The sequence below is a fragment of the Microtus pennsylvanicus genome, chromosome 7 (genome assembly GCF_037038515.1).
Source record: "Microtus pennsylvanicus isolate mMicPen1 chromosome 7, mMicPen1.hap1, whole genome shotgun sequence".
Taxonomy (NCBI): domain Eukaryota; kingdom Metazoa; phylum Chordata; class Mammalia; order Rodentia; family Cricetidae; genus Microtus; species Microtus pennsylvanicus.
In genome coordinates, this window is record NC_134585.1 from 122,852,352 (window position 1) to 122,986,505 (window position 134,154).

The window sequence follows — 134,154 nt, forward strand, 5'->3', positions numbered from 1 at the left end:
TAGATCAGCACCAATGGATGAATGGATCCTTCATAAAATAAATGTTGAGACATTTGACTATAGTACTGAGGCTTGGATAAGAAAAGAGATCTCCAGTGATATGAGGAGACACCAAATGCCAAATGTTTTCATTGTGATAGAATAAGACATCTTTTTTTTTTTTTTTTTGGTTTTTTGAGACAGGATTTCTCTGTGGTTTTGGAGCCTGTCCTGGAACTAGCTCTTGTAGACCAGGCTGGTCTTGAACTCACAGAGATCCGCCTGCCTCTGCCTCCCAAGTGCTGGGATTAAAGGTGTGCACCACCACCGCACGGCTAGAATAAGACATCTTAAAAGGGATTGTAGACAAGAAATTCCTAGAAATAATGTCTACTCTAGGAATGGCAAAAATAGATGGTCTCAACTGTCTGGAATATGTAGGAGATGTGGCAAAGGCCAACATTGGACCAATGAATGCAGATAAACAAAAGACAGACAAGGCAATGTGATATCATCAGGAAACTCCCTGGGGGGCCTCTTGTAGGCCCCCATGTCAAAGCTAAGAGCGCATATATTTAACATTCTAATTGAGGGATTACGAGACATGGGTGTGGATGTGAGTATCGTTACTCCAGAATCTTGGCATCAGAATTAGCCACTTCAGGAGACAGATGTTCAATCCCTAGGAATTGGAACCCTATCTCAAGAGATACAAAGCACAAGATGGGCCAGAAGGACAGAAAGGAGGTCTGAGGTCAGATGTAGCTAATATTGCAGTGGGGTCATGACCTATTGCAGCAATGGAATACCCATATTAACATTTTTGCAGTCACAAAAACTCATGTTTCTGGGAAAGGATATTATAAGGTATTATAGATAAAGGTCATCAGCCATTCAGGCTATACAAAAACACAAAGCAACTAGCAAACCTTCAGAGGTACTAACAGCCCTACTTTTAAAATGGTTAACTGAGAAGTCAATATGGGTTAAAGAATGGCCTTCAACAGAAAACTAACTGCAGGCTTTACAACAGCTGGTACAGGAACAACTAGATGCTCACCATATTGAAGAATCTACCAGCCCTTAGAATTCTCCTGTATTTGTTGTTTTAAAAAAAATCTGAAAAATGAAAATGAAGATCTAAGAGGTTATTCAACCTATGGGCCCTCTAAAATCTGGAATTCCTAAGCCTTCTCTAGTACTAAAAGGATGGTCTCTCATAGTTAATTTAAAAGATTGTTTCTTCACTATACCTTTACAAGAAAATGACAGAGAAAAATTTGCCTTCACTGTGCCTAGTTATAATAATTCTCAGCCTACTAGGAGATATCAATGGACCGTCCTCCCACAGGGAATGCTCCATAGCCCCACCCTGTGCCAATACTTTGTAAGTCAGCCATTGGAAATAATATGTAAGCAATTTACTAAGTCTATAATTTACCATAACATGGATGACATTTTCTATCTGATTCAACTGCAGATACTTTAAAACGTTTGAAGAAGAAAGTTTTGCCAAAATGGGGATTACAAATTGCTCCTGAGGGCTGGAGAGATGGCTCAGCGGTTAAGAGCATTGCCTGCTCTTCCAAGGGTCCTGAGTTCAATTCCCAGCAACCACATGGTGGCTCACAACCATCTGTAATGAGGTCTGGTGCCCTCTTCTGGCCTTCAGGCATACACGCAGAAAGAATATTATATACATAATAAATAAATAAGAAAAAAAAACAAATTGCTCCTGAAAACCCTATCGACTATTCAGGGACCATTTGCAATTATACCGGACAGTAATCTTTAAAATGACTTAACCATCATTTTAGTTTTACAGGATCACACAGAAAGAACATCGTCCCCATGTCAGCTGGAAGTAATTTTAGAAGACAAGATGGCCCTTCTCCCAATGAAGTCTGTCCTCAGGGTAGGGGCATCAATTAGGTGTTGATTATTACTGGTATAGGGTTGGGGATTGGAGTGGAAATTAGGTAGGTTCAGGGATCTTTTTGAAAAGAAAAAGGAGAAAACTGAATAGAATAACAGGTAGACTAGTGTGAGCTTATTCACACTAATAATAGTGAGGGGACTGGAGAGATGGCTCGGTTGTCAAGAGCACTGGCTGCTCTTCAAGAGGACCTGAGTTCAATTCCCAGCAACCACATGGAAGCTCACAACTGTCTGTAACCCCAGTTTCAGGGGATCTGACACCTTCACATCAATGCACATAAAATAAAGTAAATTATTTTTAAAAAAGAAAAAATAATAAGTGACAAAGTGCACAAGTCCAGACAGGACAAGCAGGATACAAGAAAAAAGACTGTCAAATCTTGCCAACACAGGTAAGTTTTGAAAACTTTTCCTGCCTCTGAAAATGATCTGTCAGTTACTCTAGGCCTTAGCCAAAGTTGGTTGCTCCAACATTGTAAATGAGACTGCGTGATTGCCCAGGTAGCCAGTGGTCTCTGTCATCTACTGCACATTTTGGAAGCTGCTTGATTGCACTTCCTGCCTACTCAAGTAATATTGTCTCCCTTCTCAGGCCTTCGATGAGGTTGAAGATTAGATAGTTGTAGTTACTTTCCTCTTATGATTTAGTCAAGCCATTTCTAATATAAAACTTAGACCCCTTAGGATAGAATGATTATTGAAACATTTAGCAAATGTTCCTTGCTTAATATTGTTTATACTGGTTGCAATTTTAATTTTTATACTTGATATCTGTTCTTATTGTATATAGTGTTGTATTGGGTTTAGAACTCTCTCACTTAGACAAAAGGTGGGGAGATGATGGGGAACCTCCTTCAGCCAATGGCTTTTGAGAGGCTGGACCAGGTTGAGGTGTGGCTTTGGGTACCAAAAAGCCATGGTCCGGCCCACTTGCCTTTCTCTTCCCGTGCTCCATACCTGGATGTTGGACCTCCATTCCTATTCCCTAAGTTTTCCCTTTTAATAAAGAAAAACCTTAGTACACCCTATTTGGAGCTAGTATGGGATTATTTGATTGGCATTCCCCCCATCTGACATGTTCTGATGCATTCTGCTTCAACAGAGAGAATCCTGTCCCAGGCTTTAGGCTCAGGTCAACCTCTGCAGGATCCACTCCAGCCAGGTGCAAGGCAGAGCAGGGACCCACACTTACCCCCACACCCCCAGCTTCTCTAAGACATCAGGGAAATAAGATGTCTCCAGCTTTGAGCTGTGTTCCAAGAAGGTTTATTAGGATTCCAGGGCCAAAAGCATACGCACAGGGAAGCAAAACCATCTCAGCTCAGCAGGGCTGACCACCCATGGACATGGTAATGTTCCTGCCTCGAGCAAAACTGATGCACCCCCCTTTGCCCTGAAAATGTCCTGAAAGCAGGACGACCTCTCCAGGGAAGACAAGCACACCAGAGGTTTCCAAACGTGTCCACAGCCCACGTTCATCCTCCCGTTCCTCAGACTGTCTGTCTGCTCTGTGACCTCAGCCAAGACGGGGGACCCACATCTGTCAGAGCCAGGGTTCGCCGCAATGCAGCAGTCTCTGCCCACCCCTCATGCCTGATCGATCACTAAAGTTTGGCACGAATAAATCCCAGCAGGCTCTCCAGCTGATCTTCCAGACACTGCTCATCTCCATGGTTCTCAATGACCCAGTCAAAGCTCCCAAAGTTGTCCAGGCCACACTCTGACTCGGCATCATCCACCCCTGGGGGAAAGAGCAGAAGAGTCAGGCCCCAGTCCTGCCCATACCAGGCACCCACCCTGTGCCTCCCCTCTGAGAACTTCTGCAGTTCCGCTCTGGTTTCCCACCACCAGCTGAGCTCCCAGGCAATCCCTGGAGAAATCACTCTGCCCTTGCTGCTGCCTACAGAGACTGGGTCATGAAAACAACAGACTATCCAAGAGGGCTTCACACTGTCAGGGCAAGCTAGCTTGTGCTGGACTGGGGCCTGCTGGGAGGCTGTGTCCTTCAGGGTTGGAAGCGGAGTGAGTGTGGCTCCTCCTCCCACTCTTCAGAGCCTTGAGAAAGAGCTTGGCCTTTCTGGACCAAAGCCCTCATCTGCCATGAGTACAGAACAGCAGCATCCTCGTGGCAGCTGTAACAGTGAGTAAGAGAAAGTGTATACAGCGCCAAACACGCGCCGGGCACCCTGGGCAGTGCTGGCGCACGCCTTTAATCCCAGCACTCGGGAGGCAGGGGCAGGCGGATCTCTGGAGGTTCAAGGCTAGCCTGGTCTACAAAGCAAGTTCCAGAACTGGCTCCATAACTACGGAGAAACCCTGTCTTGAAAAACCAAAACACATCAAACAGGCTGGCCTGCCAGAGCGCGCAGGAGATGCGCTGATAGCAGCGGTCACGATCATTAGATCTGAGGGTATTGCTGGGCTTGAAAAAGAAAAATCTGAGCGTACCCAAGGAACAGTGATCGGGGCCAGGGCAGAGGCCTGAACAGAACTTCAGAACTGTCTGCAAAACAGGTCCTGAGCAGCCACCGAGGCCCTGGAAAACTTCCTGGCTGCCCCTGATCTGTCATTAAACAGAAGCAGGGTTTGTTCAGCCGGCTCATAGTCACCCTTAGCCCCCACCAGGTTGAAAAGCAAAGTCTCAGAGCCACAAGAACAGGGCCTGGCCAGAAGTCTACTGGCCTTGGCACAACAGTCTAAGAACAGCCTGGGAACCTGACCTGCTACCAACCCACCCCTCAGGCCTCAGATTCCCCTTCACGAACCCTCACCCGCTCTCCAGGCCTACTAGGGAGTGAGCAGCAGACCTGGAGCACAGAGGTGGCGGAGCTGAGTGTTGAGCCTCGAGGTTGAGTGCCATCTGCAGCTTACCTGGTGTGAACACCCAGCCCCGCTGCTGCCGGGTCTGCTCCGACGCTACGACTCGGACTGTCTGTGTTACAGTCCCATAGACCTCCTGAAACCACTGGATATCAGACACCCTCCGTGTGTCACTCACCAGCTGTAGAGGAGAGGTAGGTGACCATAAGGACAAAGTGTTAGGGGGTGGGGGGGACATAGGGGCACGTGCTAGAGACGCCAGAGAAATGGTGCAGCTCACTGAACACACACCTCTAAGTATGAGTACCTGCCAGGCAGTTCCAACTCAGCTGTGGCACTAAGGGGCACTGCCAGCGCTTACCATGCACTGGCACTGTGCCAGGTACTGAGGATGAGTCATAAACAAAACACACCTTGCCCTGCTCTCTTAGCTCTGGCTCATACCATTACACAGCAGCTTCTCTAACAACCAGGGACCCAGAATGGCCAAAACAGCTCCTCAGCTCCTGAACTCTCTAATCCTGACCCTTCCTGTCTCAGAAAACGACTTGTCTAGCTGCTCCTAACAAAATCCTTGCCCTCCACCACCCACCCCGCTCCTGCTGGCTCTATCCTTAAAATCCATGTAAAAGCGGCCCCTTCCCAAATCTCTCACAGCCCCGAGCTCCAGCCACTCACTGGCCTGTCACCTGGGCCCCTCTACCAGGCCTCTCTGCCTCCAGCAGCCAGAGCAAGTCTGCTAAATTCTTTGGTTTTGAGACAAGGTCTCACTATGTAGCCCTGCCGGGCCTCAAACTTGCTAATGCCCCTGATGGGATTACAGGCATGCATACCACACCTACTAATCCCAGGGGTGTGTGTGTGTGTGTGTGTGTGTGTGTGTGTGTGTGTGTGTACATGCACATCACATGTGTAGACAATGTGTAGTCTAAGTGGATTGCCTGTGTATAGATGCACATGTGTGGAGCCTACGGTTGGTATGGTGTCTTCCTTCATCATTCTCATGCTCACCCGCCTTTTTGCTGGGCGGTGGTGGCGCACACCTTTAATCCCAGCACTCATAAAGCAGAGGCAGGAGGATCTCTGTGAGCTCAAGACCAGCCTGGTCTACAGAGCAAGTTCCAAGACAGCCAAGGCTCCACAGAGAAATCCTGTCTCAAAAAAACAAAAACAAAATAAAACACAAGGGCTGGAGAGATGGCACAGAGGTTAAGAGCATTGCCTGTTCTTCCAAAGGTCCTGAGTTCAATTCCCAGCAACCACATGGTGGCTCACAACCATCTGTAATGAGATCTGGCGCCCTCTTCTGGCTTGCAGGCAGACACACAGGCAGAATATTGTATACATAATAAATAAATAATTTAAAAATAAATAAATAAATAATAAAACGCAAAATTAAATACAGTGTGTGTGTGTGTGTGTGTGTGTGTGTGTGTGTGTGTGTGTGTGTGAAGACAATTCAAAGGGCTCAGTTTTCTCCTTCCACCATGTTGGCCCTGGGGATCAAACTCAGGCCTTCGGGTTTGGAAGCAAACGCCTTTGCACTGAGATACTGCATCAGCCCCCACCTGGCTTTTTTAATGTAGGTTCGGGGGAATCTAAACTTTAGGACTTTGTCTACTGAGCCATCTCCCCAGCCTCATGTCCTCAACCACACTCCTACCAACAACTATCTCCAGATACTCAAACATGCTCTACCACTGCCTAAACCCCAATCTGCCTTTTAATTCCTAAACTGTGTCTTTCCTCTTCTCAGAACTCTCCAGTGACTTCTAGACTCTTCCAAAGCCTTACAAGGTCTGCCCTTAACTTCCTACAGCCACTACAATGGCTGTTTGTTTCTCAAACAGGCCCCTCTCCAGTCTTCACATTCCAGCCCCTTTCCAGAAAGCAACTCCCCAACTACCCATTCAGCTCACTCCTTCACTTCCTTTAGGTCATGCTCCAACCTCACCTTCTCTGAGGCCCTTAAATAGCAGGTTTCCCAGCCCACACCCCATCTGTCTTGATCTGCTCTGCCTGGCATCATCTATCCTTGCTCAGTCCCTGTCTCCCCAACTCCTAGCTGAAACACTAAGTTCTTTGAAGGTAGAGTCTTCAGTGCATTCATTTTGCTTCAGGACATCCTCATAACCTGGAGAGGTGTCTGGCACAAGGAAACACTCCGCAGTTAGCACACGAATGAATAACGAAAGCCCAGCACAGAGTGCTGTGGACTACTTAAGACCTGGGGATGTGGAAACAGGAGGATCAGGGGGGGCTCAAGGTCATCTTAAGGCCAGCCTGGGCTATATGAGACCCTGTCTTAGGAGAAGGGGGTGGGAATAATAGGTATCCAGGAAGCCTTCTCCATGGAGGTGACTTGAAAATTGTTGGAGTAAAACAGGTAAAAAGGGCAGGAAAGTGTTGTGTGATATTTTGTTTGTATTCTGACAAATAAAGCCTGCCTGGAGATCAGAGGGCGCAGTTAGTCACTAGTTAACCACAAAAGCTGGGCAGTGGTGGCTGGCATCTTTAATTCCAGCACTCAGGAGGTGGAGACAGGAAGTGATAAGGTGGGGGTATAGACAGGCTCTCGGCCTTTGGGATGCAGGAAGGAGACAGGTAGGAAGCAACTGGCGGCTGCTCCCGGTTCTCTTACCTTCCAGGTTTTTATTGACTAAGATTACTTAGACTAAGGCTTCAGCAAAGGGCAGGCAGGTAGGAAAAAGACACAAAGTTGTGATCCACCAGGCATGGTGATAGATACATTTAATCCGGGGCCATCCTAGTCTACAAAGTGAATTTCAGGCCAGCCAGGGCTACAGAGTGGGACCCTGTCCCAAAAAAAAAAAAAAAAAAAAGGAAAAGAAGTAAAAGCATCATTGGCAAATGATTGTGGCCGGGCACACACCTTTAATCCCAGTACTTAGGGAGGCAGAGGCAAGCAGATCTTTGTGAGTTCAAGGCCAGCCTGATCTAAAAAGGAGGAGGAGGAGGAAACAGCAGCAGCAGCTGGTGGCTATAGCTGTTAGTAGGGGAAAGGATGAAGGAACTGCATCAAGGTCCCAAAAGTTATGCGAAAACTTGGGCTTAGTTCAGGGGAGTGGTGGGGGCCACCAGTGCTTTCTAGGTATGCCAGGAACATACAGTTTACTTTTGAAAAAGTCACTCAGGCTTTTGAACAGAAATGGCTCACGGAGGCAAGAGACACCCACAAGAGGACTATTGAAGTGTTAGAGGCTTGGACACAAGGTGCCAGTGAAGATGAGAAATGGCCACAGGAGAGGCCTGGAAAGACAGATTTTGTCAGCCATGGTTGAGGCCTCTTACCCAGATAGGCTGGGACACGCCTTCCACAACCTTCCGGCAAAAGAAGCCTGGGTCGGCCTGGCGCTTCTCCTCTCCCCAGCAGATCATGTCCCTTCGATAGGCTTCCTTGTAGGTGCTGGCATCCAGGAGTCGCTGGAAGTCCAAGCCATGCTCCTGCAGGAAGCATAGTCCATCTATGACACGGTCCTTAATGGAGAAGAACCAGTCCAGCCTGGCACCGCTTCCCTTCACAGGCACCAGCCAGCTTGGAGCATAACAATGGCCGCAAGGAAGAGAGCTCAGCAAAGGGGCACCCGAGACACTCAAAGCTGAGAGCTCTTAGGATAATTCCAGAAAGTGTTTGAAACGTGCAATGTAGTTTTTCTCTTCCTGGGGTTTCATTTTTCCAATTATTTCTGACTTAAACTAATCTTGAAAATAGTTTGCATGCCCTGGGCACAGCCTTGGCCTACAACCAAAGCAGGAAACTCGGGAAACCAAAGCAAAGCATTGCAATGAGAAGTCCTGTATCCTTCCGGCATCATCTGCCTCCATTGCAAACCCCAGAGATATATCTCCCCCGCCCCTTATCCTTCTCTATCCCCAAGGTCCTGGCACTTGGCTGAAACAGCATCACTCCATTGGGCTCTGGGCATCCAGAGGACCACTTGGGCAGGGGGGGATACCCTGACCCCCAGGGAACTGCTTCTAGCCCTGCCCTCCCCTCCCCTTTCCAGAGACAATGACCAGCAAGTGTCCATCCAGATGGCTCCAGAACAGGAAGGATTCTCAAAAATATCACCCAGAGCTGGGTGGTGGTGGCACACACCTTGAATCCCTGCACTCAGGAGGCAGAAGCAGGCAAATCTCTGAATTTGTGGCCAGTTTGGTCTACAGAGCAAATGCCAGGGCAGTCAGGTCTATACAGTAAAACCCTAGCTAGGAAAAAAAGAAGAGGAAGGAGGAGGAGGAAGAGGAGGAGGAAGAGGAAGAGGAAGAGGAAGAAAAAATAAAAGCACCCAGAGGCTGAGAGACGGCTCACCCAGAGGACCTGGGTTCAATCTCTCACCCTCACACAGTGACCCACGAACGTCTGTAACTCTAATTCCAGGCAATCCAATGGCCTCTTCTGGCCTCCGAGAGCACCAGGCACCAAGTGGTACATAGATCAGGAAAAATACTCGTACATATAAAATAATTTTTAATTAAAAAAAAACTATCTAGTTCATGTGCTGGTTCCCCTACTGACTCGATGAAGAGAAACCCCCTCTCCTGGGCTCTCAGTGGGTGAGCAGCCCTGTGTGTGAACTGTTTCTGCTCAGGAGCATCCTGACCCACAGCACCACTGGTGTTTCCCACAAACCAAGGAAATCAATGTGTCACGAGGTTCCCTTAGGGGTTCTAAGCACTGGGGGGCACTGCTGCAATGGTGTTGAGCCGACCGACATTAAGGGCCAATAGGCCCTCTGGGCCCCTACGGAAGTTTCTGAAATGCCAACTCCTGAGTCTGGGGATATTATAGGTCAGTGGTAGATCAGAGTACTTGCCGAGTGTTTCTGAGGTCAAAGGCTCTATCCCCAGCACTAATGAAAAATAAACTCCCTCCCTCCAGCCCCCACTGTCAGCAGGCCTGGGGCCGGAACCAAGCTTGAGAACTTCAGAAGCAGACAGGGGGTTTGAAACTGTGCCTGGGCCACACTGAGGAGGGCTACAGCCCCGCCTCCCCCTCCTTTCCTACTCCTGGGCTAGAGGAGCTTCTCCATCCAGCTTCTCCCTAAGAAATAAGGACACCTCTGCATCTCCTTACCCTGTGGTCCCTTAGCTGTTGCCCTAGGACTAGGTCAGCAGAGCTGGTAGAAGTCCGAGGAGCCAGGACTTGCAGGTCCAGAGATTAGACCAAGGCCTCCCGAGCACAGGTCCCTGGAAGGGTACACTAGGACCAGCCACAAATGTCGGTGACCAAAGGCTTCACTGTGTGAAAACCTGACCTTGCCCTGTGTGCTTGCCCTGAATCTAAGTCTACTTAATTTTTAATCCTATTTTAATAATCAATAATCTTATTTTTTCTATCCACATGATTTAAAATTCAAAGGAGGCCAGACTTGGTGATACACACCTTTAATCCCAGCACTCAGGAGGCAGAGGCAGATGGATTTCTGTGAGTTTGAAGCCAGCCTGATCTACAAAGAGAATTCTAAACCAGCCAGAGACCCAGTTTCAAAATAATACTAGTAAAATAGCGACAACCAAAATCCAAAAGAGATGTGTTCATTTATAATAAAAACCTCTTTTCCTCCCATCCTCCCCTCCCTGAGGCAGCTAACACTACCGTTCCTATGGTATCTCTTCTAGCAGGGCAGGCCTGCCTTCCTGGCAGCTGGAACAGTGCTCAAAAGGACAAGCACCTCATAATATGTACTTGAAGAAGAGCTGGATATATGAGCAAATAATGCCTTATCTTTTCTTTTTATTCCCCCTTTTTTTTTTTTGAGATATTGTCTCACTCTGTAACCTTGACTGGCCTAGAACTCATTTTGCAGACCAGGCTGGCCTCAGATTCACAGAGATCCACCTGCCTCTGCCTTCTGAGTGCTGAGATTAAATGCATGCACCACCATTTATGGTCCTGATTCTCAGTTATTAGTATGGTTTGTCCCTAGTATGGTGGTACTGGATAAGGTACCTCAGGTATTGTGGCTCTCAGGAGGATTAATGAGCTCCCGCTCTTGTAAGACTGGACTGGTCACCCTACATGTAGGTTACTATAAAAAGGATCCAAGCTTCTCCCCTCCTACAGCGTGATCCTTCTTCTGCTCACTGCTCTTCCACCAGAAGCTAATTAGATGCCAACACCACGTTCTTGGGTCTTCAGAACTTGAGTTATAAATCCTTTTTCTGTACAAAGTACCCAGCCTCAGATATTGTGTTATACAAAAACCAGCTGCCTAGGGCAGCAACACACTGCTCTGTAGTTTGGTGTCTGCGCACTTGTCAACACACCTTGCCAACTCACCAGAGGGGGACAGGTGTGTGCACATATGTGCATGCATCTAGAGGTTAGACATCACCCTCCCCTCGGGTGCTCGTTCACCTTGGGGCTTTATTTGAGCTGACCGGCCTGTAAATCCCAGGGATTTGCCTGTCTCTGCCTCCCCACTGCTGGGATTACAAGTGTGCACGGCCATGCCTTGCTTTCTACGTAGGTACCAGGGACTCAGGTCACAGCACTGTCTCTGCAGCCCCTGAGAGTTCCAGGGTTGCATCAGGTCAGCTGGTGGGAGAGCGGAGCGGCACATTGCGGTTTTGAGTAAGAAGGCGATAATGCGGATCCTTGCTGGCATGGCGGGCCAGTCTCGCAAGGAGTAGCTCCTCTAACTACAGATCCTTATTAGTTAATATTATTATTATGTGGTGTCAGAGCTGCCAACAAATGTCTGTGGCTTTCCTGGACCCTTTTTCTTTTTTGTTTGTCTCTTCTACAGGTAGGGTCTCATATCTAGGGTCTTGGGTTGCTGGGACCATGCCAGTGACTCAAGCAGCAGCCACAACTCCACAACCCAAGAGCAGGCTCCTCCCAGCCCCCCAGATGCCACAAGCCACCACCTACCCGAGCATACTGCTCCTTGAGTGGACCAGAGAGCCGCAGGACCGCACAGATGTTACCTCCAAGTCTACGGGACAGGGAATCAGAACCCAGTTAGCCCTACGCTGCCAAGAGTCTCCTGTGTCTAGAAGGGGAGCCAGTACCTCTGATGCTCATTTCTACTGTAAGACTCTATTGGGCAGGTCTCCCCTTCCCTGATCCTCTTTGCTCAGTTATAAAAAAATTAACGAAGATGACATCACCTGCCCTGTCACTCACACAGGATTACTATGAGAGTCAGCGGAATATAAAGGAGCCCCGAAACTAGCAGGTAGAACAGATAAATAAGTCCCATGGAAAACTCCAGGCCTGGCGATATTCTGGCTGGATCAGATGACTGCTGGGACCCTAAACTCACTCTCTTCAGAGTCACAGAGACGCTGAGACAAACTGACTGAAAATAGTTTTCCCTTTAAGTTACTCAGTAACTCATCAACCATGTACTGGGAGCTACACTTGGATCCAACACTAGGAGTCACAATTTCTACCTGGTATGGGGATGTTCACAGCGTGCGCAAGCACCTAACACGGTGAAGTAGGTGCGTCCGCTGCCTCCTTTTTCTGATGTGTGTGTGTGTGTGTGTGTGTGTGTGTGTGTGTGTGTGTGTGTGTGTCAGAGGACGACTTTCAAAAGTCACTTCCCTACTTCCGTCATATGAGTTTCAAATCAGGCTTGACAGCAAGTGCCTTTACCTGCTAAACCACCTCACTAGCCCACGTTCCACGTTCCAGATGAAGACACTGAGGCTGAGTGAAGAAAGTTAACTAAAGTAACATTTGTTAGTAATGAAAACGCAATTAAAAATGAGCAACACATGCCGGGCGGTGGTGGCGCACGCCTTTAATCCCAGCACTCGGGAGGCAGAGGCAGGCGGATCTCTGTGAGTTCGAGACCAGCCTGGTCTACAAGAGCTAGTTCCAGGACAGGCTCCAAAACCACAGAGAAACCCTGTCTCGAAAAACCAAAAAAAAAAAAAAAAGAGCAACACTTTATTCCTGGCTAGGAATCATTGTAACTCATGTGTTAATGCATTCAGTTCCTCTAACATCCTATATAACGCCCGTTTAGCAACAGGCAATCTAGAACAGACCAGGTAAGAAGTCTGGCAGAACACACTAAATGCTGAGCCAGGACATGAACCGCAGCAGCCTAACGCCAGCATCCGGGCTCCTGACTTGCTCTCTGACTACGCTTGGAGCTAAGGACTGATGAAATTTAAAAACTGATGATGATTGTTTAGTAATAAAGGATCTGGGTAACGGCCTCTGGCCAGGGCTCCTCTGAACCTCTTAGAACAACTGGGGTAGCTAAAACTTGGTGCCACCACCACACTGGTCTTGGAGAAAAGCCCCACTTTTCTTTCTCCCTCTTCTCTGTTCTCCTAACCCAAGTCCCAGCCCCCCCCCCACCAAAAAAAATGTTCCCTAGAATATATCACTTAAGAAAAATCCAGGGCTGGGGAAATCCTGATGACCTTGGTTCAGTCCCCAGAACCCATGTTTTTAAAGATGGATGTGGGTCAGGCATAGAGGCACATGCCTTTAATCCCAGTACTTGCTGTTCTTACAGACCAAGGTTCCATTCCCAGCAGCCACACAAAGGCTCTCAACTGTCTGTAACTCCAGTTCTGGGGATCAGATGCCCTCTTCTGGCCTCCAAGAGCACACACAATGCAGACACACCTTCAAGCACAACACATACCCACAAAATAAATAAACCTGTAAAAACAAATAACTAGAAAGGGTGGACAGAATGAGTGAAAGGTATTGTTTGGAGGCAGACAAAACTCAATTTGAATCCTGAATTTGCTACTTTATGACCCCCGTAAATACTTTTGTTGTTTGTTTGGATTTTGGTCTGTTTGTTTTTAGAAACAGGGTTTCTCTGTGTGTCCCTGGCTGTCCTGAAACTCACTCTGTAGAACAGGCTGGCCTTGAACTCATAGATCTGCCTGCCTCAGCCTCCTGAGTGCTGGGATTAAAGGCTTGCACCACCACTTTGAACTTTTTGTTTGTTTGTTTGTTTTCTCTTTTTTCCCTCTGTAACTTTGGAACCTGTCCTGGAACTAGCTCTTGTAGACCAGGATCACAGATCCGCCTGCCTCTGCCTCCTGAGTGCTGGGATTAAAGGCATGTACCTTCACCGCCAAGCAACATTTTTTTTAATAGTCAAAAATCTCGTCCACTTTGGCCTTGAACTCCTAGGTTCAAGTGATTCTCCTGCATCAGCCTTCCCTGCAGCTGGATTACACACACACACACACACACACACACACACACACACACACACACACACACACACCACGTTTTAGTTCTTAGGGCCCCTGCTTCTGCATTTGTCGAATTGCTAATAACTCGACAAAGAAGTTACGTGGGTTAAAGGCATAGTGCCTGGCATAGAATACCCATCAATCCCTGCGATTACAGGGTCTTCTGGACAGAATCTCTTTGGAACGGTCCCACTTAGGCCGTGGGTCCTTTTGATGTCACTTTAGTCTCCTTATCTGTACCAGTTACCTCAACACGGTCGTGAAACAAGAACGACACACTGAAGATGCCTGGTAGTAATCGTAATGGGTGTTTCTTGAAGAGAGACCAACAGCTTCAGAATTCTGCAGAGGCAGTCCCCCGGTTCTCTGAGGAGGTCTTGTGCAGGCTGCTGTTTCTCTGCGGTGAGGATCTACCACCTACCGTCTCCTGCCCTGCGTCATCCCGCCCTGTCCCTCCTGCCCTGGCGAGCCCCCTCCATCATGCCCATCACTTGCGGTAGCGCCCTTCCTCCGGCTTCCCTGAACCCGCGGACACCTGCTCTGCAGCGCCTCGGTCACGAAGTCCTTCCCGGATTTTCTCTTCCCGCTAAACAGCAGCACCAGCCGCGGGGCGCCTCCGAGAGGGGCCATGGGGTCACCACGCTTCACCAGGCCTAAAGCTGACACTTCGGACCCCTGAATTCCAGCCAAGCACGAAGTGGACGCATCCAGTAGGAGCAGAAGGGAGGAGGTACCCCGCCCCCTCTCCGCACCACTTAGCCCAAGTCGAAGCCGCGCGCCGAGAAAGCGCTAGAGAAGGCGGAAGGGAAAGAGCCTCGCGTCCCCGTGTCTAGGAGCCCACCCCCCACCAGCACGCACTTAGAACCGTCCAGACCCGCCCAGAAGTGACGCCACGACCCCGCCTCCTCGGCTGACAGCCTGAGCCGAGGTAGCCGCTGCGTGGGAAGATCGGCCTCACATTCGCTTCCTCACAGCCCTGCAAAAGGAAAGAAAAAAGAAACATAGTAATGTTGAAGGCATTTTCAAATCTGCGTCTTTATTTGTGCGTTAGAATGCACGCTCTAAAGCAAGTATGTGTCTGGCCCACACTAAACTCTTTCCAAAGAAGTAACCAGACGATGACACGATGGGGTGTGTTTCGTGATGTCATGGCGAGGGAGGGGCTTAGTAGAACGCAGGCTATTTCGTTGTTGAACAGGTTTTGTAACTACACAGGCCGCCTGCGAGAGCAACCACATTCTTCTCTCCAAAGGTTTTTGGAGCATCGGTGACAACAGTAGTATAAGGTAGGGGCTCTGACGCCACCCTGAAGAAGATTGCTCAATTTCCTCCAGAGGCCAACATCCAACGAGGAATTGAGAGGCAGAATTCGGGGTGCTCTGACACCCTCTTGCTGTTGTCTGTAGATGTGATTTACTGTCCTGCATTTTTCTGAGCTTGTCAAAATAGAGCCTGCAGCCCATGACTGCCTCCATTTCATAGACTCCGTAAAGTCTTGCAAAGACCAAAGTGAAGCATGAAACCTCAGGAAAAAATTCCTTCCCTGTATATTAGAAAGAGGCACGGGGATGGCGAGATGAATCGGCCCTTGCAGAGCGCCCTCCTGGCTGCTCATAACCTGCTGTAACTCCAGCTCCAGGGGACCCAACGCCCTCTTCTAGCCTCTGTAGGAATTGCATGCATGTGGTACACAGACAACACATAAAGATAAACAAATCACTTTAAACTAAAGAGGAACAGGGACTTCGCGGATTTGGGCATAGCACAGTCAAGTGCAGAAAAAGCAGACTCAAGACAGTCCATCACTACGCTCACGGCGGACATGCCCCTCAATTGGTAGTGCTTGCCTAAGTGATGACCTGCCCTAAATAAACTGTGTTTGGTGCCTGTAATCCTCGCTAGTGCCTGCCAGAGATGGAAACAGTCAAGTTCAGGCCAGCCTGGCCACAAACAAAATAAAGAGAAGAAAGTGAGAGGTTGGGGAAAAGGGATATAGAGGAAACGTGGCACTGAAAAGTTTCTGTACCCCGATAATCCTCTGTTATGCCCAAATCTGCGAAGTCCTCGCAAAAGCCAACAAGAAAACCGAGTCCCATATGTAAAAGCAAAGAGCCTTTATTTTAACTAAGTTTGCAAACTCAGTCTCTCCGCATGTCCAACGTATTAGAATAAACGAAGAGCCCCAACCGAGCTCAGTTAGAATTGGATTTTATAGTAGTAAAGGTGGGGGTGAGGGGTCTCTGAGGTTTAGGACCCCTGATTGGCTGACATTTGTCTAGGGTGTCCTGGTGAGTGTGTACTGGCTGGTGATCCTATCTACAGTGGTTGGAATGTTAGGCATTTTCTTTAATAGTCTGTTCTTGGGCAGTGGTCAGGTAATCTCAGATTGTGGTATTTTCCTGCTACCAGGCACTGCTTCAGGGTAAACTCAGGCCTCTTGTTAAATTTATCGATGGCAGGTGATAATGGTTGGAAGTAAAGAACTTACTTGGGGTGACCTGCCCATAGTTAGCTTATCATGGCTGGCCCCCACATTTCCCCCTTCACAAGCACCGATTACAGGACCCAATCTTGGGTCCCGCTTGCCCCTGGTTTTAAGAAGGCATGGAACTACTTAAATTAATTGACAACTCTTTAAAAATAAACAAACAAACAAACAAACATTTCTTTGGACCCCACTGAAAGCAGCTTTTACCAAGCCAACCAAGTATATACAGGGTTAAGTCACTCCTGGTCCTCCAACTCTGGGACTCTGACAGCCTCTCTGGCCTCCACAGGTACTGCAAGCATGTGGTGCCCAAGCATATACGCAGGCAAAACACTCCTACACATAAAAGGAAACAAGAGGCTGAGAGACTTGTCTCAAGGTCTACACCTCTAAATAACGGGACCAGCTCTGTCTGGTTCCAAAGCCCGATGTTTTCCAGGCCAACTCACCTCACGGCCATGCCTGTTCAGCCTCCACAGCCAGGGCTATCCCTTCCCTCTTCTCCCCCGACACTACATTCAGGTTTTCCTGGGCTGCTGGAAAGCGTATCAAGTGGTGCCAATGCAGGGTGAGTGGGGTGGTAACCCAAACGACTAGTCAAGGGATAAAGGACCACTGGGCACACACCTTTAGTACCAGCACTCGGGAGGCCGAGGCAGTCAGGGAATTTGGGACCACCTAGGTCTACAGAGTTAATCCCAAGACACTCAGGGCTGCATAGAGAAAGTCTGTCTCAAAAAACAACAAAACATGGGGGCTGGAGAGATGGCTCAGAGGGTAAGAGCACTGACTGCTCTTCCAGAGGTCCTGAGTTCAATTCCCAGCAATCACATGGCAGCTCACAGCCATCTATGAGGAGATTTGGTGCACTTGTCTGGCATGTAGGCAGCACATTATATACATAATAAATAAATAAATCTTTAAAAAAAGAAAGAAAGAAAACAAAAAAGAAAGAAATGAAGGATCCAAAAAGTGGTTGTTCAATCAAAACATCTCTGAGATCCCATCTTACACCTGTAAGAATGGCCAAGATCAAAAACACTGATGACAGCTTATGCTGGAGAGGTTGTGGAGTAAAGGAAACTCTCCTCCATTGCTGGTGGGAATGCAAACTGATGAAACCCCTTTGGATGTCAGTGTGGCGATTTCTCAGAAAATTAGGAAACAACCTTCCTCAAGACCCAGTAATACCACTTTTGGGTATATACCCAAGGATGCTCAATCATGCCACAATGACATGTGCTCAACTATGTTCCTAGCAGCATTACTTGTCATAGCCAGAATCCGAAAATGATTTAAATGCCCCTCTACTGAAGAATGGATAAGAAAAATGTGTACATTTACACAATGGAGTACTACACAGTGGAAAGAAATAATGACATCTTGAAACTTGCAGGCAAATGTATAGATCTAGAAAACATCATATTGAGTGAGATAACCCAGACCCAGAAAGACAAATATAATATGTACTCACTCATAAGTGGCTTTGGACATAAAGCAAAGAAAACCGGCCTACAATTCACAATCCCAGAGAACCCAGACAACAAAGAGGACCCTAAGAGAGACAAACATGGATTTAATGTACATGGGAAATAAAAAAAGACAAGATCTCCTGAGTAAACTGAGAGCATGGACATTATGGGAGAGGAAGGGAAGGAAGCGGAGAGAAATATATAACTCAATAAAAACAATTTCTAAAAAAAGGTTGCTCCATGTGGGAGCCTGGGATGCCAGGACTTTCCCCCTGAGGTTAGGAGGGACTTCTATGGATACACCCAAAGCTAGGACTGCATAACTCCAAACCCAATTGCTCAAAGTCCTGGGGCAGCCTCTTGAGGCTCCTCCTTCTTTCCCTCCCTCCCTCCCATCCCAGTCCTGAGCCGGTCCAGTCTCCAGCCTGTCCTGCTGCTGTCCCCCTGTGATCACAACCACACTTCTCTGCAGAGTTAGCTGTAAGGACAAGGAAGCAGAGGCGCCTTACCTGTGTGTGGTGCTCAGCTTTTCCTCTTAGTTCAGAGCCAGTGTGTGTGTGTGTGTGTGTGTGTGTGTGTGTGTGTGTGTGTGTGTGTCTGCGTGCGTGCGTGCGTGTGTGTTCTGTCCTAGCAAGCTTTGGGAGCCTGAACAAGTCGCTCCTCTCTGGGCCTCGCACCTCTCGTCTGAAAGGATGCTCAGTAAAGGCTCTTCCAGAGCTGATCTCTTACCTACAAGCAGGAGCCAGCAAGATGGCAACTAGTAAACAAGGGAAATGCTTCCAGAACCAGGAGCCCAAGGAGCGTGGGGAGAACCTCTCTCGGTTTCCCATGTAGATCTAGGGGGAGGAGCCAGAGACAGTACAGTAGAGTCAAGGGAGCTCAGGAGGAGCGCTGGCCCAGAAGGCCCAGGCCCTGGGTTCTAGCCAGTAATAACTACACAGTGTACGTTCAGATCTGATTACATTCTTGACTGTGTGGAATGGGGAGGCCTGGGACCACAGTTCAAATGCTGCTTAGGTCGCTGCTCTCCCACCAACACCCCTAACTCATATAAAACCATAACCAACTGTTTTCCTCTCTCTCTCTCTCTCTCTCTCTCTCTCTCTCTCTCTCTCTCTCTCTCTCTCTCTGCATGTGTGTGTGTCTCTTCCACTAGTAAAATAGTCTTACCTCCTTCAACATCTATTTCTCCGTGTGCAGAAATGATGTGAAAAGTTAATGTCCGTACCAGCCCCTCCCTCCTTACTCCCTGGTAGGAGCCAACAGTCACACACCAGGGCAGGCAGCCCTGTTCAACCCGGCCCTCCAGCCCTTCCCTCTCCACCCCAGGGCCATGTGGCTTCAGGTTTTTTCCTGTCCTCTTACCTCAGAACAGGGGGTTTCAGCAATGACCTCAGGGGGTGACTCAACCTGCTCTGCTGGGTGCCCCCCTTTAGGTCAGGGAAGCTTAGTGTCCTGGGTTAGTAACAGAGTCTACCATGGGTGCACCCCCACCCCCTCCTGGAGGAATGAAGGGAGGGTGATGTCGTGATCTAGAGGCAGGGCTTCAAAGCTTGGTGGAGGCAGAGGTTGGCCAGCCCTATTCCTAGGCCTATATAATCACACCAAGCCTTCCCCACCCATTCCGCCCCACCCACCCCACCCGTCCCACCCCACCAAACCAGCTTTTGCTTTTCCTTCTTTTCCAGCTTGCACAAAGGCATAGTTGTCCACTTGTCCCAAGGCTAGGAGACCACGTGTCTTTGGTTTCTCCTTGTCCCCATTCCATCCAGGCTGGCCCATGCCTAAAACAAGCACAGGTCAGCTCCACCCACTTCCCATCTCTCCACCCATCCTTTAGGCTCCCAACCTCCCAGCATCCCTTACCCCTCAAAGCCTTTAGGAGCACCCCTTGTCTTTTTTGTTTGTTTGTGGGTTTCTCTGTAGCTTTGGAGCCCGTCCTGGAACTAGCTCTTGTAGACCAGGCTGGCCTTGAACTCACAGAGATCCTCCTGCCTCTGCCTCCCGAGTGCTGGGATTAAATTGTCATTCTTATGTGGAAGAGTCTCTTTGGGCCCACAGAAAGGCTTCTGACTCCTCTGCCACAGGTTGTTCCTCTCTCCCCTCAGCTCACCTTTGCCCTTTGCCCCTCCCCCATCGCTAAGATCTTTCACTATCTGGCTCAGAGGCCTCTCTTCAGGCCCTCTCTAGGCATCCACAGAGGCTTCCTGACAGCATTAATCAAGTACTGTTAGCATTTTGCTGGTGTTAAACTAATCCAGTTGGCCTGTAGCTAGGCTTAAGATTCCGTGCCCTCTCCTCTGCGTCTGCAGCTCTTGAGCAATCCCAGTTTCTCCTAGAAGTCAGAATTAAAACAACCACTGGAGCTGGGCAGTGGTGGCACACACTCTTAATCCCAGCACTCCTGAGGCAAAGGTAGGCGGATCTCTGTGAGCTCAAGGCTATCCTGGTCTACCCGGTGAGTTCCAGGACAGCCAAGACTACATAGAGAAAAAGATGCTTGGCAAATGTAGTGCTGGGGGGAAAAAAGTGAAAAAAAAAAAAAAAAAAAAAAAGAAAGAAAGAAAGAAAAAAAAACAAAAACAAAACAAACCCAGAAATGAAGCAAAAGAAAAACTTCTGAGCATGTGCAGGCTTTTTTCCTTGTTACTCCCTAAACGATGCAGTACAACAAGTACGTAGCACTCATACCACATTGGGGGTCATCGTAAGTAATCTAGAGAGATGTTTTAACTGCACAGGGGCTGTGCTTGGAGAATACGTGAACACAGCGCCCTGTTATGTAAGGGACTGGAGCATCACTCATGGATCCTAGAAGGAACTCCTGGTATACACACAAATGACTGTACTCTACAGCTTGAAGAAGCCCTGTCATTGATCTCACAGTGACTCCCTAAAGTGAGATGCTACTGTTCGTTCCCCCTTTATGAGAGGCTGGCTGAGTCCTAAGGACGTATGGACATCTCACTCAAGACCTGTGGGGGCTCAAGCCAGAAACCTGACACACTAGGTTTTCTTACCCTAAATTTACTCAAATCAAAGGTCTAGTTAAGTCACCTGACCCAGGAGAAGTGGGACAGTCATGGAAAAGGACGTCATCCCAAGGGGAAGGACCCAGATGTGTGAGAGGGTCGGTTTGCAGACTCAGAAGCAGCAGCGAGGCCGGGAGAGACGGGCGTGTCTGGATTTAGGACATCTCTGCTCTCCACTGGGGAGCCACCTAGGTCCTTGTTATAAGCATATGACAGGATCAGACACATCTGTGGCCTAGAACAAGGCTGAATATAAAGAGCTCCTGCATCTGGGTGCCTTTGAAAGGTTCCCATGGCAACAGCTAGCTAGCCTGTGGTCTGTCCTTGGGCCCAGCAGAGGAGACTGGGAGCAGCTCTCAAACAGACTGCTTTCCCTCTCGGGAGCTGACAGGAACAGACAGGACAGAGGTGACTCAGCCCCCCACCCCCACCCCCGCTGAAAGGGGTGGGGCCTGAGGGTGCAGGAAGCAAAGAGAAAAGCAGGCCATAGCTGGTAAAAGGCTGAACAGAGGGCATGTGGGGAACCTGGGACGCAGTGGGAGATGAAGGGAGAAATGGGAGAAGAAGGGGGAAATGACAGATTGTGGCCCCTAGGGAAGCAGCTTTGGGGACTGGCGAAAGGAAAAATAAGTTTTTCACTCGGGAGTAGAAGTCCCTGGAAAGGACGTGGCAGTGTATGACCAGTCCCAGCAACTCAAGCACCAGAGGCAGGAGGATTGAAAGATTGAAGCCAGCCAGGGATATACAGTAATAGCTGTCTCAAAATAAAACTTGCAAGAGGCACTCTCAGTGATGGGGCCTCCGGCTGACACACAGGGAGCTCCGGATTAGCACCAAAGAGAAGAGAAGAAGAGGGGTAGGGAAGAGAAGGGAGTGGAGAGAAGAAGGGTGGGCCCAAGACTACCTTCAACTCTGGTGACACCCCCACAAGGCTCCCAGAGCCACTCTGAAGGCAGCAATCCCCTCCAGAGAAAGAACTGAAAGCCGAGCAAAACACCCAGCCCAGACCCTAGAAAGGCAGCAGGGACCAGTAGCAGCATCTGGTGACTCTGCTTCTAGGGTCACCTAGGCCAGCAGTGGGAAGGGGCAGGGTCAGCATTCCCTCCATCCCTTCTTAACACTCCACCACCACACACTGACCCCAGAGTCAGGGATCTGTGGTCAGCTTCAGTGTTGCTGTGGGTTGTGGAGGTGACAGAAAGGGGGGCCTGTCCCCACAACCCGACTGGGTTGATGGCTCTCCTTTTCTTCCTAACGTGGCAGCTTCGGACCCTGCAGTTCCACTTCTAAAGGCCTGAGTGTGTAGGAAGACGAAGGGGCATAAGGGTTCCCAGACTCCACGTGTTATCCAGCAGGAATAAGCCCTCACCATGGAAACGAGGCCAGAGAGCCTCTTGGAAAACCAACACTTCTAGGGAACCAGAGACCTGTGGATCCCCACCTCTAGGCCTTGACAGACAAGGAATCTGGCCTGCCTCTAGCCTTGAGCTCCCACCCAGGGCTAACCCTGACTTCCTCCTGAGGGACAGTGGTCCAGAGAGGCGGGGCTAACCCTGACTTCCTCCTGAGGGACAGTGGTCCAGAGAGGCATGGAATCCAATCACCACCCTACAAACATAAGGCTCCTTCTTGAAGACCCAGCCTACATCACTACTAACCTGTGTAAGGTAAGGCTCCTTCTTAAGTCTAACCAAAGTTCTTCTTGCTGCAGATTATATTCATATTAAAGGGTCTATATTCCTAGAGCCTCACTGGTTCTGATACAATACACAACAGACTTTTCTTTTCTTTTTTTTGGTTAGACTTTCTGTGTGTATGCCTGAAGGCCAGAAGAGGGCAGCAGACCTCATTACAGATGGTTGTGAGCCACCATGTGGGTTGCTGGGAATTGAACTCAGGACCTTTGGAAGAGCAGGCAATGCTCTTAACCGCTGAGCCATCTCTCCAGCCCCTCTTTTTTTTTTTTCAAGACAAGGTTTCTCTGTGTAATAGTCCTAGCTGTCCTGGAACTTGCTTTGTAGATCAGACTGGCCTCGAACTCACAGAAGTCCACCTACCTCTGCCTCCCAAATGCTGGGATTAAAGGCATGCACCACCACTGCCTAGCCACAACAGACTTTTTTTTTTTTTTTTGATTTTTCGAGACAGGGTTTCTCTGTAGCTTTTGGTTCCTGTCCTGGAACTAGCTCTTGTAGACCAGGCTGGCCTCGAACTCACAGAGATCTGCCTGCCTCTGCCTCCCGAGTGCTGGGATTAAAGGCGTGTGCCACCACCGCCTGGTACAACAGACTTTTTTACTTTTTTTTTTTTAATTTACTTATTTTTTTAATATTTATTTATTTATTATGTATACAATATTCTGTCTGTGTGTATGTCTGCAGGCCAGAAGAGGGCAGCAGACCTCATTACAGATGGTTGTGAGCCACCATGTGGTTGCTGGGAATTGAACTCAGGACCTTTGGAAGAGCAGGCAATGCTCTTAACCACTGAGCCATCTCTCCAGCCCCACAACAGACTTTTTAAAAAAATGTGCATGGGTGTTTTATTTGCATGTATGTCTGAGCTCTATGTGTGTGCCTGGTGCCCAGGAGGTCAGAAGAGAGCATTGGATCCCTAGGGACTGGAGTTATAGACAGTGGTGAGCTACCACGTGGGTGCTGGACACCAAACCTGAGTCCTTTGAAAGACCAGCCAGTGCTCTCGACAGCTGAGCCATCTCCGGTCCCACACAACAGACTTTACAAATGTTTGTGGAATGAACCAACCTTGTTCCATTTCCACCTGTCTTGTCTAGCACCAGAATTAAACAAGTCAGTGTATTTCCAAGCCTTTAAACAGTATTGCTAAATAATACAGAGATTAATCACATCTTTCTAGAGTCTACAGTCCCTAACTGATGGCTCTATCCACAAGCCTCTGGCCCCAAGCTCCCTGGGAGATTTCCAAGGGTAGCACAGTGTCCTGCCAATGGGATAAGAGGTTAGAACTCTGGGGGACTTCCTAGACAATAGCCAGGGGCATTCTGGGAGTTCTTGAGAGCTAGTCAGTGGGTAGGGATCTGAGACGTCGGGGCAGGAGGGAGGCAAGATCTGAAGGAATGTGGGGCCAGAGTGCCACCTAGCGGCTCTCTCACCTCTGCACACCCAGGCCCCAGGCTAGGGCGCTTCAAGCACGCTCCAAAGAAGGAAGGCAGAAGCAGGGTGTCTGTTTCGGTGCTTTATTTACTCTGTTCCTCAGTCCGCCGTCCTCTTCCCGAGGATAAGAACACCAGAATGACCTGATCTGAGGTCACCCAGCCTGGACTGGAGCCCAGGGTTCCACAGCGACTCAGTTGGGGTAACTGTGAGACAATTGGTAGCTGGGCTCAAGGCTAGGCTCCTTGGGAAAGTTGGGTGAGCACGGGGAAAGAGCCTGCGGGACTGACAGAGAGGCTGAGAAGAGGAGGTTGAGTGCAGTGTCTGGGTTGTACCTACTCACTGGAATGCCAATTGCACCGTGTCTCCTGCACTGAGAGACTACCTCAGGAGGCAGTTCAGGCGGGAAGGAGAAAGCCACAAGAGAAGCATGATGAAAAGGTACTTCACACTTGGGAACAGCTGCCTCCAAAGCTAACAAAACTCCAGCGCAAGTCTGGAGCTAAGTCTCCAACCAGCGGCTCCAGTGTAGGGTTGCAGGCTCTGCTGTGGTCCTGGGGGCAGTCACAGAATACTCCCCAGCAGGCTCCTAGACACTCCATACCCAGGGCCTGTATTTGCATAAACAGTTCAGCAGAGCCAACTTATGACCTTTTTGTAGCAAAAGTGGTACCAGTGCAGGGCCAAGTGCATGGCTCTCTCTCCTGTGAAGGGCACTCAAAGGCGCTAACGAGCCAAGAGGGACCGCAGAACAGTGGGGGCACAGCCTCTAGGGTCACAGAACTCCAGGGATCTTGAGCTGGTGTGTGCCTAGGTCATTTGCTGCGGCAGGTGCAGGGCTCAGCCATGGTGGTAGTGGTGGGGATGGCGGCTGTGCTCTTCCCTGGGCCCCACAACTCTAGGGTTCCAGGAATGTTTCTCCTTCTTTTTTGACCTGTGGGGAGATAGGGAACGAGGCAGGAAAAGGCCTTTAGGAAACAACACCACTGAGATGGGAAAGCCAACTGAGGCAGCTGCAGGGAGAGACCTGTGCTCCCAGGGTGGATCCATTGGGGGAGACAGGAAGGGACCCTGTAAGTACAGGCACAGTGAGAAAAGGGGACCCCTCAGGACTACTGTAGCCCTTCATGGGAAGACAGGAAATATACTTAGAAGCCTTCTCTAAGGTCTGGGAATCAGAAATGAAGAGGAGGACTCCAGCTAGAGACTTCTACCATTCAGGGTCGCAATGCATTCAAATCCCTCCCAGCTGTTAACAACCTCCCCATGCCCTCGCATTCCCTCTCTCCCTCTCTCCCTCTCTCTCTCCCTCTCCCCCCCTCTCTCTCCCTCTCTCTCTCTCCCTCCCTCCCTCTCTCTCTTCCTCTCCCCCCTCTCTCTCCCTCTCTCTCTCTCCCTCCCTCCCTCTCTCTCTCTCCCTCTCCCCCTCCCCCCCTTTCTTTCTCTCTCCTCTCTCCCTCTCTCTCTCCCTCTCCCTCTCTCTCTCTCCCTCTCTCCCCCTCCCTCCCTCTCTCTCTCCTCTCTCCCTCTCTCTCTCCTTCTCCCTCTCTCTCTCTCCCTCTCTCCCCCTCCCTCCCTCTCTCTCTCTCTCCCTCCCTCTCTCTCTCTCCCTCTCTCTCTCTCCTCTCTCTCTCTCTCCCTCTCTCCCTCTCCCCCTCTCTTCCCCTCCCTCCCTCTCTCTCTCTCTCTCTCTCTCTCTCTCTCTCTCTCTCTCTCTCTCTCTCTCTTACACACACACACACACACACACACACACACACACACGATTCCCACACCTCTTCTTCAGTGCCTTGTCTCCAAAGAAGTGGCTGAAGATGAAATCCTCAAAGTCATCCACCTCATCATCATCACCCAGCTGTTTCAATGCCACCTCCTCCAGGCTGTCCTCCAGGGCATCCACAAAGTCCCGGAAGCGAAGACGGTCGTGCCTGAAGATGCCATCTTCTCCAAAGTAGGCAGGTGAAAGGGGCAGCTCTTTGGTCAGTTGCCCAGCCCAGGGCAGCCTCGCCAAGTATGCTCTCAGCACCGAGGCCAGCTCCTGTTGCCGCACAGGGGCTAGCTCAGTGCCAAAGAAGGCCAGGCCCTCCTGCCGAGCACAGTCGGCTATGCCTGAGCAACCCTGTGGGGGCCGGTACTTCCTTCTCAGCAGCTCCTCCCAGGAGGAGAGGGGGTCAGGACTATTGTCTTTCCCCCAAGAATGCTTCAGCCTTTCTCCAGAGTGGGTGTTCCCATTTTTTCTAGAGTGTACCTTGGGGTCCTGTCGCTTGCCGTCTTTTCTGCTCCCCAGTTCTTCCACCCTGGGTTTGTCCTCTTTCCATCCCTTTGCTGGTTCCCTGTCCTCATCCCTCCAGCTCCTCCTCCTCTCCTGGCCAGACTCCTCCTTCCCATGCTTCCAGTGTTCAGCCTTCTGGTCCCTCGGCCCACCATGCCATTTCTCCTTTCTTCTCCACTCCCTGGAATTCTGGAAGTGGGGCTTCTTCTGGTACCAGGCCTCCGAGTCGTTGGCAGGAATGCCAGTGTTGTGACCCCAATCCTCTAGGTCTTGCAATGTCTGGGCCAACATGTGACCAAGTTCAGCCAGGCCAGCATGAGCTGGGGCTCCGTGGCCAGCATTCTGCAAGCCCCTCTGTAAGTCACGGTGCACAGAACCCAGCAACCGCCTCTGCCTTTGCAGTTCCTGCCTTAGGGCCTGGGCTTCAGCTTCTAGCTGCTTATGCTGCTCTGATAAGCTGGGGTCTGCCGCCTGCCCCTTGTGGCCTTGCTCTGTGGTGGTTTTGTCACCTGGGCGTCCACCCCAGTTGAGACACACCCCATCTACACCCCGGACACAGTTAGCCTCTAGGCCTTGAAGTCGGGCCCTTAGCTGCTGTAGTTCTGACTCTAGGGCCTGATGAGAGGTCTTGCCCTGCTCCAGGGCCTCCCGGAGCCGGGCATTCTCCTCTTCTAGCCCCTGTGGCTGGTGCAACAGGCTCTGAAGCTCTTCTTTCTGAGCCTAGAATGTAGTTAGGAACAGAAGAAAACAGGAGTCCTTGTCAGGGTGGGCACGATGCCTTCTACCCCAATTCTATTCTATTTGAGTGGGCAGGGGCTAGTTCTGTTGGGAGAGAGACCGCTTACTGTCTGCAGTGTCCTGGATTTGAGCCCCAGTGCTGCCTTGGACAGCCAGAGAGGCTGCCCGTCTTCTCCACCCTTAATCTGAGCCACTTCCTGAGATGGTTAAATTCCACCCCAGCATCTACGTCCTTACACAAGCACATACTTTTGAGATCCACCACAGCCCACATCTAGCTCTCCCCGCTCCACTCCCACCTCCTGCATCTAGAACGGGTACTGTCCATTGACCCTAGCACACGGCACGTTCTTCAGATGTTCCGGGAAGATCCAGCCGTCAATCAGAGGTGGCCTGCTATGTAGGCAAGCACACCAGCCCTGCCAGTCCTCAGCAGGGAAACAGAGAAAACACCTGACTACACCCTGACTACGGTGCTGAAAGGTGAGGTCAAGGGTCAGACGAGCAGGGAAAACTTCTAGGGCCCCACTAGGACATATGCCTGGTAAAGGTGGCCAGATGAACCCCCTCCTTCTTGCCAGGGCCCACCTGCAGCTGGGCCTGCAGCAGTCGGATATCCTGGTTCTCCTTGGCCAGCCTGTCCAGCAGAAGCCCCATGCTCTGCAGACTGGGACTACTGTCTGCTGGTACTGAGGCCTGAAGCTGCTCGAGCTCATCCTGAGGGCACAAGAGCAGCCAATCCATGCTTCCTCCCAGGCAGGGCAAGCCAGCCACTCCCCACCAGGCCCCACACACCTATGGAAAACCCATACATACCTGCCTGCTGCCCACAGTATCTACCAACTCGGTCTCTGGCCCGGTGTCTGGAAAGACTTGCAACTCTGCTTCTTCCACGGAACCTGTGGGTAAGTGAACCTCTGAATCCGGGCCCATGATCTACAGAGCACATCACACCTCTCTCAGTCACCCCTCCTTCCCTGAACATACACCATGGCTCACACATCTGCTGAGCTAAAGGGACAAACGTCATCCTGAACAGTTGACAAGGTCAACAGCCAAGAAATAATATGCTTACCTGAGGAGCACTCCCCATAGAGACTCCCATCACCACCACAGAGAGCCAGGACCTGCCTACTCCCCTGAACAGCTTACCTGGGAAGCATTCCTCATACAGACTCCCATCGCCACCACAGAGAGCAAGCCAGGACCTCTGCCTACTCTCCTGAACAGCTTACCTGGGGAGCACTCCCCACACAGACACCCATCACCACCACAGAGAGCAAGCTAGGACCTCTGCCTACTGTCCTGAACAGCTTACCTGGGGAGCACTCCCCACACAGACACCCATCACCACCACAGAGAGCAAGCTAGGACCTCTGCCTACTCTCCTGAACAGCTTACCTGGGGAGTATTCCCCATACAGACACCCATCACCACCACAGAGAGCCAGCACCTGCCTACTCCCCTGAACAGCTTCCCTGGGGAGCACTCTCCATTCAGACTCCCATCACCACCACAGAGAGCCAGGACCTCTGCCTACTGTCCTGAACAGCTTACCTGGGGAGCACTCCCCACACAGACACCCATCACCACCACAGAGAGCCAGCACCTGCCTACTCCCCTGAACAGCTTACCTGGGGAGCACTCCCCATCCAAACCCCCATCACCACCCACAGAGAACAAGCCAGGACCTGTCTACTCACCAGTTTCAGGCTCCAACAGCGTACCTGAAGGTGAAGACAGTCTGATGAGGCCCTCAGGGAAGCAGGAAGAGGTAAGAAAGGCCAGGGTAGCAGACCGGAGGCCCTAGCCAGGAATACTACTCACCAGAGAACAAGAGGATCCCCAGGCCTAGAAGAACCAGGGCCCCCAGGAGACACATGTTGAGAGAGATGCCCAGCTCGCCTCCTACACCCTCGCCCTTGGCCTGGTCCTCCACCTCCACAGGTACAGGGTGGGCTGAGCTGGGCTCCCGGCCTCTCCGTCTCCTCACACCCTCGACATCCACGTCAGTGTCATCGTCACTGCTGGAGCAGTGGTACTCTCTCCAGACTGGAGGAAGGGAAGGGGACAGGAGAGCAGTGAGGAGGACAGCACAGGAAGCCCAGCCCTGGTCACAGGGAAGGCACACCAACACTGCCCACTTCAGCCTGGGTACTGACTGATGCCCCGTCCAATCTAAAGGAAAAAGACTGTCCTTTTGTCTACAAGTACAAGAGCCTCTTCCGCCCTGAAGCCATCCTCCTCCTCCCCTCTCCATCCCACATCTCCACCTCATGGCCTCCATAGTCTTCTCTCTTCACAGTCTCTGCCTGACTCCTGCAGCTGCACCACCACCACCACCCCCCGTGGCCCCAGGCCTGGACCTCTTCCTCCCCTCTCCTGTCACCTCTGCCACTGCCTGGGACAGACCTTGGATTAGCCCCACTCTCGGTTGACGCCAAAGTTCCCTCCTGCCTGCTCTATGCTCAAAACTCTTCTCAAATGGCACCTCCAACTGCATCCCTGCCTCTCCTGCATTCTTTTTTTGAGGGGGAGCAGGGAGAGTTTCAAGGCAGGATTTCTTTGTGTGTAGACCAGGCTGGCCTCGAACTCACAGAGATCCACCTGTCTCTGCCTCCCAAGTGTTAGGATTAACGGTGAGCACCACCAGAGCCTTGAAACCTCTCCCTCATTCCTACCTACCCCCTGACTAATCCTCCCCCACTCCTTCTGGACCGGCTGAGTTGTGAGTCTTTCTGCATCCCTCGTGTTCTCATTTTTCTCTGGCTCAGTCCGGTCAGCTTCTTACGAAGTCCCTGAGCCTCCCGCCTTCCCACAAAGAACTCTGGAAATGAAGGTCAACCCGTGGGCTGCAACCCTTTGGGGGTCAGATGACCTTTTCTCAGGGGTCATATATCAGATAGCCTGCCTGTCAGATATTTACATTATGATTCATAACAGTAACAAAATTACAGTTATGAAGTAGCAACAAAATAATTTTATAGCTAGGTGGTAGTGGCGCATGCCTTTAATCCCAGCACTGGAGAGGCAGAGGCAGACAGATCTCTGTGAGTTCGAGGCCAGCCTGGGCTACAGAGTGAGTTCCAGGACAGCCAGGGCTACCCAGAGAAAAGTGTGGCTGGGGTCACACAACATGAGGAACTGTACTAAAGGGCTGCAGCTATAGGAAGGCTGAGAACCAAGAAAAGAGGACACAATCCATCAGATGCAGACCGTCATTAAGGCGGCCTAACTCCCAAGCCTCAGTGTTCAGGGGTGAGAACAAGGAAAAGGGCAGAAGGTGCCAGGCTCAGGGCCTGGGCCTCCTCGCATTCTACTCAGTAGTGAGGCCTGTACCTTCTCCTTCACTTTCTAGTTATTTTTAGTTTTTGCTTGTTTGTGTTTTTTTTTTTTTTTTTGAGACAGGGTTTCTCTGTACTTTTGGAACCCGTCCTGGAACTTGTTCTGTAGATCAGGCTGGCATTGAAACTCACATAATCCTCCTGCCTCTGCCTCCCCTAGTGCAGGGATTAAAGGTGCACTGCCACCGCCTGGTTGATTTTTAAATTTTTCATGTGTTTATTTTATCAAATGCATGACTGCTTTGCCTGCATGTATTTCAGTGCACCATGTGATGCCCATGGAAGTCAGAATGGGGAATCGGGTTCACGGGAACTGGAGTTACAGATGGTTGTGAGCTGCCAAGTGGGTGCTGGAACTGAGCGCAGGTCCTCTGGAAGGACAGCCAGTGCTCTCAACTGCTGAGCCATCCCTCCACCGCCCCTTCCCACACTTTCTAAAAGGTGGAAAACAGGAGGCAAGAAGGGTGCTGACCTGCTCTGGGACTCGCGGGCAGGTTCTGTGGAGGACTCTCGTTCTCCAGCTCCTGTGTGTCTGGTCCCAGGCTTGTTACCACAGGAGTCTCCTCCTGCAAATCTTCCTGGACCAGTGTGTCTCCAGGGCCCTCCATTCCAGCATCATCACGTTCCAGAGTGCCCTGATGTGGGTACAGCTATGAGAAATGCTCTCCCCACTTTCCTCCAGCCCCAGGGACGTACCTCACCTTGGCCTTAGTCTCCTCAGGCAGTTCATTCTGGGGCGCTTCCTTCTGGGCAAGTGTCCCTGTGGTGGAAGGGGAAGCCCAGAAAAGCCCATGGACCTAAAGTGAACCTCACTGTAGCCCTGTAGCACCCAAAGGCCCCAACCACTTTGGACTGTCGGGGCTCATAAACTGAGATTAGCAAGCAAATAGCCTAAGTGATGGCCCTCGCCCCAACTAAAAGGAGGCCCCCAAAGACAGAAGACGGTTTATACCCTACCTTCCACAAGGCCCTATTACCTTCTCCATCCAAGGTCCCAGCTAGTTCTTTGTCATCTGCCTTGGAGGGGTCCAAAAGGGCCTGGGAGGCTCCCTCAGATTCTGGGTCCATCCTGGGTTCTGGGCCCAGAGTCTCTACCGGCAAATTCTATTGGGAGGGAGGTGAATACTAGGATACTTTGTTGGGACAGCAGATCAGAACAGTGCCCTGATGGAGCTGAGGGGCTAGCTGCCCTCAGACACCTCAGACCAGACCTCAAAAACTATGGCCTGTACCACCCTGGAGCTAGATCCAAAGTGTCTCTTCCACTCAGCAGCTCCCTAACTTTCCTCACTGCTCCAGCGGCCAGGTTTCCATGAAATCACAGCCCTGAGCAAGGACCTGGGACCAGGGGATTAGCAGACCTGACAGAGGTTAATTGTACCTGGTGTCCTTACCCCTATCATCAGCGCTGCCCTCCCCATGAGCCAAAAACCCAATCCAGACCCAGACCAGGGGTACAGTTACGTTCTCACTGGCACCCCGAAGCTGTCCTTGCTTCTGCCCAACCACACATCCATCTTCTGAGTTCTCTGCCCTTTCCCATCGGCCTATGCTGCCCTGACAGCTATCTCTAACAGCTACTGGCAGAAGCCTAAGTTCCCCCAGCCACAGGCAGCCTGACCCCATGTTGCTGGCTCACAGCCTGGCCCTTTAGCTCTGACTACTCAGCTTGGCCGACTTTTCTCCGCATATAACTCCTTGGCACCCCATCTAGGGCTCCGCTCTTCCTCCAGGAATAATTCTTTGTTTTAATCTCTCCTCTCCCTCTGCTGTGTGTGTGCCTGCACTGACGTATGCACCAGGCATGCATGCATACAACAGTATGAGTGCGGAGGCAAGAAGTCAACCTCAGCCAGGTGTTACAGCACCCTTTAATCCCAGCTCCCAGGAGGCAGAGAGGGATGAATCTCTGCAAATTTCAGGCCAGCCTGATCTACATAGCAAGTTCCAGGTCAGCCAGTGCTACACAGCAAGACTGTCTCAAAGAAAAGAGATAACTTGGGAACCGGCCCTTAACTTCCACCTCTTTTGGGATGAATCTCTTTACTCTCTGCTGTGGCTGCAGACTAGCTGGCCCTTGGGCTCTAAGGATTCTCCTGTTTCCAACTCCTGTCACGTCATAGGAGCAGTACCAAGATCACAAACCTGTCCTACTATGTCCAATGTTAGTGTGTTTGCAGGATCTGAACTCAGGGTCTCACGTTTATATGGCAAGTGCTTACTGACTGAGCCATCTCCCCAACCCTCCAAAAATGAGTAGATGATAGATAGGCAGACAGACAGAGACAGATAGAAAGGTCTCAGATTCACAGACAGCCACCTGCCTGTGCCTCCTGAGAGCTGTTAAAAGTATGCACCACATGGGAGAGATGGCTCAGCAGTTAAGAGCACGGATTGCTCTTCCAGAGGACCTGAGTTCAATTCCCAGCACCCACATGGTGACTGACAACCATCTGTAATGGGATCTGATTCCTTCTTCTTGTGTTCTGGAAGGCAGGTCACTCATATACATAAAATAAATATTTTTTAAAAAGTATGCACCACCAATCCCGGCTCAAAAATAATTTTGGCCTCAGTATATTTCTTTGCAAGTCATAAATCATAGTTTTCTCAGGGTCACCCCTGCAAGGCAAGGATTACAATTCTGTTTTTTTGTGGAGGGTGGACAGGTGAAACCTGGCCCAGGTCCCCAGATGTCAGCAAAGGCACCATGACAGGAGACCAGGGTTGACTGAGCACAGAGCCTATTTCCCTCTCTCTCTCTCTCTCTCTCTCTCCCTCTCTCTCTCTCTGTTTTTCGAGACAGGGTTTCTCTGTAGTTTTGGAGCCTGTCCTGGAACTAGCTCTGTAGACCAGGCTGGTCTCGAACTCACAGAGAACCGCCTGCCTCTGCCTCCTGAGTGCTGGGATTAAAGGTGTGCGCCACCATCGCCCAGCTACAGAGCCTATTTCAGTCCCTGACAGTGAGCACTGGTCCTTGTGCTGGGCTCCAGAGTCATTGCTGAGGTCAACTCCTCATCCCCTCTGGGCTCCTAAAGAGCACCTCAAACTCAACATGTGTAAATGGAGTTCTGTGTCCTCTCTAGCTATTGTTTTGATTGTTATTTATTTTTAGTTAATTTATTGATACAAGGTTTCAATTTCTATCCCTGCTATTTAGCCCAAGGATAATCCTGAACTCCTGCCTCCAGGTCCCAAGTAGTGGGACCACAGCTTGCTCCACCATGCCTAGTTCCTCCTAGTGGTCCTAAGGCAGTCTCTGAGATCCCACTGACCTCTCTAGCTTCTAGTCCCCAACCCACCAGCCATCCTCCCTTTTTGGTGGCATTAGGAGCCCTCTGGTTTCCTGCCACCTGGAAGGCTGCAAGGGCTTCGGAAGCACTGTCCACCCTCCCACCCAGCTACACAGAGGCTTGGTCCCCTGCACTTGGCACTGAGTGCTGGGCTACTCTCCAGCCCAGCAGCTCTGCACGGTTGGCTCACTAGGAGACACCTGTGCTGGCTAATTCTACGTCAACTGGGTACAGGCTAGAGTGATCTGGAAGGACCCCAACTGAGGAAACGCCTCCAGGCCAGACTGTAGGCAAACCTGTAGAGCTTTTTCTTAATTAGTGATTGAGGGTGAAGGCCCAGCCCATTGTGGGTGGGCCCATCCTTGGGTGGGTAGTCCTGAGTTCTATAAGAAAGCTGGTTGAGGAGCTGGAGAGATGGCTCAGTGCTTAAGAGCACTGGCTGCTCTTCCAGAGGTCGTGAGTTCAATTCCCAGCAACCACATGGTGGCTCACAACCATCTGGAATGAGATTTGGAGCCCTCTTCTAGCGCGTGGACACACATGGAAGCAGAATGTTGTATACACAATAAATAAATAAATCTTAAAAAAAAAAAGCATCAGCTCCTGCCTTTCAGGTTCCAGCCCTGACTTCCCTCAGTGATGGAAGGCTACCTGAAGTATAAGCTGAAATAAACCCTTTTGTCCCCAGGTTGCTTTGGTCATGGTGTTTCTTCACAACCACAGCAACCCTAAGACAAGAGCTGATGCCTCATCCACCCCTTCCGGGGCTCCTAGGCTCTGGAAGCATTTTGACACGGACTATAGAGGCCTCCTCCTTACCCTAAAGCTCTTCAGTCTCCTCAACATGGCTTCCCTTTGTCATCTCATGACCTTACTCTTGCCGGTTGCTCTCTCAGCTTACCCATCTGGTTCCTCCTTCCCAGGTGTGGCCCAAGCCCCAACACCAGGTCTCCTCCCTGCCACTGGAGCCCATGAGAACCTACAGAGGCAATGCAAATGACCATGGGTACCAATAAAACAGGACAGATCCAGAAACCAGTGCCGGGAGCCAAACCAAACCGGACTGTCTCAGAGGCCCTGATGAAAGGCCAAAGGAAACTTTAGTTTTATGGCTATGAGCAGCCTTGGCAAGACTGGTCTAGGGAGCCGGGCGGTGGTGGTGCACGCCTTTAATCCCAGCACTCGGGAGGCAGAGGCAGGGGGATCTCTGTGAGTTTGAGACCAGCCTGGTCTACAAGAGCTAGTTCCAGGACAGGCTCCAAAACCACAGAGAAATCCTGTCTCGAAAAAAAAAAAAAAAAAAGACTGGTCTAGGGCTGAAGCCAATGCCTCGAAGGTATCAAGGTCTTGGGACCCAATTCACCCCCTAGACTGTGGTTACCAGTCCTAAGGCTGAGGTATCCTGTGCTCTTTGCTAACATTGTCTGATTTAGCTCTTTGCTGACCTTGGCCATTTTTCCCCCGTAAGTAGTAAGATGCTGTACTTCTTTTTTTTTTTAAAAAAAAAAACATTTTTTCTTTTCTTTTTTTGAGATTTTATTTATTATGTATACAGTGTTCTGTCTACATGTATGCCTGCAGGCCAGAAGAGAGCACCAGACCTCATTACAGATGGTTGTGAGCCACCATGTGGTTGCTGGGAATTGAACTCAGGACCTTTGGAAGAGTAGGCAATGCCCTTAACCTCTGAGCCATCTCTCCAGCCCCAGATGCTGTATTTCTTAATAAAGTCACGCAGCAGAGACAAGACCTCCTAGTCCCAGCTATTGCTTTTGCCTTATTCCTCAGTCCCCAGTCCTCGCACGCACGCAACACCTCATCATTCAGGACCTTTCTTCCTGCAGGTCAAAGCAGCCCACTCCACCAGAGTCCCCCCTCTCATGTAGTTCCCAGGCCCACTGTTCCTACCTCAGAGCCAGTAAACACCCAGCTATTATCTGAGTCTGGGCAGGAAGAGGTCATAGTTGTGGAGGTCCAGGGTTGATAGAGTGGCCACCTGCAGAGAAAAGCTCTCTTAAGAATGGGAGTTCCGGGCTGGAGAGCTGGCTCAGCGGTTAAGAGCTCTGGCGGCTCTTTCAGAACACCCACATGGTAGCTCACAAGTATCTGTAACTCTGGTTCCAGGAGATCTGACACCCTCACAGACATGCAGGCGAGACACCAATGCATATAAAATAAAAATAAATCTTAAAAATAAATAAATAAAATTTAAAAGAAGGAGGGCTGAGGAGGGAGTTCCCGTGAGGGAGGCAGACCAAGGCGCCTCCAAAACCTAGGTCAGTTCAGTCCTTCTGCAGGCATCCCATGCCTTCCTGGCAGTGTTCGCCTTGCTAAACCACAGGAAGCTGCCTCTTAAGGATCCACAGGGCCCTGGGAACTGGCACTGACCTTGAAAAGAAGTCCAAACCTCTGGTGTTCTGGTCAGAGGGGAGGAATCTCAGAGGGGCTGACTGACTAGCCTTCCTAAGGCCCAAGTGTGCCGGTACCCATCCGCCATCAATCCTCCATGCATTCATTCCTTCGGTTTAGGGCGGTAGGTAAATCTCAACTTGTGGGTCACAACCACTGTATCCGATATTTACATTACACTTCACAACAGTTGCAAAATTACAGTGACCTGTGTTAAAGGATCACAAAGGTTGAGAACCACTGCTTTAGGGGTTCTCAGCACTGGCTAAGGTTGTCACTGAAGTGAGGGCGGCCAGGCACGACCAGGCAGGAAGCTTTCTAATACTACAGCTCTGGGAGAGCTAAATCCACCTGGATTACATTTGGTCACCCTCCTTTCCGCTTTCTCTCCACCTTAAATTCTGATCAGAGTCTGATCTCAGGGACCTTGAAAGCCACTGAGGGGAAGGAGGATTTGTGACAATTACCATCCATAAATCACATTCAAATTTGCAACAAAAAGGAACAGGGGTCTGGGACTCTGTCCTGTCTCTTGCTAATCAGTTTGGAGGGCAGCTTGGGTTAAGGTATCACACACACACACACACACACACACACACACACACACACACACGCCCACTTCCAAATCCCAGCATAAAGCAAACTGTGCCCTTGGGCTAGGGAGTTGCACAGAATGACAGACAAGCTGAGCCACAGAGTCCTTGGTCGGTGGTCAGAGACAGATAGTAACTGCCTCCCCAGGAGCAGAAAAGGCGGAATGTGAAGTCGACTGTCCTGGAACACTGAGAAGGGGAAATGGGGTGGGGGAGTCTAGAGTTCTACCTTCAAAATAGGCCAAACGCTCCCTACCTACTCCAGCTGGGTTTAAGTCCTTCGAGATGACCTTATAAGCTTCTGCAGCTCTTGCTGGTCAAGAGTCAAGTTCAAGACAGGTAAAGGACATCTAATGGTGCCTTTCTCAGTGCTCGTGTCTCCTGGACACTGGCACCCATCCCACGGGGAGATGGATAGTTGCAATGACTTCCCTATACCAGGTCCCAAAGAACAACCTCCCCGTGCCTCCCTTCTAGTGCCGTCCGCACAGCCATCCTTGTTCAGCTTCTGTTCTCAGCCCCTCCCTCCACCGTCCTGATGTCCCAGCCCCAGCTGCTGTGTGTGACTGTTAACAGGTGGCCACAGGAAGGAAGTGGCAGCAGCTTGAGCAGAAGTCCCTGTTTATGCCTGGCTGTTTACAGCCTGCTCAGGTCCTCCAGAACTAAGCACCATGGCAACCAGGGTGATGTCAGACCCACTGTCTCCATGGAAACCTGCAATGGTATGGTATTTGGGTCAACAAGACAAACCTTCTGAAACCTAAGCAGGGGACTTCCTGGAACCCCTCACTCAGGGTTCCAAACCCCGATACCAAAACGCACCTCTGCTCTCGTAGGCCAGTACATGCATTGGGAAGTCCTCTAAGAAACTGTGCCGCTGCTTAGCTGCCACCCTTCCCAGTTGAGTTTTCAGGGATCTTAGTCTTTGACCTCTAGGAAAGAAATCCACTCCTCACTCTCCCTTTTCACTCAGGCAGGGATCAACAAAAGCGTCAGCTTTGTCGCTGACTTCCGCTGTCTGGATAAAACAGGTAAGGGGGAGCGCTCCTCCTCTACACAACGCCCTCAAGTCTGGTTAGCAGCTTTCTCTGACCTTTAAAGGGAAGGACCTGGGACCACAAGAACTTGCCTGAGTTCCTGCTTCGGAATCATCTGTCTCCCTCCTTCCCCGCCCCTAGGTCCTGTGTTAGGCAGTGTGTGATCGCCGGGTGGCGGTGGGGGTGCCCATTCCTTTTATACAGCTCTGCCCTCCTTCTTTATCTGGGAATAAGGTCGGGGGTCTGCCGGCCCATCCCCACCTAGGGCTTTACCTGACCCACCTCTCGCTTCAGTCTTCAGCTTAACTTGCTGCAACCTCCCCAGGTTTCCAGTCCGGGAAGAAAAAAAAAAGAGGACAGTCACGTGGTTGGTGTTTGACCAGTGAAAAGTGGCCTTCCCCGCGGGGGTGGAGAAGTGGGGGGAACTTTTGACCAATAAAAGCTGGACTTGATCTCCCAGGGAGGGGAAAGATGATCTACGCAGTTCTGTCCCCTTGGTTTATCTCTTGGTGGGAGATTGTGATCCCCAACAAACTAAAAAAAAAAATTTATTTTTGGTGGAGACCTCCCCTCTTTTCGAAATGTTTAGTGTCTAGTAGGAAGGCCTAAAACTGAAAGGTACTGATGATGAGCTAGCAAGAACCAGGTGCCATGTTGGCCCCAGGATAGACAGAGACAGCTGTAGGATGGGGGATGGGGTCCGGTGCAAGTTGTGGGTTTAGAAATAGCCCTCCTGCCGGCAGGCTGAGGGTGTCACTGCTTTGAAAATGGAGGACGGCCAAGCGTGGTGGTGCACGCCCTTAACCCCAGCTCTTGGGAAGCCGAGACAGGTGGAGTTGGAGAGATCAGCCAGATCTGCATAGTGAGTTCCAGGCCTGCTGGGCTACATAGTGAGACCCCGCCTCACAAACAGTTAAATAACAACAAAGGTAGCCAGTGGACGGCTTAGGCTAGTGGGATGTGGGTCAAACCTCTACCAGTGTCCTGTGCAGGTGCCTGCCCTCAACACATCATACAAAGACAACGGAATAAATAGAAAGGAGGCTGTGCTATAATCTGAGCACTGGGGAGACTTGAAGCAGGCGGATGATGAAGGTCAGCCTGGGCTACAGAACAAGACTGCTTCAACAAATCCCAAACCCAACCCAAACTAAACCAAACAAAAAAAAAAAATGGAAGAAGTGAGGCAGAAACGCATCCACAGATTAAATTCAGAGCTGAGTGGGACTTAGTGGTGGAGCACTGTGATCTCCAGCATGGAATACGAAACATTTAAGCATTTTTAAATGTTGTTTTGCCTATGTGTCTGTAGTATTGAATCCTCTGGAACTAGATGGTTGCCACTGAGTGCTGGGAACTCCTCTGCAAGAACAGCAAGTGCTCTTCATTGCTGGCAATCTCTCCAGCCCCAAAACTCCAAAAACAAAGCAAAAACTATTTGTGTGGGAGAGGTGGTGCACACATGCCATGGCACTCATAGCGTCTGGAGGACAAGTTGGCAAGTCCCTTCTCTCCTTCCACTATGTGGGTTCAGGGAGCGGAACTGCAGACCCCAGGCCCGACTAACAGTGTTCTCACCTGCTGGTCTAACTCCCAGTGTGCCCCAAAATAAGTTTCAAATAACCAGTCAGAAAGCTGTGGACCGGGCTGGAGAGATGGCTCAGTGGTTAAGAGCACCGGCTGCTCTTCCAGAGGTCCTGAGTTCAATTCCAGCAACCATATGGTGGCTCACAACCATCTGTAATGAGATCTGGCGCCCTCTTCCGGCCTGCAGGCATACACGGAGGGAGAATGTTGTATACATAATAAAGAAAGAAAGAAAGAAAGAAAGAAAGAAAGAAAGAAAGAAAGAAAGAAAGAAAGAAAGAAAGGCTGTGGACCCAGGGCTCCAACCCTGCCTTCCAGCCTAGCCCGAGCACTGCTCCAAGAGCAAGGGCTCCCACATCAAGGACACAGGGTGCAGCAGGAAAACTGGGGGCCTCCTCAATTTAGCAGCGTATGGCAGGGCAGCTGGGAGGTGGTGGAGAGCGGGGACCACCTGGTCCTCCAGGACCCTCCTAGCAGTGACACGCACGGGTGTAGCCGGTTAACAAAGAGTCCTTGTTTGCATTTTCAAGTCATTTTATTAGTCCAACCATATAAAAAAGATTTGTAACCACATCTGCCAACCCCCTTTCTTCCAAAAAGTAGCAGAGGAACAGGGGGATGGACCCTCCCTCCCCAGGAGCTCTTTACAAACCATGGAGACAACACAAAAGTAGCAACAGGTAATGGGGCAAAGAGAACCACAACACAACACTGTTGAGCAGAGGCTGCCACATGTGAAGTTAGGAGTTGGGGGCCACAGAGTAAAAAGCAGGTCCCCCTTCTTCCTCTTCAAAGGCTGTCAACTCCAACAGTGTCTTCTCTTTCTCTCCATGTGCAGGCAACATGGGAAGTGGGGCAGGACATTAGATGGTCTTTGTTACCGTGCCGAGAGCTGGGCACTGAGCTGTCTCCCAAAAGGGCCACAGCCTAGCTTGTTGGCCTCACCCATATGAGGAATGGGCACATGGGCTAACTGGAAAGGGGTAAGAGAAGCTAAGGGGGCTCCTGATCAGGCCCCAGGTCCATCACTGGCGGGGAATCCTACAAAAATAAAAAGAAACCAAGCCTAGCTGCTAGATCACCAGACCCAGATGATATAGCAGGATAAAAAAAGAGCAAAGCGGAAAAGTTCAGATCCTTTTAGCTTTCAGTATCCCAGCTGAGGATCCTACCGCCCGCCCCAACCCCCAAAGCCACGGCAGGGCCTCAGCTGGATCGTTTCATCAGGGAAGGAATGAGGTATAAGGGCTTCATGCCCTTCCAAACTTTCCCCCGAGACAAAGGAAACGAGGGCACCAGGAGTTGAAGAACAACACTGTCATACTGTGCAGCCGATAGGCAGGGAGGAAGGGGGTCACTCAGACCACATATCCCACCTTCTACAACACGGCCACTGAGAGATAAGCAGAGAAGCTGAGAAAGGAGCAGTGACTTTGGTGAGGAAGAGACCGTCTCAGCATCTTTAATCTACAGTCTTGACCACCCCCCAGACAAGCAATGCCCGAGTCAGAACTCTGCTTCTTCAAGGTATCTGACACTCTGTGGAAAGGAGTGAGGATGGGCCCAGGGGAAGCAAAGGGAAAAACAGAAAGAGAGAGAAATCCTCAGTTGTTTCCAGAACCCATACAAGGGACCAGAAATGAAACCTTGAACACGTGACTCCAAAGGCTACAGCTGGAGCTGGGGCTACAAAGGTATCATAGGCACGGGTGTTAGAGTCATCTGTCATCTGCACGCAGGACATCCTTGTCATCCGGAACTTCCTCCAGCCCCTTTCCTCTCTTGTAGCCTCCAGCTGGACTCTAGGAAGGGCTCTGCTTGGCAGGGCTTTAGCTCCCTAGATCTGTGAAGGTCTCAATGCAGCAGTTCCCAGAAAAGCAAGCACTCTGGGCTCCTCTGCCTGCCCGCTCCAGTTCTTCCTCTGCTTCAGGAACTGTATGTTTCTGCTTCATGGGGATGGGAAGCCACATAATTCCTCTGCAAGAGCATGGTGAGCAATGAGCATTTCCCCAGGCCACTGCACTGGGGTCACCCATCGTTAGCAGCCACCAACTGCCCCATGCCCTCTCGGATGTAGACAGACTGGATCTCCTTGGTCTTGAGGCAGAGATCACAGGCCCAGACAGCAGAGGCCTCGGTGGTTAGCAGCCCGTAGGCGCTCTCCGTCATGCCGGTGCACTCGCGGTGAAACCACTTCTGGCAGGAGGCCTCGCACAAAATAGCATCCTGGTCGTCGTTCACCTCACTGCGACAGGCACCACATGGGTACACCAGGCCCGGGGGAGGTTGGGGCCCTGAGCCTCCACCTGCCTTGCCAGGGGGTGCTAGGCTGTTGGCATCTGGAGTGCCACCACCTCGACCGCTGCTGCTGGGCGGGAAGCTAGGCTGGTTCCCGTTAACAGCTGCAGCCGGGGAGCCTGAATGGGGCTCCTGGGGAAAAGCAGTGGGGGCAGGTGGATTCAAGGGCTTTCCCCCGTCCTCACCACTTGGGCCAGGAAAACCAGGGTCTGGACCAGGGAAGGGACTTGTGTTGGGAGGCAGGCTGGGGAGTCCCTGACCAGGTCTCTGAAGAGAAGGACCAAAAGGTGCTCCTGGCTGGGCGAAGCGTTGGGGGAGAGGGGGAGGACCCAGATCCCCTCTAGGAGGCTGTCCCATGGTGGGCGAGATCATGGGACCAAATCCCCCCACTGGGCCTGGCATCATCTGCCCACCAGGTGGGCTGAAGTTTTGGCCCAGAGACTGGTTGAAGGGTTGACTGGGAAAGTTCATGTTGCCTGGTGGTGGATAGCCAGGGCCCTGAGGCGGCATATTAAAAGCCGGGCCCATAGGGTTAGGAGGGAAAGGAGGGGGCTGTCGACGAAGTGGCTGGGGACCCCCTCCTCCTCCAGTGCCATAGCCTGGGGGTACCTGGCCTGCCATGCCCCCCTGTACACGAAAGCCTCCAAAGGGCACAGGACTGCCAAGGAACGGAGGGCCTGCACCCCCCACCTTAGGGGCTCCGAAGTCATCCTCAAAAGGATTAGAAGCAACCAGATGATCCACCATGGGAGTTGGGGGTGGCGCGAACTCCGTCAGATGTGAGTATGCAGGACCCTAGTGAAAACAGGAGGAAGATGTGAACCACAGAACCAAGCTGGGAGAGCACCACACACCTACCAAACTCTCTGAAGGCTGAGGCGGCTCAGATCCAAAACTGTGACTGACCTCAGAACACGACAAAGGGTGGAAGGCGGAACCCACAGTACAACGGCACTACTTTTACAAAAATAAAACAAAAATAGGGCTGGAGAAGCAGCTCAGTGGTCAAGAGCATGAGTGTGACACCTAGCACCCATGTGGGAGGGGTCAACAGCCTCCATCCAGCTCCAGCGGGATCACATCTCTGACTTCAGCACATACGCAGACATACACAAAAACCCATGTGCATCGTAAAATTAAACATAATTAAAAAATATAAAAGTATGCCAGGCGGGGGTGGAGCGTGCCTTTAATCCCAGCACTCGGGAGGCAGAGGCAGATGGATCTCTGTGAGTTTGAGACCAGCCTGGTCTACAAGAGCTAGTTCCAGGACAGGCTCCAAAGCTACAGAGAAACCCTGTCTTGAAAATCAAAATAAATAAATAAATAATAATAATAATAAAAAGTACAGAAAAATCACATTAAAACTCAGGTCTGACCCCAAAGCAGTTAATTAACTTTTTCTTCCTCTGAGATAGTGTCTTATATGAAACTCAGGTTGCACTCAAGCTCAGTTTGTAGCTGAGGATAACCCCCATGCTCCTGCCTCAATCTTTGGACTACTGGGACAGACACCAACCACTATCTATCTGGTTTATGAGGTGCTGGGGCTTGAACCCAGGGCTTTGTGCAGGCTAGCTAGGCAAGCACTCCTCCTGTCGACTCTTACAATACCAACTGTTAAAGCACTGTGACACTTAGGAAAGACTCAGCAAGCCAGTAATGCCAGCACGTGGGAGGTTGAAGTAGGTCCGCTGAGAGATTAAAGCCAAGCTGGGCACCTTGTTTCAAACAAGGAAGAGCACAGGCTGGAGAGATGGCTCACAGATTTAGAGCACTTGCAGAGACCCTAGGTTCTGTTCCCAGCACCCATGCGGCAGCTCAACTGCCTGTACCCCCCTCTTCTGGCCTCTAGGGGCACCTAGCACTTGTCCCTTGGGTCCCCAGCACTGCGGAAAAACAGTATGGTGATTACATCTCTAATCCCACCACTCTGGAAGAAAAAGCAGGAGGCTCCTAGATTCAGTCACCCTCTCTACACAGCAAACCTGAAGTGAGTCCGGAATACACGAGACTTTGTCTCTAAGGGGGAAAGGCGAGGTTTGCTGTCACCAGACAGAACTAGGACCCAAGAGGGAACGAGAAAAAGTATTTTGGCTTCTTTCCCCTCACCTGGTGGAAAGCACAAAAGGGCAGCCAGGTAGCCACCCAGACAAAGTGGGAGGGGCTTCCAAGGGGGTACGCCCAGCACGGATTCCCCCTTTACCTGAGTGTTGGACTTTCTTCGTTTCTTTTCAGGGCTCTTCATTTGCAGACCTGGAAGAGCAGCAATAGGCAGACGGAGGCAAGCTTTCCTGAGGGTTCTACTGTCTCCTTCCTCCCAGCCACTCTCCAGACTCTAACTTCCACGTACACTTGCTTACTTATTTAAGAAACAGGGGTGAAATATGAAAAATGACCAGTTTGACTACACTCTCAGCTACATCCCACATCTTCCTTGAAATCAAAGCTACCCGGCTCCAAAACCTGAAGTGATCTGTGACACCTGCTCTCAATCACTAATCCTTCTCACCTGAGGCTACCTCCAGGTCCCTAGGCAATCTTCCCATCCCCCAACCCTTCCATCCGAGGTTCCAGGGTCCCGGGCCTCGGCAGCCCCCGTCCCTCTCTGCGCTCTCACCGGCCTTGCCCTGCTTCCTCCCGGTGCTGGGCGGCGCGGGGGGCGGTGCAGGGCCGCTGCCTCCCTCCAGCTTGTCCGGTGGGGGCGGCGCCGAGGCGGCCATGGATTGGGGGACCAGAGTCAGCGTCGGCGGGGGATGGAAGCGTCCTCAGGCCGCACCATCGCCCGGAGGGGAGTCAGGGGCAGCGCAGCACCCCCGAGCTGCAGCAAGCCCTAGACACGCCGAGGGGGAGGCGCAGAGCCAGAGCACAAACTGCACGCCTGCTCCAGACTCACCGCCCGCCCGCGGCCACAGCAACCGGAAACGGAACTCCAATGGGTCGCCACCACCGAGAGCAGTAGGGAGGGGAAACTGGGAAGGGCCCACACGCCGCACCCAGGAAGGCAGGGCCTCGCCACGCCACTCCTTCGAAGTGCCGCTAAGGCCGCCGGAGCCGGGCCCGCAGCAGTGTGGGGTGCACGACCGTCAGAGGCTGTGCGAGCTCCCCGTGGGCCTGGGGGCGGTCCAGACACGCCCCTTCACACCGAGAGCCAGTCGCCGTTCAGATATGTCCCTACCGCGCAGTCTCACTGCTCCCCGAATTCTCGCAGACTCGAATTCCCGCGGACAGGCGCTGGCTTTGAACCCAATCGACCTACCGCAGATGGAATCCACCGCCACCTCCCACTGACGGCCCCCATCGATCAGACTTTCTAGAGGTGTTAAGAGGCCGAGGTAGAAGAAATAAGGACTTTAATGAAGACTACTTCCCTTTGGTATAAGACATCCAAACCAAAAATAGGCGATGGCCAAGACTAAAAACCAAAAACCAGTCGACCCCCCTTGTTCACAAGGCCTACAGAGTGAGCTCGCAAGATTTCTGTCCTGGCTGCATTGGCCCGCAAGTGGAAGGTAGGATCTTAAGTAAGATTTCACATCATGACCCCACAACACCGCTTAACCAAACTTCTCAGTTCTCTTGAGGAATAAGAAAAATAAATCCTGTCTTACATACTTTTAGGCCAGATCGAGTAAAATCTCAACAGTTGTAAAAAAAAAAAAAAAAAAAGCTTGGAAAACTCAACGAGGTGATATATAAATGAAATCGACTATCATAATTTGTGCCCAAAAGTAAGCAACAGAAACAAAACCAGGAAAATAAATCTACAGCCCTAAAATGTATGCGCGTAAAAAAAAAGTGCAGTTCCAGACCTACCAATAGTACTGGGGATTGTCTACTGCTTCGGTCTCAAAGCCTCCACAGAACCCACCTGGAGGCTAACTGTACACATCCTGGAGGCCCCTGTCAGTCACACCCCCCCATCCCAGAAGAGTGGATGGGGCTGCCGGAAGAAGGGCTACACTTTGGCTGGAGACTATAACACACATGCAAACTGGGGAGGGGCAGGCTTAAAAAATGTATAGACCCCTTGGAGAAAGGGATCAAGGCCAGGAGGCACTGAGCAAGGGAGGGGTCCAAACCTGCCCCCCACCCTTCCACCACCAGGAGGGGGCTCTGAGGCAATCTCTCTGTCTCTTTCTTTTTGGTTTTGGAGTCAGGGTCTCTTTACGTGGCCCTGACTGTTCTGGAACTAACTCTGTTGCAGACCAGGCTGGCCTCACAAATCTTGTCTCTGCCTCCTGAGTGCGGTTTAAAGGCATGTGCCACCAAGCCCAGCTTGGGGCAATCTCTTAAGGGCTGCACAACCAAAAGGCAGAGGAGATAGCTGCCACTCCTGCCCCTATTCTTCCCAAACACAGAACGGGGTGCTGAGCACAACAGGGTTCCAGAGCCAAGGCGTTAGCAACCCTTATCCACACGAAGGGCCTGAGAACTCTTTGCATAAAGTATCTGCAGACCTAGGAGATAGTCAAAGGCACAAAGTTGTAAGGGATGCATAGGGAATAGGATATGTTAAGAGGGATCTGGGGTACCCTGAAGACCAGGGGTAAACCAGAGGTATGATTACTTCCCTTCCCCCAAAGGGCAATTGCTCCACTGGGTCTTTTTCCATTTTAAGAACCTACCCTTTTGGGGGAAAGGGCATCAGGTTGGCACAGACAAGGCCCAGGCAAGGGACCACTCTGTACATTAATACTTTGGTGAGGTTTGGGCAGAAGCAGGATGCTACCCCAGGTTCCTAACTAAAATTCCCTGTCTCAGGTGAGCACAAACAGAGGTCCCAGGAGTTAGAGGACGCAGTGGAAGGGGTGGAGGGCATCCAGGACAGACTGAAGATCACACTTTCCGGTCCACGGGTTGCTGTAGGCACAGTTCGCTGCCCGCGGAGATGATGGGCAAGTGATTGTCCATGTGGTAGCTGATGAGGTGACTGACGCTCTCAAAGCGGTGATCTTTTGTCCGAACCTGGGAAGGTGGGAAGTAAGAGGGTCAGTTCAAATGAGTCCAGTAAGACCTCAGCCCCCAAGACTGAGGGAGACGGGGTGGGGGAGGGGGGGAGGGAAGGGCAGGTCAGTAACTGGCAGAGTGTGAAGTTGGCAGGAGCCCAGAAATATGAAGCTGATAAACAGGTAACTTCTCACTCAAAGGAACCGGTGTGTCATCAGAGGAAACACGGTGCAAAAACCATGTGGGAAACAGGCTGAGAAAAGAAACCAAGGTTGTAAGGAACAGCAGCAAGGCAGGTCAGATTTTTAAAAAGAAGAAAAAGGACATTGAGTTTGAGGCTAAGGAGCTAGGGAGACAGCTGACTCCTCTCACTAGAGGAAATTTGGGGTTTCTACCCCACAACCATCTGATATGGGGCATCACTGCCTTTCCAGGGTCACTTCCTCCCTTGGCAAAAGGAGCACAGATAAGGTAATCACTTTTTAGGTCTGGTATTGATAGGCTTAAGGTCTGGGATTTGGTAAGAACTAAAAGAACACAGCTTAGAACCGGCAGCGGTGGCGCACGCCTTTAACTCCAGCACTCAGGAGGCAGAGGCTGGCGGATCAAGGCCTGTCTTAAGAAACCAAAAAACCAAACCAAACCAAACCAACCAACAAACAAACAAAAAAAACCAGAAACACAGCTCAGACTCAGGGATGGAAGGGAAGGAACCAATTATCTAGATACTAATTATCTAGAAAGGAGATCCATAGAAAGCCTCCAGCAAAGAAAAATCTAGAAAGAAATAAGGAGAGGAAAAGGTACCTTCTCCTACCAGCCCCTACGCATACTTTGGCCACTTACCACACCTTCAGGGTCCACCAGAAGGAGGTGCTTGGGCTGCCCACTCTGCAGGCCAGTGAGCACGTACTGGCCTGGTGTGGTTGTGCTCTCTCGCACCAAGAAGTCACCGTTGAGCTGGAGCAGGGCTTCAGCCTCACGCCGGCTCAGCTTCCCATGGAACCAGGACTCCCCTTGGAGCTGCTCAGCCATGGACATGGACTGGGGAGGTGGAGGCACCCGGAGGGCATCTTCAAAGGGCTTCATGTCAAAGAGGTCTCGAGGTGCACTGCCATTAACAGAAGGATTGGGAGGCCCAGACCCACCCCCAGCTTGGCGGGCCTTGTCTAGATTCTGGATGTTGACATAGGAAGGATCATCGAAGAGCTCTCTGCCTGTTAAGGAAAGGCACAGACTATGTCACTCCCAGCCCTGCCTTCTGTACCCATCTCTGTCCCATTCAGTCGACTGTTCCTACCTGGGCAAGGTGGTGGAGGCAGCATCTGCTTACGGACATCAGCGTCTCCTGCAGCATGCTGCCCTACAGGCTGTAAGAAAAATCAGGTGAGACCAAGGCCCTAGCCAGCTACTCCCACTCTGGACTGGGGGTCTCCATCCTTGAGGCTTACCAGTGTAGCTCCCAAGTGGCTGGGCATCTGGGCAGTGGGCAGAGTGGGTCGAGCAGCCCCTTCTCGAAGCCTCATGTCTACCACCCCGCCGAGAGGGGGTTCCTTCCCTGGGAAGTCATTATAGTACTGATGGTCAGGTGGCTCTTCTTCCTCCTCATCCCAAGCCGAGCCATCAAAGCCAGCCATCCTGAGAAGGGAAGGACAGAGTGAGGTGAGTGCACAGACATGGTGGTCAAGAGACTCAGGAGGGAAGAGAATGGTGAGCACACACTAAGCATACACTATGGGTCAGACCTAGCACTTGGTGCTGTACCCTTCTAAGGCTGGTATGCCTTCCAAAATTTCAAAAATAGAGATCAGGTGTGGAGAGATTTGCACAAACTGAAGGAGGCAGAGTTGATATTGAATTTGGTTTTAAACCACTCTCACTTCTGACAGCTATGCTATCTCCTAAGTGGGATGGAAGTGCTGGTGAACCAGGGATATCCAGAATGGTCTGACATACAGGGTCCTGATGCTCACGCCGTTTACCACTTCAGACTTGAAAAAAGAAACACAGGGATCTCAGGTCAAAGATGCTGGGATTCGGGAAATAGCTCAGTGGCTGCAGCGTGAGGCTCAGAATGCAGATCACCAGAACCAGTATACAAGAATGGCGACCACCCACAGCCTCAGCAGGAGAGGCGGGCAGAGACAGGAGCCAGGATAAACTGGTTGCTGCTAGCTACATCTGGTCAGTGAGAGATCCTGGCCTTCAATAAACAAAGTAAGGTGCAATAGAGCAAGACATCTGATACCAACTTCAGACCTCTGCACGCACACATGCAGAGATATTTACACAGGCAACATATACCAACACACGTAAACACATAGACACATTCAGGAAAAAAAGGAAATATATCCTCTCAATCAACTTTTTTGTTTGTTTGGTTTTTTGAGACAGGGTTTCTCTGTAACTTTGGAACCTGTCCTGGAACTAGCTCTTGTAGACCAGGCTGGCCTCGAACTCACAGAGATCCACCCTCCTCTGCCTCCAGAGTGTTAGGATTAAAGGCATGCGCCACCACCGTGTGGCTAAAACCTAGATTCTTAACGACCTTCAGAGGCAGGAAGCACAGAACAATGAGTGGGGAAGTATGGTGGCCAGGGGTTAGAACACTGCTGATCTTGCAGGACCCAGGTTTGGTTTCTAGCACTTACACGACAGCTCACAACCACTTTTAATTCCAGTTTCAGGGTATCCAATGCCCTCTTTTGGCTTCCACAGGCACTGTATACACTTACATACATGCAGCAAAACACATACACATAAAATACAAATCTTTAAGGAAAAAAAAGTATATAAGAACACAGGAACAGGCTAAAAATGAGGAACCTGAGCCAAAGTCTATCCAGCTAGAAAAGGCAACCTAGAGAGAGGTGCTGGAAATAAGCCCACCGTAGGCAAACAAAAGGAAGCAACTGTCCCTGCAGCAGGCTTTCCTGCTGAGCCACTGGAAACCTAACACAGTAGGAAGACCGGAGCAGCGCCCTGTAAGTCTTTACCTTTCCAGAACCCTCAAGCATGGGAAGAGAAAACGATTTCCCAATCCCAGCCTGAGGCTCCCCAGCTCACCTGTCATGGGGGGTGACCAGTTTGGGTGGATTCCTGAGATACTGTTTGAAGCGCAACTCAAAGGCCTGACCGATGGTGCTGATGACATCCTGAGCGAGCCCTTCAGAGCACTCCAGGATATGGCAGGCTGGGCACAGCAGAAGGACCAGTGAGCTCTGAGGGAGGGTGGGCAGGAGCCTCCCACCCCCAGCCTCCAGAGGACAGCCCTCTCAAGGATAACTGGTAAGAGTAGGGAAAGCACCCCCACTCCTTCTCAGATGATTGGCCCCACGCAGAGCTGCTCACGAGCCTCACCTCTCTGATTTACAGGGTCTTTGGCAACGTAGGCAACATACTCGGCTGTGTCCTGGAGAACAGATTCAGAAGAGACCAGTGAGCCAAATTTTACAACTCCACCTTATTTGACCCCTAAGACTCTGTCCTTTTCAGATATTTCCACAATCCTAAGGATTTCTCTGACTACCCTGGAATTTAGAGGCAGGAGCCACCGCACCCATCCTCTGGCCCCACCCATCTTTCCTCTGTCCCCCCAACTCACCGGATCCCCACCAGACGCGAATGAGATAGATTGCATATGATGGTTGGCAATGATCTGATGAGGGATGAAGAAGGAAGGCAGTGGTCAATGTCAGGCAGCCGCAGGGCTCCGTGTCCTCACCCAGCCGGGAACCTTGGAACCCCAGTCTCATTCTCTCGGCTTCTAGTCCTACATGCTCCTAATTTTATTCTCTTTTTTTTGGGGGGCAGGGGTACAGGGTCTCACTATATAGCCCTTGCTGGTTTAGAACTCAAAGAAATTCACCTGCCTCTGCCACCTGAGTGCTGGAATTAAATTTGTTATTATACCCAACCCCTCTAATTTCTTCCTACTCTACTCCCCGGTTGGTCCTGAGGCCTCCAGACCCCTTGGTCCTCCCATAACTAACCTCGTCCCTTGCAGCAGCCCCACCCACCTGTTTGCAGTCGGCTGCCATGAGGTTAAGGCTGCTGGTGGACACAGTGAGGGTGACTGGCATTCCAGCAAACTTCAGGTTACTCCTCCCCAGGATGGAGCTGAGTGGACGGCTAGAGGGCTAAGAAAGGGCCCAAGTATCAGAGCCTGAACATCCCAACTCCAAGAGACCCTCCTGTCTTCCCGCGTGCCTGTATGTGCCTTCCCCTGCCCCCCACAGCAACCACATATACCTTTCTCCTCCTTGTTGCTCCTCTGGCACCAGGCACGGCTTCACACACCAAACTGATGGCCTCCCTGGAGAAACAGGGGTACTCAGACCCACCACTGGCCTCCCATTGCCTGGGGCTGCCACAGAGCTGGGGGAGGGGAAGAGCAGGCCAGACTCCAGAGCACTCCAGGCTCTTTGTCGCGGTGGATTGAATTAAGGGCCTTTAATATTTGATGGCACTGAGGGCGGCTTCCTGGCTGATTGGGTTAGGGCCTCGATGGCTACAGCCCCACCTCTTCCCAGTTACCAAATGTTCCATTCCCTTCCCAAAAGCAGCAGTAACCTCCTACCCCACCTTTCTAATCCACCTTCCTATAATTTCCGTGCTGGAGCTAAGCGCTCCAGACCAGAGCTGGCTGCTTGCGGTCAGACACACTTCTGTAACTTTGTCTCAATTCTCTTGGCCATCCGATAAGAAGTTGCCACCAGCGCCACCACCAAATGCTCAACTTCCCTCCTCCTCCTAAGACTTTTGTAACTTCACCAACCCTAGCATTCCAACAATATACTGGTCTCTCCACTAACCTGGTGACCTGCGTCCGGGTATTGAAGTCAAGGGCTCGCATTGACTGCAGGACCTCCACACAACCCATATACTGTGGGGGAAGGAGGCAAGGATAGATCAGCCGCCCCTCCCCCACCCCACACTCCCCACCCTTTGCCCTGCGTAGTCCCTAAGGGAAAGGTGAAGAACCCTTCCCACTGCCTGGGGCTACCACCCGTAAGTGAAGAAGGACCACCAAAGAGGTCCTTCGTGCTCTGTGGAGAGATTGTGCGAGCACCAGCAGGCATTGGGTGGGATGGGGTGACATCTCTGGAAAAGGGAGGAGTCTAGGGGGAAGAATCAAGAAGTCATTTTTCATTAACACTTACTAAAAGTCTCGGATGGGTTTAGGCATTGTGTAGGCTGGAGGGTAGGGGTCAATGGAGGAAAGGGGACCTGGGCACAAGATTCCCAGGCTAGCACAGAAAGACATGAAGCTGGAGAAGGGATGGAGGTGGCTGGTTTAAGAACGAGGCGAGCAGCACACATGTTGGGGGAAGAGCAGGAAGTCCCAGCAAATCTGGAGTGAGCAGAGGAACTGGACGAGGGTATGGGAGGGGTGGAAAAGAGGATGTTCACTCACCCGAACCAAGTAGGAAACCCCAGGTCCCATGACTTTGTCGTTGGGATGCAGCCAGCCTCGTGTGGGCTTATTGACAAAGCTCCCGTGTCTGGTCCACTCCTCGCCCCCCAGCTGGCCCCCTTCTACTCGAGTCCTGCGCCCGCCGCCTCCACTCAGCTTGTTCATGTCCTGGAGGAGGGGCAAGAGGCCTGAGTCCCGAAGGGCTGCCCCTGCATTCCCTTCCCCATCTTCAGCAGTCTTTCCTGGCTCCCCCTTAGGCCCCAGGCGCCCCCCAGCAGGATTGGCCAGCTTCAGGTTGCTCATCCGGGGAAAGAAGGAACACAGGGTAGTCGGACTATCGTCCCCCGGCAGAGGAGGCAGAATGGGTCCCAGGGATGAGGTTGATGGGGAAGGTAGCTCTTCTGTGGGGGTACACCCTGAAGCCCCCTCCTCCAGCGATGACAGAGACTCATTTCGAAGAGGGTTGTACTTCGGCTTGGGGGGTAGAAGATCCATGGCTGGGGTGAGAAGGGGGGCTGCTGCCTGGCCCCCCTGCCAAATTCAGGCAAGGGGGCCAGGCAGGGGGCATCCCCAGGCCCTTAGCCTGATCTGACCTCTGCAGCCTGGTGATAACAAGAGGACCTAGGGAGGCGAAGGACAAGTGGCCTCTGCTCTCCCACGTCAGACATAGACAATTTCAGGCCACATCCTTGCCCAGCCCAGCGAGGAAGCCTCTTCTGGCTGAGGAGTACAGGCTGGACCCAGAGCTAACTGGCTCCTCCCCAGGGGCGGGGAACTAGGAAGCGAGACCAATCCCAAGGATAGTGCTGACTCACAAGCTCAGAGGGGCCGAGACACCTCCCCACACAGTTTGCGCTAGCCAGCCGCTATCCCTCGCCCAATACAAACAACTAGTAGTCTGTCTGGGGAGGAGAAAGGTGCCGTAGGAAAGAAAGATGTCAGAACAAGAAAAAGACAAAAAAGAAAGTAAGGGGTTAAGAGGAACTCTGGATCAATCCAAACCAACACGGGCAAGCAGAGAGAGCAGGAAGCCAGTAAGGATAGGAGGAATAAAGGAGGAAACAAGCTGCTGAGGGTGGAAAAGGGGGAGGAGGGTCCCAGAGTTTAGCATTTCCCTACAGCCCAGACCATCCCCACCCCCACCATACAACGAATGAGGTGGCTGCCCCAGGGAACCTGGCCATTAGCATCCTCAGCAACAACAGCTGTGGACAGAGTTGGGAACCAGGAAGGGAAGTAGTCCCAGAAGATGTAGGTGGAGGCCAAGAGGGAAGGCCAATCAGGGTGGTGCAAGAGCTAGAGCAAGCCTGTGTTCTTCATAGCTGTCACCCACCAAAGACTAACGGACATCTTGGACCCCTTTCCACAGGCCCAGTGAGGAAAGCCAGGGGATAGAGAGGGATCAGGTTAGTACCCCTTGGACACAGCTTACTTCTCTCCTTGTAAGCCCCACCCAACAGTGTCCCTCACACGAGCAAGGGGGCTGGCCTTGGAGGCAGGAAAATGAACGGAACAGAATGGGTGCCTGCAAGCCACAAAGCCGTGTTAATAAAGACAGGAAGGACAAAGGGATACCAGAAGCTGGGATCTGGCCGTAAGTGCAGAATAACACCAAAGCCGTATTTCTTTCCCCACAGTTTCCTGCCACAGCTCTGCTAAAGGCCATCAGGAAGTTAAAGAAAGTGACCAAGCTCCAGAATAAACTATCACTTATTTTTTTAAAAAAAGTGATGAAATACACAAAGTAAAAAAATAGTTTCTTAGAGGCTCACCTCCAAACTCCTCTGAGGTTTATTTTGGAGAATTAAAAACTGCATGACTAACAAGGCCAGTACTCTAAAGAGGTTAGCTACCAAGATTCCCATCACCTGCACAGTCCCCAAGCCCAGGAAAGCTGCCACCAAACACCACACCGCTTCCTGACAAGAAATTCTGTCATTCCGTTAGCCAAGACCTCAGCTATTAGACAGGAGGAAAATTTCTGCCAAAGCCAGACACACAAACACACACCATGATGTCCTCATCTTGAGATGGCTTTCTCTGAAACATTCATATCTAGAGGCAGGGAATCACCAACCGCGTGCACATTTGGAAGAGGAGGAAGCATGAGCCTTTAAATTTGTTTCAAGAGATAGGAGACTGCCTACTGGACCAAAGCTAGGTAGCAGAGACTTGGCGGGGTGCGCGGGGGAGGGGGGGGGTTAGACACAGCTGCGTTCTGCACCTCAGCCCAGCAGGGAGGCTGGAGGAGCAGGAAATGGCGAAAACCTCAGGAATGTTTCCAGCAGGGAAGGTTGGGCAAGTGCGGCCAGGATGAATCCAAACAAGAGCTATCTGGTTATGGGGAGGGGTCTTTTAAAAACAACGGAAAGGACACTAACCCCTACTCCTGACTCCGAAACACTTTTTCTTCTGATGGCAGAAAAACTTTCACTCCTCTTAGGGTCACACGAGTCCATACTTAGTCCAGTCCAGTCAGAGGAACACCTACGGCTGTCTCAGGAACAGGGTCTGCCCCAGGAAGGAGTGGGGTCAGGGGTCTCTTAAGCCACCCTCTCGTCCATTCTCCTGCCATAAAGAAACCCAGTCCATCAACTTAATACACAGCCAGAGAAGGTGACGCGGGAAACGACACTGCTAATCAGCTCACTCCTTACAACCGCAACTTTCAACCTCCACCTGACGGAGCACGAGAACAGGAAAACTAAGTCCAAGGCTTAAAGAAAGGAGAGGATACAGAGGCAGGTGAAGCGTTTTGAGGCATGGACCGAAGCCCAGCAGGGAAAAGTATCCCGAGGGGACCTGGTCCCTAGGGACCGCACCACATTCCCAGGACTAGACGTGGATGGTGAAGGGGCGGGACGCGGAGGGGGCGGGGCCCACACAGGCGTCGCTCCTACAAAGCCGAACCGTTCTTTGAAAAGCGAGCTTTTGCCCCCTCGGGAAGCCAGGCTTTCGATAGGCTACGTTTAGCAGAGACTCCAGAGAAGGCAGTTTCAGAGAGCTGGGAAGACTAATCTCGTGCAGCCAGGAAAACCTGTCTAGGGGTGGGATTTCCAGGGAAGTGGGACGACAGGGTGTGGTCCTACAGTAAGAGACAAGACGGGGTTCGGGGAGCCCCTTGAAGTTGGAAGGGGGAACTTCCGGGGAAGGGGTCTCGGGGGCGGGACTTGTACAACAAGACCGGAAGTAGGGTCCTGGGAGAGGGGTTCCGGGGTAGAGGAGTGGGTCGCCACAGGGAGAAAGTCGACACTCACCAGGGTCGCATGGAGTCTCCGCACCGGACCGCGGGCCGATCTGGTTCCGGATCACGTAACTGTCGGCTTAAGTCACTGCACCAACTTTCTCCCCCCGCCTCGGCCTCCCCAGACAAACTTTATTACACTTACTTCCGGCCTCACTAACCCCTGACCCCCTACCTCGCCGTCCCTCCTTTACTCGTCTGCTTTCCAAAGCCGGCCAATGGCTGCGCGGGCAGGCGCACGGGCTCCGTGGGAGCCAATAAGATTCCTAATTTCGACCCAGCTCATTCTTCAGAAACCAGAGCACTGCACTTCATTTACGAATCGTGGAGACGCCAAGGCCATCCAATCGGAGACTTTACGACGGAGCTGTCCCGCCTTTGGTCGAAGAGACCAATAGCAAATGCAGGCGGTGTGTTTGAAAGCGGGGCCAAAGAGGGTGGGAGCGCGTGCTGCTGGGAGTTGTCTGCAGGCCAGCAGCGCGGGGCTGGGCGCCCTCGGGCAGAACAGTCATGTCTCACAAGCAGATTTACTATTCGGACAAGTACGACGACGAGGAGTTCGAGTACCGGTTAGTGCCGGCGCGGGGACTACAGCCAGGTTGTGCGCTTTGACGAAAGAGTGCACGCGAGGAGTTAGTGACCTAGGGCAGAGGATGGGGGAGAGCGGTGCAGAACCGGCGCGTGCGCAAGAGGGTTTTTTTTTTGGGGGGGGAGGCGGCCGTAGCAAAGCGCATGCGCGGAAAGGTAGACGGAGGCCGTAAAACAATGGAAGGGAATCTGGAGTTGGCCGGGTGTTAAATAGAAGCGTGTTGGAGTTCTGATCAGGTTCACCTTTGGAATTTTCACATCAGTCTCACAACTTTGTTGGTTCAGGTTAATTTTTCTAATAGGAAGTGATCGCTTCCAAAGTCTACTGGGATAAAGTAGCCAAAGCGGAACTGGAAGTTTTGTGCTCAATGAAAGGACAGTTCTGTGAGAGCTTCAGTGTTAATTGTTACTTTATGAGAAAAGAGCAGGAGCGTGGTTGTCAGCCTTGTTTTAGATAGAGGCATGAAGACTGGACGTAGCTCAACTACTTGAGCATTTATGGTGTGCAGACAGGTTTCAAGTGTTCTGTTAAGGTGCAAGGTTAGCCGGTACGATAGCTCACACCTTTGTTCTCAGCATTCTGGAAGTCAAGGTGCAACATTGTCACAAGTTCCAGGCAGCTTGGGCTGCAGAATGGGAACCTTGTCTCGAGACAGCAGAGTGGTCAGTGACGGACCTAAAAATCAATGGACTAAGCTGACTCCTGGGCCAGCTGAGTACGGGTGTGAGGAGAGCATGCGATGAAGGGGGACGGTTGAGGAAACGTTGCTAGAGGAGACCCTGAGAACACAGGGACGAGAAACAACGGTGAGACAGAGTCTACGATGCTGGCTCTCTGCCAAGGATTGTGAGACATTCTTGCACTGAATGTGCAAACTTTGGGTGTGATAGTACCAAATCCGTGAATTTAAGTTGAGACTGAGAGAATATGAGATTCTACCAAGGTTGATATTACACTGGTCTGTATCGCTTGTAATGTTTATTTATTTTTTATATATACAGTGTTCTGGCATGGAGGGCACCAGATCTCATTACAGATGGTTGTGCCATAATGTGGTTGTTGGGAATTGAACTCAGGACCTCTGGAAAGCAGCCTGTGCTCTTAACCTCTGAGCCATCTCTCCAGCCTCCGCTTTTCCTAATATGTATCTGCGTTCCTTGACTAGCTTTCCTGCATTCTTCACCTGTCCTGTACCAGGCCTTTGAGCGCCCTGGAAAATTGGTGTGTATTGACAAATATGTAACAGTCTTTTTTGGCAAGAAAAATCCCACACCATTTTACTGACATCACCTGGATCTCAGAAGCTAGGCAGGTCAGGCTGGCTGGTTCCGTGGATGGGATAAACAGTTACATCCTTGGAGCTAGTTAACTTTTGTTCTCAGCTGTTTTCCATACCTGTGAATCATACAACATTTACATGGTTGGGAAGAAATCAGTAGCTTCATCCCCAAGAAGATGTCACTTTTAGCTTAGCAGCCGCGTTTTTGCTTAAAGGAGGGCTGTTTGTTTGGTTTTTTTTTTGGGGGGGGGGGTCCTGTGCATTGAAGTCACGTTTTGTGCCAAGGATTTGTTAGAGTGTAAATTCTTCTCTGACATTGGACTAGAATTACGGGGTGGGGACTCTTGTTATTACTACAAAGGTAGCATTTAGTACATTTTTCATCAAGCTTGAGAAACTCTACCTGAGGTAGTCTGAGTCGAGTCAGATACTCTTTTTACCATTGACCTTGGTTAGGAAAGCACACGGTTTTCCAAGTGTCACAACTGGAAAACGAGCTGGGCAGTGGTGGTGCCTGCGCACTCCAGAACCAGAGGCAGGAGGATCTCTGAGTCAGAGAGGCTAGCCTGGCCTCTACAAATTGAGTTCCAGGACTGTTACACAGGGAACCCTGTCCCAAAAAAGTAGGGGAAAAGGGTTGGAAACTGAATTCGGTGTGAACATCTTTATGTTTTCTCTATGCCTGCTCTACACCCCACACCATAGTAGACTGTTCCTCTCCACAGTGTAGCTTCTTCCTGACCAGTCGTAGAGTGGGTAAGATGGGTAATCAGAGAAAACACAAATATCATCAGGGGCTGATATCCAGGTATGCATTCAAATTGTCCATTAATTTTGTTTTTAATATTCTCTTATAAATTACAAAACCTGTGTTTCTAGCTGCCTCTACTACACAATATCCACAATAAGATTTATACAGGCTGGAGAGATGGCTCAGAGGTTAAGAGCACTGACTGCTCTTCCAGAGAGGTCCTGAGTTCAATTCCCAGCAACCACATGGTGGCTCACAACCATCTGTAATGAGATCTGTTGCTCTCTTCTGGCATGCAAGCACACATGGCAGGGATGTTGTATACAGAATATATAAATAAATCTGTGTGTATGTCTGCAGGCCATAAGAGGGCACCAGACTTCATTACAGATGGTTGTGAGCCACCACGTGGTTTCCGGGAATTGAACTCAGGACCTTTGGAAGAGCAGGCAATGCTCTTAACCACTGAGCCATCTCTCCAGCCCCATATATAAATAAATCTTTAAAAAATTGTTTATACAAATTCGACTGGGCAGTGGCACACACCTTTAATCCCAGCACTCAGGAGGTAGAGGCAGGCAGATCTCTGAGTTTGAGGCTAGTCTGGTCTACAGAAAGAGTTCCAGGACAGGCTCCAAAGCTACACAGAAATCCAGTCTTGAAAAACAAACAACAAAAAAAAACAAATTAAAAAAAACTCTGATATCAGGAGCTAGTTACTTTTTTTTTTTTTTTTTTTGGTTTCGTTTGGTTTTGTTGTTCCTGGTTTACTTTTTTGGCTTTTCTCCTAAGACAGGGTTTCTCTATGTAGCCTGGAACCTGTAGTTCAGGCTGAACTGGAACTCAGAGATCTACTTGCCTCTGCCTCCCAAGTGCTGGGATTAAAGGCGTGTACCACCATGCCTGACAACTTGTTTGTTTTCATAGATTCTCTGTAGCCCAGAATGTCCTCATAGCCCTGTAACGCTCCATCCATATCCCTGTGAGTGTCAGAGTTACAGTGTGAGCTGTCTTCTTCCTCTGCTTGTCTTTGTATATAGGTCAGTGTCTACCACGAACTCTTCATATCCGTGTTTCTCTTACAGACATGTCATGTTGCCCAAGGACATAGCCAAGCTGGTCCCTAAAACCCATTTGATGTCTGAATCTGAATGGAGAAATCTTGGTGTTCAGCAGAGTCAGGGATGGGTCCATTATATGATCCATGAACCAGGTCAGTGCAACGTAAGGAAGCTTCATTCTGGCTGAAGGAAGATTACAAACCAAAGCGATAGAGGGAGGAGGGCATCATTTACAGGATTGTTTCCTGCATTCACTGTGCAAAGGAAGTAGAGTGACAGAATGAGAATGAGAATTGAGGAAGGTCAGGGACAGCCGTACTGAAAACCAAGACAAAACCCTGCAGTCTTTTTTCGAGCTGGTGGGTACCCTTTTCAAGACCACATGCACCCTGGCTATGGCCTCTGCAAATAACTGGATGTGTCCCAAACAAGCACAGGCAGTTTTGTTTCTTGGTAAGACACCAGACACCCAGCTGCCAGGCAAAACTAACACAGGACACCCCAGGGCTATGCAAACAATAGAAAAAAATTCTGTACATGGCAGAAAGGTCAGACTTCAGGGGCTGCTTCTAAGGCTGTCTGCTCTGTCTCAATTTGGTTGTGGAGCTGATGTGGGTGTGGTGGGGCGGGGGACACAGTGGGATAACTGTAGACTGTGCTTGAATGGTGTCGCTGATTCTTTCAGAACCTCACATCTTACTGTTCCGGCGACCACTACCCAAGAAGCCAAAGAAATGAAGCTGGCGAGCCACCTTTCAGCCGCGAGCTTTACACAGCTGTCCTTGCTTCCTACCGTCTCTCTGATGGCGTGATTATCTCGTTTTCTTATTTCTCACTTTGATATTTAAAGGATGTTCAATACACTGAAGTGCTGGGACCTGCTCTACTTCTTGAGTTGAGCCACCAATGCCACAACCCTGTCAGATGAGTGACTTCAAAGCCCTAGAGCGCTCTATCCAGCGGGCCATATTTGCCATCTCTTGAAAGCGTGTGAAATCAGATCATGGCTGTTACAGGGACCATGTGAATTTGCTGTTGTGGTTTTTATTATTGGGTGCTGTATTTATGGTGACTTATCGGCTTATATTTCAGTGTCTTGGAAACTCTACATTTTATCTGACAAATCTCTTCCATGTTACAAGCCTCTATTAAAGGAAGTTTTTATAATTTAGAGCTGTGGTTATAAGATTGTCCTGTCCCCATGTCAGTGTGTGCCCCCTCCATTCCCTCTGAGCCATCTGCCTCCTGCAGCCAAGGTGATACTATGAAATCATTCTGGTTCTGTGCCTTTTGGGTGGGTGGTGAAAACATGGCTCTTTGCAATAGCAGCTTTACATGGATATTGCAATAACTAATTTGTAATCTATTTTAATTGGACTTACTGTGAAAACATTTGTTGAGGGACTGGAGAGATGGCTCAGCAGTTAAGAGCACTGGCTGCTCTTCCAAAGGACCCAGGTTCAATTCCCAACACCCACATGACAGCTCACAACTGTCTTTTACCCCAGTTCCAGGGGATCTGACACCCTCATACAGATATACATGCTGGCAAAACCATAAGATACATTGAATAAATAAATCTTTAAAAACATTTTTTTGCTGAAATGTATTTTACTCTGATATCTAACCTAAGATAATGGCTTTATTGGGGCAGCTTTGTCTCATCCAAGCAGGTGAACTTTCCTACAGTTGAAAGTTTCCATTTACATATTCTCAGCATTTGAAAAGCATGGAAAGACAGGCAGGGGCCGAGTAGTAAAGCTGCTGTAGGTGCCTGTACTGGGCTGCAGTGCCTGTGACTTGCAGCAGCGACTAATGGAGCAGACTTAAGTAGGGTTGAGTATCAGAACTATCTGGAAGTTGAAAGTACTGATCCCCCACAGAGTAATCCTTTGGTGTGACTGACGACATGACTCAGCAGGTAAGAGCCCCACTTCACTTTCAGAAGACCTGAATTCAATTCCCAGCACCCATGTTGGGGTGCACGCAACTGCCTGTAACTCCGATTCCAGGAGATTGAACACTCTCTTGTTCAATCTACAGAGACCAAACATGCCTGCCATAAACTAGAAGCCGCCGGACGGTGGCACCTACCCTTAATCCCAGCACTTGGGAGGCAGAGGCAGGTGGATCTCTGAGTCCAAGACCAGCCTGGTCCCTACAGAGCAACTTCCAGGACAGCCAAGGCTACACAAAAAAACTCTGTCCAAAAAACAAAAATGCAAAGGTGGCTCAGGAGAGAAGAGATGACTGGGTAGTAAGAGCACTGGATAGAAGAGATGACTGGGCAGTAAGAGCACTGGATAGAAGAGATGACTGGGCAGTAAGAGCACTGGACAGAAGAGATGACTGGGCAGTAAGCACTGGATAGAAGAGATGACTGGGCAGTAAGCACTGGACAGAAGAGATGACTGGGCAGTAAGCGCTGGACAGAAGAGATGACTGGGCAGTAAGAGCACTGGACAGAAGAGATGACTGGGCAGTAAGAGCACTGGTTGCTCTTGCAGATCTACCTGCAGTTCCCAGCCACCACCAGGGGCTCACAACCATCCATAACTCCAAAGGTGCATACGCCGTACAAAATATACATAGGTAAAGCATTTATACACAAAAAATAAACGTTTCTTAAAAGGTGGCTTAGCAAGTAAGCGAGCATTCCTGCTGCAAACCTAACCTCTTTAACCCAGTGGTGCAAGCAGAGAACGGCACTGCTTGCTCTTCCTCCACAGGTGTGCGGTGCCACATGGACACTAACCCACTCAATGCTTACAAACATTTTTTTCGCCAAAGAATAGCATACACTTATGTAAGGGAGATTGCCACATCCACCTATTGTTCTTGTCTTTGTGGGGGGAGGTTACAGGGTTTCTCTGTGTAGCCCAGGGTGGCCTCAAACTCTTAAGATCAACCTGTCCCTGCCTCCCAAGTGCTGGGATTAAAGGTGTGCACCACCACTGCATGGCTATTCTTTTATTCCTAATTCAACTGTCACTTTTTAAATTTTGCAATAGTGACACACACCTTTAATCCCAAAATGAGGGAGGCAGATCTCCCAAGTTCAAGGCCAGCTTGGTGTCCAAAGCGAGTTCCAGGACAGCTAGGGATACACAGAGAAACTTTGTCTCGAAAAGATGCATACATAAGAAAACCAAATGAATCTAAATTTTTTTTTTTTTTTTTTTTTTGGTTTTTCGAGACAGGGTTTCTCTGTAGGTTTGGAACCTGTCCTGGAACTAGCTCTTGTAGACCAGGCTGGCCTTGAACTCACAGAGATCCACCTGCCTCTGCCTCCCGAGTGCTGGGATTACCGAAGGTGTCTTAAACTCACCCTGAACCTTACATTTAAGAGGCCAACCTGGGCGGTAGCGCACACCTATAATTCCAGGATTTGGGAGACGGAGGCAGGCACATCTCTTGAGTTGGAGGCCAGCCATAGTGTGATCCAGGACAGCCAGGGTTACAGGACGCCAACACCAGCCCCTGACCCCTGCCTAGAATTAGCCTTAGTAATGAAAACAGTAATGAGCACACAAGGGTGAGAATGCAGCAAGGCCTGGTAGCGCACGCTTCGAATCTCAGCACTCCGTAGGAAGAGGCAGAGTTCGAAGCCAGGCTGGTCTATATAAACAAGTTCCAGGGCTATACAGTGCGTTTCTGCCTAAATGGTTTTTTCTAAGTATTTGAATGAAACAGAATCACACCTTCATTTTCCTCCAGTACAAGGAAGCGGCACCCGACAGTCCTTAGGGACCTCCCATCTAGCTCCTGTAGCGTCCCCAACCCTAAGTCCCGCCCTCCACGGACAAAGGCTTGACCCCTATTTTTATTTCCGGGCAGTGATGACCATGTGGTGTTGCCAATAACAATTTTGCATTTCCTTCAGCGCCTAGATAAAGCGCGTAAGCGACTGCCGGCTAGACCAATAGGACCACTGATAGTTGTAAGCGACAGCCAAAATAACCAACCAGCATGAAGTGCTGTAAGGCGGGACTTTGAGTACGGAAGCTGTCGTAGGACGTGCGGAAAGGAAAGAGCGAAGGGCCATGCGAAGGGGCAAAATAGGCAGGATGGTACCAGGTCAGTGATCTGATGAGATAACAGATTTCGGGCTAGAAAGGGTGCAGAAGTAGGTTGAGTTCTAGTCAGTGGCGGAGAGGGGAGGGAGGAGAGGAGAAGAAAGCATTTAAAGGGGCCCGAGGCCCAGAATAAGGAAAACATTTAAAGGGACAGGTGACCCAGAGAAGAGACGCTTAAAGGTACAGATACCCCAGATAAATTCCAGACCTGCTCGGCAGACGGCGATATCTAAAGTGGTAGGTTTTGGAAGAACACGGCACTTTAAGGGAACAGGAATCAAGACGCTTTTAGGATCCTGGGGCTTGAGAATACGTTAAAGAGGCCGGAGTAAAGAAAACGTTTCTAAAGGTTGTGACTAGAGAAGACTGAGCCTTCTTCTAAGAAGGAAGGTACACTCCTGCCCTCTCCATTGTCTTTTCTGGCTCTTCCAGGTTCCCTTGACTCCCGACTCTGTTCTCAGGCTATGGCCCCCAGTATCCTGTAGACCTGGCGGCCCCTCGGTGCTTACGTCCCCTATTTGGGGTTCTGAGTGGCTATAGGAGAGCCTTACAAAAGAGCAGCGAGGGCAAGACCATGGCATCTAGGGCCTCTGAACTTCCTCCGGGACGCAGCGTGACGGCGGGCATCATCATTGTTGGAGATGAGATCCTTAAGGTGTGTCTAGAACTGAAGAGGGGAAGGCACGATATTCTCTTGCTGTGGGCTTTCCTTCCGGGGGAAAGGTGATGAACTGGGATGGGAATCCTCTTGCTTGCCCTGTAGTGGGTCCCAACATATTGGAGGAAAAGTGACCCTCCTGTTACTGAGTTTTTCTGTTGAAAGATGGGTAGCAACTTCCCTACAACTTATGGTGGTGGGAGGAGCAGTAAGTAGAGAAAGCACAGGTGTAATTAATGTGTATCCAGCCTATTTGGAAATTATTCTAGGAGCTCAGCAGACTGGACAGGTGAGCGAGAAGGAAGGTACTAGAAGAGAGGTGATCAGGGGTTTTTTTTACTAGAGAATATGGCAGGCATAGGTTTGTCATAGTAATTTTGTCCTGATCCTTTTTATATTACATGTGGCCTTATATTACATATGGAATTAGCAACAATTCCATAAAGTTGGGGTTTTTATTACAAATCTCAATAGATTATGAAACAGCCTAAAAGAGGCTGGGAAACTTGCCCAAGTTCACAAGCCTACAACGTGATGGGAGCACACGACACACGTGACACACACCTTTAGTCCCAGCACTTAGAAGGCAGAAGCAGGTAGACTTCTGTGAGTTTGAGGCTAGCCTGGTTTACATAGTGAGTTCAAGGACAGCCAGGGCTACACAGAGAAACCCTGCCTTAAAATAAATAAAAGAAAGAAAATGGTAGAGATGGAATTCTAGCCCAATTCTTCCCTACTCCAAAGCACAAACTTTTTCTGAGGCAGCCCTGGCTGTTCTGGAACTCAGTATGTAGATCAGACTGGACTTAAACTCACAAAGATCCACCTGCCTCTACCTCCGGAGTGCTGAAATTAAAGAAAGAGGTGTGCCACCTGGCTTAAAGGTTTTTATTTTATGTTTATGTGTCTGTGTATGTATCTGGGAATGCCCACAGAGGCCAGAAGAAGGTGTAAGATTCCCTGGAGTGGGACTTAAGGCTACTGTGAGCTGCCTGCCCAGTGTTGGTGCTGGGGACCAAACTCTGGAAAAGCAGCGCACACTCTTCTCAGCTGAGCCATCTCTTTAACTTCAGAACGCTGACGTTTTTGTTTATTTTATTTTGAGATTGGGTCCAACACAAACTCTTAACAACTCATCCCTCTATAGAGAAGTAAAAGTTAAAGCTAGGAAAGAAGAAGCACTCCGTAGCCAGCAGGCCTTTAATGATTGCAAAAGATTTGAGTGTTCTTCTGTCTGCAGTTGGAAACAACACATGCTTTTGAGCACACAGTGACACAGCAGAAAGGTTACTTAGAAGGCAGGGCAGAGCATAGGGGCTGGAGGCTGTCGGCATTGTCCGGGTGAAAGGTGCTAAGGCCCAGCCTAACAGTGAAGAGAGAAGAAGGTGAGAATTTTCAGAAGTGGGGTTGCAAAATAAAAGGCCTAACTGACCATGGGCAGTGTCTGGGACGCCAGTGAGCAAATAACAATCACCAGAAATATGGTGAGGCTGTCCCATAGGCACTGGAAGTCAGCTCCCACAGTTGAAACTTTTGGGCTGGTCCGAGTCAGAAGATCCACACAGAATTAGTGACTGAATCTGTAGGTGAGGTCAAGATCAAACTGCAGAATTGACAACCAAATCTATAAATGTAAGTGAGGTCAGGATGAATAGATAGCAAAGCAGCCCCAAGGAGAATCCTCCCTTTTCAAGACAGGCTTTCTCTGTAGCTTTGGTGCCTGGAATTAACTCTTGTAGACGAGGCTGGCCTCGAACTCACAGAGGTCCGCCTGCCTCTGCCTCCTGAGTGCTGGGATTAAAGGCGTGCGCCACCACCGCCCGGCTGATTTTCTCATTCTTGTTCCCACTCCAAGCTCCTTGGCAGCCTAAGTAGGTACCCTCCCCAAAACAGAGCACCCCATCGTTAGATGTAGCTATCTCCCCCTCTGCCCTTCATCCCCCAGCACTGACAGTCTTATCCTTCCTCCAATCCCTAGGGACACACTCAAGATACCAACACTTACTTTATATGCCGGACACTGCGCTCGCTGGGGGTCCAGGTTTGCCGAGTCTCTGTTGTACCTGATGAGGTAGCCACCATTGCAGCCGAGGTCACCTCATTCTCCAGCCGCTTCACTCACGTCCTCACTGCGGGGGGCATCGGCCCCACTCATGACGATGTAACATTTGAGGCGGTGGCAAAGGCCTTTGGGGAGGAGCTCAGACCACACCCTGAACTCCAAGCAGCCATCAAAATCCTAGGAGGGGAGGGTTGGGAGAAGCTGTCGATGGTGCCCTCCTCTGCCCGCCTGCATTACGGCACAGATCCTCGCACTGGCCAGCCCTTCAGGTTCCCACTGGTCTCTGTCCGAAATGTCTACCTCTTCCCAGGAATTCCGGAGCTGCTGCGACGAGCGTTGGAGGGACTGAAAGGACTGTTCCAAAACACAGCTGTGCAATTCCACGTGAAGGAGTTGTATGTGGCTGCTTCCGAGGGCTCCATTGCCCCCATCCTCACTGAGGCCCAGGCCCACTTTGGGCGTAAGCTTAGCCTGGGCTCCTACCCTGATTGGGGCAGCAACTACTATCAGGTGAAGCTGATTCTAGACTCTGAAGAGAAAGAACCCTTGGAGGAATGTCTGGCCTATCTCACTGCACATCTGCCTCAGGGATCATTGGTCCCCTACCTGCCCAATGCTGTTGAGCAGGCTGGCGAGGCCGTATACAAACTCGCTCAGTCAGGTAGGAGTCTCTTTGGGGAAGGCTTCGTGGCCCAGAGTCTGGGTTCTTCTCCAGATCTAGAAATGCTTCGGGCCGGGCGATGGTGGCGCACGCCTTTAATCCCAGCACTCGGGAGGCAGAGGCAGGCGGATCTCTGTGAGTTCGAGACCAGGCTGGTCTACAAGAGCTAGTTCCAGGACAGGCTCCAAAGCCACAGAGAAACCCTGTCTCGAAAAACCAAAAAAAAAAAAAAAAAATGCTTTGGAGGGCTCCCCATAGATCCAGCCCCCTGCCCCAGCACTGTGCTGGGTGTCAGGACAAGTGTGCTCTTCCTTGAGGAGTTCAACAAAATGGGATGTGAGTCGGAAGCAGATTCCACCCCAGAGATAGCAGCTTTGATTTGGGGTCAGAAAAACATGACCAAACCCGAGAGATGAGAGTGTGGTTGGAGCTGGAGGGCGCAGGAACAATGTGAAAGGAGATTGGGAGGAAGCAAACGGAGCTACGGAAGGTGGAAGCAAACCCGAGCAGCCCACATTCCCACCCCTCAGTCTGCCCCAGAGGAAATGCTGAAACCAAGGTTGTGTGAGGTGGGGCTAAGCAGCTGGCAGAGAGGCAAACAGTGCAGGACAGCGTGAAGAGTTTGGCTTTGATCCCACAGAAAAATAGTACAACTTTCTAACAAGGGTAACATGACTTCTTTGACAGCCATGTTCGTCTAGTTGATGTTCTCTTCCCTGTCTCCATGGCAGGATCATGTCTGGGGAGAAAGGTAGCTAGCGCCCTACAGACCATTGAGACTGCCCTCGATCAGTACGACCTCTCCAAGCTCTGTGTGGGCTTCAACGGAGGCAAGGACTGCACCGCCCTCCTCCACCTCTTCCATGCAGCTGTGCAAAAGTAAGCCCGCCTCAGGGGCCAGAGCCCCAGAAATGCCTACACAAAACCTCTGCAGCTCTCCCTTGGGAAGGGAGAAAGGGTGTAGAGGTGGGGCTTGCTAGGAAAGGCAGCTGAGTGGTCGAGCAGTGCCCATCCCCTACCACAAGAAAGTCACAGTGTAGGTGAGATTTACCAGAAATCATGGCCTAGCAAGGTAGCAGTCCTAGCAGGCAGGGGAGGAGATGTCACGATGTCTCATCGGAGCTCAGGAACGGGGGGCTAGCCTAGGGAGTGTTGTGTATGCACCTCATACAAGCCTTGGTCACAAGAGCATTGGCTCATCAGGGCATGGAGTTACAGAGGGGTTGTGGGTCACTGTATGGGTTCTGGGAATGGAACTTAGGTCCTTCACAAGAGCAACAAGTGCTTTTAATTGCTGGACTAACCCTTAAGCCCACAAGATTTTTCTTTTTGTTTTATTGGGCTGTACATTTTACTCCCCTCTCCTCCCTCCTACTTTCTCCCATGACCCCCACGCTCCCAATTTACCCTGGAGATCTTGTCTTTTTCTCCTTCCTATGTAGATCCATGTATGTCTCTCTTAAGGTCCTGTTTGTTATCTAGATTCTCTGGGCTTAACCCTGAGTTGTTTAAAGTCCTATTTAAAAAACAAAAAATCAGCTGGGTGTGGTTTAATCTCAACAGAGGCAGTGGAGATGCATTGCTATGATTTGAGACTAACCTGGTCTATAGTGAGTTCCCGGCCAATCAATGAGACCCAGATGTTTTTTATTGTTGTCTTTATTGTAGAATAACAGAAATGATGCTTAGTTTGAGCACAGAACGAGACAGACAGGCACCGTGGCACATTCCTATAACCCCTCCTCAGGATGCTAAACCAGGGGTGCAAGTGTAAGGCCAGCTGCTACATAACAAATTACAGCATAGCCTGGGCTACACAGCAAGACCTTTCTCAAAACGGAAGAATGAAAGAGCATTGGAGGAAGTGGGTCTTTAATGCCAGTGCTCAGGAGAGGCGGGCAGATCTCTCTGAGTTCAAGGCCAGCCTGGTCTACAGAGGGAGTTCAGGGACAGCCAGGGCTACACAGAGAAATCCTGTCTCAAAAAAAACTTAAAGGGGGGTGGGGAGCATGGCTGTTCGTGATCCTAGGAGCCAAAGAGAATCCTGAGAGCTCTTTGGAGAGCAGCTTTTCTGCCCTCCCTAGCAACTCTGTGGATCCTTACTCTCCCCAGGAGATTTCCTGATGTTCCAAAGCCTCTCCAGATCCTGTACATCCGTAGCATCTCGACTTTCCCTGAGTTGGAACAGTTTCTACAAGACACCATCAAGAGGTATTGGAACTTGAAATTTTGGACTCCATGGGGGCCTTGGCAGAACCTACCCTGATCCTCATCTCTGTTCTCTTCCTCCTTAAGGTATAACCTTCAGGTGTTCGAAGCTGAGGGTAACATGAAGCAAGCCCTGGCTGAGCTTCAGGAAAAACACCCCCAGCTGGAGGCTGTCCTCATGGGAACCCGACGGACTGACCCCTACTCCTGTAGCCTCAGCCATTTCAGTGCCACCGACCCTGGCTGGCCTTCATTCATGCGCATCAACCCACTGCTGGTAATGCGTTGGGATTTTCTGCCTTGGGGTCCTGTACCTTTCCCTTGCCCGCTGGGAAGAGGCTAGAGACCAGGGCTCTATCTCCCAAGGGAGGTCGTGCTATTTGTTCATTCATCCTTTTGACCAATATTGAGCATTAATTCAGTAACTTGCATTGTGCTTTTCACTGTGGTCAAAGCAGTGCCCTGGGCCTGTGCTAGCCAATATGATAGTCATGTGCTCATACTTGAAATGGAATTGAAATGAAATATAGATTATGGGGCTGAGGATATGGATCGTTTGTTATAGTGCTTGCCCAGCACACCTGAAAATCCTGTATGGTGGTTCATGCTTATAATTCCAGCCTTCAGGAGAATTAGAAGTTCAGGGCCAGAGTTGGCAAGATGGCTCAGCCAAGACTGGCTGCCAAATGTGATGACCTCATTGATCTCCAGGACCCAGGTGGTAGAAGAGAACACTGGCTCCCACAGTTTGACCTTTGACCTCATACATTCCCTGCACATGTGTGCACACACCACACATAATACAATTTTTTAAGGTTCAAGGTAAGTCTTAGCTACATTGTGATTTTGAGAACATATGAGACCCTATTTCAAACACAGAAAGGTAAACAATAGGGATGATTGAGACCACTGAGAGGGTGAGGAAGAGGGTTCTGTGACTACGTCAGGCCAGCCTGGGTAAAACCCTGTCTAAAGAAAACAAAAGCCAGCTGGGCGATGGTGGCGCACGCCTTTAATCCCAGCACTTGGGAGGCAGAGGCAGGCGGATCTCTGTGAGTTTGAGTCCAGCCTGGTCTACAAGAGCTAGTTCCAGGACAGGCTCCAAAGCTACAGAGAGAAAAACTCTGTCTCGAAAAACCTGGAAAAAAGAAAAAAGAAAAGCAAACAAAAGCCTTGGGCTATTTATTTTCAAAAGGTGAAATTTATGGCATGTGATTTGTAATGTCATTTTTTTTAACTTAGATAAAATTTAAAAAGTTCTTAGGGCCGGGCGGTGGTGGTGCACGCCTTTAATCCCAGCACTCGGGAGGCAGAGGCAGGCGGATCTCTGGGAGTTTGAGACCAGCCTGGTCTACAAGAGCTAGTTCCAGGACAGGCTCCAAACCTACAGAGAAACCCTGTCTCGAAAAACCAAAAAAAAAAAAAAAAGTTCTTAGGGCTGGGTGGGCTCATTTGGTAGAGCACCTGCCTAGTTTGTACAGAGCTCTGCATTCAGTCACCAGACCACATGAACCAGGCTGGAGCACACTGGGTGGAGTGTACTCTGGGGTGCACACACTTGCCTTCTATCTTACCCTCTAGGTTAGGTCACTGGGGAATTGGGAGCGGGAGAGGAACGGAAGTCCAAGGGCATTCCTGGCAGTATATTGAGAGCAAGGCCAGCCGAAATCTGTAAGACGTGCCTAGTCGTGCACACCTCAGCTTCCAGCACGTGGGAAGATACGGCAGGAGGATGCCGTCTTGGGAACTGCATGAGCTACATAGTCAGACCCTACCAGAGGAGAGAAAACCCACTTACAAATATTTTCTGTGTATGGTGCTTTGCCTGCATGAATGTCTGAGTGCTGTGTGCACTCCAGGTGCTGGAGTCTGAAAGAGGATGTCAGTCCCTGGAGCTAGAGCCACAGACAGTTGGGAGCCAAATTGTGGGTGCTGGGAATTGACCCTGGGTCCTCTGGAAGAACAGTCAGTGCTCTTAACTTCTGAGCCATCTCTCCAGCCCAAAAGCTCACTTTTTAAGTCACATGAGCCACATTTCAGATGCCCACAATAGGACTAGACACTTTCACCATGGCAGAAAGCTCCAGGCTTAAACACACAGTCCTTCCCCATTCTCCTGAAGCTTCCACTACAGGGGCAAAATGGATGGGGAGTGGAAACTGGCCGGAGTAAGGACTCTCTCCATCTCTCTACTGTCTGTCATTTATAGGATTGGACCTACAGAGACATCTGGGATTTTCTGCGCCAGCTCTTTGTCCCATACTGTGTCCTGTATGACCAAGGGTAAGGTTGTTGGGTGGGGTGTGGGGAGGATGCTGGGATAAGGAGAACCCACCTTGTTATCCACATGCTCCTGTTTCAACACTCCAGGTACACATCACTGGGGAGTCGGGAGAACACAGTGCAGAACCCAGCCCTGAAGTGCCTGAGCCCAGGAGGGCACCCCATCTACCGCCCAGCATACCTACTAGAGAACGAAGACGAGGAAAGGAATTCCCGCATGTGATCTTACACAAACTGGGACAAGACGCAGGGAAGGGGCTGGCCCGGGGTATAACCTGTCATGGCAGTAAATCATACCTCCCTGACCGTTGTTGGTGCCTGTTGCTCTGCCGCCCTTCCTGCTTCAAGGTCAAGGGAAGCATAAGTGAACCAAGGATGCCAGCTCTGAACTGGCAGTGCTCACTTGGTCCCAGAGTGAGCTAGAACATACCAGAAAGGAGCTAATAGGGATGATTCTTAGTGCCAGCCTTAGCCAGAGCCACCAAGTGGGAACCGGCAGCCAGACCGAGGATACCAACCATTGGGAGTAGGAAACCAGGCAGGGGACTGCCTGCGCAGAAGGGAATTAAGCTCTCCTGGCTGTGGAGGATGGGAGATGGAATAGCCAAGCCCTCCCTTCTAACAGCCACCACCCCTGTCTGTAGGGCTGATTCAGCCTGTTCCAAGGCCCAGAACCATCTTTTGCTAGACCCCAGAGCCTTTGTCCTTAGTCATGAGGCCTGAGGGGGTGGGGACAGTGGATAAAAGGCCCCAAAGGCAGCACCACACCCTTCCACTGGGCTGCTGTTCACATGAAGCCGCCAATGCAACCCCTAACCCAGGCCCTGCCCTCCTCCCTGGGAAATGTCCTTCGAGGCACCGGTCTCCAGGTGCCTGTCATTAAGATGGGCACAGGGTGGGAGGGCTTACAGCGAACTCTGAAGGAAATAGCCTACATCCTCCTCTGTTGCTGGTGTGTCAAGGAATTACTGGATTAGTGGTGGCGGGGGAGCACCTCCTGTCACCCCTGACACCAAGACCTGCATCACTCAGGTGGGTGGGGAGGGCAGATGTCAGGGGGTGTGGCTGCAGCTTCAGTGGTGGAACCTGCAGCCCAGCTGTCCCATATTTTCTTTAGGACTCCTGGAGCCAGCTGGCCTCACCAAGGATGGGCCACCAACACGGGAAGAGTGAAATACGGACCCTGCTTTGAGTTGTCCATCTGTCTGACCTGCCTGGGGCACCCATTCCCAGCTCCCGTCTCTGCTGTATGTCTGGTAGGCACGAGCTTGGCTTGCTGGCTAAGACGCCAATGAGACTGCAGCCTCCAAAATGGGTATAATGAGCCCACCAACTCAGATGTACTTGAAGAACCAGGAACTGCCCCTAAGATCTCTGGGAATCCTGAACTACACATAAAATAAATGGGCCCTTGAGGCCAAAAATCCTAAATGTCTAAAGGGGAATGAGGACATGTGTGCCCGGAAAGGGCTTTAGAGCGGAGTGCAGACCAAGGAAGAAGGATGGATCTCTGGAGAATTGAGACAAAACAAAACAGGTTTGCTGACTCTGGTGCCAGGATAGAAGAGCGGGACAGAAACACCAGGTTCCTCCTGGCCTCTGTGATAGCAGAATAGAATGAGCCTTATTCTGTGAGTCCCAGGGTACTAGGATGGGGATCCAAGAGACTCAGCCTTTTTCCAAATAGGAGATGTGCCCTAGGAAGTTCCCTGTCTCTAAGGAACATGGGACCCAGCTTGTGGAAGGTGTCCCCGTTCACACAGCTATGAGAGAAAACATCTGTGTATTCACACCAGTCCCTCAGGCCTATCATAGCACACCTCTCTCAGGAGTCTGAGTGAGTACACCAACCCTCTCTTAGCAACATCAGCAGTTTGTGTGCGTGTTTATTAATTTGTTCACGCGGATCACCACCTCACCTAAGCCCCCTTTCTCTCTGAGCACCCTGGCCTGTCACTGCCCGCCTCTTAACTGCAACACCGACCTGGAGGTAGTGGAGGTAGTATTTAGTTCCTGTCTCCCTCCCTGGGGCCAGCTCTTCTTTAGTCTTTTTCTTAGTCAACTCCTTTTTCTCTGGGCCTTTTGGGGTTTGTTTATTGTTGGTTGTCTGGTTGGTTGTTTGAGTTTGGGGGTTGGGGACTGAACGCTATCCCAAACCCTGATTTTTGTTGTCATACAGATACTATGTGAACTAGTTGTGGTGGCGCATGCCTTTAATTCCAGCACTTGGGAGGCAGCAGCAGGCGGATTTTGAGACCAACCTGATCTACACAGCAAGTTCTAGGCCAGCCAGGGCTACAAGTAAACACATAAATAAACACTTTTGTTTGGTTGGTTTTTGAAATAGGTTTCTCTGTGTAACAGTCCTGGCTGTCCTGGAACTCACTCTGTAGACCAGGCTGGCTTGGAATTTACAGAGATCCACTTGCCTCTGCCTTCCAAGTACTAGGATTAATGGCATGATCCACCACGCCCAGCATAAATAAATACTTTGTAAAGAAATACTCATCAGGCCATGGAGGTGCTCGCCTTTAATTCCAGAACTTGGGAGGCAGAGGCAGGTGGATTTCTCTGAGTTCCAGGCTAGCCTGGTCTACAGAGTGAGTTCCAGGACAGCCAGGACTGTTATAGAAAGAAACCCTATCTTGAAACCACCCCCCAAAAGAGAACAAAAAAAGAAAGAAAGACAGACAGACTATATGGTTGGGTGCTCAGGAAGCTGAGACATAAGTATCTCCAGTACATCACCATCCTGGCTGTATACTTCCAAGTTACCCATGGCTACATAGGAAATCTATCTCAAAAAGAAAAAAAAGAATTTAAGATATAGTTAGCACTGGAGTGCTGCTTACCTAACTTGTCTAGGCTCTGTAATCCCCAGCAAGGTATGTGTGTGTAAGTGAATGTGTGTCAAGGAATAAGAGTGAAAGTAAGAAAAGGAGGGGGCTAGAGAGATGGCTCAGAGGTTAAGAGCATTGCCTGCTCTTCCAAAGGTCTTGAGTTCAATTTCCAGCAACCACATGGTGGCTCACAACCATCTGTAATGGGGTCTGGTGCCCTCTTCTGGCCTGCAGGCATACACACAGAATATTGTATACATAATAAATAAATAAATATTAAAAAAAAAAAGTAAGAAAAGGAGAAAGCCCAGAGGTAAAGGTAGAAGGTTAATTTAAGAAAAGCTGTCAAGAAACAAGCCAAGCTAAGGTCAGGCATTTCTAAGTAATAATAAGACTCCGTGTGTGTGATTTATTTGGGAGGTGGTGGCGGGCCCACCAAAAGAGTAAAAAAATTCCACCACCACCATCCCCTGCCTCAGCCTCCTGAGTGCTGTAATTACAAATGTCATCCACCATGACTGGTTTTTGACCTGGCGTGTTTACTCACAGTTGGTTGACATACTATGCACAGCGCTCTGCACCTTACTTTTGTTTCTTAAAAGATTTATTTATTGGGGGCTGGAGAGATGGCTCAGAGGTTAAGAGCACTGACTGCTCTTCCAGAGGTCCTGAGTTCAATTCCCAGCAACCACATGGTGGCTCACAACCATCTATGAGATCTGGCACCCTCTTCTGGTGTGTGGGAAGCAGAATGTTGTACACATAATAAATAAATTAATTAAAAAAAAGATTTATTTATTTATTGTGTATACAGTATTCTGCCTACATTCATGCTTGCGGGCCAGAAGAGGGCACCAGATCTCATTACAGATGGTTGTGAGCCACCATGTGGTTGCTGGGAATTGAATTTAGGACCTCTAGACGAGCAGGCAGGCTCTTAACCACTGAGCCATCTCTCCAGCCCTGCACCTTACCTTTTTAAAACTGTATTTGTTGAATTTTATTTTATGTGTGTTGCTGTTTTGTTCACGTGCATGTCTGTGTGAGGGTGTCAGATCCCCTGAAACTGTAGTTACAGTTGTGAGCTGCCATATGGTTGCTGAAATTGAACCCAGGTCCGAGCCATCTCTCTAGTCCTGGACCTTACCTTTCCTGTGTGAGCTGTGTACTAGAACATCTTAACAGTACATTTAGCGCTTCCTTTTTCTTCTTAAAACTTCCACAAGGCTGGGATTACAGGTGCATGCTTTTCCCCCTTTTTCTTTTTCAAAAGGAAAACAGGATCACTTACTAGTCCGCTGTGGGGCCGGAGCGAGCGCGGCGGTAAGAGGAGTGTGCTGTCCGTCTGCCGCCAGAGGCCTAGAACTCGCGGAGATCTGCCTGTCTCTCCCCTCCCCCAAGTACTGAGATCAAAGGCGTGTGTCACCACGGGCTGGTGGTCCTAGAGCTCCTACTACAAGTCATGATTGTTCCAGCCTTGCTGATCAGTGCCCTTTTCTTTCTTTCTTTGATTTTTTGAGTCCTAGCTGCCTTCAAATTTGTAGCAATCCTCCTGTCTCAGCCTCCCCAGACCTGGGATTAGAAGGATAAACCACGATATCTGCTCAGTACCCTTCCAAATAACCAAAACTGCAGGACAGAACTGCCACCTGGCTCCTTCTGAACCCTCCCTCTCGCCCATCCCCCACCCCACCCAGCACTGCAGAAGGAATAGAGAGGTCTGAAGCTGCTGGTAGAAAGGAGGGAGAGAGGGCTGCACCAGTGCCTCTCCTTCCTCGAGAGTCTGCATTCTGCCTGGCCAGCTCCTCTTTTCCCTAATTCAGCCCTGGCCCACTGCCTTTTTTCCCCTCTAAATCGTCCTTGAATTAAGTGGGACAGTGCCTGGAAGTGGACCCCAGAGTCTGAGGTCTGAGCACAAAGGCTTTTGCCAGAAGAGAGGGTGACGGCTAGGGACGTGGTGGATAGAGAGAGCAGAGGCCAGGGCTGTGCATGGTGGCGGGATAGGTAGTGGGGAGCTGGTGGAAGGAAAAGAATGAAGAGTGACCGAGGCCCAAGGAGCAGCAGCTGGAGAAGCTTACAGTGGGAAGACATGTCACCCGGTCTGGAAACCCCTTCTAGACTCTCAAAGACGTCTCCTTTAAGCTGGGTGTGGTGGTTCAGGTTTATAATCCAGTGGCTGGGGGTGAAAACGAGAGGATTACTCCATTTTGGGGTTAGCATGGGCTACGCAGTAAGTTCAAAACCAGCCTGGCCTAAAGAGTGACCCACCCTGTCTCAAACAAGACCAAAATGATTGGTTTTTGTTTCAAGACAGTGTTTTTCTGGATAGCCCCAGCTGTCCTGGACTTACTCTGTAGGCCAGGCTGGCCTTCAACACACACAGAGCCACCTGTGTGTCTCCTGAGTGCTGGAATTGAAGGTGTGTGCCACCACTGTCCACATGACAAAAAATAAAAACCTCAATGTGTAGCTTTTCCAACCTGGAAGATGAGATTGGTCTCAAAGTCATATAAATCTGCCTGTCTTTCCCAAGTGCCTGGCTCCAGTATTTTTTTTTTTTAAGTATACTTTGGGGCTGGCAAGATGGCTCAGGGAATAAGGGTTCTTGCTGTCAAGCCTGGTCAGCTCAGTCCCCTGGGCCCACATGATGAAAGGACAGAGCCAACTCCTGAGAGCTGTCCTCTGACCTCCAGACTTGTGTGTGTGTGTTCAGGAGCAAAAGTACACCAAAACAACAGGCAGGCTCGAGTGTAGTACACCAAAACAACAAACAGGCAGGCTCGAGTGTGCTGGTGAAACCCTATCTTAGAACCAAGCAACGACAAAACGTGCACACTTACGTACACAGCGCAAGTAGACAAGATAACGAAGGTAATTATACCACGTTAATTTGAAGCAGGCCCAAAGAGGTGAAGTGATTTATCCTAAGGTCAGAGGACAAGGCTCTATAGAACTCGGTGAACCCACACTTTGAGATCTCAGCTTTACGGCTTGCCAGGCTGGCACACATCTGTTTCCCCCACCTGTTCTGGAGGCTGACTCTGGAGTTAGAGAACAACATGGGCAATATAGTAAGACTCCTGTCTAAATAAAAAGAAAACAGAACCAAAATGAGGGTTCCTCATTAATCTGTCTTCTCTTCTGGTAGAAATGGTTTAATTGCCTTGGCAGAGCCCTGCAAGTGTAGAGGCGGCCCTCCTAAACTGAACCTGTTTCCGTCGAAGCTCACTGTGTCCTTGGCTCCTTGGATCAACTTTTTGTTTGTTTTTTGTTTTTCAAGACAGGGTTTCTGTTTAGAGCCTGTCCTGGAACTCTCTCTGTAAACCAGGCTGGCCTCGAACTCCCCTGAGTGCTGGGACTAAAGGTTGCACCACCACCACCTAGCGCTAAATACCTTTTGTTTAACCATCCAGACTAGTTTTCCTGATCAACAACATCCCCATTCTTCTAGAAAGGAAAAGGAAATATGGCAACTTCTCCCAGTGCTCTCTCCTAAAAAGAGCAGCTTGGGTCTTTAACACTCAAGCTATTGCTTCAGGAGCTCATGCCAGGAATAGAAAGGGGAGTTGCAGCTTACCCCTGGGCTCCTTGTGGCCCCTAGCAGCCCCAAGGGTTAGGGGAATAGTTGGGGTTGAAATGGAACAGACCAGACCAACAAGTTAAAAATGACCTTCAAGTATCCCAGCAAGAGAAAAATTTTTCTGTAAATTACATTTGGATCCTTGGCTGGAATGGAGACAGAGGTGGGGACGACGGGACACACAGAAGTAAGAAAGGGATCACAATAAGTGAGTTTGAGGGCTGATGGGGCCACAGTCCCACATTTCCACAGCAGACAGAGACACTGGCAGGGAGAGGCTGGCAATCATGGAGGCACCACGGCACTAACACCCTCCCAAGGAACGACTTTGTATTTCGTTTACATATGAATTTCTCCTTCCGTATGCAGAAGCCCCCACCCCCACCCCGTTTCTAGGTGGCTCTCGGACTCCAGAGTCTTTCATCCTCCTGAAGTTTCAAATCTGGAACCATCCACAACCCCTTAGCCACACGGCCCGGGCTTCGGGACCGCTACCCTACACCCCTAGCTGGCTGGGATTTAGGAGCTTTGCGCCACCTGGTGGCGAGTAGGAAGCAGGCTGCGCGCAGAGGGGTTCTGTTTTGCCTGCTCTGGGACGCAAGAGTTTTGGAAAACGTTCCCCGGAGCTTCCTGAAGCTATATTTACCACCCCCAGCCCTGGGGGGCACAGAGATCCCAGCGGCGATTAGCACAGCGCTGCAGCGGGCTCCAGCCGAGAGGCCCAGAATAGGCACGCAGTTATAAATAGTGCTACCCGCAGGTGTGGGGGGAGTCGGCGGGAGGGAGTACCCCTGGCAGCCACCGCCCCTTTAGGTGGGTTGGGCGGTCGCGGTAGGGGTTCTGGGGGGCGGCAGCAGGGAGGGGGCTGCGGTCTGAGCGCCCCCAGCGGTTTCCTGGGCGGCGGGTTTTTCGAGGGAAGCGGAGGCAGCCGCGGGAAAGGGGCGGGGGAGCAGAGCTTAGGTGGGCGCCTGGTGCAAGCGGAGGAGCTGCTTTCAGCTCAGCCCCCCACAACCAGAAACGGGCCCCCAGACTCACTTTAGGACCCTGCCAAAGAGAACCTAGCCTCCAGCAGCCAACTGCACTCTTTCTCCGTGACTCTACAAGCCTCGTAACTGCTCAGCAGCCACTCTTCGGTGTACTTGGACCAGCCAGTCTCGTAACCAGGTCGCCACTCAGAGTCGCTGTCCCCAGCCTTAGGTATAAAGTCCTTCTTGCTAGGGCTTTTATCCTTCTCAGGACAAACACCTCACTCTCGGGGTATTTACTCACCTATTTTCCTCATACATTAAAGTCTAGAATCTAGAAAGTTGCCTGAAGATTTGTCTGAACGTGAAGAAGGGGGCGCTTACCAGGGGCCCCTGTAGGCCCCACACTTGCCTTCCAGTTCCCAGTACCAGTTCAGATGTATAGGAGATCGGGATTGTGGGGTGCAGGCTCCCTGTAAGGGGATGGGGTTCCACCAGCGCTTTAAGGTCTTTTCTGTCTCCGGTTTGGCAGTTAGGACCAAAAGTTGGATAGTAGGCAGGAATTTCAAGTCGCCCCCCCCCAACATGAAAGGGAACTTTGTACCACAAGAAAAAGGAAAACCTGGAAAAGAGCCACTGAGGAGCTAACAGTAGATTTCCAGGACTGCTGGAGAGTGGTAATCAAGCCGCAAAAGATCCGGGTTGTGTCTAGTCAGACGCAACTCCAGCGGGACGGCAGGTGTGTCTCGGTTCCCAAGGAGCTAGTGACCAGACCTTCTCCTTGCCTTTCTGGAGTCCTGGGCCACTTTTCTACCCTCCCCCAAATCCTTTTCCTAGGTCTTTGTACCCTTCTTGTGAAAGCAACATTCCCCCCCCTCCCCATTTTACTTAGGCATCGAGCGCTGCTGCCTTGCCCCGGGCTCAGCCCGTTCCCTGGTCAGCAAGACCCTGACAGCGAGGGAGGGAAAAAACCCAGTACGGACACTTCTGGCTCGGAATCCTCCCGACTGGAAACACCAGGAGCTAAGAAAACCCGGAGCAAAGATCAGACTGGACCCAGGGCGGGGGGGGGGGGGTGGACGATAGGAAAACCCGGAACGGATTACTCGAGCCAGAGCTCCCCATGCCTACTGCTAGCCACTGGTCCCTATTGCCCCCTAATTCTCCAGTGAGATAATGTCTGGGATGGGGGGCTGTTTGGTTTGGCCTCGGCCCTCCGGGGCGCCTCACACTTTCCGCCCCTGGCTGAGGGGCAGAGCGGCAGCCTCTAGGCTGAGTCACGTAAGGGGGAGAAGGAGAAAGAGGGAGGGAAGGACCGACTCCGCCCCTCCCCCTGCTCGGGGATCCCGGGTCAGCCCGGGTGAGGGCCAGGGCCCCCCTGGCGCCGCCCATTGTGGTCCAACAGGTTGAGCTGGTGTCCTGCGGAGCCACCTGCTGGAAAGGGAGGGAGGCCCTTTGCGGAGGGGGCTGGGAAGGAAGGACAAGTCCGACCCGGTTCGGCCTGGCCTGCTGCTGCAAAGCCGAACCTGGCCCTAGAGAGCGGGATTTGATTCCGTTTGAAAGCAGTGGGAGGGGCCCTTTTGGGGTACGTAGCACCGCCGGCCCAGTTGGAAGCGTCCCTCAGAGGCTACCTTCCTCTGTTGGCCGGGCACTGAAATAAGAACGTTGGTCCTTCCCAGATACACAAACAGAGGTCCTAAGACACCCAGGCTTCGATGGCCACCAGGGTGTCGGAGTCAAGACGTCCCTCCGCGGTGGGGGTCTGTTCCTCCACTAAAGAACAGGCGGGAGCCCGGGAGGGAGCGCACCTCCCCCTTCCCCTTCCCAGACTCGGTCCCTCCCCTCTGAAAATGCCAAGGCAGCAACGGGCACTGGCTAGAGCGCAGAGGCTCCTTGCCCCGGGCACCGTTCCCTCCCCGCGGGGCGCCGACACGCGTGGGGAGGGACGCAGAGTGCTGGCCGCCTCAACTCCCCCGCTCCCTCTGCGGGGGATGGGCCCAGGGGCCGCAGCTGAACGTCCAGTGGCCTTCTCCCCTTCCCTCCTGGGGCTCTGACCTGATTAAAGCCCCTGGCGGGACCCCACTCCTTCCCCACGCAGCCTATCTGTAACATCTCCTGCCCTTCCCTCCGCAGGTGCCGAGCCCGCAGAAGCCCCTCTCGAAGGAGAGGAAGTCCCTGAGGGGGTTGCTCTGCTCCCTGGCCACTGCGGACAGTCTTCGGCCTCCCTCCCCTTCTGGTCTCAGGCCAGCCCCAAGCTCCACCCACTCCCTGGATGAACCCTAGGCGCGTCCCAAATGGGATAGGCGGGTGTTCAGGCCAATGGGCGGGCAGGGCGGTGGCGTGCAGGGGGTGGAGCTGGCCAGCAGCAGAGGGCTGGACGGGGGTCGGAGGCGGAGCTCCAGTTAAGGTGGACTGGAGGAAATAGTGGTAGAAAGCAGAGAGGGAGAGGGATCGCGGCAGGTGAAGGGAGATAGAAGGAAAGAAGGGAAAGGAAAAGGGTGGGAAAGGCTCTGGGAACGAAGTAAGAGCTCGGAGGAAGGGGGCGAAAAGAAGGGAGAGATCCATATGCTCTCTGCTGGAACTAGCTGTTGGAAGAGGTGGAAGTTTATGTCCTTATTGGGCGGAGGGAGGGGGTGCCTGGGGGGGGCGGATGAAAAACCAGGAAGTGACAGAGGGTGTTGCTAAGGGTGTGGGGGGGGAGTTTGGGGGTGGCAGGGGCGGGGGGAGGGAGGGGAGGGATGGGGGGAAAGCAAGCGGGAGGACAGGTGAGACAGCAGGACAGGTGAGGCGGGCCCTGGGGGGGGCGGGTGGGAACCAGGTGAATGTACGGCTCTCCGCGGCCAAGGGGGGGCGGGCAGCAGGAGGAGGCAAAGGGTGGCGGAGGAGGAGCCCCCCAGCAACGAGCGGCGAGCCACTGACCGCGGCCTTCTGACCAGGACCGGAGCAGGGCCCCAAGCCCCCGGGCCTGGCGGGGGAAGCGCTTCTTCCCACACTCTGCATCTGCAGCTCCAGCGAGAGGACCCGAGGGCTGAGAGGTAAGTGAACCCTACTTTTTGTCCCTTGGCTCGGGGTCCACTAGACTCGAGCGTACTGCAGTGTCCTTCGTGCGTCCTGTGAGACCCCTGTACACACACACCAGATTTCAAACAGTCTCATTCCCTATAGCTTTCCTAGGTCTTTGGAATTGGTTTTTAACTTGGAGGAAAAGGTAGAGAACTACAGCCTCACCCCCAACTCTGGGCGGAGGGTCTCCAGAAACTTTCTTTGCACTTCTAATATCAGACAGACTGTAAGCTATTGGATAGAGAGGGGGTGAGCTGCGCTGAACTTCTCCCAGTCGCCTCCGTGACTTTAGGGGGAAGACCCCAAGCCCGACCGAACGGAGGGAATGGAAATGCTGACGGACTCTAACTAGGACAACGCGTGCCCCCCCCTGCTCCGCGCCCCCCTGGCGCGGTGGGCTGGACCCAGGCCAGTGGCATGGGAGTTGGGGGGCGGCGGGAGGAACCGCGACTCTGGGGGAAAGTTACCGGCTGGACTATTCGGTTTCTTGCGCTTCCAGAGCCGCGTCGTCTCTCCAGCGGTAGTGCGGCTCGGCAGAACGACCCCTCTGCCCCTCCCGCTCCGCAATCACATTCCCTTCTCTCAAGCTGCAGCCCCACCGCCACCTTTTCAAAGTCAGCCTTTGCTCTCACAACTCCTCCAGCGCGCGGGTGGGTGATAAGAACTCTACCTACCACCGTTTTGCCGCCGGCGCCGGCGCACCTGCCCTAACCAGAGCGGGGGTCGCCGTGTGGTAGAAACCTAGTGCGCGCCGCTGGCAGAGGGTGGCCATTCAAAGGGGTGGGGGCGCTGCTTTCCATTCCCAGCTTTCTCTCCCCTCCTCCCACCCCACCCAAGTAAGAGAGCGACGTGTCCTGGCCAGAGAGAGGGGGGGTGGGAGTGGGGGGGGCAGCGTGGGCAGCGGGTTGTGCCCGGACACGTGCCTGCCCAGGCGCCCCGGCCCTGCTAGTGTTTGGAGAGAGGGCGGGTCCCCTGCCCCCCGCCCCGCACATCCCCCATGTATCAAAGGGCGGCTGAGACGTGGTGAGACCTCGGGGCGCCCTGGGGGGCGGGGGGTAAGGCGGGGAGCCTGGGTCCGGAGCAGGGGAGGGGCAGAGGCGCCGGTGCTAGCTGACCCACAGGAAACGAGCACTGCTGACCTAGTTTGGGACACCGGAAGTGGGTGCTGGGGAGAGGGGGAGACCGGCAAGCTGTCCTGGCTTCCGGGCCAGGTGGAGGGCGTTCTTGAATTGACCCCCGCCTGAATGCTTTGGAGACCCCTAGCTGCAGCTGAGAATGGGAATGAGTCAGCGCAGCTATTTCTTCTTGCCCCAACTTATTCCTAGAGAAGGGGACCGTTTATCAAGGGTTGGGGGAGCCAGATTGGGAAGTGAGGAGTTAAACCAAGATAGAAACTCTCTGTTCCCCAAGGGAGTATGTGTTTTGGGGGGGCGCTAAGGCCTGGAGGATTATGGGGTTGCGTTTTGCTACCCCACACACACCAACTGGTTTGGTCACCCCTGTACCCTCCTGGCACTGTTTATAGAGCTGGCATGGAGTGGACATTAGATTGGGAAGAGATACTGGGCATAAGTATTGTGCTGGGCTGGAGAAGGGCATATTTGTGACTGGGTTTGGATGGTAGTTAGTATTCCTCCTTAGTGGCAACTGGGGAGAAGGACAGGGGGCTCCCCCTGGAGCAGCTGATGAAACAGGGAGAAATCTCTGCTAGTGCTTCTTGTCCCTGGCCCCCGGGACCCCAGCTCCCCCAGCGTGCCTCTGTTACATGGTTGCTGTAGGCACGCTGCTGCCTGCTGACACCCCCAGACACTGTCCCCTCCCTTGGGCACCTCCCCCCAGCCTGGGGTCAGGAAGGGGTTAATATTGCCAGAAAGGGGCTCTGGGGAAGAAAGCAGTGCCCACTAGGCTCAGGTGAAGAAGACAAGCCTTCTCTAATGGGCCCTTCTCACCGCTACTTAGTCCAGGTGATATGGCCCCAGTGTCCGGGAGACAGGTGCTGCCCTCTTCCCCTTCCCCATGGTGCCCCCTGGCACCCACCGCCCCCAGCTCCTCCTTGGCCTAGTGCCTGCCCCAGGAGGGCGCGGCGGGCAGCGGGGGCTGGGCTAACAATGCACCATCGGGCCCTTTGTGTGCTTGCACTTGGCACCCTGGGGAAGAATGGGGGAGGGGACCCAGCAGACAGGGGGGGGGTGGAGCACCTCTGGGGTGGGGACAGTGAAGGCTTGGGGAGAGAAGCCGAGAGTGAAAACAGGTGGGGAGGAAAGGGAAGTAGGTCAGATAGAGTGCTGGCCCCCCATTCCAGGCCAAGGGTAAGATGAATGGGATCCTGAATGGCATCATGTTGGTACCCGAGGCCCAGCCCAGGAGTGGACTTTGGGGTCAGAAGTTACTGGCCCAACAGACTGCTCAGGTGGAGGAGGCAAGGCCCTCTTCTAGATGGCTGAGAGGCCCAGTTTTTTGGCACAAGGCCAAGGACCTAAGATGGGGAATAAATGGGCTCCAGGCAGGGCAGTGCCCTCTGATAGAAGCCTCTGGGCCTGCTTCAGGGCTTCCTGCCTCCAGCTTGCTTGGCTCTCTGACCTTCCTGAGAGTTAAGACAGCCCTGCCACCAGGCCTTGGGGCTTGTGCCTGTTTTGGCCTAGAGCTGAAACGAGGGTGGGGGAGGAAGGTGGAGACAGGCAGATGGATAGGACCCTGGCATGGGGTGTGCCTGCTCTGGCCTCTCCCCCTCCTGCTGAGTAAACTCGTGAGTAAACTTGACGTTTTGCCCGGACAGTTTGAAGTTGCCTTGCTGCCCCCCCCCTCCAGTCCTGCCAACACAGAAGCGGCCAGGTGCCAATGCAGGCCTGGGGGACTGGGGAGAAGGGGACAGAATGACTTGGGTCCACCACCATCAAGGACTGGAGGACCAAGAAAGACCCCACTACCACCACTTAGCCAAGCGCAGGCCTTGGCAGTAATCTTGTGGCCTGTCAGTATTTGTCACAGAACTTTGGGAAACTCAAAAAAAGTGTCTTCAAAGCTGTTCTCTTGCCCATCTCTACCAGGGAGAGATACCCAGTGGCCATCTGGCTCCCTACGAGGCCATATTTTATGTTGATAGGCCACTAGTCCAGGAGGAAATCTTCAGCAAATGCCTCAGTGTTCTGGCCGATAGCCTGAGACGGGTGGAAACAGGTGGTACAGGGACATTAGCTCACTCCTCCCCGAGGCTTCTGTGGTCTCCGTCCTGCCATTACGCTGACCTCACACCTGGGCCTAACCCGCAGCTGCCTTCAGTGTACTTGCCATCGGGCCCTTACCCCAACTCCCCCTCTCCTTCTAGCTTTCCTAAGGACCTTCGGGGCTTCCTACCCAGCAAATGCCTATACCGCACCCAGAGTTTGAGGGTGCCCTTGGCAAAAGAGGGCTGGTGACGGGCAAATGGAGCCGATAACCCCCCCCACACACACACACAGTACGTTACTTCGATACCACTGAACATCACTAATTCCTCTTATGCCTTCCCAGGTCACCAGAATGACAGGAGAAATGTCTTCCCAGTCTCTGCCACGCCTCAGAGTGGGGCTCCCCCAAGAACTTGCTTTCGACTTCATGTCTCTGGCTTCAATTTCCTTCCTGTTTCCACCCCCCCCCCAGCTCCTCCCCACCCATATGCCCCTTTCAACAGACATCCTCTCGACCTTCCTTCCTTCTTTCTTCCCCCTTTGCCTGGAATAAGGGGGTCTTCTCTCCCCACCATGAACCTCCTAGCCTGTTTTTACTCTTCTTAAATAGTGCTGTGCTTTGGGGAGGTCCATGACCATTCTCTCCCTAACCTACCCACTAAGCTCTTGGGAAGAGAACCCAGGGCCCCTTAAGGGAACTACAACTCCCAAGGTACATGTAAAACAGTTGTGGTGCACACTGGGAGTTGTAGTCCTCTTTGAGATCTCAATTTGGTTGAGTCTGAAAGTGTTTCTGGGTAAGGGTAAAGTCGGGACTGGGATGGGTTGCAACGTAGAGAGCCTCTGTATTCTCCTTACTTTGTTCTTACCATTATATTCCCATATAACACCACGTATTGACATGCACCTCTCATGCTAAGACATACTACCCATCCTCACCTTAGGATGAGCCCCACCCAGGAGATGCCCACACCCTGCCCTGATGCCCCTGGCAGGGGAAATGAGGGGCCCCATGAACTCCTCCCTTGCCCCCCTGCCCTCCAGGCTAGTTCCCTCCCTTTATGGGGATCAAAGGGCAGGGAGCAGCCCCACCCTGCTCCCTCACAAGCTCTAGGCATTAGACTGGGGCTCTTAGGAATTGCAGGGACTTTGGTGCCCAAGCATTTGCAGGGGGAGTGCTGGAAGATTGGCGCCTGGTGACAGGAGAGACACTGGTCCCCACCTTGGGGCGTGGATCCTTCAGTAACTGCTCATAGGTCTATCCGCGTTCTGTATCAGCCCTGAGCAATATGCTTCCTCTTAAGGAGGTGGCTTAAGGACAGGGTCCTGGGGCTTATCTATAGGACCTCAGGGGCCTGGGCCCGCCTGCCTGGCACCAAGGCATAGAAGTGACCCTCCCCCACCCCAGGCCCACAATTGGCATAGGGCACTGCGAGCAGGGGGTAGGAGGGAGAGGCGGGCAGGACTGCCAGCATCCTGGTGGGTAGCTGCCAGCCAGGCCGGGAGCCGGTGAGGAGCAACAGGCCAGCGGCACTGAGCCAGCAGCTGTTGGGGGTAGCAGGGAGGGGGTATCTTAGGGGACATTTCTGTGATTCTCTCTGAGCCTACCAGGACCTGGGATGGCCTACTCTCTGGAGGACACTGGGGTATCTTTCATCCCAAGAGTAAGAAATTCCAGGAGTTGCATGACATTCTGTGGCCACTCATCTCCTCTCAGAGCTTTCCTGAGTTGCCCCTCAGGCCCAGGCGGGTCCCACCCAACCAGCCAGGGGAGCAGTAGCTTGCGCAAGGGGTGGGGCTAGGAGCTTCCCAGCAGATGCCCCCTCCCAGCTCCTTCCTCTTTCGGTGCCTACAGCTCCCCCAGTATGTCTACCCCTCCTCAGCCAGCTCTGTCCCCCTGGTCACTGGGGTCCTGGCATGAGTGCTGCCCCCTGGCCTGGTTGGCAGGACTGGCGCCCTGGCGAGGAACTGTGGTATGTGAGTGGGTTTGGGGTGAGGCTGTGAGGAGGGCGGGTGCCGCCTTGCCCAGCCCCTGAGGGCCCCAGCCTGGTACAAGGTGAAGAGAATCCGGACAGCTCCCAGCAAGGGGCAAGGGCTTTCTAGGGTCTGGAGGGTCTCCTTATGGTCCCATAATCCCACATACCCCGAGGGGCTGGGACCTGGGCACCTGTCACCCTTGGCACTGACTGTCCAGAGTTCCCCTCCTCCCCCTCCCCTCCCTTCTTCCTTCTCCTGGTCCCACCTCCAGCAACCTCTCCCGTTGCTCCTCCTCACCTCTGTCCTCCTGGACTGGCCTAGCTCCTACCTTTCCTGCCCCTCACCTTTTTCCCCCTTTAGGACTGAGCAAGGACAGGCGGGGGTGGGGACAGCTGGGGCTTTGGGCACTGCAGGCAGACTCTGGGCCCTCTCCCACGCTGCCAGCTCTTCTGTAACCCCTCCCTCCAAGCTGGGGGAGGGGGACAGCACCCAGAGGGTTAAGGCTGTAGGGGGAGGGACTGGGCCAGGTCGTGGGCGGCCCCTTTGAAGGAGGGAGCTGGAGTGGGGGAACAGACACCCTGCCCCCCCCAGTTATCCCTCCCCCACCCTCCCAACGTGCTGCCCCCAGGGACCAGGAGGAGTTGCCGGCAAGGCCCCTCAGCGTTCAGGTGAGTAGGCCCTACTCTGGCTCAGGAGGTCAGGCCCCAGGGGAGGCTCGGAGGCCTAGAATTGGCCAAGGGTCAGAGGAGGGCTGAAAAACAGGCTAGGAAGAGGGTGCCCAGGTTTAACTGGAGGCTTTAGGGAAGAGGAGCTGAGGCACTGGAGTGTGGGGAGGCTTCAGAGTCTAAGGGACCCAAGCAGACCAAGAAAGGCAGAAGAAAGGTTCCACGGAAGCTTGCTTGCTGGGCCGGGTCAGGAGGTTGGACAGGCCTACAGGGAGCTGGGCTCCGGGGACCCGGCTGGGGTGTCTTCTGGGGCTTGGGGGGGCTCAGGTTTCTGCCTGCGGCTAAGCGGGTGTGGAGTTACCAGCCAGCTTAGTTACCCAGCCAAAGATATGGCTTGGGGGGAGGGGGATACAAGGTAGACCCTGGCACTTTGAGTATTCTCCTTAGCCCTAAGAAGAGCTGGCACTGGCTAGCCGGACTCTGCTGGGAACCCTGATGACCAGGGTCTGTCCAGTGAATGGTTACCTGGCTCAGGGTGGCCACTTTCTGGGGAAAGTCCAGTAGCTTCAGGGCTGGAAACTCTGACGGGCAGAGAGGCACTTGCTGTCCCCCCTTACCCCACATCCGCTCTCGCTGTGCACCCTACCTCTCCCACCTCTTTTCTCCAAGTGGCTCCCAAATTTTGGTCCTCTGCTTCCTTCACAAGGCAGGTATGGGTACCCAAAATTAAACCATTTCTTCATTAAGACCAGGCTTTGTGGAAGAAGCCCGAGTCTTGATTTGGCTCTTCGGCCGTGTCTGCCCTGCACAGGCTTGGAGAGGGACACTTGGAGCGTGGTTGATGTTGGGCTCAGGAGAGGTCAGTGAGAGAAGTGATGGGAGATGGGAAGAAAATCTCTGAGGACGGTTCCTAGCAGCAGCCTGTGGGACAAGATGGGAGAGACGAGAAAGCCCATCAGAACTAAGGAAGGGAACACAGGTTCAATCCTGTGCTGGGAAGAGGCCACAGCCGGTGGAAAGAAGAAGGCTGAAAGACTGAAAGAGAGGTCCAAACAAGGAAGGCTGAAAGTCAGGGGCTGCCCGTGAGCTGGGGTCCACAGAGGTGGAGATGTGAGCAGCGCCCCATTCCTTCCTCCGCCATCTTGATCTCGGTCCATTCCCCTTGATGGGCTAAAGGGTCGTATGCTAGAGAGAAAAGGAGCATGGTGGTAACCTTCAAATCAGGAGCCCTGCACCAGGCTCGGGACCTGGTGGGAGCTTAACCCCCACCGCACCGGGAAGCAGCCAACTCCCCTTGCCTCCTTCCCCCTTCGTGGCTTGCGGTCTCTCTTCCCCGCCTTGGCCCCCAGGAAGTGTGAGTGCTGGGGGTGGTGAGGTTAGGAGGGGGGGAAGCGTCACATGGGGGGATGGGAAAGACATGTACAAGTTTAGAGGGGCTGCAGAGGAGAGCTCCTTTAAGTGTCTTGGGCATCCCTGGACCCAGGACCTGTCTTTTGGCCCTGTCTGTGTAAGTTCTTCCAGTCCTCCAGTGATATGTGGCTCAGCCGCCTCACCTGCCTGAAACCGAGCAGTTAAGATGTCAGTGACCCTTTGGCCCCAGAAAGGTTGGAGGGAATCATGGAATATGGATTCCTGGGTCCCCGAGAACTTTGAACTGTCTGTCCAGTTTTCCCTATCCTTCTGGTCCAGCCACAGGCCAAAGCCCTAGCTTCGTGCAAACTGCGCTCCAAAAAAACAGGAAGAGAACCTGAGGCTGGAGCTGGGGTTAGGGGGTGGGGGCAGAAAGGAGAAAGAGGGGGGGAGGGGTGACCAGCCCAGGCACCAGGAGCCCTGGGCAGTCTTGGGTCTCAGTCATCCCTAGCAGGAAGGTGTTTCCGCCTGGTCCTCACCCTCTCTGGTTCCCTGGCAGAGAAGGGGCCTTGGAATGGGGGCGGGGTGGGGGGTGATGCTCTGTGCGGCTGTGTATCAGCCCACATCTATTTTCTACGCCACTAATCCTGGTTCTGTCGGCTGCCCCCCACACTAAGCCTCAGTCCCCTAATCCCCAAGGTGGGGAGAAGGGGGAGCCAGCTTTACTTGGCTGCCCCATTCAGGGCCTCCTATGCCTGCCCTTCAGCTGGCTCAGACCGGCATGGTTGGCCCTGGAGCCCCTCAGCCCTAGTCTGGAAGCTGCCTAAGGTCAGCACCTGGAAGATTCTAGCTGCCTTTGTCTTCTCAAGGCCAGCACCCTCTGTGTTTGGCTGTCTGGTAGACGGTACTGCTGGGTACCATAGGGACTCCCATCTTTGTCACCCTTCACCATGTCACCCTCAAGTTTTCCCCCCACCAAAGATGGTGCAGGCTTTTCACAGGGCCTGGTTTCAAGAAAGCTGCCCACTGGCCTGGCCGGTCTAGCAGGCCTGACAATGAGGGGAGCCTGGGGGGGTGGCAAGAAAGAGGGGAGTGATGGGGCGGGGCCCCCAGTACTTTCCCCTACCAGGCAAACAGACCAAACAGACCTTGCCTGGTTCCCTGGCACAGCTGCCCCCCCCAACCACCACACACACCCATGCCCACAAGGTCTTAGCAAGAGGGGGCATGCCAGGCTGGGTGGGGATGGGCTGCCTACATGGGGCGTCTCAAGGGGACTGGGCCCTCTGGGATACAGATGTGGGAAGGGTGCCCAAGGTGGGGTGGGCACACTGGCACCAGTGCCCCACCCTGGCAGAAAGAAGGGGAGGCCTCCACCCCACCAACTCCTCCCATATGATAGAGCTAGGAGTGCCCCCTTGGCCTGGTTGGCACCATCAGAGTTCCAGGTGGCACCTCAGTTGGTATGGGTGCCAGGGCTAGGGGATTTCCCAGAACACCCTCTCCTCCGCTGTATGCCATCTGCCTCTCTAGTCCTTCCTCGATACCTTGTGGCCATAGGCATTGGATCTGGGCCTAAGGAACTAAACACCCACCCTTGCCCGAGCCCTGAGTGAGTTGGTGGTGAACCACTCGGACCTGTGCCCTGATAGCAAGATCAGCCAAACAGTGCACCTGCCATACCAAGTTGCCATGGAGATCAGCCCTGGGGTGGGAGAAAGGAGACAGGTTTACCAACGGGAATAGGTGGAGTGGGTAGGGAAGGAGGGTGAAGGATGGGGTGAGCCACGTGTCTCCAGGTGCCCAGCTCAGCCAATGGGCAGCAAGGATAGCTCCACCCGTGCCCCTTAGGAGGAATATGATGCACTTGTGCCCAGGAGGGTGCCCACTGCTGTTTAAGTGGCAGCCAGCCACGGCTGCTGCTTCTACTCTTGGTACCCACCTGATTTTTGTTTATTCTTAAGTCCTGGGGCCTTTCTAACCATATGTAAAGTACGGGGAGGGGAGAGGACTCCATACTGCTTGGTCCCCTAGGAGGAGAAGTGGTCTGGGGGCTTAAGGTGGGGACAGATGAGCTATTGAGGGTTCCCAGGTGTCACATCCAAGCAGACAAGTGCCCCCCCCCCCGTTCGCTTCATATAGCGCTCCATCTTTGCGGTGAAGGTGGCCAGCAAGTCGGCCACTGTGACAGTGTAGCCCCTGACTTCCACCCCCACCCCCCAAAAGTCTTTCCCAAAGATGGCTAGGGTTGACCAGCTGTTGGAACGTCAGGGAGGACACTGACAAAATGTCAGAGGGACTTGCCCTAAGGATTGTCGCCTTTACCGAGGACTAGGCCTCAGCGCAAAGGAAGTGACTTGTCCAAGGTCAGGCAGCTCCCTGGCTCCCTCAGGGAGGAGAGAGGCCGACCTGTCTCCCAGCAGGGCCGCGTGCGCTGGAATCTACCCAGAGGCTGAACTACTGACTGAGTCCTACTGTGTGTCAGGCCTTCTGCCACACCTGGCCTCACTTACCCCTCTCAACCCCTGGAGTCAGCTGGAATTATCCAGTATCAAGATGAGGAAAGAGGCTCAGAGATAAAATCACTTGCTTAAGACCAAAGCTAAGAATTCAAACTCAAGCCTGGTTGAGCCCAGCTCTCCAGTCTCTGTTAGCTCTAGGCCAGTGGTTCTCAACCTTCCTAACGCTGAGACCCTTTAAAAGTCCTTCACCTTGTCGGGACCCCAGCCATAAGATTCTTCTGATCACTGCTGCACAACTGTAGTTTAATGCAAATGTCTGTGTTTCCCAACCCCTGTAAAAGTGCCGCCAGCTGGAATCCAGAGGAGTCCAGACCCACAGGTTGAGAACCACTGTTCTAGACTAAACCTGTCAGCACAGATGGACTGGGCTCTTGCAGCTTCTCTACCCAGCCCCTGTTGTTGTTGTTGTTGTTGTTGTTGTTGTTGTTGTTGTTGTTGTTGTTGTTGTTGTTTTGTTTGAGACAGAGTCTCTCTACAGAGCTCTGACTGTCCTGGAAGTTAACTTTGCTGACCTCAAACTCACAGAGATCCACCTGCTTCTGCCTCCCAAGTGCTGGGATTTAAGGTGTGCGCCACCACACTTGGTATCCCCAACCCCTTCTTGTGTAATAGGAAAGTATTGGCCAGACCACTGACTGAGCCCTTACTGTGTGCTAGGCACTGTGCCATGCCTGGTACACCGGCCCCTTACCACACAGACTTACTTGTTCAAGGTCACTCAACTAGGCCACTCTCCAACCCTTGCCCTTCCCACCCCTGTGGATGGTGAAACACTTAAGGTTGCTTCTGGAGAGGCAGGGTCCTCTGGAACGGGGAAGAGAGATGGTACAGTTTAAGAGGGAGGGCAGGGGTGGGACTTGGCCTTTCAGCAGCAGGGGTGATGCTTATCTGGGGGGGCAGGAAGTACCTGCGCCAGTGACACCCCAGCATCTTGCTCCTTGGCCATGAGGGAGGATGTGGGGAGCGGGGATCTTGAAGGAAAGATGAACTTTGGGTGGCTTTCTGGGGGCGGGGGCATGAGGAGGAAGAGGATGACTCTTTTATTTGCTTTTTGAGACAGAGTTTCTCTGTGTACTCCTAGCTGTCCTAGAAGTCTCTCTGTAGACCAGACTGGCCCTGAACTCACAGAGATCTGCCCACCTCTATCCCCTGAGATTAAAGACCTGCGCAGCCCCACCACCATCTGGCGAGGATGGTTCCTTTTGTTTGTAGGGTATGCTTGTGACAGAACCGAGACATGCCTTCCCTGACAACTTTGGTGTGTTATCATTCTGAAGTCTCCTTGGCCTCTACCAGAGCTACCAGGAGGTTCTACCAGAGACCATTCCCCAGTTTGCAGATGTCTGAAGCAAGCCAGTGTCACCATGTCCTTCTAGTCCTTCTAGTTCGTTTTCTGAAGCCCAAACCTTTTTTTTTTTTTTCGAGACAGGGTTTCTTTGTAGCTATGGAGCCTGTCTTGGAACTTGCTGTAGACCAGGCTGACCTGGAACTCACAGAGATCCACCTGCCTCTGCCTCCCGGGTGCTGGGATTAAAGGCGTGCGCCACCTCTGCCCAGCTCAGTGGTTTTTCTTAAGGACAAGGGGATAGGGAAGGTGAGGGGGGGCTGGGGCTGCCGGTGGCCCTACTCGTGTGGCACCTCACCTGGAAAGCCAGTTGCTTCATCTGTCCAAACAGCAGTTCCTTTGTACTTGACGTAGAAGGAGGTCACACTTTGGAAGGGTATGGGATACTAACAAACATAAGGCACTTAAAAGAGTGGCCAGTATGGGGCCCTCCTCCAGTAAGAAAGCCAGCTCCCCATACAGGAAGGAGGGCTCTAACTTCACCCTGTCCTTGACCCTGCAGGAGAAGATGGGGAGCCCTGAAGATGACTTGATTGGCATTCCATTCCCAGACCACAGCAGTGAGCTGCTGAGCTGCCTCAATGAGCAGCGCCAGCTGGGCCATCTATGCGACCTCACCATCAGGACGCAGGGGCTGGAGTACCGCACCCACAGGGCTGTGCTGGCCGCCTGCAGCCACTACTTCAAGAAGCTCTTCACGGAGGGTGGGGGGAGCACGGTTATGGGAACAGGAGGAGGTGGCGGGACGGCTACCGGAGGAGCAGGGGCCGGTGTGTGTGAGCTGGACTTTGTAGGGCCAGAGGCCCTGGGTGCCCTGCTTGAATTTGCCTACACAGCCACACTGACAACCAGCAGCGCCAACATGCCAGCCGTCCTCCAAGCTGCGCGGCTATTGGAAATCCCCTGTGTCATTGCTGCCTGCATGGAGATTCTACAAGGTAGTGGGCTAGAAGCCCCTAGCCCAGATGAGGATGACTGTGAGCGAGCCCGACAGTACCTGGAGGCTTTTGCCACTGCCACCTCCACAGCCTCAGCTTCGGGAGTGCCCAATGGTGAAGATAGCCCTCCACAGGTGCCCCTCCTCCTACCGCCACCGCCACCTCGACCTGTTGCCCGCCGCAGTCGCAAACCCCGAAAAGCTTTTCTTCAAACCAAGGGGGCCCGAGCAAACCATCTGGTCCCTGAGCAGCCCACGGTACTCACCCATCCCTTGAGCTACGAAGAAGAAGGGGTGGTTAGTAGAGTGGGCAACACTGGGGGCAGTGGGCTTGGGGACAGCTACAGTCCTCCCGCTGGTGCTGCCTCACCTCCTGAGGGGCCCCTGAACTATGAGGTCTGCGAGGGTGAGGAAGAGGAGGAGGAGCTGGCATATCCCCCAGCCTATGGGCTAACACAGAGTAACGAGCCCTCACTATCACCAGAGGAGTTGGGCTCAGATGAAGATACCATCGATCCTGACCTGATGGCCTACCTAAGTTCCCTGCACCAGGACGCCCTGGCACCAGGCCTGGATGGCCAAGACAAGCTGGTGCGCAAACGCCGTTCACAGATGCCCCAAGAGTGCCCAGTGTGTCACAAGATAATCCACGGAGCAGGCAAACTGCCACGCCACATGAGGACCCATACGGGTGAGAAGCCCTTTGCCTGTGAGGTCTGCGGTGTCCGCTTCACCAGGTGAGCACCGAGTGGGGCCCAGGGCCCAGAGTGGGCTGAGGTGGGTATGGGATCTGAGAGAGTGACCGCAGATGGTTCTAGTGGGGACCAGAACTCTTGTGGGTTCCTGGAACGAGCTGGGAGGCCAAAAGAGGCAACCAGAGAGGATGCCTGTAAACTGTCTAGTGCCCAAGAAGGTTGCCTGGGTACAAAGGTGCAGGTGGTGCAGGGCCCACTAAGCTAGGAGCCAATCAGAAAGAGTATCCTGGGGCAGTGCTGGGGAAAGAGCAGGGAGGGATGAGAGTGGGATGAGGCCTGCGAGCGGCTGGAGGCCTGACCGGTGCCACCCTTTCCCCTGGTTGCACCAGGAATGACAAGCTGAAGATCCACATGCGGAAGCACACAGGAGAGCGCCCCTATTCGTGCCCACACTGCCCAGCCCGCTTCCTGCATAGCTACGACCTCAAGAACCACATGCACCTGCACACTGGGGACCGGCCCTATGAGTGCCACCTGTGCCACAAGGCTTTCGCCAAGGAGGACCACCTGCAGCGCCATCTCAAGGGCCAGAACTGCCTGGAGGTGCGCACCCGAAGGCGCCGCAAAGATGATGCGCCACCGCACTACCCGCCCCCCTCGACCACCACCCCATCCCCCGCTGGCCTTGACCTCTCCAATGGCCACCTGGACACCTTCCGCCTCACTCTGGCCCGATTCTGGGAGCAGTCAGCCCCCACAGGACCCCCAGTCACTACACAAGGGCCCCCTGAGGAGGAGGAGGAGGGGACACCTACCACACCACAGGCTGAAGGTGCCATGGAGTCCTCTTAAAAGAGGGTGAATGGCCAGGCTGGAACAGCACAGGCCTGGGATGCCGTGCCACACAATGGGGAGCACATAAGACAAGTGGTCAGGGATCCTGAGCCTCGTTGGCATCAGAATCAACCCCCTTTTCCCCAGGAGCCTTCATTCCAATTTCAAGCTGAGGTTTTGGGGCACAAGCTCTCTAGATTGGGGTGATCACCCAAGGCGTTATACATGAAATATCTATGTGTGTGTATCTGTATGTCACGGGCACTGCACACGTACATATATTTACACACACAGTAAAGGTAGGGTCCCTGTCCCCAGCTGCTACTGGGGAATTGAAGCAATAATCTATCTTTGATTTGTGGGGTCCCACTTCGGCTATGCGGGTTTCTAGGAGTCTGGGGCTTGGGACCAAAGCCTTGTCGCACTCCCATGCCCCCTGGGTTTTGGTTGTGTGTGAGGGGGTGGACTGCCCCTCCCTTCCGAGACCCCTCCTTCCTGGTTTCTGTTCCCTTTTCCTGGCAGTAAATTATGCAAAGGGGGGTGGCAAAGGAAGGGTAAGTGGGGGTAACATGGTAGAAGCTTGAAAGATTGGGGTGCGGGGTGGGGGAAACTGGGCCTGTAAGGACGGAGCCATCCCAGTTCCCCCCCCCCTCCACCCAGTTCCAATGCTGAGTCATGGGGTCCTGGAGAAGGGGGCAGGGTGGCTTGATTGGTTCGCCCGCCCCTGGGGGGTAGCATAAGGGCTCCTCCCAGCTAAGGGAGCTCTCCACCTCTCCCCTCCCGCGTCCCGGGGCAGGGAATGTCTTGTTCCTGGCGCTCCCTCCCTGGGGCCAGAGGGCAGGGCGGGCCGGGCGTCTTACCCTCTTCTCCTCCCCACCTCCCCGCCCAGGTGCAAGCTGGAGCCGCCTCTGCTGCTTGCTGCCCCTGACTCACGCCGCCCCCGGGCTGGCAGGCGCTGGGTGTAGGTTGGGGTGAGGGGTTGAGGTAGCCTTGCAGGGCGCGGGCAAGCCAGCGCCATCTGGTGGCCATGCCCTGTAAGGGCGAGCGCCCCGCAGCGACCACTTTCAGTGAGCTAGTGTCACACCCAGCCATCCTGGCCTGTGAACGGGTGCCCCCTTGCCAACACGGTAGCTAAGTGAGCTGAGGAGCAGACCTAGGGGAAAGGAGTCCGTTCCTTAGACCTTGCCCGTTGCTCTTAGGACTGAGTCCACCCCCGTTCTGTACATAGCCTCTTCTGATGGTCTTGTTGAAATCCAATTTCACATTTTAAACTACCAATTCTCCTGGGGTGGAGAAGAATCTTCACCCTACCCCTTCCCCGCTGGGTGCTGGACCCCCATTGCGGCCTGGGCTCTGCCTTGCACTATTCCCCTACCCCCTTTGGCCTGGTGGCCCTTCCCCCTCCTTAAAAGGGGCAGGTTCAGGGGCCCGGTGCTCTCCTCTCCCCATGCACCTCCTTGCCCATTTGCACAGCTGCCCAGGTACCCCCAACAGTGGGGAGGGGTCAGACAGGGAGGGGTGGCGGGACCAGTCCCTGTATCTATTTAAAAAGTGATGATGTAATATATTAGAAGGGAGGTCGGGAGCCCTGGGCCTCATCTTAGCAATTCAGGTGATAGGGGAGCCCAGGGCTGGAGAAACCTGGGGCTTAGTCCCAGAGAGTGGAGACACTGTGACTTCCACTCTCTCTACTTGCGGCTTTCCCACTCAGTGCCTTAGTGGGGGAAAGCGTTTTCCCCCTCCCCCATCCCCTTCATCTCCCCCTACCCCCACCTTGGGTGTAAGTGATGGAAGAAAGAATAATAATTTAAGATTCATACTTGTGTCCACTTTTGGTTCCTTTATTTTGGGGGTGAGTGGGAGGGGTCAGGAGGTTCTGAGGCTGGAGAGGGGTTTGCTTTGGGGGCAGTGGATTTCTGAAGTGGTCCCTGGGGTTCAGGGGACAAGGGAAGGCCTTCGATCTCACGAGCTCCGGGGAGGGGCTGCAAGGGCTTCTTTTCAGGTGCGTTCCCTTTGTCCTGGTCACTAGGAGGAGAGGAAGGCTTGGTAGGCTCGAAGCTGCTGGCAGGCGGCCTTAACCACCGTCCCTGCTCAGCTTAGCTTGTTTTTTGGTTATTTTTCTAGGCAGGGTTACTCTGTAGCTCTGGCTGTCCTAGAACTCATTCTGTAGACCTGGCTGGTTTTGAACTCACAGAGATCCGCCTGCCTCTGCCTTCAAGTGCTGGTATTAAAGGCGTGCGCCACCACACTGGCTTCACCAGTGTTCTTCACAGTTAGGGAGGACATAGCTAGAACACCATCCCCAACCCAGCCAGGGGGTCAGCCATTGTGCTCCTCAAAGGCGGTCATCTCAGTTACTGAAGATGCCTCCATTTTCTTCTCATCCTGCCCTCTGACCTATCCGGAAAAAGTCTTCAACCTTCAAACTCAAGAGAGACCATGTGGTAAGCCTTACGAAAGCCAAGAGAGAACAATCCCTACACACTCAGGCCTACAGTGTTGAGAACCTGTCACCAAAGACAAAAAACAAAAACAACCCTCTGACCAGGCTCACAGGAGCAGCCATCGTACAGAGGTTCCCTCCCCATCACCCGCCTTAACCCTCCCTGGGGATCCCTCAGCCTCCCCAGCTTCTCTGCACACTCTTCCCCACTGCCAGCATCGCAGCCTCCACCACCCACTCTGGTCTCTGTGAGGTGTCTGCCTCCTCCTTTCTAGAGAAAAGGGAGCTGGAACAGGCTGGACTGTTCTGAAGGCTCCTCTCAGTGCACTCGGATGCCCCTCACCCACACTCTCCTGGCCTACCTCAGCATGCTCTCTTCCTGCATCCTAGTCCAGACCTAGGATTGAACCCCAGACTTTGTGGGTGCCCAACAGGTGCTCGGCCACTACATTCCTAGACCCCCAGAAGGGTTGGGATTAAAGATGTGTGTCCCTCCGGTTTAATATGTGTATTATTTTTAGGATGATCTTACTATCTGGTCTAGGCTGGCCTCTTCCATGTGCTAGGATATAAAAACATCTTTTGGTGCTATATCCCTTATGTGTAAAGCCAATTCTTTATCACCGAGCTTCCTTTCTTCGAGTCACGCAGGGTGGCACATGACCTCTCCTCTACGGAGACTGAAGCAGAAGGGCTAAAAGTTCAAGACCAGCCTAGACCGTATTAAGCCGGAGGGACACACACCTTCAATCCCAGCCCTTCTGGAGGCAGAGGCAGGTGGACCCCTGTGAATTCAAGGCCAGCTTGGTACACATAACAAATGCCCGGTTAGTCAGCCAGGAGCTACACAGTGAGAGAGACCCTGTCTCAGAAACAGATGATGGAATTAAATCAGCCCTCTATTTTTTAATCACAGAAGTTATATTGAAGGGATCCCAAGCCTCTTCCTCACACAGAAGCCACATACTCGGCTTCTGAGTCACTTTTGTCAGCTGCTTCATGACCTGGTTTTCGCCATCCTGATGCCATGAAATATGTCTCCTCAAACCACACCAGTGGTCTGGTCCCTCAGCTATGGAGTGAGTGTTGGTCCCAAGCCTATTGCTCACATCTGGCCTAATAAGGGTTAGGCTTTCCTGCTTTCCTCAGCCTCTCTTTCCCCTCGGCTTTACAGTTGAGCTCTATTGTTTTGTGGTTTTTCAAGACAGGGTTTCTCTGTGGTTCTGGAGCCTGTCCTGGAACTAGCTCTGTAGACCAGGCTGGCCTCAATCTCACAGAGATCCACCTGCTTCTGCCTCCCAGTGCTGGGATTAAAGGCGTGCGCCACCACCGCCCCATTTTCTCTCAAGTCAGCAACTTCCTAAAGAGACACCTCCAGTCCAGAGTCCTGCTGCACATCTATCTCTGCATCTGCTCCCTGGGTAGTTCTAGCTACACACCCTATAGACACCCTCTTGGTTTCAAATCCGGCCAGTCCTGTTTCTCCTTCTTCCCCAAGCCTAGTAGATCCAGCGTTCTTAGTATCTCATCTTCCGACCGCCAATGGCTGAAACAGCCTCCTGCCCAGCCATTCTGTCTCCTTAGCGTATGGGAATTTTCAATAATAGATTCCTTCCTGCTCTCCCCCTCTCCAGTTCTCCCTTCTCTTTAAAACTTTTTGTTATATTTTTATGCATTGTATGTCCACCTGGGTCAGTATCTGCCATGTGTGTAGGTGCTGGTCCAGAGACACATCTGATTTCCTGGAGTTGCAGGTGGTTATGAGTCCCCATCCCCGAGCACGGATGCTGGGAATTGAACTCAGATCCTTTGGAAAAATAGCGAGTGTTCCAACCACAAAGCCATTTCTGACTATATATCTTTTTTTTTTTTTTGAGACAGGGTTTCTCTGTAGCTTTTTGGTTCCTGTCCTGGAACTAGCTCTTGTAGACCAAGCTGGCCTCGAACTCACAGAGATCCGCCTGTTTCTGCCTCCCAGTGCTGGGATTAAAGGTGTGCGCCACCACCACCCGGCCAGTCTATATATCTTGTTTGTATGGGTAACTGTTGCATGCATGTCTGGTGGCCAGAGGAGGATGTTGGATCCCCTGAAACTGGAATCATAGACAGCTATTAGCTGTGTTGTTTTTGTTTTTTGAGGCAGGGTTTCTCTGCATAGTCCTGACTGTCCTGGAACTCATTCTGTAGACCAGGCTAGCGTTGAACAACTCCAGATTCTGGGATTAGAGGTTATCACCACCACTGCCTGACTTGCAAATATTCTTTTTTTAAAAAATATTTATTTATTATGTATACAGCATTCCTTCCATGTATGTCTGAAGGCCAGAAGAGGGCACCAGACCCCATTACAGATGGTTGTGAGCCACCATATGGTTGCTAGGAATTGAACTCAGGACCTTTGGAAGAACAATCAGTGCTCTTAACCTCTGAGCCATCTCTCCAGCCCCAACTTGGAAATATTCTTGACCTCAAGGCTGTCTGTCTAGCTCACTCTTTTCCTTTGTCTTTCTGGTCTTGTCCAAATGACCTGGTTAGCATGGAACTCACTCAAACTTGTTTGTTTATTAAAATGGTCTCACTATGTAGGACTGAGTGGCCTGGACGGCCACCACACACACACACACACACACACACACACACACACACACACACACACACTTTTGAAGACCACAAGGTGTATGAACCACACGGAAAATCCCAGCCTTAGGGAAAGGAGTTCAAGGACATCCTTGACACGCAAAAAGTCCTATTTCAGTGAACAAGAAATAAATAAAAAGAACTCAAACTGTGGTGTATGAGAGACAGGGAGACTGTGGTGTGAGACAGAGAGACTGTGGAATGAGAGAGACAGAGAGACTGTGGTGTGAGACAGGGAGACTGTGGTGTGAGACAGAGAGACTGTGGTATGAGTCAGAGAGACTGTGGTGTGAGAGACAGAGAGACTGGTGTAAGAGAGACAGAGAGACTGTGGTGAGAGAGAGACAGAGAGACTGTGGTGTGAGACAGAGAGACTGTGGTGTGAGTCAGAGAGACTGTGGTGAGAGAGACAGAGAGACTGTGGTGAGAGAGACAGAGAGACTGTGGTGTGAGAGAGAGACAGAGACTGTGGTGTGAGACAGAGAGACTGTGGTGTGAGTCAGAGAGACTGTGGTGTGAGACAGAGAGACTGTGGTGTGAGAGAGACAGAGAGACTGTGGTGTGAGAGAGAGAGAGACTGTGGTGTGAGAGAGACAGAGACTGTGGTGTGAGAGACAGAGAGACTGTGGTGTGAGACAGGGAGACTGTGGTGTGAGAGACAGGGAGACTGTGGTGTGAGAGAGACAGAGACTGTGGTGTGAGAGGGACAGAGAGACTGTGGTGTGAGAGACAGAGAGACTGTGGTGTGAGAGACAGGGAGACTGTGGTGTGAGACAGGGAGACTGTGGTGTGAGACAGGGAGATTGTGGGGTGTGAGAGAGAGACTGTCCTGGTGGTAAGAGCAACACCTTTAACCCTAACATTTCCAGGCAAACCAAGGTGATATAGTGAGACCCTTTCTCAAAGAAAAAAAAGCCAAACCCTGCTTGTGCAAGGCTCTGGGTTAGACCCCTAACACCACAGAGGAGGAGGATGAGGAAGAAAAAGGAAGAGAGGGGGTGAGGAAAAGAAAGAAGTAGGCACAGTGGTACAGGACTGTAATCCCAGAGCTCAAACAGGAAGGATTGCAGAACATTTGAAGCCAAGACCAGGAATGATCCCACACGCCTTTAATCCCAGCACTTGGGAGGCAGAGGCAGGTGGATCTAGTGAGTCCAGCCTGGTCTGCGGAGTTCAAGGACAGCCAGGGCTACACTTTGAGACCTCGTCTCAAAACAAACACAGATAAATGTGAATGCATCCCTCAACGCCTAAAATCTTCAAATGTCCAATGAAGCTTTCCTGCCATCTCTCTCTCTCTCTCTCTCTCTCTCTCTCTCTCTCTCTCTCTCTCTCTCTCTCTCTCTCTCTCTCTCTCCCACACACCCAAACACACACACACCCTAGGCTTTATTTACCCTCCTAAATGCTTAACATTCTCCAAACTCACAGAGGCCACAGCTTCCTGGCCTCCCTTAGCCTGACAAACCACCAGATTGGCCCCAAACCCAGCCAATTTTCCTCCTTCTCTGTGAAGTTTTGGGTTTGGTGCCCCCCCCCTACCCCGAGACAGGGTTTCTTTCTATTCCTGGCTGTCCTGGAACTCACTCTGTAGACCAGACTGTGCTCTAACTCACAGAGATCCGCCTGCCTCTGCCTCCTGAGTGCTGGGACAAAAGGCGTGCGCCACCACGCCTATCCTGGGAAGTGTGTCGCGGTATCTTCTCATCACAGGGCCCTCCCTTCTTCCTCAGGAGCTCCGCACAGAACTGCTGGCCTACCACCATTGTAAGCCACCGCAGGCTAGGGGTAGGTGCTCAGAACACGCCCCAGTTCCCAGGGGCCATCCCCACCTGCTTCTGGCTCACCTGGACGTTGGGCGGGGCTTGTCTGAGAGGCGCTCTCCCGGTGCTTTCTGGAGCTCCTGCTCAGCGGCCCTTCTGCGGGCTGCAGACAGCCATAGCGGAGGACCCTCCTCATCGCTGGAGTCCCTGGAGAAGCCTGCTATCTCAGTGGCCCACAGATATCCTTGGAGAAGGGCATTATTCCCATTGACCCCACAGATACCCAGGTGCCTTCCCCACCGGGAAAGACTCACAGCTCCAGGTCCAGGTGCCCCTGCATGGAGAGAGGCGACGCACACACAGAGCAGGTGTTGTCCAGGAGACGGAAACAGGTGAGGCAGTAGAGACCTAGAGGAGGCCAGGATGGAAAGGAGGCTTCAGCTAACCCTTCACTCTCTGTGATCCCTAGTTTGTGGCCTCCCCGCCCTCCAAAGAAGACCCATCCTTGTCAAGTACGCACTTAGGGAACTGCTCAGTACCCCTTGCACCCAGAAGAATTGATATTCTGGGGGAGGAGCTATGTAAATTAAATATGCATAGTAATGAGGGGCGGGCACATGCGAACAGTGAGGGAAGAACCGTGGTTGACTATCCTGTGCAAACACCGCGAGTCCTCCAGGGGGAGGGCTTCTCACCTTTGCAGCCTGGGGTACTGCAGGACACAAAGTTCTCCATGTCCCCTTTGTCTTCAGGCTGCCCACAGCCCAGGCAGTAGTGCTGATTCGGCAAAAATGGGCTGAGCAAAGGACTTAGGCAAGGGTACCTTAGAAGAAAGGTCGCACATGTCAAGTTTGACGAGCCAACCTCCAAATTGGAGGGACACCGTCCAGCACCCTAGCTGCGGCCCTTCTGACGGTAGCAACCGTTTCTCTATTGCCCCATTCTTCCTCTCTCCCTCACTTTGATCTCCATGGGCACCAGGCACTCGGTATACATACACACATGCAGGTAAAACACTCGTACACATGAATAAATCTTAAAGTTTATTCTTGGAGCCGCAAAGATGCCTCAAGCAGTTAAGAGCACTGGCTGCTCTTTCAAAGGACTTGGGTTCAATTCCAACATCTGTAACTCCAGTCCAAAGGGATCTGATGCCTTCTTCTGGCCTCCGTGGGCATTGTATGCACATGGTACACAGATTTGCATGCGTGTGGAGAAACCCATACACATAAAATAAAAACAAAACACTTTTTTTTTTTTTTTGCGGTTTTTCGAGACAGGGTTTCTCTGTGGTTTTGGAGCCTGTCCTGGAACTAGCTCTGTAGACCAGGCTGGTCTCGAACTCACAGAGATCCGCCTGCCTCTGCCTCCCGAGTGCTGGGATTAAAGGCGTGCGCCACCACCGCCCGGCAAAACACTTTTTTAAAAAATAAAATTCTTAGCTGGGCAGTGGTGGTGTATGCCTTTAATCCCGGCACTCGGGAGGCAGAGGCAAGTGGATCTTGGTGAGTTTGAGGCCAGCCTGGTCTACAAGAGCTATCCTGTTCTAGGACAGGCTCCAAAGCTACATAGAGAAACCCTGTCTTAAAAAACAATAAAATAAAATAAAATAAAATTCTTAGCCAGGCGTGGTGGCACATGTCTTTAATCCCAGTCATCGGGAGGCAGAGGCAAGCAGATCTTTGTGATTTCAAGGCCAGCCTGGTCTACAAAGCAAGTTTCAGGACAGCCAGGGCTATTAGACAGAGAAACCCTGCCTTGGAAAAAAAAATAACAAAATAATAATAGTAATTATTGGGGACTGCAGACCACCAGACCCTGAATTTCTTGTAAACAGCTTGTTTTCCTCTGCCCTGAGCACGAGACCCTGATGGCAGGGGAGTGGGTTCTGATGAGTCTGCAGCTGAAAGATCCCGAGAGCTGGGGCGTGGCCAGAGCCCTATAGAAGCTGCCCCTGAGCAGTGGGCATTCTTGTCTCAAGGATGTCCCCGTGGCCCTGTTGGTCTGTCTGTCTTTGTCTGTGTTTGTGTGATTTTAAATTTTCAGCCTAGTTCCCGTAGCGCGTAGCAAGTAGAGCGTGGAACAGAACCAGTGTGGTTTTACAAGTAATAATAATAATAACTAAATAAAATATAATTCTTGTCCTGGATTCTTCCTTCAGGACATGAAGGTATGAGCTGTACACCCCTCTTCAACCAAACCTCTTGTCCCTCGGGAAGCACCGCTGACTGCCACCCCATCCCTATAGGGAAGCACCGTGGACTCACCTGATGGCCAGCTCCTGGAGGACACTCATGTGGCCCTGGTCAGCTGCCCGTCGCATGACTGCCCGGTGCACTGCAGCCAGCACGTTGGTCCGACGACGCAGAAGCGAGTTGTAGAGGTAGGAGATCCTTTCCTGGTGGGGCGGGTCCCGGAGTGGTCTTGCTCCACCTGCCTTGCTGTGCCCTCCCACACCCATCCCCACCCCTGCCTATCTTTTCCTTCTGACTCCTTGAGCTCCTCGCGGCTTAGCTCAAATGCCTGTTCCTCCAGGAAGCCTTCAGGTCCCCCCAAGCAAAGTCAGCCATTCCTCCTCGGCCTCTCCTTATCTCTTCATCCATTAGTAAACCTCTTTTTTTTTTTTTTAAGTGATGCTTCTTTAAAAGCCTTTCTTCCTGGGGCAGGAGAGATGGCTCAGCAGTGATGAGTGTATATTACTCTTCTAGAAGACTCCAGTTCCCACACCCACATCAGGCAGCTCACAACTGGTTGTGACTCAAATTCTAGGGGATCTAACACTTCTGGCCTCCAGTACCTACAAACACATGGAATATACTCACACAGAAAAAAAGAATATACACATGATTAAAAATTTAAAATGTAAAAGAAGTTAATCTACTTTAAATGTCTATCAGCCAAACTGTTTCACCACGCCTCACTGGAGTCCCTGCACCACAGATGTCGTGGGGCACACCCCCATGTCGCTGTGGCTTTAGGGAAGCCTTGGAGGCGAGGTGAAGCCCAGGCTGAAAGGACATCATCCCTCCCGGCTCCACCGGAGAGCTTCCACTGAGGAGCAAAGACTGGGGCTGACACAGACAGCTTAGCGTCAGGGCCGCAGCAGAGAGCTGCTGGGTGCGCACCCCTCACCTGTTCCCTGGATGGGTAATAGGAGGCACAGATGACACGCCGCAGTCTGCTGACGTAGCTGCCACACAGGGTGACGAAGAAGCACAGACCATACATGGTACCTGGGAAGACAGCACCTAGTGAGCCCTGCCCGCTGCCCAAGGCACTGGCCTCACTCCTGGTCCACATGCCCCCTTGCCCCGGTCTTCACTCTTAGAAGAATACCGATAACAATGTAACCACTGGCGTCTGGTTCTGAGGGATGTAGGAGGCAGCGCTGGGACAATATACTGATGTTGCCTTGTTGCAGAACATCAAAAGCTGACACCAGGTCACGGTAGATACTCCCTGAATAGCCGGTCCCTTCCACCGTTATAGACACCAGCACGGGGCCTGCACAAAGACACTGTGAGGACACTCACGGCAACGACCACTTGCCCTGCAGGGTGGAAAAGGAGAGCCAGGCAGGTCATAGGCACAAACCACACCCCAATCCAGGACCGTTGGTGCTCAGGTACCCCTAAGGTACCCTGAGACCTGGCTTCTGTCCTAATGCCAGCTGGCTCTGCCACAGTCTTCATGGCCATCCCAGAAGCATTAACATTGGCCGAAAGCTGGTAAGTTCTCCCTTGGTTTTTAGAGACAGGGTCTCACTGTGTAGCCTGGTCACTCAATCCTGCTGCCTCGGCCTCCAGAGTGCTGGGGTGACGGGAGGACCACCAGGGCCTCCAGAGTGCTGGGGTGACGGGAGGACCACCAGGGCCTCCAGAGTTCTGGGGTGACGGGAAGACCACCATGGCCTCCAGAGTTCCGGGGTGACGGGAAGACCACCATGGCCTCCAGAGTGCTGGGGTGACGGGAGGACCACCAGGGCCTCCAGAGTGCTGCAGTGACGGGAGGACCACCAGGGCCTCCAGAGTTCCGGGGTGACGGGAAGACCACCATGGCCTCCAGAGTGCTGGGGTGACGGGAGGACCACCAGGGCCTCTAGAGTGCTGCAGTGACGGGAGGACCACCAGGGCCTCCAGAGTTCTGGGGTGACGGGAGGACCACCAGGGCCTCCAGAGTGCTGCAGTGACGGGAGGACCACCAGGGCCTCCAGAGTTCTGGGGTGACGGGAGGACCACCATGGCCTCCAGAGTGCTGGGGTGACGGGAGGACCACCATGGCCTCCAGAGTGCTGGGGTGACGGGAAGACCACCACTCCCCAGTTTATTGTTGTGTCTTACGTCTTGAGTTTCAGTGGTTTTCTTTTTCATTTATTATTAGTGTGTGCATGTGCGTATGCGTGGTTGCGGGGGCACACATGCCCCAGCACACAAGTTGGACCAGAGGATGGCTCTGTGGAGGCAGCTCCCGCCTTCCACTCTTTCTAGAGTTTTGAGGATTGAGCTCAGGTCGAACCTTCGTGACAGGTGTCTTTTTTGCTTATTTCTCTTCTGTTCTCTGTGTGATGATATGCAAATTACAAATGCAGGTCAATTATGTTCCTTGACTTGTGACCCAGTCTCACGTGGGCCCAAGGAGGGAGTAAACAACTAAACAACACTCTCACTTCTTTTGTTTGTTTGTTTGGTTTGGTTTGGTTTTTCAAGGCAGGGTTTCTCGGTGTAGCAGGCCTAGCCATCCTGGAACTCTGTAGACCAGGCTGGCCTTGAACTCACAGAGATCTGCCCGTCTCTGTCTTTGGAGTGCTAGGATTAAAGGTGTGCACCACCACCACCCAGATAGTCTCACTCTTACAGTGACCCAGAGAGCAGCCATTGCTTCATTATTCAGATGAGCAAACTGAAGCTGTGAGGGGTTAAGCAATTTATGTGTGTGCGCATGTGTGTGCGCGTGCACGCGTGTGTGCATGTGTGTGTATGCATGTGTGTGTGCGTGCACGCATGTGTGTGCATGTGTGTGTGCATGTGTGTGCGCATGTGTGTGTGTGTGTGCGTGCACGCGTGTGTGTGCATGTGTGTGTGCGTGCACGCGTGTGTGTGAGTGTGTGCGTGCGTGCGTGTGTGCTGGGAATGGACCTGGGGCACTGTGCAATGGGGCTCTGTCCCCAGCTCCCAAGCAACTTACTTAAAATCACCTCCTGACAAAGAACAGGGCTGGGATTTGAACCAAGCCAGTTTGGCTTACAGCTTGTGTCTTTGCTATTCTGCCATGTTGTGTCTTTACCAAGACAGGAGGCAGAGGCTGGAAGAGTGAATGGTAGTGACATGAAGCTATCCAAAGAGTCCCCCAGGAGAAAGCCCCAGGGAGAAGGAGGATGCATCGGGTGGGTGGGCACAGGAGGAGGGGTGGGCACTCACTGCGGGCTACAATCTCGCCCTGGAGATGGTACCGGGCCAGGTCAAGTACCCAGAAGACAGCATAGTCCAGGAAGACAAGGAGGAACACGAGGAGCAGGTGACGAGCAAGGTCAAAGGTCTCCAGCACATAAAAAAACTGCTCCCATCGGGACAGGAAGATGGAGCCTGAAGGAGGGTGTTCAGGAGAGTGTTCCCCAGTTCTCCTGCCCACAGGTCTACAAAGTTCAGCCAGAGGGCAAGAAGAAAAGAGGCTGTGAGAACTCTGGCAAAGGTGGGAGCAGTCCTTTACCTGGACCTGTGGTCCACACGGGAGCTCTTCTGCCCTGTTTGCTTCCTGCCTCCTGGGCAGTCCTCCCTTCCATATTAGCTCACCCCTCTGGCCCTCACCATAGAAACCCTTCCCAACCTCGGTCCGTGTTGCTCCCTTGTCTTCCTCTCAGCCCGAGGTCATCTCTGTTTCCTCTGATCTCTATGCTCTCAAACAGGGTCAGGTCTATGGGACCTTCCTCACACCCTCACCTGGTTGGATGTAGTATCTGGCCTCCTGCGAACTGAGTGGCAGCACCGTGGGCAGCCCTGCCTCGGAACGCACTGCCTCCATGTGCAAGAAGCGGCTGGTAATATAGATGTTGTCAAAATCGTCCCAGTTCAGGTAACAGTACCGATACCACAGGGCTCTGAGGAGAAGCGCACATGAGAGTCCAGCTCTTTTTACCAGACCCCCAGGCACTCCGGGCAATGCTGCCCCACCAGCTCCCGCCACCCCCAAGATTCCATAGATGGGCAGCCCGCAGCGGCCCATCTCCCCACTGGCCCTGGGAGCCCCTCACTGGAGGTAGAGAAGTGCAAAGAGAAGAGGCATGGTGTAGCCCATCAGGGCCAGGGCCTCCCTGGTCCTGTGCAGCTTCATGCTGACCGCCTCGTGAAGGTCCAGGGCCACCTGGGACAGGCTCCGAGAGGCGTTGAGGTCCACAGAGAAGTGGTGGGTGGCTGTCATGTTGAACTCAAACTCACGACGCACCTGGTTAAGCAGCTTCATCACAGCTGGGACCAGCAGGGCCAGAGGAGATACGAGCCAGGAGAGTTAGGAGGGCAGAAGTGAATGGGGTGGGGGCTGTCCCGGCCCAGGAATTGCACAACTCACAGATGGCCGGAGCTCCCAGGGCCCAGACCTGGACTAGGAAGCAGCGACACCTTCCTGACACACAGCACTAGACTTGGCCTAGGGCTTATGCTTCGTCACGAGTAAGGAGTGAGCCACCACCTAGTTCTGGTGAGAGGCCCTGTTCCTCCCAGATTCTGCTCTGAAGTCTGGATTTGATGAGACACCTTCCTCCGCTCACTGGGCCTCAGTTTCTCAATCAGCTCAGCCTAGACGTTAGTCTGGGTGACCCTGCACAGCCCTTTCCTGCTCTTGCGATCTCTCATATGGACCAGGAGACTTCCGCTGCCCGTGGCCGCGGGAAGATGAGAACACGGGCGGCAGGGGCTGGAGGGATCATTGGGTCACTCACGGGTGCTGATGGTCCTTCGCAGGAAGAGCTGAAGGTACATGGGGATGACACAGAACATCTGGACCACTAAGAGTCAGGGAGCTCAGTGTGAGGACGAGGCGCAGAGATGTAACCTGCCGTCCACCTCTGGATCCTTCCTCTCATGGGGTTGTCTAGACTTCCTACCTTCCCCACTGATCCTTAGCTTTTCTCTGCTGTCCTTTCCTGAACATCACTCCTCCATCGCCTACCTTTTCCTACTGAACCCAGCGTCCTTATGAGCTCCATATGCAATGCCCCTTATGTGATCCCCCCGTGCCCCCCTTCTGACGGATCCTGCATTCCCACACCCCATTCCACCCCATGTTCATGCCTCCCCGCAGGGAACCCCTGGCGCTCTCACAGCTGGCAAGTCCGCAGAGCGCCAGTTTGAAGGGCATGATCACGTAACACAGGTGAGCGACCCGCGGCATGATCTTCATGCAGCTGTCCCTGGCGTCATCAAATACCCGCGTGCATTTCGTATAAGGGTTGCCCAGCTCTGAGTTGCACACATCACCAATGTGAAGGAGCCAATACCACACATTCCGCAGGGCCCTGGCTGGAGATGGCTCTTCAGTCAGTACTCTGGGTAGCAGTGGCCCAGCCTTTTTAATAACTTAGGCAACACCACCCACTTCCCCCTTCCCCCCAGAACGGGCCAGTGGTCAGTGAGCAGGCCTGGAGAGGCCTAGGATAAGGAGACCTCCCACACCAGACACGTGACACACCTACCCACATGCTTCACGCCGTCCATGATGGACCGGAAGAACCTGCGGACCCGGTCAGCTACCACTTTGGCCCTCTGGGCAATAGCTTTAATCTTGGTCAGAGCACCTGAGAGACAAAGGGTAACATTGTGGTGGGCCTTTCCCTCCAGGAGCTGATTGTCATCATTTCCTGGGGGAGGGGAGGTGCAGGGGGAGGCTATCAGAGAGGTTAGGGAGCTGGGGTGCTGGGGTGTGAAAATAACCAGGTGAAGGAAGAGGCTGGAGGGCAAGGGAAAGAGGATTTAGCCAGACTGGGAAGCGGCTTCCCAGGCCCAGCCCCTCAGAAAGGAATTAAACTGAAAGGTGGAAGACCTTCCAGGCTGGGGGTCAGAGGTAGGCTGGGGTGGACCTTACTGACAAGGGGCTGCTTGGCCCTCTCCAGCATTTCTGCAGTCTGGTTCAGGGCCAGCTCTGCCCCACAGGCCACAGCCTCGCTGGCCCGCGTGAAGTTGCGCAGGGTATTGGCACAAGGCCCTTGAAGCACCAGTCCAAATGCAGCCACAAGCAGCAGCATCCGACCCTGCCCTAGGGAGACGGCTCAGTCAACCCCAGCCCAGGACCCCAGCCCCAAGGCAGCAGTTGCTCCTTCATACAATACCCTCCCCCAAGCCCCAACCCAGCCCGGCCATGCTCCCAGGGTGCCAGCCTCACTGGAGAAGACCTGGGGAAGCAGCAGGAAGACAGTGACGCGGACCTGGCGGGAGAACCCCATACCCAGGCTAAGGAAGGCAGCCAAAGTGACTGTGGCCACCAGACAGCCATAGGGGCTGTGTCCCTCCACCAGGAGTTCCAGGATCCCATAGGCTGTAGCCAAGGACAAGCCCAGAGTAAAGCCCCCCACGCTTCGGACCACAGCCCGCGCCCTGCTGGGCCCCTTCTCCCTGGGGGGCCAATCTACAGCATCAGTTTTAGACATGGCTGCTGGGACCAAATGCCAGTATGTCTCCAGAAGAGGCCCCCAGGTTCTAGAGACTCGGAATCCTCCATCTAATTCTAAGGTTCCGCCAAGCTTATACCATGGGTGTGTCTCAGAACCCATTACCTAGTAGTTCTGAGAGCTCACAGAGCCGGGGAGTTGAAGGGTCTGTGAGTGACGTGAAGGACACAGGCAATTCTCATCAGAATTTCACAGCCTAGAAATCTTTGAAGAGATTTCCTGGGTGAAAAGGGTTCCCGAGAATAGTCTGATGGACAAGACACAGGATCAGAACGAAGCAGGAAGACAACAGAAACTGCCGCATACTAGTGAGACTCCTGCCCCTTCCCAGCACCCCTCAGACTTCTCTTGTCCTCGCCTCCATTTGGGGGTCCTCCAACATCTATCCCTAGTGTCCTCCCTACAGTCCCGTCCCTTCTCTTCTTCTCCACTCCCGCCTTACTCTTCAGGGTCCCTTATCTCTTCTAGTGCACTCCACATCCCTGCCACCATGTTTCCCCCCCACCCGATCCTCCAAAAGATCTCAAACCTTAGCAGGATGGTGGTGGCTCACGCCTTTATTCCCAGAACTCGGGAGGCAGAGGCAGGTGGATCTCTGTGAGTTTGAGGCCAACCTGGTCTATAGAGCAAGCTCTAGGACAGCCAGGGCTACACAGAGAAACCTTGTCTTGAAAAGCACCCCCCCCCCAAAAAAAATCTCAAACCTTGGGGCTGGAGAAATAGCTCAGTGGTTAAGAGCACTTCCTTCTCTCCACATCAGGCAGCTTGCGGTGGCTTTCTAATTGCAGCTCCAGGGGCTGCTCCACCACCCTCTGGTCACTGCGAACATATGGCACACATAAACTCAGACAGGCGCACACACACTCATAAATAAAGTGTTTCTAGCCTTAACGACCCTCCAAGGCCAGAAGAGGCTGTGGGCTGAACCGTCCCCTTTTCAGCCATGCAGAGGCTCCTGCGCTGGGGTCTTCCAGTTCCCTGGAGCCGGTTCCTATGGCGCCAGCCAGGGGAGTTCCCTGCCACTGCTTTCCTGCTAGGAGCAGGAACTGGTGGGCTACTGGCCATAGGTAAGTATGGGAGCAGAGGGCAGGGCTGGGCCAAGGCTGGCGCAGGGCCGGGGCTACCAGTTTACAGCTGGCTTCGCCCTGTTTCTTAGGTCTCTTTCAGCTCCTGGTGAACCCCATGAACATCTATGAGGAGCAGAAGATGGTGGCGTTGTATGGCCTGGCAAGTTAGTAGTGGATAAAGGCGGGGTATTAGGGCCTGGGGGAACGTAGAGCTTGCTCCATTTGTGCTCGAAGTCCATGAATTTACCTTCCTTTTACACTTTGGAAAAGAGAGAAGGGAGGCTCAGAGGAGAGAGGGTCCCAAAGTGAGAAGACACAGCCCCTGCCTTCATTAAGTCTCGCCAGTCTTTGAAAGTCTCACTGCCCACACATCATAGGTCAAACCAACACCTTATAATCTGCTCTGTTGACCAGTTGGGCACATCGCCAACTCATCTAGAGAACCTTTCCTTTCCTTTCCTTTCCTTTCCTTTCCTTTCCTTTCCTTTCCTTTCCTTTCTTCATGAGGATTCAAAAGTAACAAAGTTGACAAGCACCAGCCTTTTTGGAGTTTACAAAGAAAAAAAAGTCAGGCATAGCTGGGTGTGGTGGCTCAAACCTACAATCCCAGAATTCATAGGCTAAGGCAGGAGGATTGCCTTAATTCAAGATCAGCCTGGCATACACAGTCTGGATTGCCAAGTAACATCCCTCGACAAAAAATAGACACTAACCAACCTGCCAGTGTGGTAGTAAAGTAAGGGGGCACAGTAGGCTATGGAGGAGGGAGGGAGGGGCTGGGCGCGCCCCTAAGCCTGTCAGGGAAGACTTCTAGAGGTGACATTTGAATGGAGACATTTGCTTTGTGAGGTGCTGGGCCACAGGAAAGGGACAGCCAAGAAGGGCTATGTGAAAGTAGCTAAGTCTTAGAGACAGTTTGTCATCCCAAGGAAAAGCTGCATGAAGAAGAACGTGGTGGTTTATGCCTGGAGTTCCAGGACAGCCTGGGTTCACGGTGTCTCGAAAAAAATAGACAAGAGAAAAAGACTCAAACAGGATGAAAAGAGAAAAAGCTTTAGAGCATGAGAGATCTAACCGCTCCAGATGTTAGCTCTGAGATGTACTTAGAATCCCAGCACTCGGAAGGCTTGAGGCAGGAGGATTGTGTATTTGAGCCAACCTGGACTATATATTGGACTTTTCTCTCACAGGGCTGAGCGATGGTTCAGGAGTTAAGAGCATCTGATGCTCTTGCAGGGGACCTGGGTTCGATACCCAGCACTCATGTGGCTGTTCACGACCACCTGAAACTCAACTTCCAGGACATCTGACATGTTCTTCCAACCTCCAAAGGCACTAGGCACACACATGGTTACATACATACATGAAGGTAAAACACTCATAAGTGTGTGTGTGTATGTATATGTATATGCTTTTTTTTCTGAGACAGGGTTTCTCTGTGTAGCCCTTAGCTGTCTTGGAATTTGCTCTGTAGGCCAGGTTGGCCTTGAACTCAGGGGTCCACTTGCCTTTCCTCCTGAGTGCTGGTACTAAAGGCATACACCACTACCACTGGGTACCTATTTTTTTAAATATTTATTTATTTATTATGTATACAATATTCTGTCTGTATGCCTGAAGGCCAGAAGAGGGTGCCAGACCTCTTTACAGATGGTTGTGAGCCACCATGTGGTTGCTGGGAATTGAACTCAGGACCTTTGGAAGAGCAGGCAATGCTCTTAACCACTGAGCCATCTCTCCAGCCCCCTGTTTTTTTGTTTTTCAAGACTTGGTTTCTCTGTAGCTTTGAAGCCTGTCCTGAAACTCACTCTTGTAAACCAGGCTGGCCTCGAACTCACAGAGATCCATCTGCCTCCGCCTCCTGAGTGCTGGGATTAGAGGCGTGCGCCACCACCACCTGGCCACTTAAAGAATTTTTTTAAAAAGGACTTTACTTCAAACAAAATAAAACACAACCAGAGTCCTTCTGTCTTTTTACAGTCTTTGGCTAGAGGTTTCATTTTTTTTGATTTTTTCCGAGACAGAATTACCCGTAACGCCTTGGCTGTCCTGGACTGTAGAACTGATAGACCCACAGTCTCCCGTGTGCCTAGAGCGTTTTCTGTTACCAAATCCCCGCCATAACTCCGGGCACCACATTTCCGTGCAGTAACCGCACACGCTAGCGAAGGAACATCTCTTTCTCCTGCCCCTGGTTCAGGACCCAGGAAAACTTGCCAGCAGGCTTTTCACGGCTCTGGTCAGTCCCGCAATCGATGCCCTTCTCGGTCCCAGCCAGGGCAATGGAATGAATGCCACGCTCACTGAACATGTAAACTAGAGTATTTGACCACAAGGTCTCGACCACAGCAAACTGCTTTTCTTTCTTACCACTGTATTCACGTGTGTTCTATAGATGACCACCATATCCACGTGTGTTCTATAGATGACCACAGTATTTACATGTCTATAGATGACCATCATATTCATGTGTGTTCTATGATGAACACCGTATTAATATGTGTTCTATAGATGAACACCATATTCCTGTATGTTCTATAGATGACCACTATATTCATGTGTGTTCTATAGATGGCCACAGTATTCATGTGTGTTCTATAGATGACCACCATATTCACATGCATTCTATAGATGACTACCTTATTCCTGTGTGTTCTATAATTGACCACCGTATTCACGCGTGTTCTATAGATGACCACCATATTCATGTGTGTTCTATAGACGACCACCATATTCACATGTGTTCTAAAGATGACCACCATATTCACGTATGTTTTATAGATGACCACAGTATTCACGTGTGTTCTATAGATGACCACTGTATTCACGTGTTCTATAGATGACCACCGTATTCACGTGTGTTTTGTATTCTATAGATGACCACCGTATTCACGTGTGTTCTATAGATGACCACCATATTCACGTGTGCTCTATAGATGACCACAGTATTCACATGTGTTCTATAGATGACCACCATATTCACGTATGTTCTATAGATGACCACCGTATTCACGTATGTTCTATAGATGACCACCGTATTCACGTGTGTTCTATAGATGACCACCGTATTCATGTGTGTTCTATAGATGACCACAGTATTCACATGTGTTCTATAGATGACCACCATATTCATGTGTGTTCTATAGATGACCACCATATTCACGTATGTTCTATAGATGGCCACTGTATTCATGTGTTCTATAGATGACCACCGTATTCACGTGTGTTCTATAGATGACCACTGTATTCACGTGTGTTCTATAGCTGACCACAGTATTCACATGTGTTCTAAAGATGACCACCATATTCACGTATGTTCTATAGATGACCACAGTATTCACGTGTGTTCTATAGATGACCACTGTATTCACGTGTTCTATAGATGACCACCGTATTCACGTGTGTTTTGTATTCTATAGATGACCACTGTATTCACGTGTTCTATAGATGACTGCCATATTCATGTATGTCTATAGATGAGCACCATATTCATGTGTGTTCTATAGATGAGCACCGTATTCACGTGTGTTCTATAGATGAGCACCGTATTCACGTGTGTTCTATATGTGAACACCATATTCACATGTGTTCTATAGATGACCACTGTATTCACATGTTCTATAGATGACTGCCATATTCACGTATGTCTATAGATGAGCACCATATTTATGTGTGTTCTATAGATGAGCACCGTATTCACGTGTGTTCTATATGTGAACACCATATTCACGTGTGTTCTATAGATGACCACTGTATTCACGTGTTCTATAGATGACTGCCATATTCACGTATGTCTATAGATGAGCACCGTATTCACGTATGTTCTACAGATGACCTTTCACTCAGACAAGTAGGAAGCCCCTAGCATAGCGACTAGCTAGGGCTTCTCTTTTGAGGGGTCAAGGGTCCACATCTGGTCTCAGGTCCCATGTTTTTTGAATGTCACTGCTCCTTGCCAATCCAGCCCATCCCACCTCAGTTTGCCCTTGGCCCTAGGTCGGCCCTGCAGTGAGAAAGGGACTCTGCTTCTCTTCCGCTTGCTTCTCCCCATCCTTCCCTCGCCATTAAAGCATCCTCTGATAGTTTTATATAAGCATATAGTGAATTTTAGTAATTTTGAGCCCCCTTGCTCCCCCCCCCCGCTGGAACCTTTTCTCCCCATAAGCCCCCTCCTCCTCCTTTCCTGGCTTCATTAGTGACCTACTGTGTTTAATTAGGATTGCAGGGTAGGAAGCTATTTACAGTAGCTGGGGGCAACTTCTCAGCAGCTGCCTGGCCCCTTCCCCCTGCCGCCACCCTGCCCTCCACCCCCCTCCACCTAGAAAAGGCCTCAGGTGGCCCCGGTTAGGCTTGAACTCCTGATCTTCCTGTCCCCACTTCTCAAGGGCTGGAGTTACAGGTGTGTACCGCCACATCTAGCCTCCTTTTTGTTTTGTCTGATATCAGAAGGAGAGAGGAAGAATCAGGGGGAAAGTCTTTAGTCAATAGTGCCCTCAGTGTGGCAGGCTCACTGACAGGCTTTGGGGTTCCTCATGGTAAGACCTTTGACAGGTTCTTTTGGTTGGACTCAGACGGAGCCCCTTAGCGCCTGTGAGACAATCACAGACAGGCTTTTCCTTTGAGATGTGCATCCACCCGCCCCAGCTGCTTCCGGGTGGAGAACTCCAGGCCTGCTCCCCTTAGGAATTATATGTACCTTGTGGTTGCTCCGCCCCCTGCCTAGAAAGAAGTTCCACATTCTGGGATCTGCAGAGGGCACAGTTCCACAGGAGCCCAGCCCACGATGGACGAGGCTCCCTGGAGGGTCCTGACCTGCCTACACTAAATGCTGTTCTTTGCTTCCAGAACACCAACATTTCCAGTTTATTGATTGACTGGTTGCTCTTGTAGCTCCGGCTGTCTAGAAACTAGCTGTGTAGGCCAGGGTGGCCTTGAACTCAGAGATCTGCCTGACTCCTAAGAGTTCTGGTGTTAAAGGTGTGTGCCACCACATCCAGTCCTTCCTTGTCTGTCTGTCTTGCTCTCTCCGTCTCTTTTCTTATTTTCTTTCTCTTTACTTTTTGGACAGGATCTCATATATCCCAGACTGGCCTCAAACTGGATGTGTTGCTAAGAATGGCCTTGAACCCTTTTTTCTTTTGCCTCCACCGCTGAACAGTTAGGCGTAGTTAAAGGCATATACCACCCAGAGCAGCTTGCGTACCAGGCAAGCGCTTTCTCAACTGGGCTACATCCCCAGTCTTTTTATTTCTTGAGGCAGGATCTTATGGAGTGACTGTGAACATATCTGTAGAGCAGGTAGGCCTTAAACTTTTCTGTCCTCCTGCTTCAGCCTCTTGAGTCGCTGGAGTCATAGGCACATGACACCAGACGCCAATCTCTCCTTGTAGAATTATTTACCTCTTAGTGTTGGTGAGTATAACAACCCAGCCCTGCTCTCTTCCTACAAACTGGCTGGGTAGAGGAGTGGAAGATTACTTCTGCCTTTGTGTGAAGCTAAAGGAGCTGCTGGGACACTGAGCAGTGACCTGTCAGCTACTGTCTCAGCTGAAGTCTTTGGCCAGAAGGCCAAGGCCACAGAACAAGTCTCTTTCTCTGCCCTGTAATGCTCAGATTGGTTTAGGCAAACCCAGACTCAACCCCCAGGGGCCAGGGCAGAACCAGGCTATTGTCCTTGAACAAAATCCAAGTTGTGTTAGCAAATGAGAAGGCAGGAAAAGAAAAACGCTGGGTGGCATCCAGGGTCTGCCGCAAACCTGTAGTCTAGGTGGAGCCGTGGGGAAGCAGTGCTGCTGGCAGGCCAGAGGGCAGAGGGCAGCGAGCACCTGAAGAGCTGGCGAGAAATGGGCAGCTGCCAGGGCCTGTGGGCTTAGGAGAGACTCAGCGGCATGGGATCCCTGCAGAAGGTGGGGGGGCTGATCTGGGGTCTGTTGTGCATGTGGAAGGCTTCGGGAGCTCTCCACAGGCGTAGCAGAGACTGAAAGAGGGAAGGCTGCCACTGTTTACCTTTGATAAGATCACCTTGGCCACTGGAGTGGAAGGTAGTGAGAGGGGGCATGGAGACAGGCTGGAAAGTTTCAGTCCATACGGCTGGAGAGATGCTCAGTGGTTAAGAGACCGGCTGTTCCTCCAGAGGCCTGGGTACTATTCCCAACATCCACACGGAAGCTCACAACTGTCTGTAACTCTAATTCCAGAGATCCAACACCCTCTCTGGCCTCCATGAGTAGGCACACACATGGTGTACATACGTGGTGTGATAAACACATGAAATAGAAAAGAAAGGAAGTTCCAGGCCAGGAGCTAGGGGTAGAGCTCACTGGTAGAACACTTGCGTGGCATGTGCAGGGCTGCAACAATAGGTTCTCGTCCCAGGAAGTGATGATGGGGACTGGGGGAGGACTGTGGAAATGGTGGGAGTATAAGTATTTGGGGCTTGCTTTGGCCACCGGTTGGGCAAAGACTCCATCTACATGGGGATCTTCTTGTTCTCTGACTAGCTCATGCTGTTCCTTTGTCCTGGGCTGCCATCTGTGCTCCTAACAACAGTTACTCATCTCCCAGGCCCAGCTGACACATCATCTCCTTTGTCCAGCCTTCCCAGCCCCACCCCTCCCTGCAGAAATACCCACACCCTCCTTGGCTCCGCAGCTCTCCCCATAAGCCCCTCCCTGGTGCACTGAGCACGTCTGTCCCGTGGTAGTCATTTGTTTACTTGTCTGTCTTTCTCTCTGGATTATGAGCTTCGCGGAGCTCACTGTCTCCTTGCTGAGACCACATGTGCTGCTGTGACTGCTGATCAGGAGCTACTGCGCAGGAAGGGTGGGGATGTGGGTGCTGTGGGCACCAGACCGGGACTGTCCGGGTGGGCTCTGGCTGTTCCTCTGGCCACCTTGGGCATCAGTGCCCATTTCCTCAATGTCTCCTTTGTCTGCTGGGCTCTCTCACTGCCTAACATAAATGCTTCTGCCTGAGTGTGGAAAGCGTGGACTCCTGACACACACATGCACACTCACAGGCACCCACAAGTGTGACCATGACTTTTGTGTCCCTAACCATCTCCCAGGGACTTTCCAGAGATAGATATATAGCTGTACTCTATAAATGGCTGGTAGAGGAAGGGAGGGAGGGAGGGAGGGAGGGAGGGAGGGAGGGAGGGAGGAAGAGAGGGAGGGAGGGAGGGAGGGAGGGAGGAAGGGAGGAAGGGAGGAAGGGAGGAAGGGAGGGAGGGAGGAAGGAAGGAAAGGAGGGAGGAAGGGTGGGAGGGAGGAAGAGAGAGAGGGAGGAAGGGAGGGAGGGAAAAGGAAGGGCAGGAAGAAGGAAGGAAGGAAGGAAGGAAGGAAGGAAGGAAAGAAGGAAGGATGGGAGGAATGAAGGGAGGAAGAAAGGGAGGGAGGAAGGAAGGAAGGAAGGAAGGGCAGGAGGGAGGAAGGAGGCCTGAAAAGCACATCAGAGTGGGCGTAAATGGAAAAGAGGGCAGACAGACCCAGGAGCGGGCTGGAGCAGGTGGAGGTCTGGTAAATGTGAGGTAGCTTCCTTACTTCATCTCCCTGCCCTCTGGATTTCCCAATAGGCTTGGGGGCCATAGGCTGGGGGACCTCTCCTCATACTCGCTGTGCCAGTGTCCTGTTGATACCCAAGATGCTGGGCAAAGAAGGCAGACTCTTTGCCCTGGGATATGCTTTGGCTGCCATCTACAAAGGTGAGGAGTGGCTATCCCACAGTGCCAGCTGGTGACACCAAAGCAGTGACCATGGGCAGATCACCCAGTGGGCACCATGTTGAAGAAGAGCATGGTGGTGGGGTGGTGCATCTTACTGTTCCAAGTTTCTGCATTCCCCTGAGAGTGCCTTCCCACCTCCCTAGTTTATGGGGCTGCAAAGACAAGGATTGAACGGATCTCTCACAGACTTGGGCTCATCAGTAACAGGCCTAGAAATGGCCGATGGGCTTGCAGGGGGCCCGCATGCAGAGAAGGTGCCAGGGGTGGCTCTAAGAAGGGGCTGCCCCTGCAGAGGTGACCCACCAGCTCTCTTCTGCTAGGGCCAGCAGCCAACCTGCAGTACAACCTGAATGAGGTGATAGCATCCCTGGGCTGCACCGTGGAGCTGCAGATCAATAACACCAAAGCGGCCTGGCGCGTCTCCACAGCCCCGCTACGGGCCATGTTCAAGGACCTGCTGGTCAGAATCCTGTAGTCTCTGTCCCCAGGGCTGACTGGGCTGATCTGGGAACATGATCTTGGATCTATGGTCCCCTGGTGGGGGTTCTCCAAGTGTATTTTGTAGTACTGTACCCAAACATTGCAGATCCCTTCCTGATCTTGGGGTGCTAAACCCCAGAACATCCTACCATCAGACATACATAGCTCCACATTTCCAGATACCTGCAGGGCAGGACTCTAGATAGACAGCTGAATTAGAATGTAGGGAAATTGGGGACATTGGCCTTTGAAGACCAGAGGATCAGAGAATGGGAAATTCGGGGGCTAGCAGCTAGGAGGTTGGGAATGTTGGAGAGGAGAGGACTGGGAGAGGGGAGGCCCCAGGGGTCTGGGAGAATAGGACTGAAGGTGTAAAGTTCAAAATTATGGGAATCATTGAGCAATAAAGATGAGAACTGGAGACCCAAGGGAAAGCTGGGGGTCGGGAGGAAGGCAGAGCCACAAGGGGGAGGCAAGGCTACCAAGCATGTAAGCTGTGGGGAACTGAGGCGGAGTTGTCTCAGAGCTAGATCCCTGTGGGCCAAGGTGAGAGCCGGAGCATGGCACTGCTGGAAGACACACTGGGAAGCCACAGGTTCAAAGCCTGCCTTGCTGCCTCCTGCTCTCTACCCCAGGGCAGCAGAGAGTCACTGAAAGCAGAGACATGGAACATCTCTACCTCCTTCGAGGACCTGGATGCCCAGGTGAGGAGTGAGATTGGTTACTCACCTGAGGATGCCACAGACACTCCAGGTGCAGAGAGCCGTGGAGTCCCCGGAGGGGGACGCCACCTATCCACACAGAAGATGTACGAGCTGAAGACCAAGTTGCGCTGCTCTTGTGAGGAGTGTTCCTGAGCAGGGCGGGGTGGGGTGGGCTTCGGAGCCAAGCTCCAGCCCAGGGCATGGAAGCCCTGGACACTGCTGTCTTTGCTGCAGATGTGGTGAATAAGGCCATCATCAACTGCCATCGCTGGTTTGAGGACAAGCACCGCCAGTGCATGCTGCACATCTGGGTGCCTCTCCTGAACCACCTGCTCTGCCTGCCCATGAAGTTCAAGTTCTTCTGCAGCATTGCCAAGGGTCAGTGGCAGAATGGTGAGGGATCCCCTGATTAAAGGGGATGAACCCTTGGAGACCAGAATAGGTATAAGGCCAGAGGGTTGGCAGTTATAGAGGATGTGGGCTCGTGGGTACGAGTCCACTCTCTGCTGATTTCTCTGCAGTGCAGATGAGTTTCAGCTAAGCTGTGAATTCTGTCTCTTCATTGGGAAGACTGATAGAATAACAGTTCTCATCCCCATTAGGGTTTTGAAATTTAACAGGCTAATGCATGCCAAGTGCTAACAGAAGTGGCACCTGGAGGAACTACTCTAGAAATGCTGGGCACCACTATTAGTATTCAGTACGTTAAGGGCAGATGCAAAAATAAGAGTGAAGTGCTAAACAGTTTACCCAAGCACTTGGGAGGCAGAGGCAGCAGGAGCTCAGTGAGTTCAAGGCCAGCCTGGTCTACAGAGGGAGTTCCAGAGTAGCCAGGGGTACACAGAAAAACCCTGCCTCAAAAATCCAAAAACAACAACAAAGTAGCCAGGTGGTGGTGGCACACGCTGGTAATCCCAGCACTTGGGAGGCAGAGGCAGAAGAATCTCTGTGAGTACGAGGCCAGCCTGGTCTACAGAAGGAGTTCCAGGACAGCCAGGACTGTCACACAGAGAAACCCTGTCTTGAAAAACAAAAGACAAAAAAACAAAAAGCAGAGGAAAGCATCAGGCCTTGCTGCTGGGGGTGGGGCTGAGGATCCAGGGTACAGTAGAGCCTGGACTCAGCCCAAAGAGGCCTGACTTGGCGCCACTGTCCACCAGTGATGGAGATTTGGTGCCACAAGCGCATCCCGGTGGAAGGCAACTTTGGGCAAACCTACGATTCGCTCAACCAGTCTATTCATGGTCTGTATGGAGAGTTTTCAGCCAATATTGACATTAAGGTAGGAGGCAGAGGCGTGGGAGAGGGAGAAGAGAAGATAGGAGAAGGAGGGGAGGAAGGAAGGCATCAAGGAACAAGGCAGGGAGAAGGACAAGTGAGAGGCCCCGGGGAAGGCGTCAGAGTGCGGAAGAGGGGTAGAGAAGGCCAGCGCGGGAGAGTCATGCCAGCCTGTGGAACGCATCTCTCTGGCTGGGGATGGAAGAAATAGGCATCAAACAGTGTCAGCTAATGTGGGTGCGGGGAAGCAAGACAGTCACAGAGGCTGGTGAGCAGGTGAGCTGGGGGATCGGGGCTAAGCAATGTGTCCCCGAGAGGCTGCAGCAGGCTGTGCGCCCATTCCCTTCCCAGGAGGAGAAGCAAGCTGCGGTGCTGGGTCTCAGCACACCCTGGGAGCACGTGAGCGTTGAGGTGCGGGACTATGTCCGACAGCAGGAGGCCCATCTGCAGTGGACTGTGGCGCTGCTGCACGCGCTGCTGTCCTGCACCTTCCTGCTGGTCTTCCACGCGTGAGCCCCGAGCCCCACCTGTTGCCCCTCCCTCCCCTCATGGGAACCCTGGTATAAGAGATGCAGGGCTGAACCCCTGATCGGGACCCTGATCCTGATTTGCCCGTTTTTACAGTTCATGGGCTAACACCGGCTCCCCTCCTCCCCGCCTTGCCACACACATTTAGCTTTGACTGTGGACTTTTTTTCCCTTGCCCTTCATATTCCCCTTGGCTCTGACTTTGTGCTGTTTTTATCATCCAGTTTTGCTTTCATTCTCTTCTGCCTGCTGTGTTGGCAGCTCCTTTCCTTCCATTTAGAACAAAGTCCTCACCCCGACCCACCCAGTGTCTTCCTGGGGCTTCCCTGGCCCTCACTTTGCTCAAGTTCCCCCACTGACTCCTGGACCTTCTTCTCTTCTTCACCATCAAATGTCTGGGCTAGGCAGGAGCTAGGTGATGGCAGTCATAGGGACCCTTGCTGTCTGTCCCTGTTCTTCAGGCTAGAGTGGCCCCAAGTGAATGATTATATGCATGCCCAGGGCCCTGTGGAAGGACAAACGTGAACAAGCCATATGCTACCCTGGAGACATTCCTGCTCTAGCTGAAGTGGTGGCAAAGACACCCACAGACACAGATGGCTCAAGAGCAATACTATATAGACTGGCTGTGGGAAAGCACCATGGGGTGGTCATCTCTGGGATCCAGAGGCTGCAGGTCGGGTAGATGTGTAGTCAAGGGAAGGTAGGGCAGTGTCCTGACCAAGGACCTGGACACGTGCACAGTTCATGGGGCAGTGGCTGGGGTGGAGCTGAGCTAAGGGCAACTTGGCTAGGAGAGCCTGGAAAGCCCTACAGGAAGGCCCTGATGGGGGTAGGGATGGGGAGGGTGGAGGACAGTACGGGGCAGAGGCCAGGCTAGGTCAGAGGTTAGGAAGATGGCCCGAAATGGAAGGAAATGGAAAGGTACAGCAGTTCTCAAAGCCAAGCCTGGGGAGGGAAGGGAGGAAGCGTAGAATCTGGAGTCACAGCCAGGCTTTCAACCTTGGTGAGATCACTCAACCAGGACAGCTGGGGGAAGGGTTGTCCCCAGCCTAGGAAATCCAATCTTGCAGTGGTAGGTCTCTCCACAAGGGAGCGCCCCAGTCTATCTTCGCATTTCTTTGAAGCGCCTCAGTGGCATTGTTCTTTAAAAGTGGGATTTATGTTTTATGTTTTATACAGTTTAATATATTTTGGCAACTTAACATGTTTCGCAATTAGAATTTTTCCTTAGTAAACAAGCATTATATGTGACTTTGGAAGTTACACAGAGAATAGCTACTTAAGCACGTTTGCACACACACACACACACACACACACACACACACACACACTGGATAGGAGTTCTGTTTGAGGTGTGCAGCAGGCAAAGCTGGAAAAGGTGGTAGCGCACGCCTTTAACGCCAGCACTCGGGAGGCCAAGGCAGGCAGATCTCTATGAATTCGAGGCCAGTCAAGGCTACATGGTGAGACCTTGTCTCAAAAATAATAAATAAAAGTGAACACGGGAGCCATCATACAGAGTGATTCTTGCAATCTGGAGGGTTTTCTGCCTCTGAGCATCTACTTCTTTCATCGTGCAAGATAAACATATGCCCCTAACCCGCAGAGTGCGCATGCCCTCTGTAGGGTCTCAGCAGTCACACAGATGGACAGTCTACTGCACAGCCAGAAGGCAGGGTGCAGCTCCCTTCACCCAGCTCACTGGCCCTGGCTTTAGACACAGGGAATGCTGTTGGTCTGCCATTGAGTGTTGATGGGAGACAAGGCAGGAGCTGGACACACCCTGTCTGTCCTTCATAGGTCCTTCTCCTACATGGACAGTTACAACTGGGACATCCGCTTTGACAACATCTACGTCACCACCTACTTCCATCAGATTGATGAGCGCAGGAAGAAGCTGGTGAGGGAACTCAGCCCTGCCAGGGGATGCCTTACTGCGCCCCGTGTGGACATACCTCAGGAGAGTGAAGGTCCCTAAGGTTTTTCCCTATAGAGACATTTTTAATGTGTTTGGCCTGCTTGTCTGTATGTGTGCCATAGGCATGCATGTAGTGCCTTCAGAGACCAACAGTGGGTTCTGAATCTCCTGTAACTGGACTTACAGGCAGTTGTGAGCCACCTGATATGGGTGCTGGCAACTGAACCTAACCTCTGAAAGGGCAGTAAGCGCTCTTAACAGCTGAGCCACACTTTCGGTCCCCCCCCCCCACTTTCTTTTAAGGGCAAACAGAGTCTGTTGCCCCTCCGCAAGGCAGAAAAGAGATCAGTTATCTTCCCTTTCAAGCCCTCCATCCAGGCCTCAGAAATGCGAAACGTGGTGAGCTGGGTCGGGAGCAGGTTGGGGATGGGTGGGACTCTGAGGGCGAAGGGCAGAGAACACCCCAAGCCAGGGCAGGGGGCCCCAAGCCTATCTACCTGGGCTCCCCACAGGCAAGGGAGCTCCTGGAGACGCTGCCTATGGTGCTCCTGCTGCTGGTGCTGTGTGGGCTCGACTGGGCGCTCTACTCCGTCTTTGACGCCATCCGCCGGCATTCCTTCCTGCAGTACTCCTTCCGCAGTGAGCCCAAGTGACAGCCCCTCCCCCAAAGCATGTCTCCTCTACCTCTCCTCTCTCCTCCTCCCAAGTCCAACCCTAGTCTTACACGAGACCCTCTTTCTCTCCACTCTGACCAGGCAGTCACAGACTGGAGGTGAAGGTTGGGGGAGACTCTATGCTCGCCAGGCTTCTACGAAGAACCATCGGAGCTCTGAACACCTCCTCGGATACAGGAGTAGTGGAATCTGACAACATGCGTAAGGGAAGAACTTTGGTATCCTCGAACTGGAAAAGTCAGAGTCCAGAAAAGCTCAATCAGCCTTCGGAGGAGGTGGCATTGTGGGGAGGGCAGATAATAGAAGCTATGCAAGATGGAGGAGCCGGGCGATGGTGGTGCACGCCTTTAATCCCAGCACTCAGGAGGCAGAGGCAGGTGGATCTCTGTGAGTTTGAGGCCAGCCTGGTCTACAAGAGCTAATTCCAGGGGCTGGAGAGATGGCTCAGCGGTTAAAGAGCACTGACTGCTCTTCCAGAGGTCCTGAGTTCAATTCCCAGTAACCACATGGTGGCTCACGACCACCTATAATGAGAGCTGCTGCCCTCTTCTGGCCTGCAGACATACAAACAGAATATTGTATACATAATAAATAAATAATTTTTTTAAAAAAAGAGCTAGTTCCAGGACAGGCTCCAAAGCCACAGAGAAACCCTGTCTTGAAAAACTGAAAAAGAAAAAAAAAATAAGATGGAGGAGAAGAAGCAAGGGGAAGTTAAACTGGAAGCCCATCCTGTACCTCCTACTGGAGCAGGAGATCATTCCGGTGCTGCCCTGTCCCTCAGCTGGCCCTGACCAGACTACTGACAGCCTGTCTCCTCCCCCAGCCTGTCTGCCTCAACCCGTGGTCATGGATGCCAGGGCCTACTGGAGAGCTTCACTGCCAACCGTTCTCCTTGTGTGTCTCTGCCTAGTCCAAGCTTTTGGCTACAGGCTCCGGAGAGTCATTGCAGCCTTCTACTTCCCCAAGGTGAACTCGCAGACAACTCCACCCCTCAACACACGCACGAGGGTGGACACACACACACTCACACACCGGCCCTGTGTCCCTCCCTGCTCTGGCACTATGACTGAGTTCCTCTTGCTCCCTACCCAACCCTTCAGCGAGAGAAGAAGCGGGTTCTCTTCCTCTACAATGAGTTGCTCAGGAAGAGGGCAGCTTTCACTAAACTGAGGAGGGCCGCCATTGTCCGTCGGGCACATCAGCAGAGGGCTCCGGTAAGTACAGTCCCGGGCAAGCCTGCCAGCTCTCGCCTGGATCTGGACTCTCAGAGAAGGGGCACCCTTTTCAGTACACCCTCTACACCCTCTGTTGTCCCAGGCTCACTGGAGCTGGGTGTGTCTGGCAGGATGTGGGTTCCAACTTCTTCTGGAGGTCAGGGCTGTATCTGTCTATGAACTTCAGTATTCAGCACAGTCCGAGACCAGTGGTGGCCCTTTAGGAGGGACAGAAAGGGGAAGTCAGATCTGATGGTCTGTTTGTAGAAAATCAAGCAACACTGATCAGAAAGAAGCCGCCAACGAGCCCAAGGTGGTTCCGGAAAAGAGAAAGGCGGGTGGCGGGGGTATAGGAGAGCTTCAAGAAGGAGCTTGTGATCTCTGGGGGACACAGTCAGAACCGGGTCTGAATCCACACTTCCGAAAGCTGTGGGAGCCTGTGGTCCTGGCTGTGTCTATTCTTCCTTGGAACAAAAGGGCACGTGGACAGGATGTGAGACCATTCCTCAGTTGTAAGAAGGGTAACTAGGTTGCAAAGATGCTTTGGTTAACTCCACCTCCATCTCCGCCATGTGCTCTCTTTTCTGTAAGATGGTGGGAATTACAACATGTTGTTACATCAGTTGTTACAATGACTGCTTTACTTCCTTGATGCTGGTAGAAGAAGAGCATTCTATGTGTGTGTGTTAGTTGTCACTGGATGTCACTATATGCCTGGAGCAAACAACTCTTTCTCCATCAGTTCTCTCCCCGAAGGAGAGATGGTAACAGTAACGGTAAGCACTGCCAGGCAGCAGTGGCTACACCTTAATCCCACCCAGCACTAGAAGCAGAGGCAGGCGGATCTCCTAGTTCAAAACCAGCCTGGTCTGCAGAGCAAGCTCCTAAACAGCAAGAGATACACAGAGAAGCCATGTCTTGAAAAACAAAATAACAGTAAACGATTACACACACACACACACACACACACACACACACACACACACACGGAGGGGTACTGGGATGAACAGAAGGCATGGGCTCTACAATCCAGTCCACACATCGTTTTGTTTAGGAGTTGTTTACTGTAGTCTTTTTACAGGTGCTACCATCATGACCAGCAAGACAGTTAAGTGGCTACGGTGACCTGCCACCTAGCCTGATGACTTGAGTTCAATCCCACCCACATGGTAGAAGGAAATAACATTCACAAGTTTTCCTCTGACTGCCACACATGCCCCGTGGCACACATAAATATGGCACCAACAGGCTGGGATCCCTTGACCTTGGTCCTAAAGAAAACTGAACCGGAATGGCTATGAAGTAGAAGGGATATGTATTCTAAGCTAAAGGAACAGGATGTAAAAAAAAAAAAAAACCCTCAGAGACCAAAGTGAATGCCAAGACCAAAGGCTAAGCTAAGGAAAAAGCTTAGACAAGGGAGACAGAGCAAGGCTACAAAGAAATAGATCTGACTGTTCTGAAGGCCAAGCCCAGAGCTGCTTTTATCTGGCAGGTAATGGGGCCCTGGGATTTCTTAAGCAATGGCCAGTGACAGGTTCCCGGCAATTGTATGAAGCCATCTGGAAACTGGGATACTTAGTCTAATAACAGCAAAATTTGTAATTTGGCTCCTGCCGGGTTTGACTGAGATCTGACTCACGAAATTTACACCATCTTTCTAAGTTTTGTTTTTTAGATTTAAAAATTTTTCATTTTCTTATTGCAAATGGGTGTTTTGCTCACGTGTATGTCTCTGTGCACCTTGTGAGTGGCTGGTGCCCAAGAAGGCCAGGAGATCATCAGACCCCTGGAACTAGAGTTACAGACAATTGTTTGGTACTCGGACTCAAACCTGGACCCTCTGGAAGAGCGGCCAGGGTTTTGAAGCACTGAGACATCTCTCCAGTCCTCCTGTAATCCCTGTCTGCCCTGCTCCCTTCTAAGCCTCACTGTAAGGATCAAATGAAGCCACTCTACAGGTACACATAATAGCTGCTGCAGGTTATCCTCGGGAGAGGTTCTGCAATCCACCGTGGAGGAAAGGCGGCTCTGTAAGACTCACCTCCATAGCACTCTCGCCCTCCAGGGCTCTTCTGGTCCACCCCAGCTGCCTTCAACAAACCAGTCAGGCCTTGCTTGGGACTTGAGACTTTAAGAGCTGCCCAGGGGTCCTGACAACCCTTTCTGCTCAGCCCACCTGGCATTAACCAACCCACCCCGCCTCTCAACAGCGCCACCACCTGGTGGACACTCTGTACCGCTGGAGCCCTCTCCTGCGCCGCTTGACGCGTCGGCGCTGCGTAGTGTGCCAGGCACCGGAGACGCCCAAGTCCTACGTGTGCCCCACGCCGGACTGCCAGGCCGTGTACTGCGGGTCGTGTTGGGACGACATGCGACGGCGGTGCCCGGTGTGTACACCCCTCGAGGAGCTCTCTTCCTCCGCCTACAGCGACAGCAACGACGACACCGTCTATGGCGAGTGAAGGGATGCTGCCCGCCTTCTTGCTTAATAAAGTGTGATGCATGCTCCTGCGACTGGTGCTTCGCGGGGGTCGGGGACTGGGGAAGCTGGAAGTGTCGGTCCGCACGACCCTCACCAAGCCGGGCCACAGACCCGAGGCAGGACCGCAGCGAACAGCGGGGGAAGGCGCGCGCCCCGCCGCCTCCACACCGACCCCGGGAGCCGCCGGAAAGAGGCTGCGCTGGGCGGCAGGGGCGGGGCCTCGGGGGCGCGGACGGGGCGGGGCGGGGCCTGGTGGCTGCGCCGCGCCGAGCTGGTGTCCGACCCCGCTGCTCCTCCGCGCGTGGCCCCGCACCTGCTGCCTTTGCCCGACCCGGAGCTCCGCGGCTATGCGGCTGGCGCTGCTCTGGGCCCTGGGACTCCTGGGTGCGGGCAGCCCTCGGCCCTCCCCGCCGCTCCCAAATATAGGTGAGTTCCCAGGCGGGAGTGGGTCGAGGAGGTGACTGGGAAGAGGTACAAGGGAACCCGGAGACACTGGGGTGCCGCGGTCAGCCCGAGCTTAACTAGGGTGCAGCCTGTCTGGTTTGCTGACCAAGGCCTAGGGCTGGTGATTCGGCGAGGGAATGGTGAAGGGAGGAGGATGCTGGCGTTCCTTATCCAGAAGTCCTGCGTGATCCCGGCAGACACTTTCAGGTTCCGCTTTGAGTTGAGGGGCCTGCCCAGCGCCCCTCAGAATCCTGGAAAGTGTCACTTCTCAGGACTGACGTCTTCGTCTCTCTAGGGCCTAGCTGACAGTTCCACTCTGTGCAGTGCCCGGAACAGGCATGGCTGGTGGGCTTTTAGTGAAAAGGGTTATTTCCAGCCGTTCATTCCACATCTGGGCGGCCAACATCGCTCACCCTGGTGCGGTGGCCACCAGGAGCCTGGAGGAGCGGGAGGGGCCTCCGGAGCAGCACAGGGAGGGAACACTAGCCAGGAAAGAGGCTGGGACAGCAACTCCTCCTTGGAACTTTCACTTCCCGCTGCTGTCTTGGGCTGGGGGCCGAGAGGGTAGGCGGGGGGTGGAGTGTCCGGAGGGGAGAGGGCCATTGTTGGGGGTGCTGGCGGAGGAAGCGGAGGCTGTTGGGAACGGGTGCGCCTGACTGGGCATCAAGGCTGTTTAGGGAGGTCGGTGTTTGCACTGCTCACCCAGAGATGGGCGTTCACAGCATCTCGTCTGTGAGGGAAAGGAAGGGCAAGTGGGCACCAGGCCACAAGGCTTCTCCCAGTCCTAAAAAAGCGCATTCCTGATTGGGTGGAGGGTGTGATTGAGAAGGGATGGGAACAGGGAGGGTCCGTGCAAGAACCTGGGATTGGCCAGAGAGACTGGATAAGCTGAACTTTCTTTAGGGACTTGGGGATGAAATTGGCCAGTTGGGATTTCCAGGATCCTTCGTTAAGTGCCAGCATGCAGTGCAGGAGCCCTAAAGTCACTGCTAGGCCTTGCTGTGCGAGAGTTGATAGGTCTGGGGACACCAGGCACCCCAGCCTCGCTGAGAATTCCCTCAGCAATCTTCTCGGCCCCCACAGGAAACACTGAGGAGCAGCAAGCCAAACCAGAGAGGGCCCTGAGTGGATCCTTGGAGAGGCAGGTCGGTCAGTACAGCCCCCCAGTTAGCCTAACAGAAATGCTTCAGGTGAGTCCTACCCTGCTAATACGTTCTCACACTTCACATTATTATTAGTTATTATTTTGAGGCCAAAAGTTTGGATAAACAGCCAGTGAACAGACCTTGTAGCAGGTCGAGCCGGGTCCAGTGGCTTTTCCTCAGCACCTGGTTCCTTTCATCTGTCTGCCTCAGCCCCGTCAGCCCACCCATGTACGCTGGGACAGTGACACTGGACCTCCTTTCATCACACACTGCTTGCTCAGGGAGAGGTTTAGAAAGGGACAGACAGACAGACAGACACACATTCTGCAGCTGAGTCAGAGGAAGGGCTGGGGCCTGTGCCGGGTCCTTCATGATGCTTCCTCTCTGGGCAGGAAGCCGAGAAGGGGTGGCCCAGTTGCCTTCCTTGACCTCCCCACACTAGCCCCTAGAACAATGCCCCAGTCCAGGCAGTGCTTCCTGGTCCCTCCCTTGGGATCCCCAACCAGTGACCTAATCATTGGTACTCTCCTGAGAGCATGAGGTTGTCAGGTTACAAGGGGTAGGAGTTGTGGGCAGGACTAGGGAGGTGACATGCCTCTGGTGTCCACAGACTGGTCTGCCTGAGGCCCTGAGGGTCACAGTGGAGCTGGACGGTGAGACTCATGTCCTGGAGCTTCTACAGAATAGGTAAGATGGCAGACATAAATAATCACAGGGAAAAAGTTTGCACACATTTATCTGCACCAAGTACGAAATACCTACCCTCCTGGACTCCTTCCCAACAGTCCCACAGGGTAGATAACTCTTATGGAGTGATCCTTATTTAACACAGGAAGGAGTCAAAGCCCAGATAAATTAAATGAACTTGACTGAGTTCATACAGACATATATCTCAAAAAACATTGGAACACAGAAAGGCTGGAGGAGACAGCAGCCCAACCTTTAAAGTCTATGGCCTCCAAGGAACTGAGGACTTTGCCCACCTCACTAGCCAGTTACAGCAATACTCTATGAAGTGGCTTCACAGGTCCTGCCTTCCTTTTGTCACAGAGATCTAGTCCCTGGCCGCCCCACTCTGGTGTGGTACCAGCCTGATGGCACTCGGGTGGTCACTGAGGGGCACAATCTGGTGAGTCAGGCCCTCTCATGTCCTTGGCAAAGGAGGGAAGGATGACAGGAGGGTGGGAGCCCTGGAGGAAGTGGGAGGATCCCCTGCTAGCAAGCTGGACTCCAGGGTTCTCTGGTCTTCCCTGTGAGCTGGTGCTACTAGTGTGGCTTCCCTTTTGTAGGCAAACTGCTGCTACCGAGGAGGCGTGCAGGGCCATCCTCGCTCATGGGTCTCCCTCTGCAGCTGCTCCGGGATCAGGTACCAAGGATGGTTTGCTACCAGGGAAGAGGACACATGGGCAGGGACCCCAAATGCCCTCTGACTCCCTGTCTTTTTCCTTAGGGGGTTGGTGGTCCTGTCCCCAGAGAGAAGCTATACACTGGAGCTGGGACCTGGAGACCTTCAGGGTCCTCTCATTGTTTCTCGGATCCAAGACCTCCTCCTGCCAGGCCACACCTGTGCCCCAAGTTGGCATGCGCTTCTGCCCACTCAGGCTGGACAGCGCCACATTCATAGGGTGAGAGGCATGGAAGCAGCACGGGCTGGCTCAGCCAGCACAGTGACAGCCACTGCAGTGACAGCCAGAGCAGTGACAGCCAGTACAGTGACAGCCAGTGCAGTGACAGCCAGGGCAGTGACAGCCAGTGCAGTGACAGCCAGTGCAGTGACAGCCAGAGCAGTGACAGCCAGTACAGTGACAGCCAGTGCAGTGACAGCCAGCGCAGTGACAGCCAGAGCAGTGACTGACAGCCAGCGCAGTGACAGCCAGCGCAGTGACAGCCAGAGCAGTGACAGCCAGCGCAGTGACAGCCAGCGCAGTGACAGCCAGCACAGTGACAGCCAGAGCAGTGACAGCCAGTGCAGTGACAGCCAGCGCAGTGACAGCCAGCGCAGTGACAGCCAGGGCAGTGACAGCCAGTGCAGTGACAGCCAGTGCAGTGACAGCCAGGGCAGTGACAGCCAGCGCAGTGACAGCAAGGGCAGTGACAGCCAGGGCAGTGACAGCCAGTGCAGTGACAGCCAGGGCAGTGACAGCCAGCGCAGTGACAGCCAGTGCAGTGACAGCCAGGGCAGTGACAGCCAGCGCAGTGACAGCAAGGGCAGTGACAGCCAGGGCAGTGACAGCCAGAGCAGTGACAGCCAGGGCAGTGACAGCCAGTGCAGTGACAGCCAGTGCAGTGACAGCCAGCGCAGTGACAGCCAGGGCAGTGACAGCCAGAGCAGTGACTGACAGCCAGCGCAGTGACAGCCAGTGCAGTGACAGCCAGAGCAGTGACAGCCAGTACAGTGACAGCCAGGGCAGTGACAGCCAGGGCAGTGACAGCCAGGGCAGTGACAGCCAGCGCAGTGACAGCCAGTGCAGTGACAGCCAGGGCAGTGACAGCCAGTGCAGTGACAGCCAGTGCAGTGACAACCAGGGCAGTGACTGACAGCCAGCGCAGTGACAGCCAGTGCAGTGACAGCCAGAGCAGTGACAGCCAGTGCAGTGACAGCCAGAGCAGTGACAGCCAGAGCAGTGACAGCCAGCGCAGTGACAGCCAGCGCAGTGACAGCCAGGGCAGTGACAGCCAGTACAGCGACAGCCAGCGCAGTGACAGCCAGGGCAGTGACAGCCAGTGCAGTAACAACAGCCAGCACAGTGACAGCCAGTGCAGTGACAGCCAGAGCAGTGACAGCCAGTGCAGTGACAGCCAGCACAGTGACAGCCAGCGCAGTGACAGCCAGGGCAGTGACAGCCAGGGCAGTGACAGCCAGCGCAGTGACAGCCAGTGCAGTGACAGCCAGGGCAGTGACAGCCAGGGCAGTGACAGCCAGGGCAGTGACAACAGCCAGTGCAGTGACAGCCAGGGCAGTGACAGCCAGTGCAGTGACAGCCAGGGCAGTGACAGCCAGGGCAGTGACTGACAGCCAGGGCAGTGACTGACAGCCAGGGCAGTGATAGCCAGGGCAGTGACTGACAGCCAGGGCAGTGACAGCCAGGGCAGTGACAGCCAGTGCAGTGACAGCCAGCGTAGTGACAGCCAGTGCAGTGACAGCCAGCGTAGTGACAGCCAGTGCAGTAACAACAGCCAGCACAGTGACAGCCAGCGCAGTGACAGCCAGGGCAGTGACTGACAGCCAGGGCAGTGACAGCCAGGGCAGTGACAGCCAGGGCAGTGACAGCCAGCGCAGTGACTGACAGCCAGGGCAGTGACAGCCAGCGCAGTGACAGCCAGGGCAGTGACTGACAGCCAGGGCAGTGACTGACAGCCAGGGCAGTGACTGACAGCCAGGGCAGTGACTGACAGCACAGTGACAGGGCTCCTTCCTCATCGGCTCTCCATGGCAGCCTGAAAGGCAGATGCTGACAAGAACTCTGTTCTCAAATGAAGAAGCCGTGTTAGATAACTCGCCTGAGGCCATACACTAGTAAACAGTATATGGAGGATTCAGAAGCAGGGTTCACCTCAAATACCTCCCCTATCTCTAGGCCCATGGCAGAGAGCATTCGCTTGAGTAGAAACTTCCAGCTAGAAAGCAATACAAAGACAACTTCCTAATTTACAAAGGTGGAGATTACACTACAGTGTGAAAATTAAGGTCAATTGTGATATATGTCCAGTGCTTAGGACTGTGCCTGAAGAGCGGGTTTGACTGTGACAAGGTCCCACTGTGTAGCCCTGGCTGATTGGGAACTCACTTTATAGACCAGGCTGGCTTTGAACTCACAGCGATCCACCTGCCTCTGCCTCCCAAGTGCTGGGATTAAAGGTGTGCGCCATTACACCCGGCTTTAGTTGGTATTTTCAAACATTGATAGAAGCTAGGTTTGGTGGTACACAACTATCCAGCAGGTGTTTGGGAAGTGGAGGCAGGAGGACAGTGAGTTCACTGCCAGCCTGGGCTATAGCTGTTTTTGAGACACTGTCTCAAAAAAACAAAAGCTCGGTTTTTGTTTAGAAGCAGTGGGTTGGAATGGGAAAAGTGGAGCCCTGTTGCCAGCTCCGTCTATTTCTGGCCCCCATGGGCAGGTCTCTGGCCTCTCACACTTCCCATGAGGTCTTCCTCTGACTACTCGGAGTGGG

The 134,154-nt window shown here is 52.3% G+C and overlaps 11 protein-coding genes and 1 long non-coding RNA gene across 29 annotated transcripts in view; 6 read left to right on the plus strand and 6 right to left on the minus strand.

Annotated features, from left to right (window-relative positions):
- Positions 1 to 3,167: 3,167 nt before the first annotated feature.
- Pmvk (phosphomevalonate kinase) lies at positions 3,168 to 14,795 on the minus strand. 2 transcript variants are annotated; one of them, XM_075978418.1, is made up of 6 exons: positions 14,477 to 14,795; positions 11,636 to 11,699; positions 9,098 to 9,157; positions 8,050 to 8,202; positions 4,789 to 4,918; positions 3,168 to 3,658 (listed from the first exon to the last, which is right to left on the minus strand). In XM_075978418.1, the coding sequence occupies exons 1-6, from the start codon at positions 14,569 to 14,571 to the stop codon at positions 3,522 to 3,524; spliced, it is 639 nt and encodes a 212-aa protein (XP_075834533.1). In that variant the 5' UTR covers positions 14,572 to 14,795; the 3' UTR covers positions 3,168 to 3,521. The 2 variants fall into 2 exon arrangements, with proteins under 2 accessions (XP_075834533.1, XP_075834534.1); XM_075978419.1 differs by lacking the exon at positions 9,098 to 9,157 and having other exon boundaries at positions 14,477 to 14,792.
- Positions 14,796 to 24,134: 9,339 nt separating this feature from the next.
- Positions 24,135 to 38,105, minus strand: Pbxip1 (PBX homeobox interacting protein 1). 5 transcript variants are annotated; one of them, XM_075978421.1, is made up of 11 exons: positions 38,036 to 38,105; positions 35,623 to 35,710; positions 31,399 to 31,525; positions 31,123 to 31,181; positions 30,894 to 31,056; positions 28,905 to 29,129; positions 28,781 to 28,804; positions 27,894 to 27,976; positions 27,666 to 27,794; positions 25,843 to 27,059; positions 24,135 to 25,001 (listed from the first exon to the last, which is right to left on the minus strand). In XM_075978421.1, the coding sequence occupies exons 2-11, from the start codon at positions 35,674 to 35,676 to the stop codon at positions 24,908 to 24,910; spliced, it is 2,175 nt and encodes a 724-aa protein (XP_075834536.1). In that variant the 5' UTR covers positions 35,677 to 35,710; positions 38,036 to 38,105; the 3' UTR covers positions 24,135 to 24,907. The 5 variants fall into 5 exon arrangements, with proteins under 5 accessions (XP_075834536.1, XP_075834537.1, XP_075834538.1 ...); XM_075978422.1 differs by having other exon boundaries at positions 38,027 to 38,093; XM_075978423.1 differs by lacking the exon at positions 38,036 to 38,105 and adding an exon at positions 37,539 to 37,648.
- A 1,753-nt stretch (positions 38,106 to 39,858) lies between these two features.
- Pygo2 (pygopus family PHD finger 2) lies at positions 39,859 to 44,845 on the minus strand. Of its 3 annotated transcripts, none has more exons than XM_075978433.1 (3): positions 44,535 to 44,845; positions 43,845 to 43,894; positions 39,859 to 42,433 (listed from the first exon to the last, which is right to left on the minus strand). In XM_075978433.1, exons 2-3 carry the CDS (start codon positions 43,884 to 43,886, stop codon positions 41,369 to 41,371), a joined length of 1,107 nt encoding a protein of 368 aa, XP_075834548.1. In that variant the 5' UTR covers positions 43,887 to 43,894; positions 44,535 to 44,845; the 3' UTR covers positions 39,859 to 41,368. The 3 variants fall into 3 exon arrangements, with proteins under 3 accessions (XP_075834548.1, XP_075834544.1, XP_075834547.1); XM_075978429.1 differs by having other exon boundaries at positions 44,259 to 44,845; XM_075978432.1 differs by having other exon boundaries at positions 43,845 to 44,000; positions 44,259 to 44,845.
- A 129-nt stretch (positions 44,846 to 44,974) lies between these two features.
- Shc1 (SHC adaptor protein 1) lies at positions 44,975 to 55,569 on the minus strand. Of its 3 annotated transcripts, none has more exons than XM_075978428.1 (12): positions 55,262 to 55,569; positions 52,005 to 52,172; positions 51,403 to 51,473; positions 50,840 to 50,903; positions 50,608 to 50,727; positions 50,193 to 50,246; positions 49,949 to 50,000; positions 49,655 to 49,781; positions 48,040 to 48,226; positions 47,889 to 47,958; positions 47,435 to 47,805; positions 44,975 to 46,606 (listed from the first exon to the last, which is right to left on the minus strand). In XM_075978428.1, exons 2-12 carry the CDS (start codon positions 52,167 to 52,169, stop codon positions 46,478 to 46,480), a joined length of 1,410 nt encoding a protein of 469 aa, XP_075834543.1. In that variant the 5' UTR covers positions 52,170 to 52,172; positions 55,262 to 55,569; the 3' UTR covers positions 44,975 to 46,477. The 3 variants fall into 3 exon arrangements, with proteins under 3 accessions (XP_075834543.1, XP_075834542.1, XP_075834541.1); XM_075978427.1 differs by lacking the exon at positions 55,262 to 55,569 and adding an exon at positions 54,386 to 54,567; XM_075978426.1 differs by lacking the exon at positions 55,262 to 55,569 and having other exon boundaries at positions 52,005 to 52,721.
- A 95-nt stretch (positions 55,570 to 55,664) lies between these two features.
- Positions 55,665 to 60,099, plus strand: Cks1b (CDC28 protein kinase regulatory subunit 1B). Its single transcript, XM_075978434.1, has 3 exons — positions 55,665 to 55,817; positions 58,953 to 59,080; positions 59,614 to 60,099. The coding sequence occupies exons 1-3, from the start codon at positions 55,759 to 55,761 to the stop codon at positions 59,664 to 59,666; spliced, it is 240 nt and encodes a 79-aa protein (XP_075834549.1). The 5' UTR covers positions 55,665 to 55,758; the 3' UTR covers positions 59,667 to 60,099.
- LOC142853434 (uncharacterized) lies at positions 57,008 to 62,704 on the minus strand. Its single transcript, XR_012911209.1, has 3 exons — positions 62,630 to 62,704; positions 57,128 to 57,232; positions 57,008 to 57,047 (listed from the first exon to the last, which is right to left on the minus strand). It is a non-coding gene; the product is annotated as an uncharacterized LOC142853434 (long non-coding RNA).
- A 218-nt stretch (positions 62,705 to 62,922) lies between these two features.
- On the plus strand, positions 62,923 to 71,182 carry Flad1 (flavin adenine dinucleotide synthetase 1). Of its 2 annotated transcripts, none has more exons than XM_075978435.1 (8): positions 62,923 to 63,005; positions 63,437 to 63,659; positions 65,641 to 66,385; positions 67,117 to 67,264; positions 68,498 to 68,596; positions 68,681 to 68,870; positions 70,803 to 70,876; positions 70,964 to 71,182. In XM_075978435.1, the coding sequence occupies exons 2-8, from the start codon at positions 63,579 to 63,581 to the stop codon at positions 71,097 to 71,099; spliced, it is 1,473 nt and encodes a 490-aa protein (XP_075834550.1). In that variant the 5' UTR covers positions 62,923 to 63,005; positions 63,437 to 63,578; the 3' UTR covers positions 71,100 to 71,182. The 2 variants fall into 2 exon arrangements, with proteins under 2 accessions (XP_075834550.1, XP_075834551.1); XM_075978436.1 differs by having other exon boundaries at positions 62,956 to 63,241.
- A 347-nt stretch (positions 71,183 to 71,529) lies between these two features.
- Lenep (lens epithelial protein) lies at positions 71,530 to 72,133 on the plus strand. The gene is made up of 2 exons (XM_075978437.1): positions 71,530 to 71,908; positions 71,994 to 72,133. Exon 1 carries the CDS (start codon positions 71,668 to 71,670, stop codon positions 71,851 to 71,853), a length of 186 nt encoding a protein of 61 aa, XP_075834552.1. The 5' UTR covers positions 71,530 to 71,667; the 3' UTR covers positions 71,854 to 71,908; positions 71,994 to 72,133.
- An 8,569-nt stretch (positions 72,134 to 80,702) lies between these two features.
- Zbtb7b (zinc finger and BTB domain containing 7B) lies at positions 80,703 to 96,633 on the plus strand. Of its 4 annotated transcripts, none has more exons than XM_075978441.1 (4): positions 80,703 to 80,858; positions 81,198 to 81,296; positions 92,853 to 94,024; positions 94,372 to 96,633. In XM_075978441.1, exons 3-4 carry the CDS (start codon positions 92,859 to 92,861, stop codon positions 94,832 to 94,834), a joined length of 1,629 nt encoding a protein of 542 aa, XP_075834556.1. In that variant the 5' UTR covers positions 80,703 to 80,858; positions 81,198 to 81,296; positions 92,853 to 92,858; the 3' UTR covers positions 94,835 to 96,633. The 4 variants fall into 4 exon arrangements, with proteins under 4 accessions (XP_075834556.1, XP_075834557.1, XP_075834555.1 ...); XM_075978442.1 differs by lacking the exon at positions 80,703 to 80,858 and adding an exon at positions 81,008 to 81,026; XM_075978440.1 differs by lacking the exon at positions 80,703 to 80,858 and adding an exon at positions 81,017 to 81,043.
- Positions 96,634 to 101,739: 5,106 nt separating this feature from the next.
- Positions 101,740 to 110,294, minus strand: Dcst2 (DC-STAMP domain containing 2). The gene is made up of 14 exons (XM_075978438.1): positions 110,030 to 110,294; positions 109,733 to 109,903; positions 109,344 to 109,445; positions 108,973 to 109,170; positions 108,591 to 108,656; positions 107,907 to 108,120; positions 107,596 to 107,753; positions 107,077 to 107,241; positions 104,996 to 105,163; positions 104,792 to 104,892; positions 103,927 to 104,057; positions 102,355 to 102,482; positions 101,974 to 102,067; positions 101,740 to 101,866 (listed from the first exon to the last, which is right to left on the minus strand). The coding sequence occupies exons 1-14, from the start codon at positions 110,292 to 110,294 to the stop codon at positions 101,740 to 101,742; spliced, it is 2,088 nt and encodes a 695-aa protein (XP_075834553.1).
- Positions 110,295 to 110,550: 256 nt separating this feature from the next.
- On the plus strand, positions 110,551 to 128,458 carry Dcst1 (DC-STAMP domain containing 1). Its single transcript, XM_075978449.1, has 16 exons — positions 110,551 to 110,623; positions 111,257 to 111,382; positions 111,472 to 111,546; positions 118,956 to 119,084; positions 119,426 to 119,565; positions 120,221 to 120,425; positions 120,524 to 120,667; positions 121,450 to 121,571; positions 121,919 to 122,076; positions 123,899 to 123,998; positions 124,320 to 124,415; positions 124,529 to 124,655; positions 124,772 to 124,891; positions 125,517 to 125,659; positions 125,794 to 125,907; positions 128,121 to 128,458. Exons 1-16 carry the CDS (start codon positions 110,566 to 110,568, stop codon positions 128,370 to 128,372), a joined length of 2,109 nt encoding a protein of 702 aa, XP_075834564.1. The 5' UTR covers positions 110,551 to 110,565; the 3' UTR covers positions 128,373 to 128,458.
- Positions 128,459 to 128,622: 164 nt separating this feature from the next.
- Positions 128,623 to 134,154, plus strand: part of Adam15 (ADAM metallopeptidase domain 15) — an 11,473-nt gene continuing 5,941 nt past the window's right edge. For 2 of the 5 annotated variants that reach the window (XM_075978444.1, XM_075978445.1), the window contains exons 1-6: positions 128,625 to 128,818; positions 129,920 to 130,026; positions 130,592 to 130,668; positions 131,032 to 131,110; positions 131,271 to 131,347; positions 131,432 to 131,606. In XM_075978444.1, coding sequence (XP_075834559.1) covers positions 128,740 to 128,818; positions 129,920 to 130,026; positions 130,592 to 130,668; positions 131,032 to 131,110; positions 131,271 to 131,347; positions 131,432 to 131,606 — 594 coding nt within the window. In that variant the 5' untranslated portion in view covers positions 128,625 to 128,739. Of the gene's footprint in view, positions 128,819 to 129,919; positions 130,027 to 130,591; positions 130,669 to 131,031; positions 131,111 to 131,270; positions 131,348 to 131,431; positions 131,607 to 134,154 lie in introns of all 5 variants that reach the window. The other 3 variants (XM_075978446.1, XR_012911210.1, XM_075978447.1) reach the window with 3 other exon arrangements.

What these genes read in the sequence shown, in the direction of transcription:
- Pmvk (XM_075978418.1), bottom strand. Translation starts at nt 14,571, where the DNA reads ATGGCCCCTCTCGGAGGCGCCCCGCGGCTGGTGCTGCTGTTTAGCGGG. An exon ending in TCAAGGAGCAGTATGCTCGG is followed by an intron (nt 9,158 to 11,635) that starts GTAGGTGGTGGC and finishes CTCGGAGGCCAG; the next exon opens with AAGAGGCCATTGGATTGCCT. An exon ending in GCGTGTCCCAGCCTATCTGG is followed by an intron (nt 4,919 to 8,049) that starts GTAAGAGGCCTC and finishes TCTCCTCTACAG; the next exon opens with CTGGTGAGTGACACACGGAG.
- Pbxip1 (XM_075978421.1), bottom strand. Translation starts at nt 35,676, where the DNA reads ATGACCTCTTCCTGCCCAGACTCAGATAATAGCTGGGTGTTTACTGGC. An exon ending in TGCTGCAGGCCCAGCTGCAG is followed by an intron (nt 27,060 to 27,665) that starts GTGGGCCCTGGC and finishes ACTACATTCTAG; the next exon opens with GCTCAGAAAGAAGAGCTTCA. An exon ending in GACAAGGCACTGAAGAAGAG is followed by an intron (nt 25,002 to 25,842) that starts GTGTGGGAATCG and finishes ATCTCCCCACAG; the next exon opens with GTCAAAAAAGAAGGAGAAAC.
- Pygo2 (XM_075978429.1), bottom strand. Translation starts at nt 44,361, where the DNA reads ATGGCCGCCTCGGCGCCGCCCCCACCGGACAAGCTGGAGGGAGGCAGC. An exon ending in GAGGAAGCAGGGCAAGGCCG is followed by an intron (nt 43,895 to 44,258) that starts GTGAGAGCGCAG and finishes CTGCTCTTCCAG; the next exon opens with GTCTGCAAATGAAGAGCCCT. An exon ending in GAAGAAAGTCCAACACTCAG is followed by an intron (nt 42,434 to 43,844) that starts GTAAAGGGGGAA and finishes TGTTTTCACTAG; the next exon opens with GGTCCTGCATACTCACATCT.
- Shc1 (XM_075978426.1), bottom strand. Translation starts at nt 52,499, where the DNA reads ATGGATCTTCTACCCCCCAAGCCGAAGTACAACCCTCTTCGAAATGAG. An exon ending in GGGTTTCCTACTTGGTTCGG is followed by an intron (nt 51,474 to 52,004) that starts GTGAGTGAACAT and finishes CTTCCCCCACAG; the next exon opens with TATATGGGTTGTGTGGAGGT. An exon ending in CTGGTCACCCCCCATGACAG is followed by an intron (nt 48,227 to 49,654) that starts GTGAGCTGGGGA and finishes TTCCCTTCTCAG; the next exon opens with GATGGCTGGCTTTGATGGCT.
- Cks1b (XM_075978434.1), top strand. Translation starts at nt 55,759, where the DNA reads ATGTCTCACAAGCAGATTTACTATTCGGACAAGTACGACGACGAGGAG. An exon ending in GACGAGGAGTTCGAGTACCG is followed by an intron (nt 55,818 to 58,952) that starts GTTAGTGCCGGC and finishes TTTCTCTTACAG; the next exon opens with ACATGTCATGTTGCCCAAGG. An exon ending in TTATATGATCCATGAACCAG is followed by an intron (nt 59,081 to 59,613) that starts GTCAGTGCAACG and finishes TGATTCTTTCAG; the next exon opens with AACCTCACATCTTACTGTTC.
- Flad1 (XM_075978435.1), top strand. Translation starts at nt 63,579, where the DNA reads ATGGCATCTAGGGCCTCTGAACTTCCTCCGGGACGCAGCGTGACGGCG. An exon ending in TGCGCATCAACCCACTGCTG is followed by an intron (nt 68,871 to 70,802) that starts GTAATGCGTTGG and finishes TGTCATTTATAG; the next exon opens with GATTGGACCTACAGAGACAT. An exon ending in TGTGTCCTGTATGACCAAGG is followed by an intron (nt 70,877 to 70,963) that starts GTAAGGTTGTTG and finishes TCAACACTCCAG; the next exon opens with GTACACATCACTGGGGAGTC.
- Lenep (XM_075978437.1), top strand. Translation starts at nt 71,668, where the DNA reads ATGAAGCCGCCAATGCAACCCCTAACCCAGGCCCTGCCCTCCTCCCTG.
- Zbtb7b (XM_075978441.1), top strand. Translation starts at nt 92,859, where the DNA reads ATGGGGAGCCCTGAAGATGACTTGATTGGCATTCCATTCCCAGACCAC. An exon ending in TGCGGTGTCCGCTTCACCAG is followed by an intron (nt 94,025 to 94,371) that starts GTGAGCACCGAG and finishes TGGTTGCACCAG; the next exon opens with GAATGACAAGCTGAAGATCC.
- Dcst2 (XM_075978438.1), bottom strand. Translation starts at nt 110,294, where the DNA reads ATGTCTAAAACTGATGCTGTAGATTGGCCCCCCAGGGAGAAGGGGCCC. An exon ending in GGACGGCGTGAAGCATGTGG is followed by an intron (nt 109,171 to 109,343) that starts GTAGGTGTGTCA and finishes AGCCATCTCCAG; the next exon opens with CCAGGGCCCTGCGGAATGTG. An exon ending in GGGCACCTGGACCTGGAGCT is followed by an intron (nt 101,867 to 101,973) that starts GTGAGTCTTTCC and finishes AGGCTTCTCCAG; the next exon opens with GGACTCCAGCGATGAGGAGG.
- Dcst1 (XM_075978449.1), top strand. Translation starts at nt 110,566, where the DNA reads ATGGACAAGACACAGGATCAGAACGAAGCAGGAAGACAACAGAAACTG. An exon ending in TTCCTGCTGGTCTTCCACGC is followed by an intron (nt 122,077 to 123,898) that starts GTGAGCCCCGAG and finishes TGTCCTTCATAG; the next exon opens with GTCCTTCTCCTACATGGACA. An exon ending in CAGCCTTCTACTTCCCCAAG is followed by an intron (nt 125,660 to 125,793) that starts GTGAACTCGCAG and finishes CCAACCCTTCAG; the next exon opens with CGAGAGAAGAAGCGGGTTCT.